Raw genomic sequence first — 141,451 nt, 5'->3', positions numbered from 1 at the left:
GAAGAGGATTTATTATTTACTGAAAGGCTATGCCTTAGTTTGCTTCTTTCATTATTGTGTTTCGCCCTGCATAAAATAGATAGCTTTTCTGATAACTACAGTCAATACTCTCCTACTGGCATTAACGAGGCCTAAGAGGCTTAACTGTAATATTGCTTTGCAGCGTAAATGTTGCAGAAAATGACTGTCTTTTCTTTCTTCCTGTGTGCAGATTGACTGTGACGTCATAGCGCTGATGGATGACGCAACTTTGGCAAACTACATTCCCTCGTACGGAGACCGAATTGCCGTCTTCAATTTCTGCAAAAGCAAGCAACCACTGTCAAAAAGAAAACTAGGACTTCTGCAAAAAGTTCACCTCTCAAAGTGAGAGAAACAGTGGCTGACATGTCAGATTTGGATGACTTAATAAGACTGTATTTCAGACTTTCTTTCAGTAACAAAGAAATACTTTCAATTTTAGCACATAGTCATCAGACAATTATAAGTGTTCGAACTCTAAAGAGAATTTGTAAAAGACTTGGGCTTTTTAGAAGGAAGAATCAATCAAACTTGGAGGAAGTGCTAGCCTTTGTCCAACAAGAGATCATGACAAATGGACAGATGCAAGGTTATCGTTGGCTACATCTACGTGCAATTCAACATGGATTTGTGGTGTCACAAGATACTGTAAGATGCATAATCAAATTGCTTGACCCTCAAGGTGTGGAACTGAGACGAGCTCGACGGTTGAGAAGACGACAGTACAGCTGCAGAGGGCCAAATGCTCTCTGGCACATGGATGGCTATGACAAGTTGAAACCATATGGTATTGCTATCAGTGGCTGCATAGATGGTTTTAGCCGCTATGTTTTATGGATGGAGGCTTATACTACAAACAGTGACCCTAAATTGATTGCAAGTTATTTTCTGAAAACAGTTTCATGCATCAGCGGATGTCCAGAAAGGTTACGTGCTGACCGAGGTACCGAAAATGGTTGTGTCGAACAAATGCAGATGTTTTTACGGAGAAACCACACAGACAGTTTTGCAGGTGAGAAAAGTTTCCTTTACGGAAGAAGTACGGCCAACCAACGTATAGAAGGATGGTGGGCTACCCTACGCAAACAGAGTGCACAATTTTGGATGAACTTATTTCAAACTTTTCAGGATGATGGCCACTTCACAGGGGATTTTTTGGACAAAAGTCTTATCCAATTCTGCTTTCTCAATCTTATTCAGGTAAAAGCATGTGCTCATGCTATGTAATGTCTTAGCTGCATAAATAGAAAATATAAATATGGTTAGAACATTTTTTTTCTTTAAATTAAATATGAATTTTATTTCCATTTTAATATGTCTTGATGCATGCTCAATCAGCCAGGTAAGGAATGTTTTTTGACAGAACATTTCTCACACTGAAAACGCTACATCCAGATGAACAGAATCAACTTTTTGGGATTCCATTTTAATACTTTGATGGAATTGTATTCATGTTATCAGTGGAAGTAACTGCACCTTTCTCAGCACAGGTGCATGGAGCATTTTTTTTTATTTATTGCCACATGGTTTAAATTACTATGGAGTCTGTTACCTAGTGGTCCTTTGGGCATGGTTTCAGAAAGCAATCCTATCATTTGGTTAATTCTCTATTGAAAATTTATTGTAGAATCATTGCACACTGAGTATAAAGTGTTGGGCTATCTATTCAACAGCAGAATCATGCAGCACCATTCTGTGTCCATGTGCTGTTTAGTGAAAGTGCTCTTTTGTTGTTGCTGCTTGGTTTTACATTAATTAGAGGTCAGTTTCTATGTCTGTTGATTAATGAGTTAATAAGCCTCAACTTTGGCTAAATCTACTGGTACATGGTCTGTTTCATATACCAGTACTTATATTGTGTTGTTTTTCATGTAGGATGAACTTGATGAAGTTGTGAACACATGGAACTCGCACAAAATCCGGCCAAGTGGTAGTGCAGCATCGGGTCGACCAGTAGTAATGTACTCATTTCCAGAGCTGCACAGTGCTGAGGATAGACTGAAGCCTATTTCTATGGAGGATATCACTTTGTGTATGGAAGAGTGTAGCCCAAAAGGTCAACACCCCTGTGATGAAACAGTCTTTGAACTGTGTTGTCTGCTTATGGTAGAAAATGAATGGGATGCCCCAGGAGATCCACTTGGTGCTGCGGATCTGTACATTAGGTTAAGAGAAGAAATACTGCAAAGTATTTAAGGAACTTCAGTGTGTAAATGTACAAATAAATACAAAATATTTCTCTTTATCTTGATAACGTGATTTGATAGTAGGTGCCATGTCTTACAGGTACCTTTTATGCAGGTATTTCTGCACTGCATTAAATGAAAAATGTTTTTCTACATTCACACTACCATTAAACAGAAATGTTTATATATTACTTGAAAAAGCTGAATATTGTGATATTATCAATCAGTTATGAAACACATGTCAATCCTTTTAAAAGGCCATACATTAAACTGCATTTACAAATGTTATATTTTTGATTGAATCATAAGTGGTGTAAACCTGCCTACCAGTAAATTGCAATATAAATTTCTGTGTTTTGTTGCCAGACATGTGCATAGTATATAAAATATAAACTGACCAGCTCCCTGCTCATTGTTTTCTGTATCAACCTTTACTCTTAATATTCATGGCTGGAAACCCAGGCACCAGCATATGATATGCTAAGTGCCCGGGTTATCTGTGGTATGTTTCAGCAAACCATAGTAGCATTAACAATTCTAGGTCTTGACAACAGCATGTTTCTATAAACGTATCATTGTTAATATTTAAAGTCGTTATGCCTTTTGGGGAGCTTTTAGTGCAATTATATTAAAGCAAAGCTATTATAATCATTTACCCATATGAAGATCCATCACTTAATTATTAATGTATTTCACTTCTGTTAGTTGTAAGATATTTTAGCTGGTTTTTCATGTAAAATGACCACGAATCATTGCTATACTGATTCAGTGTTAGCTGTTGTATACAAGGCTCCTTCATGATATGAATCCTAAAATTATAAGAAACATACCAAAAATATTTTGACTTTTATTTGTAGTATCCCAGCAACAGTGCAACAAAACAGTTCCTGCAAGTGGAACCAAGTTATTGTCCCATTAAGTGCAACATGTTTTACATTTATATTTGTGTATCTTTATGAAATATTTGAAATTAAAAATAAATGGTATTCTTCCATGTTACTGAGCTCATGTGTGGCAGTCTCTTGAATTCTGGCATGTTCAAATAGATATGGAGTTTGATGAACATATTCAAAACAACAATACAAATGTACTGTGTACAGTAACATTTTATTGGAAAAAGTTTACAAGAAACCTGTTCTTTCCAATGCCAATAACATGGCTAAAACTCATAACCGTATAAGCTGCCCTGTAACAAGAATGACTCAACTTTTAAAACAAACTTATAGATCTCATATAGTCTTGTTATGCATCAGTATACATCAGTGACTTACTGTAAAGACCATGAACACTGGCTATTGTGGTATCACATATTCCTTCAGTGTCATCTATGGTATAGAAATAAAAACAAGTGTGAATGACTGAGAACATACATGCATACAAATAAAAATGCATAATTTCTGGCAGTAACAAGACATTTTCTCAGGTGTTAAGATTAATACTATATCTGAGAACATGACAATTTGGCATTACAAAAGGATGTCTGAATAATCACAGTACTTGACCACTGCACTGAAGTGTACAGTGTTTATTTATGATCTCAGTAATCAATAACCATCTTCAAAACAGACTGAATCCTTTAAGCAGCTTGAATCAATTTGATGGATGAATAACAGGTATGCTTAGAAACAATATGACATTAAGAAAATACTGGAATTTAAAAAAATATTTTCACCAACTTTATATGGAACCTTTGTAATCAACAACAAATGCCAAACTTTGATACCTTAACCTACCTTAACTAAAAATTGCATATACTGTAAAGCAAAATGTTTTCAGACATGACAAATGCTAAAGTATAAAATTGTACTTATTCCTTTTACAATACAGTGTTGCATAACAGCATTACTTTTACGTTATAACTATGTTCAGTTTTAGCCCTGACCTAATAAGAAAATACCATCTGAATGAATTAGTCTTACTACTAATTACTTACAAAAGTATTTGACTGTGCTGAGCTCTCACACCACACATGGTGCTTTAAAGAACGTTTAAGAGCAGTTTAATTATAGTTTATAGATCTTAAGTAATCTTTCTTCATGCTTTTGCTGAAGGTTTCTGTCTTACAGCTGGAAAGCTTGGATTTGGTGAAGACAGCTCTGGATATGGTAGTAAACAGTGTACCTGTTCGTTTTGTTTTGTGACTGTATTATGTAAAACTCAAAATGATAAAAGAAAATGAAATATTAGCCAAAACTAGACTTCTAACAGAGATGAGAAACTTCTCTCTAATTAAAAAAAGTATACTGTATAAGTTCAAAATACATAAAAATACATATTCCTAACATCTCTTTACAGTTATGCTCTAGTGTGCATGAGCAGTTCAAATGTAGCGCATTGCTGTGAGAGTCTAAACAATGTCCATCACCCAGACATTACTTTCAAGAACTGCATTAAATTCAGAACGAAAATCTGGGAAGTTTTCATAGCTGTTAGCTAGCTGCAGAACATTCCCACACGTGCGTCCGACTGGTCTTCTTGTAAACTCTGTCATATCTTGAAATTCCACATAAATACTGTTTGTTACTATAAGGTCAGATCCGGTGCAGAAACGCATAAATTTCTGAAGTTTAATGTTATCCAGCTCTCTGATGAATCTTTTGAGATGATTTTTCACTTCTTTTTGTTGTGGAGTCAAATCCACAGCAAATTTCAGCAGCTGGCACACTTTTTTTGAAGTTGGTTGCAGTTCAGAGAATAACTTGGTCAGTCCCTCCGGACTGAGGGAGATATGGGGGTCGATGATCTCCCGCCAGCAGTCAATAACAAACATTGGTTTTTGGACAAGCTCTTTGTGTGCTATTTCATCAAGGATTGTAGGAAGAGTCTCAGCAGTGATTCTTTTTCTACAGCCATAACTGTCAAGAATTTCCACAAGATCATCCAAGTCAACTGCAGAGAAATCTTTTACTGCTTCCATCAAAACATCACATTCTTGGCTGCTGACAAACTGTAGAAAGTGTGCTTTAAGATCACTGTAAACACCACTGAAAAGCACTTGTTCCATAAAAGGGATTGCAAGTTTATTTGGAAAATACTGACATTCTTGGTAACCTTTCAGGAGTATTCGCCCAACTGCCTTCCATTTTTCAGCAGGAAAATCATGGCGAATGAATGGCACTTTAATGGTTGCACCTAGGGTGCATCGCTCATAAAATTCATGCCAGAAGCATGTGAGTACATCTCTTAGTATTCCTGATCCAGTGCCTGGTTCTTCTGTGTTGTCTGGAAGTATGCGCTTCACATTCAGTGTTTTGGTCAAAATCTCCTCATCAGAGAAAGCAGTAATCATGTCATGTAAAGTGTCAGTATGACGTATGGTGATTGTTATTATGTTCTCTGAATTAGGTGGACTGAGGGGTACAAGAAAACCCTCATAGACTAATGTGTCTTCTGTATCTTCTTCAGCATCAAAAATTGGACCAAAAGTAATTTCTGGATCATCTAAAATTTCTGAACCAGCGATGACTTCATCAAAATTACCCCTGACTTCCCCCACTTGCAATGGATTAATATCATTGCCACTGCTTTCTGAGACAAACACCACTTCAGATGTCTCGCTGGCATCTTCTTCAGGATCTTTTGGTTTTGTTGCAATGTAGAAGCGTAACATTGTCAGTCTCGCTGCCTCATACATATTGCCAATAGACTGGCAGGTATCATCAGTAAGGTGGTTCTGTTTAAAGTCCCAAACCTCAAACTCAAAATCTGTTTCACATCCCTTAGGAGATATGCCATCAGGAAAAAAAAGTTTCTTTCCTTCCTGAAGAATATCTTTTAATCCAGCATCAGTGGCCATTTGAATTTTTCTAGTGCCACCTCCCTGCTTCGCTCTCATCTGTTTGGCTATTTTTCCATCACAATGTATCCATCCTATCTCAACATTGCGTGTTGCTTTTTGCTTCTTTGTCTGTCTTATTCCTGCATCTGTATGTGAAGTGTTCTCCTTTGGACTTTCTTTTCTGGTTTTCATTTTCTCACGAAGTTTTTGCAGAAGTCCTAGTTTTCTTTTTGACAGTGGTTGCTTGCTTTTGCAGAAATTGAAGACGGCAATTCGGTCTCCGTACGAGGGAATGTAGTTTGCCAAAGTTGCGTCATCCATCAGCGCTATGACGTCACAGTCAATCTGCACACAGGAAGAAAGAAAAGACAGTCATTTTCTGCAACATTTACGCTGCAAAGCAATATTACAGTTAAGCCTCTTAGGCCTCGTTAATGCCAGTAGGAGAGTATTGACTGTAGTTATCAGAAAAGCTATCTATTTTATGCAGGGCGAAACACAATAATGAAAGAAGCAAACTAAGGCATAGCCTTTCAGTAAATAATAAATCCTCTTCTGTATTTAAAAAAAAAGCGGGACTTGATTGGTTATGATGTAGGTAGTACGTCTTCTAAGGATGTTCTACGACACTGTGGTGGCGTCTGCTGTCTTTTATGTTGTGGTCTGCTGGAGTGGTGGAATGGCAGAGAGGGACAGGGGGAAACTTAACAAACTGGTCGGGAGGGCCAGCTTTAGCGGTCTGCTAAAGTCCACTGAGCAGACTGGGGAGGAGAGGATGTTGTCTAAGCTAACATCCACCATGGACAACACCTCCACGCTCTCTGCATGAGACTGTACGACCACTGAGCAGCTCGATCAGCAGTAGACTTTTGTGTACACGCTTGTGTACATAGCTCTGTACATTTTTATCTGTACATATGAATGTTACTTATGTATGTAAGACTATAACGCAGAGTCATAAATACACAGTCCATTTAGTCATTTAAGCAAAGGTATTACACATAGAACACAAAGTAACATTGTAAATCAGTCTTTGGCACAATATCGGGATTATTTCGTTATTTATTTTTGTGTTTATGCGAACAATATGCCTGATTTGCGACTTTCTGCACTTCTATTGGTTGTGCGAACAAACGTCACGTCACTCCGAGGTCAAAGTTCAACCCGGCAGCGCTCCTCAGCCAGCACTTTTATATATAGGAGAAAGATGATGTCATTCTGACATTATAAACAGTTTGCTCATTTCTTCCGACACTGTACCACTAACGTATACACAGTTACATGCACTACATTAGTTTGTGTTAGCTAACATGTTGTGAGGGGATCGTCAGTCGGCCACCGTCAGAACAACAACCGGGGCTGTGTCGGTGGCTGTGTATGAACGCCACCCATTTTTCTGAGTGAAATATCCGCATAAACATTCATTACAGCTTCTCTCCTCCGCTGTACTAAGTGTAACTTACTTGTACACATCAAATATATCAGTGATATTGGCAGGCGGCTAGCATCTGTAACACAGCTCCGCTTAACTGCCTTGAAAAACTCTGAAATAGTAGAACAATAAAATAAAATGCAACGAACCCATCTGGGATGATCCTGCGATCAACAACAGTTAAAACGTCAATTCACCTAGTATACTGTAACATCGTGAAACACGTTCATTCCTATATAACATTATAAGCTAACAAGCATGCTAACAGCTAACCGTAACTGTTTTCCTGTAAAAATAGGAGACACCAAACTATTTCTCTTTTTTGTTACTCACCTTCTGCTCTTCCATTAATAAAATAGCATCTTCGGGGACCCCTCGGCCACGCAAAAAGTCACTTATATCCACCATATTTAGTGAATTAGTTCTCCACCTGCCAAACTGGACACATCGCTGTCACCGAAGCTGGAAGCCTGCAGGTGCCCACCTCAAAATTCTGAGATTAAAGTCAGAATTCTGACTTTAATCTCAGAATTCTGAGAATAAAGTCAGAATTCTGAGAAAAAAGTCAGAATTCTGAGATTAAAGTCAGAATTCTGAGAAAAAAGTCAGAATTCTGAGAAAAAAGTCAGAATTCTGAGATTAAAGTCAGAATTCTGAGAAAAAAGTCAGAATTCTGAGATTAAAGTCAGAATTCTGAGAAAAAAGTCAGAATTCTGAGAAAAAAGTCAGAATTCTGAGAAAAAAGTCAGAATTCTGAGATTAAAGTCAGAATTCTGAGAAAAAAGTCAGAATTCTGAGATTAAAGTCAGAATTCTGAGAAAAAAGTCAGAATTCTGAGATTAAAGTCAGAATTCTGAGAAAAAAGTCAGAATTCTGAGATTAAAGTCAGAATTCTGAGAAAAAAGTCAGAATTCTGAGAATAAAGTCAGAATTCTGAGATTAAAGTCAGAATTCTTTTTTTTTTTTTCCAGTGGCCCTAATCCTCTTCCGTACTGACAGCAGACGCAGTTTGAAAATAAAAATAAAACCTGACCGTTTTTAGCTGACGTGGCCCGCAGCCTGTGTTCACGTCATTCTTCCCTCCCTCCCAGCACACTCTGCACTATTTCCAGTTGTTAGAAACAAGCGTCTTTTTTCCTGCAGACTGTTTGGCTGCAGCTCTGAGATTCAAAAGCCTCTGAGATTATTTTTAGCTGCTGCGCCACACAAATGATTGGAATTTCCTGCAGCTGTATGCAGGTGTTGAAGTCCAGAGTACACATAAGAAGATTTACTCAAAGATTAAAGTGGAGTGTGAAAAAAGTCTGAAACAACAGCGCACATGTTGCCTAGTCATTATATTTACGTCATGCAGCTGAGGGAAAAGTCCACATACTGATTTACAGCTTTAAGAAGCTTTGGGCTCATGGTTAAACATTCTCACTCCAACAGGTAAGAAACATGAAAAATCATTTTAGATAAATTCCATATAATTTACTGAAAGCCTGACAAAGTAAAATCAAGCAAAAAAAAAAAATCTTCTGATCTTCTTCTTTATCAAATAACAGCTTGAGGATTAAAAGTTTATTAAGCAGTATTAATACATGTTTAACATAAGATGTAGACAATGACACCTGTCTAAAGTATTTTTCAGCCCACTAAATAGCCAGTGTGTGGTGTAAAGCCTCCATCTCCAACTATATGTGTTTATAACCAGAAGGTCAGACAGCTGCAGTACGAACTTATCAGGTGATGATAGCAACACTCTCAGCGCTTCACCTTCCCTAAAAGTGTCCCATCAATGTTCAGAAATTACATTTTGCTCTTTATTTCTATGAATGCTCTTTTCTAAGCACTGGTGACACGTAGAAATATAATATTTGTTTCTGTTACAGGTTTAAATTTGTACGTTTTGCCCCTCGTAATAGAAGCAACAGAGAACCTCTGGAACAGGCTTCAGCACCCTCATGACTCTGACTTGGAAAAATAGTTAATAAAATGTATGGATTATATACTTATATTACATTTTAAGTCAGCTGATTGACAGTATTGAGTCCAGAGTCCAATAACTCTTAGTTCACATTTTAATTATCGCCATGTTGCAGTTTTGTAGCCTGACTTGGACTAATTTCACTTATATTCTGCACATTTAAGTCATTCTGTGATTGTAATAGGCCACACTGTGCTCTTTGCATGAAACCCAGGTATGCATGCATCATAACACACATACGTCGTCTCGTGAAACTGAAGCGGAAATGTTCTTTCCAGCAGGTCAGTCAAGTTCAGTAATTAAGCTGACTAGAAACAGTGACAGTTGGTTTTCAATAGGCTCCTGTGGCACGTGTGTGCTTCATACTTGTCATACTTCACATTCCTGTTTACTCCATGCTCTGTAGTATCGAACCATCAGATGTCTGTGTCTTTGTACAACAAATAGCATCCTGTTGATTCATCAAACCAAGTGTGAGTCACTGCATTTCTTTTTCAGGTAATTTTATTCATCCAGAGGGATCGCTTATAGTTAATAATAATCAAAGGGCGTATAAAATACTGAAGCAGCTTCTGAGTCTGAAAAATGTGGAAATGCCATAAACCTGCATTCTTTTTTAATACAGCATGTGATTGCAAAAGGACTGTTGGGGAAAACAGCTCTCTGACTTGACCTCAGAAGATACTTTCCAGCTGAGTTCATGGGCTCAGTCACTCAGTTCAGATCATATTCTTTATGAAACAAAACCTATGAAAATATTGGTCATTCTATGTTTTATCGGGGATCACTCACTAACAAATTGTGATTGACATCCGCCTATAAGGTTGCAGTGCATCACTCTCGCCACGTGGTTTCAAAATCTTTCATGTCTTAAAGAGAAAGTAAAGGAAAACATGCTCCGTCATACTTTTAAAGTTTGTACTCCAATCTAATTTTGGCCAGCTGTAACTTCAGAATTTTAGCTACAGAAGTAAATAAATAAAAAGCTCGACTGCACGTCAGCTATTTTAACTATAAACTGTTCTGTAAAAACTTAATTAGGTGCTAAAACTGGAGAGATGAAAATTCAGCATTTGTGCTCCGAGAAACAAATAAAAATATGAGCATTTAGATCCTTAAATGAAGCTTTAGCCCTGTTGTATCTCCCTCTGGCCAACCTGCTGGTTCAGTTCTCCACCTCATGATTTGCAATAATTCATTAATGTTATTGACAGATGTACAAATGTGAGCGATTCCGCTCAATAACATGAGTCACAGTTATACCCTGCCTCCTTTTGTACAAACCGCCCAATGCTCACAATGGAACCAGGCAATTAAAGTACAAGATTAAAAACGTGCACATTAGAGGAACATTATATGTTTTCAGTCAGTAAGAACACATCGATCCAGGTTTCCTTCAACATAAATCAGAGTTCAAAGTGAGCACACACCTGAGCTGCAAGCCGAGCATGTCGGATATAATGACTGATGTCTCTGCACAGGCTGAATCGAATGTTTTGTAAAATGCTGATGAGCAGCTCTGTCATCTCATTTTACAGATACATTAACATGCTAATGAAAGTCAGCAGTAATCTGAGCTGTTAAGTGCTTCTGCCTCTAATCAGATTCACAATAAAACAAACCACTGAGTCCATCAAGATGCTTCAGGGTGAAGCTTCATGTTGGCCAAGGTTGGTCGAGCTTCACTGCAGCCTGCATGTGCTCAGTTTCCCCTCTGAAGAAACAGAGGATTTCAAACAAGGTGAAAAAAGTCATTAAATGGAAAGGCTGCTCCAAAGTCACGTGCAGCTGCAGCAAAGGCCCCGTCCTTCAATCTGGTTCATGTACATGTCAGGAGCTGCCACGTTCTGGACCCCAGCTGAAAAAACCCTCATCTAACAACAGCTTTTATTTGTTTAAACCACCATCAGATTTCTTTGACAAAGGGCCCCTTCTGTTTTTTTCTTCGTTCAGACTGAGGAACTTTAATGCCATGCATGATTTTATGTCAGCACGACAATCCAACAAGACTTCCAAACAGGCTGCGGTATTCCTTTTGAGGTTGAGATAGATTTAAGAATCATCTGCATAACAGTGAAATGAAAGTTAATACTTCCTGAGCCCAAAGCCTCTCAGGCCCAAACGATGAGTTTATTAAGGCTGTTGTGTTTTTAACATGTTTTAATACTTTGTTTCTTGTTTATTTAATCTGAACAAGCCCCTAAACACAGTCAGTGATCACTGTCGGCCTCTCTCAGCTTTAATCATCACTGTTCATTTTACAGCTCAGTTTTAAACCCTTCCGATGTAACTGCAGCCCAGCAGCAGTATATGAATGACTAACCTGGTATTGTGGATGGATTATCTCAGATGTTCTCCTGACTGAAGTTTGGTCCGTTTGACTTTGGGACCTGAAGCGGAGTTTGGGCCCAGACACGGCTAATGACGTCAGACTTGAATACCGTACACAACCTGGCTAATCAAGCATCATCCGGTCTTTGAGCACGAGTCTGTTTAGAAGAGGGGAAGTCGAGACCGCATGAGTTACAGTTTCAGGTGCGAGCTGCACATTTCAGACAGAAGCTAATTGTACAGATTTGTGTTTTTATTCTTGAAACAGTCCACAAGAAGGCAAAAGTGAGGCTTATTTTGAACTTAAAAAATAAAATAGGTTAACAAAGAATAAAACATATTAGTTAAGAAGCTAAACAACCTTCAGAATGGAGAAGAAGGGTGGTTTACGTGACTTTGAACATGGCACGAGTGCTGGTGTCAGACAGGCTGGTACTGCAAATGTATTTCAAAAACTTGTGACCTACTGGGAGAACTATCATCTCTCTCTAGGGTCTGGATGAAAAAGAGAAAATATCCAGTGAGCAGCTGCTCTCTGGGTGAAACTGAATTTTTCCCTTCACTTGCCAAAGATGCCAGTGGTTCTAAGTTTCCTCAGTGGAAATGCGTGGATTAGGTGTCACACTTTTTTTCATTCAGAGTCCAATTTCATTTTCATTTGCTGTTTGGTTAAGTTTGGGCAATAAAACTACTTGATTAAGTTGTGCTGCCTTACAAGTTAACTTTAATTTAGTTTAGTTAACTTTAGTTTTCATTTTCTGTTGGTGAGGTTTAGATAACAAGGCTACTGGTTTAGGATAAAGTGATAAAAGGTCAGATTTATGCAATAAAAACTCTGATTTAGGTTTAGAAAAAGATCACGAGTTGATGATGCTTCAGCTCACAGAAAACTTATATGGTGCAGATACAAAATCAAGTCCTATTAAAATTCTTTATTTAAAAATATAGAACAACCTGTGTCCATGTAAACAAACACACAGTCTTGCCATGCGAATTCATGTTTACCAGATATCTAGCTGTGTTGTTCCTTTCTTCATTAGTATCATTATTAGTAGTAATTATAGTAATTATAGTTTTTATGAAACTGTCTTATCTCTTCAGCACCACAATAATCATGATTATCATGTTTACTGCTCCCCTCTTTCCTTATCTATTATCTAATGATGATTCAGCCTGCTGTCACCCTGCAAAGGTCACAGTCATACTGTGTGCGTGTGCTTATTTGTGCGTCTGTAACAGTTTGAATGCTGTATGTGGTAAGACCTCCTGTGTGTGTGTGCCACACACACAGGAGGAGGAGTGTGTGGGAGTTACATCAGTACAGTGAGAGGAGGAGGAGGAGGGAGATCTGAGCACGATCTGAGCGTGGTGGTGATGGCGTCTCCTGCTGCTGCTGTTAAATGTTGATCATGTGAAGGATCTGATGCTACGAGAAGCCTGAACTCTGGTGATGTTCTGTGTTTATCTTGATCTTCTTGTTCATGTGAAACAAAGAGCGAAAGCATGAACACATCACAGAATAACAGCTGTGCAGAAGCAAAAGCACCACACTGACACGACACTCAAAACTGCTGCAAATAACATGAGTGTGTTATTAGGCTGCAGTGGCCGGGCTTCTTTTTGTACTTGTTCTTGTGTCTATTTGCATCTTTGAGGTCATCTTTGCAAATTATTTGCAAATCACTTTGTTTCTATGTGGTCTTTTTGCATCTTTCCTTTACTGTATGCATAACTGCAGTCATTTTATTGTCACATTGTGCCCGTCTGCCCTGTTCTGGACTTTCCATATTAGTTTTGTGCCTGTTTTAGGATCTTTTCTACAACTTTGAAGTTGTTTTATGTCTCCTTTTGTCCTCTGTACCTTTGTTTATTTCCATAATTTCTTTTTGCATTTCTAAAATTTAGTTTTATTCTCTTTGCAGTCTTTTTTGTGTTGCATTGTGCCTATTTGTTATTCGCTTCTTTGGCTTTTTTGTGTGTCTGCTTATGGTTCATTGTGGTCTTTATTTGCATCTTTGAGATTGTTCTGTGTCTTGAATTTCCAAACTGTGTGACGGCCGTCCTGTTAGGCACAAATTTTCCCATCAGCTATTCTCCACAACCGCCTGATGTACCCACACACCTGCTCCCAGTACCCTCATCAGCTCAGCAGTACAGCTTCCTGCTCTTGGGCCACAGCAGTCATTTCTTCCAGCCTTTTTGCCTCTTTGATTTTGATTGTTTTTGTGATGCAGGGTCTCTGTGTGTTCAGTGACTCAGTAAATGTTGCCTTTACTCCACCTGTTCTTCCTGTGAGTCAGAGAACATGTTGGTTAACTGACCCTGTGGACAGATCAGGACAGTAGGTCCCTGCACACACGCATCTAACAGACCAAGGCTGAAAGAGACGTCAAACAGAAAACAATGCTTTGCATTTTTTCACTCTTTTTGTAAAAGTAAAAACATCTGAGATTGCATGAAAGGGAACAAAATGTGCTGAAAAATTCATAAACTAGTAGAAAGCTGTCAGAGGGACCAGCTTGTTTATAATTACACATTTAAAAATATCTCTAATACCCAGAGATACGCGTACAGACTAAATGAAATGTCAAATGTTGTTTTTCATTTGTTTGTTTTAAAAGTCAGAATTTAGACGGCTTGGGTTAACATGTTTATTTTAAACGTTTTTAGGAGCCAATATTTATTTGTTTGTTTTTGTATGAGTCTGCATTATGTCAAATATCAGCACACTTTACTTCCATCATGGCAGAAAGTCAGAATTTCTCTACATGAGTCACGTCACCTTCATTTCCCCCAGAGAGCAGCGCCACGGGCGGGCAAAGAGGCGGGGTTTCCCCTGTGAACTTTCTCTCCGCTACGTGATGAGATCCTGTTGCCAGTGGTGCTTTCGGGTTTTCTGGTTTTTAACCTCAGCTCACACACTGAACAGAATGAAAGTCTGGAGTCTCTAGTTTTCAGATGACAGACTTTCCCACCTCTGTTCTGCTTTTCCCACGGTCATTACAGATTGCTCCAGCAGTAAATGTTTGGCCACCTTTTGGGCCATTTAGCAGGAACTTTCCCTGGTCTCTTGAGTTTCTAACAAGCTTCTTGTTGCTGCAGGGGAAAGGGTGGGTATGAAAGTGTCACTTCCCTGAAACGTCCCTGAGGAAAGCAGCCCTGTTCTCACCCCTCTCTGGTTGCAAACATGCCACAAACGAGCCCGATATCAATTCAGTCAAAAACAGGCACGAGGCGGGTGGAGCTCTGTCAGCTTTCTCCAGAAATGTAAAAAGTTGTTTCAGGGAAATAATCCACCTTTTCTTTGTATGAGTCTTGATGAGCTTGACTTTCTACTTCCCCTCTGGCCTCACCTCCGCTCCCCCTCCCTCCCAGAGGAATGTACAGCAGTGTTCAGGTGATACCAGGTAACATTCCAACTTGGCTCGACCTCATTAAGTCCTTGAGCTGCAGGAAACAGAGCCAATGAATACTGCTGCTGCTGGTAATGAGGATAATGCTGCACGCATAGTGACAGCTGTGTTTACCTGTGACTGACTCTGCAGAACGAGACCTGGACTGAGACCAGATCTGAGTCTGCTGTTCGCTTACAGGAAATCGCAACTGTCTCAGCAACGGGAGGTCAAAAATGAAACGAGCATTGCAGCAGCAACAACACAAGCAAGTGTGTGTGTGGTGGAGACTAAGATCTGAAATTTACTATACTGGTGGAGACCAAACTCCAGGTCCCCACGAGTTTGAAGGCATTTTTCACACTCAAAATGTGGTTTAGTGTCAGGGTTACAATTAGGTTATGTTATGTTAGGGTAAGGGTCAGGGTAAGCAGCAATGAGATGTCCCCACGAGGATAGCAACACCTAACTAAGTGTGTGTGTGTGTGTGTGTGTGTGTGTGTGTGTGTGTGTGTGTGTGTGTAGGGGGGTAAACTTTCTAAACTTTTTTATTGTGCCACACCTAGTTGGATAAGTGGATCATCTACAAATCGTCTTCTAATTAGAAGGCGGGTGGTTTGATTCCTGGCTGCCCCCGTTTGCACGCTGAAGTATCAGCCAGATTTGGTTACTTACAGCACAGTGCACCACATGCAGTGACCAAAATGTGCACAAGATCTGGTTCCCTGTCAGCACCCAGACTCAGGATAGACTCTTTGAGCTGATTCTGGGCATTCAAGCATGCTGTGTATATGCAGGGGTACACAACGTTTGCACACTAGGCCAAGGTTTGCTGTGCATACATTGTTTGTCTATGTTACTGTTTTGTGTGCACATGTCCTATGAGTTACCATCTGATTTGTGCAGCGGAAGCTGTCGTCTCAGTTGGAGTAATTAACACGTTTGCAGAACAGTTATGTGAAGTTTTCTTGTTTGCACAGGTTTTTCCCATAGCTGAACATATTCACAGGGGATATTTTCTCATCCGTGTTCACAATTCCCATGAGGATAATGTCAGATGTTTTAGACACATCATTTGTGTTATTTGTATTGTAAATAGTGATGTGTCTTAAACTGTGATCTCAGGTATGCTGTTGACTGTGACACGCATTTTATTCTTATTCATACTCTCTTGCTCAGCTTCACACAGGCTACGTTCTTCACAAACATCAGTATTTTGTTGGCACGAAGCTTCTATGTTTGCTCTGTCATTAAGGACTTTACTGGATTTCTGCAGAAAGCATCAACAGAACCATCAGAGTTCACTCTGCCGGGCAGCGTGAGTGAATTTCACGTGAAGCTGACAAGTCATTTTTCAGTTGCACGCGCTCGTGCCGAACGCACTGAAGTCATCGTCCTGTCTGCTGCTAACAGCGCAGAAAACACAGATGGTAAAATCATGATCCACCAAAGTGCAGATCGACTGCAGAACAGCAGCAGCAAAACATGCTGAGACAAAGAAACGGGTGAAAAACAGACATGACAAAATCCAGAAAACTGTATGAAAGTGGAAAATGTGATAAAAGCTGATGACTGATTCCAGTAATAAGGACAAGAAGAAGAAGAAGAGGAGAGCAGCTCAACAACATGACTCAACAACATGACTCAGCACACCCAGCCCAGAGCTGGCCTGCTGCCAGTCTGTTTACTGTGAGCTTCACATGTCTTCATCTGATAATACAAACATGTAGCATTCTGTTTTTATTTGTTTTCTCCAAATGAAATGTTTTTTCTTTGTTCGCCTTGTTGTTGTGTTTTGTTTTTAAACCTCAGCAACAAACTGCCAAAGCTTCCTCTTACAAGCAGAAAATGTTTATGAGCTTCTTTGCAAATATGTTTTGCTGCCGCCTTTTAAAAAACTGAATCAGTAACAGTCAGCAGCAGATCTTAGTCACCTTAAGCGGCTGGAAAATCAGTAAAAGTTTTCACATGCATTTCGAAACACGCAATAATTATGTGACTCTTTGTCTGAAAACAGACTGGGAGTCCCAAAAAAGCTCAGTGTGAGTAAAAACTGTGAGTCACGTTCAACCGTGAAGGAAACACAACACGTTTTGAGCTATTTTTGGGAGAACTGATGTTTCGTTCAACATAAGAGAGGAGACAGAGTCTGATCTTTCCAGACGGTGAGGTGGTCAGTGAAGCAGACATGTGAGTCAGGACAGACTAAACTGTCTGTCCCTCTGTCTGTCTGTGTGTGACTCATGTTGATTTTGGTTTTGTTCATAACAACCTGCAGCTGATAAAGCAGCTGATACCTGGTGTCAGTGCCCCCTCTGCTGGTCAAAACATGAATTAGCAGATTTTGCTAGCTCATTGTAGCGACCAGCTGTCGTTACTGAACCATCAGCGCCATCTGCAGGAAGACCTCAAGTCTCCTGCCACAAGAAATCCTCATGTTTTGCCTCACAGTAATGAAAGTTACAGAGTAGAAAGCATATCTAATGAAGTTATTCAAGCAGTTATTCAAACAAGCACAAATGACCAGTTCACACAGGAGGAGCACTAGCTCGGATAGTGAGTTACATCAATAGTGTGGTTGCATCACTCAGATACAAACATGTGGTAAGTATACACAAACAAAATACTGCAATTTCACTCATAATAACTGAAGAATAGACTTCTGGGATCTGCTGGTGGTACAATTTAAGACATAACAATCATTTGCCTGTTAAACTGCTTCTGAAGACGCTGGCTGTAAAAAAGAAAAATTAACTGAGCTGAAGCCGAGCAGACAACTAGCAGCAAACAACAGCCGATAATAACCTGATTAAAAAAAATAAAATAAAAATCTATTATTGTCGATTCATTTCAGTTTTCTTTATATAGCACCAAATCCCAACAATCAGAGGACCTCTTCACAGGGAGACCAAAAACGTTTTTTCACAAATACTGGGCCTTCTAGCATCGAACGATGTGTGAATTGTCTCATTTCTGTGGTTAGACTCAAGTGGACTTAAGAGGAACTGCAGTTTTTGGCTGTAATAATTTGTGATTTCACAGTTACAGTTCTTTGAATCTTCTTTTTTAGAAAGACATAAAACATTTAATGGAGAATAACTGCTGCTGCTCATTCACATAACCACATAAGATCAGTGGACTGAAGTGTGTGAGTGTATCCAAACTGTCAGTTTCACGTCAAGAAAAGACAAGCCTGAGAGACTAACACACTGAGATATGTACACACATGTATACACACACACACACGCACGCACACACACAAGCGTGCATGCTTCCCGGAAACAACCAGAAGGAGGTGATGCTCACATCCTCCAGACTCTTCCCGGTTATCATGCCCCCCTCACGCGATGCAGCGCACCACAGCCCCGGAGAAAACTGATTGGCTGCTGGGGATCCAGCCTCTGGGGGACAAATCAGAGAGCATCTCTGTGATGTGTCCACAAACGAAACACAAGGCAGCGATAAGAGAAAAAAGAGACTTCCCGGCATCAATGTCAGAGGATAGTGTGTGTGTGTGTGCGTGTGTGTGTGTGTGTGTGTGTGTGTGTGTGTGGTATTAGACAGACCAATATCAACATAACAGATGTGTTTGAATAGAATAGCCCTGTACAATGATAATAAACACTAAACCATAACAGATGTGTTTGTGTTGAACTGCTGCTGACTGATGAACACTGAGCCCAGGCAGAGGTCTGTCCTTCTACCTTTCTGAGGACCTACATGAAAACATGATGCATTCCCAGGCCCCTGATACTAATCCTAATCTAAATATAGTTCAAATTTGACCCAATAGAATTTTAGTTTCAGTGTATTTTAGTTTCAAATCCAAACAACAACAAAAGCTGTCTTTGTGCCCGCTTCATGTAAACTTTCACAGAAGATAAAAATAAGTAGAAGAGGTCATCCTAACCCAAGTCTGCCCTCTGAAATTGGATCTTTTATAAGCATTTCAATCCTTTCCAAGAGGAATATCCCGAGATGTCTGGCACCAGCAAAAGAAAAGCAAGCTCACACTTACCGGCCTCATTATAGTTTTATCAGAGGAAACTCGGACCAGACTCAGGTTTACGGGGCACATCGTGACTCATCTGTGACCACCAGCAGCGTTAATCGCATACAACATCTAGAAATATTGTCACCATCACCATGGAAAAGCCTGTTAAAGCCCAGAATACTGCAGATTTTCCCGTTTTCCCCAGTTTGGGTTTGGGAGCGTTACTAAAATTAAAATAGTAAAGGCGAGTCACTCTGGAGACACTGAAAACCTTAAGACATTCAGGCTCAGTGTTTCCAGCTGTTTCCAGATAAATAGCTGGAAATAGCACAAAGTGGATAAGACACATCACAGATGATTTGAGACACCTTTCTTTGGTTGTCTGCTCCAGAGCCAGCATGGTGGATTCTTTGAAAACTTTCTCTTACACTGTTAAGTAACACATTTTGTATGTGTACTGGGAAGCACAATACTAGCAGAATACAGTGCAGGGCTGCTAACAGAGGTGATAAGTAATAACCATGAAATACCAGCTCCAATGGACGAGGTTGTTCTCACTCCGACCGTGTAGTAGACCGACGATTTGTTACATCCCGAGGCGTTCCTCAGGAATGCGAAAGCTGACCTTCCGCGTTCCTATGATACGCGTCGGGTTGTGGATAGAATCCAATAGATTGATGCTCCCGGCTGTTCTCATGTTTCCTAATTTTTCCAAACTCCTAATACAGGATGTGTTGTTTGGCTGAAAGCTTAGCATACCAAAGATTTGTCACGTAGCATAAAATGTTACACTTTGGGAGGGAGAACGGGTTGAATGGACATAAAACCAGCGCTGAGATGGTGAAAATGATGCTTACAGAACTGGTGGAAACCAAGAACTGAGCCTAAAATCCTGAAGACACATCAAATTTATTGAAATTCATGTTGTGATGTGCAGCAGGCAGGATTGGACCCAAATGCAGGACTCTCAAAGATGGGACTTAAACTCAAAACACAGCTTTTATTGCTAGAAAAACGCTCGAGGACAATAAACACACAAACAAACCAAAACCTCAAACGTGAAACGAAACACTAGGAAACTAACAGGAGCACGAGACAAACACACAGCATGAAGAGGACACAACACACGGCGTAAATACACACCGGAGCAATCAGGGAATGGGAGACAGGAGGGAAACACAGCTGGGAAAAATCAGACTTAACGGGACAAGGGAAGCAAAACTGACAGGAGCGTCTCATGTCAGTGTTTCAAAGTAAAACAGGAAACACGACAGGCACAGACGTGACACTGAACACTACACTAAACACGAGGGGACAAGAACAAAACCTAAGGACTAAACTCTTAACCAGAATTAAACTGAAACATAGGATAATAATAATTATCAAAACAGCACAACTAGAGAATCAGAACATAAATAATAACACAGAATAATACCAAAACACAAGAACCTGAAAATACTGATCAAAATGATCCGAACCATGGCATTAAAAATACAGCTAATGTAAAGAGCACATTTTTGAACATGCATTTCATTTTCATATCACCCCAACTGAAAACAAATGAGCAAAAAATGTTTTTTTAGTACCTAAAAATGTAAAGATTTAAAATAACCCCAAAACAAAGATGAATGAAGCTTTAAATGTTTCAGCTTGGTAGTGCTGGATTTCTTTTTTCTTTTTTTTCAATTTCATTGTGTTGTTGTTGAATTCTTGCAACACAAACTGAATCCTGTATTTGAGCTGCTGATGTTTAGGAGCCCTGGAGTAAAGCTTCTTTTTTAAACCTGCAGCAGCATCTTGTGTAAAACTTGCTCAACCACATTAAGAGTTTCCACAAACTGACATGAAAATCCAGAGGCCAGAACATCTGTACCTGTTCTGCAGGTGACTCAGAGTTTGAGGCTGGTGTTTTCCATTGTTTGAGTTCAGGACAGCAGATCAAACACAAACAGAGGAAACATGAGTCACATCAAACTCTGGAATCTTTATTTATGCATTTAATCCACCTGATTACACCATGTCATTCCTGCCATTTTACTGAATTCTTTAAAGTTTTTATCAAAGTCTTTGTGTAATGAAGGTAGCTTCAGTTTCACTTTTTCCCAACTCGTCTTCCTATCTTTTACGTATGCTTGCAGATTTTGATTTCTTGTGTCTCTACAAGAATGAGGTACAAAAAAGCAAGATAACAGCAGTGACACCTTGCACAAAAGTTGCAGGTATCATTCTAGAGACCGTTGCTACAAATGAGACTTTATTTCATAACACAGCTAACAGTGAGGCATGGTGACAGTTCAAGAACACAGCATGATGAAAAGCTTTATACAGTGAAATTAAATACAAAGCTGACGTGTACATAACATGAGCTCGTCTAACGTGTTCTAGTGTTTGTGCTTCGTAAAGTTTTTAAGCTCACTTATTTTCAGATTATAAATTGTCAAGTAAAATGGAAGGAAAGGCATTTTGAATGTAGCACGGTCAGCTTTCCTGCCAGGTAAAGGAACAGCCCAACATTTAGAAATCCTGTTGGTGTGATGAGAAAATACATATCTGAGGTCTTCAAGAGTATTAAATATAAAGGCTAGCTTAGCACAAGGTATGCAAAATTCCAGTTTAGCTCCCACTGTGGATCAGCAAAGTGGGGAAACGAGGATTCCCATAAAATCAGTCCAACACCAGCGTTTTCCCTGCCTCATGTTCCCTGCCCTGCTCAGTGTTAATAATCCGCACTGTTTATTTCATAATAAAGTCTCATTTGTAGCAACAGTCTCTAGAATGACACCTTGCACAAAAGTTGCAGGTATCATTCTAGAGACTGTTGCTACAAATGAGACTTTATTTCATAATAAAGTCAAAGGACAAACTGATGACATGTTAGCTGACTTAGAGGCTGCTGACCTTTCTTTGGACAAACATGTTTAAAAACACACTTAAAAAGTTCCAATAGACTAACATTACCTGTGAATGAAGTTAATTCAGAGTTCATGACCAGGTGCTGACATTTTAATGATGCAGTTAATAAACTGACAGACTGAATTACTTTATTTTCAAGTAGAACTTTGTAAGGTGAAAAACAAACTTTCTCACAGAAACTTAGGTGAATAAATGTAACAAGCACATTCAGTCTACAGTCAGAGAAGGAAGCAGGAAGGGTGGAGATATGAACTAAAACAACAGGAATCACAGCTTTCACGCTGTAAGATGGGTTTATGTCCCTTGTGTTTTTGTCATTTTATGATCTTAATTTATATTCACTGTGTTTTCAGGTTTAAAAGATGAGAATTTTTGGTGAAGAAAAGCTCACTGTGTACTTTTAACACAGGCAGTGCCTTGGCTGTCCCATCAGATGTTGTGCTTTTTACTTTTAAACAGACCCTCTCACAGCGTAGCTTAGCCATGACTTAGCTTAGCTATGTTAGCTTAGCCATGACTGTTATGTAACCAAGACAAAAGAAACAGAAACAAAACAAAGACTAACATGTAATAATGAATAAATAAGAGAAATTAAAGCATTGTGTAAAAGAACTCATATCACAAAACTAAAATAAAGCAAATACATTTTTATTTATAGTTGGCCTATAATAAAATTTTGAAGAGGTGAATAAATGCTTCTAGGTTACAGAGACTGTCCATTCGCTTCTGCTTATCCTTCTCAGGGCAGTGTTGCCAACTCCTCAGTAAGGAAAATTGCTATTGGCTGTTCTAAAAGTCATCGCCTAATTTGCATAATTGGTCATGCTAATGTAATTGTAACCTAACTTGTTGAAGAGAGAAATAACAACGTGGAACGAGACATAAAGTGAGCAAAGCACGTCTTAAATGCAGTTAGAATTTATTTAGAACTACAAATTAAATTTCTTTTAGCAATCATTGTTTTTTTAATGTCACAACTCCAACCCTGCTCCTTTATCCGGGCTTGGACCGGCAAAAGTGACCCGAAATAGGCACTGTGGTGGAGTTACTTTGTGTGTGTGTGTGTGTGTGTGTTTATAAGTAGTTTTAAACCTTGTGATCCACAAAACAGCATAACAAGAATTGACTGGGTTACAGTTAGTGCGGGAGTGGCGGCTTTGCTCGATTCATGCAAACTCCACACAGAAAGACCCCGGAATCAAACTCAGGACCTTCATGCTGTGCGGTAACAGTGCTAACCACGGTGCCACCGTGCTGTTACAGTGACTGTTTATTCTTAATTTGATTGTCTTGAAGTGCATTTCAGAGGGGTCCAAGTTAAAACAGGTAAACAGTAGTAAAGCAGACTTTACTACTTTATTTATTTATTTAGATTAAAAAAAATAAAAAGACAAAATTCAGGTACAAACTAGACTGTGTTGTGTGGCTGCAGGGGAAAATCCACCAAGCAGTTTGCACAAACAAATGGGCAGGGATAGCTCAGTAGGTAGAGTGGTGGCCCCATGATCGGAAGGTCGGGGGTTCGATTCCCCTGAACAGCTACCCTGAGGTACCCCTGAGCAAGGTATCGTCCCTACACACTGCTCCCCGGGCGCCCAGTGGCTGCCCACTGCTTCACTGAGTGAATGGGTTAAATGCAGAGAGGGATTTTCCCCACGGGGACCAATAAAGTACACTTTCTTCTTCTTCTTCAAATGACCAGTTACTCACACAAACCCACATATCTTGTACCGCACAGTGTGTGCTGACAAACAAATGTTCTCTGAGTCAACTGCTTGCACAGCAGCTTCTGGACAAAAAGTGCATAATAATAGTTTATTCAATGGAGTTACGGAGGACGAAGAAGGTCTCTAATATAATCTGACATTCACACTCTCTGGATTTCCGGTTACACAGAAGTGCCTCACAAGATATCCCAGACTCAATGGGTCTCAAGCTGTAGCACATAAAGTCACGTTATAAAGAAAGTTGACCCTTTTCAACTGTTAAATTAGGTTGAGTTTGCTCCTCACGAGTAAGACATCTGATTTATCTCTGTGCTGTCAATGAGACCCTTTGATGTGCCAATTTAAATGTCATTCATTAGATAGATAGATAGATAGATAGATAATATATATAGATGCCGACCACCAGATGGCAGCAAATTATTTTGTTGGGGTAAAAGCTTCACTGTTGCTAAACAACTGGTGTTTGCATAGAGAGAAGAGAAACAACAAGAAGAGTCCCTGAAGCCTTGAATATTTTTCAGTTTACACAACTTAAATACAAGCATATTGTCCCTGTGTTGCTGTGTGGGCTCTGGGTCAAAATCCATCCTTCACAGGACTTGGCCTACCTGGTCTGCTTAGACTGGGTCCTTGAAAGGCACCGAAGACCGGAAGTAAACGGTTAAATGTGACTGTTTTAAGTATTTCGTCGTACACTTTTCACACTTCTCAGTGATCATAACCAATCAGCAACTAGTTTCTAATCAGTCTTCAATCGTTAGGCCATCATCGGCACTGATGCCAGTGATGGCTTTTTTCCCCTTTATTCTTTTTTTCTAAGGTACTGACATTACATGTATGGGGTACTGTTGTGTTGTTGTCTTTACTGCAGAAAAAAAAATTTCATTATAGTTTATTTCCAAAAACTGCACAACACTCTTTAAAATTCATGCAAGTACAAGTGTACAAACCACTGACTCATTTTTACTGATGGATGCAATTTGAGATATAGCATAGGTAAGAAAATATAACTAATGCTCACATTGTTGGCAAGAAACTAAACATAAGGACTGGTTCTCATACAGCACTTTTGTACTCTGAGCACTCAAAGCGCTTTGCACAACTCATTCATTCACCCAATCACAAGTTTTTAGTGCTATCTAACTAACATTCATACACATTCACACGACCAGCCTGGGGTTCGTATTTTGCCCAAGGATATCTGGCATGCAGACTAGAGCAGACTAGGATTGAACTACCAACCTTTAGGTAGTTGACCTGCTCTACCACCTGAGCTACAGCCGTCATATGGCATTTGTATTTCCATGTTGTGACTTTAAGAGCTATTTTGTAGGTAGCACATTAACAGAACAATGCTGCAGGATTATAAAGTGGAGCTTAAGCCCAGGTCAGTAAAGTAGATCAATACAGCTGTTTTAGTATATACACGTATCTATACCTTCACTATGATAACAATCAGATCCGTGCCACCACACAAACTGCTGTCAATGTCAAATTTGTATCAGATGTTTTCTGTTCAGCTCTTTTATTGGCTCTGTGGGAGCGGGGGGAGGGACTACTCCCATCTTTACCACTAAAAAATAATCTGTATTCCGGATTCTTTGGAGTGCAATATATATCCTTTTTATTCATTCATAGTTTGTGAGTGTCATTCATGTTGAGGAAATACAAATGAAAGCATCTTGCGTTCAGATTAAGTCAGTTAACCTGAACATGTACATGCAGTAGTGGAATGATAAGATCATGAATTTGCTGATAAAAGAATTTATTGGCATCAATAAACTGCTGAGAGTTATTTCTACTGCCCACGTACAAAGTGCAGCCGTTTCTGATATTGCTAAAGCTGAACACAGCTAACAGTGAGGCATGGTGACAGTTCAAGAACACAGCATGATGAAAAGCTTTATACAGTGAAATTAAATACAAAGCTGACGTGTACATAACATGAGCTCGTCTAACGTGTTCTAGCTTTTGTGCTTCGTAAAGTTTTTAAGCTCACTTATTTTCAGATTATAAATTGTCAAGTAAAATGGAAGGAAAGGCATTTTGAATGTAGCACGGTCAGCTTTCCTGCCAGGTAAAGGAACAGCCCAACATTTAGAAATCCTGTTGGTGTGATGAGAAAATACATATCTGAGGTCTTCAAGAGTATTAAATATAAAGGCTAGCTTAGCACAAGGTACACAAAATTCCAGTTTAGCTCCCACTGTGGATCAGCAAAGTGGGGAAACGAGGATTCCCATAAAATCAGTCCAACACCAGCGTTTTCATGTTCCCTGCCCTGCTCAGTGTTAATAATCCGCACTGTTTGGGAGCTAGTATGAACACAGAAATACATGAAAGGAATTAGCATAGCTCCACCGAGCTGTGTCTCTAATGTCCTGCTATAGTTTCATTTGTACACAGCTACACCTGCTTTCACTACGTCAGCCTGGATTTTGTTCAGGCAAAAATAGTGTTTGTTTAAAGTAGCACGAACAGCACAAATATGTACAAAGAGATGTTGTACTGGTCACTGCTGGTCATTGCAATGATGCGCCAGTATGACTGCCGTATAATGTTCAGAGAGATGTGATTTTTAAACAGGATGATTTGTTATGGGGCAAAAACTGTAATTATTAGAAAAGCTACTTGGATACGTTTAACGTGTGGTTTTAAAAGTTTTCATCCTAAAATGTTTATTACGAGTAACCATAAGAGTTCCAAAGTATAGTGTCTAAAATCAATATTGGAACTATGTTACAATCATGCAGCATAAAACTTCTTTCACAGGTGGATACAAGTATCAAACTTCAAATATTCATTCTTAAATTAATAGTATTTTTATAATAATAAAAGCAATCACTCAAAATCCCACGATGGGGGCTAAACTAGTAAACTACACATGCTTTCTGAATGATGTCAGTGTAAAATTATAAACCATGTGGAAGAAGTCTGAACCCATCGGGTTTTTTATATTCATTTGATAAAAGGCTGTCAGTATAGTAGTGCCAGTAATACTGTTTCAGTCACATCTCCTGAAGCGAACTCTTATAGTTCTCACTGGTTACACAAAGCTCCTCTACGACACACTCAAAAATAATGTTGTTTACGGTGGTTCAGGATTTACTCAGACGACCTGTGGCTCTGTCTCCTGCATCTGTGTGTTGGATTCTGAACCATAAAATAATGTAAAAAGCACCTTGAGTAAGAAACTCAGGTGAAAATATGAAAATCTGAGTGGCAAAAGGGGTGTGACATGCAAATTTTGGAGTTTGGTACACTCTAACAGGTCCAGTGACATGGCTGATCGAGACACGTCTCACATGTTTCTGGTTATTTTAAATAAAATGTTTGCTTAGTTTGATTCTTTTTCAGGACAGTCAGTTAACATGAAGTCAGCTTAAAAGAAGAATTAGTTACTGTGATATTTTAGCTTTAACACGCTGGTAAATTTTGTAAAACACATTCTCAGCTTTGGAACAGGACTTCTTGTTCCTTAGATGTGACATTACTTTCATGGGAATATCAAAAGTCAGCACAAACATTTGATATTACATATAGGAGTGAGTCAGATCTCATAGTCAGACCCCGGAGCGAAATGACGGCAGAGATGCATCTCACAAGCTCAGGCAGTGCAGCTACGTGCACATATTTATGCAAAGCTCCTGTTTGATGCACTCAGAGATGCACAGACAACTGTTTCACAGTTTCTGCCACATTGAAAATAATATTTGAGTGTTATGGTCTTCTAAGCCGCAGGTTTCCTATTTGAATAATGACCAACATTAGCATTACTGACTAACCTGAGCTTTGAGGTCAGTTTCTTTTTATTAATATGTAAACTGTCATGACCACTGATCAGTGGCCGCGAGTACTGTCTAAAAAGACCTGGGAAAATCCTGCACTGTAAGATGGTAAAAGATGTAACCCTGTCCTTGGTAGAGAAATGACTGTTTCCTTTTCATTTTAATAGTAACGTATATTAATTATTTAAAAGCATCCAAAGTCAGGGTCAGCCAATCAGAGGAAAGCTACATTGCAGGGGAAGGAGCTAAAACAGCTTATTTGAGACGGACGATTAACTGAGGAATGGCACCAAGGCCTGTGATCAATAACGATCACTGTGAAACTGAGGCTCACAATAAAAATACAGAGCTAGAAACTAGCAGAGTGGACCTGTTTTAATAATGTTTGCCTCTCTGTCCTGACCCTGGTGTGTGAAAATAACTGATCTTTTAAGAACCACAAAAGTAGTTTTGGAATTAATTAATTAAAAGCATCTAAAAACTATCAACACTAACAGATAGTGAGTTAGCATTGCATAAGCATAAGACAGCACAGTTCATTATCTTAGGTTTGCTGGAAGTTTCCCCTGCTGCTTCCAGTCCTTGTGCTAAGCTAGACTAAACACGTCCTGGCTCCATCTCTGTGTTGGACACGCAGAGATGAACCACTACAAAAGGTGCTTCCAGATATTTTGGATTGTTCCTTTAAATCACTTGTACAGTAGCTGCATGCTTCCCTGCACCTCCCCGCTAATGCTAACAATGTTTTGTTTTCTGTGTGTTTGATGAAAATGAAAACAGTGCAAAAGGCCAGTTGGAAAATCACTGAAGCCGTTTTGTAGTTTCCTGCTGAGTTAAGGTGAAATCTGATGTTTCCACTGCAGTCCGTCAGCTGAGAGTTCAGAGGCTAAACACTGTTAGCTTGCATGTTGAAGATCTAATCACAGCAGAAAGCTGAGCTCCAAGATAAAAAACAGCCACAGCCACCAAGGAGGGAATCACAATAGAAAAGCAGTTAGACTTCTTAGATAAAGGATTATTTAATTATTTTTCTGCCCTATCTGCAGGACAGAGAATAAATGTCTGGTATATATGTGATGAATAGTCCTGAGGCAGCCAATCAAGAGTGCCACAGGATTTCAAAAACGTAAACCATGCTCCCCTCTGCCACTAGGGGGCAGCAAGCAGCCACAAATGTTCTTTTTGGGAATGCCTAATATATTAGCATGCTAGCATGTTTTAGCAAACCTGACAGCCCCAAATACTAGTGTTGAGCATGTCATACAGATGACTAAAGTAAATGTAGTATCACTGAGTTCATATTCTGCAACATCAGATTTAGCATGCTAACATGTTCCATCCAGTTCCTGGGTTTCTTGCTCATCATTGCATGTTGCTAGAATGTCAACGGGGGACAAGTGAAAGCAGGCCAAAAGAGTTTCATCATTCTTGTGAGCTAATGGTTAATAGTTAATAACTGTTAGATTTTAAAAACTAGTGCTTTCTGGTTGTGTACTTAAACTTAGCTTAAGTGTGAAGCCTGCTGCGCTGGTTTTATTTCCACTATTTTAAGCAGCATGCCGAAAAATAAAATCTTACACAGGAACTACTCTGCTTTTTCTTACTTTGTTACATAAACATTTGAACATGTATTTATTGGGATAAACTCCTTGAGATGTACCATCTTGTGTTGTCATGTTAAATTAATTGATATCCAGGGTACCACTATAGCTCACCTGGCTGCACAGGTGACCCTGTGAAGGCTATAGTCCTTTAAGTCCACCCTAGGTTGTTGTTTGTGTGTGTGTTTGGGTTTTAACTGTTTTCTTTTTGTTTACACAGTCATCTGCACACAAGCATTGCATGCTGCCCCTCGGCAGGCTTCCAACAGTGGGCCAATTCACACAAAGGACTCGGAGAGAAAGGGACCTTTACAAACCATGGAGGAGAGAGCTGGTTTTAGACAGAACTGAGGGGCTCTATAAAGGGCCAGTATACAATGAGTTTCTGTGAACTAAGAATCATGCAAGTCTAATGTTGTCGAGTCCCAGAAACATAATGAGCTGAAAATAAGATCATCTCTAAAATAAAGCTGTCAGGACCAGTTGGGTTGGTCCTGTAGGAACTGCTGGAACAAACTCGAGCTTAACCATAATCTGATTTTTGGCTCAACATTTACAATGACATTAGTGAAGTACTCCTTACTCTTTCATGTAATTGTTAATAGTGGCAGGAGTTAGTTGAGTGTGTAAAAAGTTTTTTTGTTTGCTTTTTTTACAAATAGTTTAGACCATAAACACAATCCATGTCAGGTGTAGCAGGAGCCCGAGGTCTTGATATAAATATTCAAATATTCCAGATTCCATTTTAAGTTATTAGTCATTTTGTTCATTTGGGCTCTAGCATTCAGACAGACTCTAAAGTCTGTGAGTCCTTTGCAGTGAGTCCTCTGCAGCTGCCAGCTGCTCTACATGACACTGCACTTTCCCTTCAGCTTGTCAGCTCGTTTCTGTTTTCCCGACCGTTTCCCGTCGATGCTCAGGCTCATGTCCCGCTTCTTCTCTAGGGCCAGCAACTCCTGGAACAGTTCCTTGACGTTGGTGTTCGTCTTGGCCGACGTCTCCATGAAGGCACACTTCCAGGCAGCCGCCTGAGCCTCACCTTCCTTCATCTCCACCTCACGCTGAGCCGTTTCATCGCTTTTGTTGCCCACAAGCATGATGGGAATGGATTCCACGCTGCCTTTAATGGCCAAAACCTAAATGGGCATGAGATAACATCAGTTAGGACTAAACATTAGGTCATCAAAGATGAAGCTGTCAGTCCTGAGCATGACTTCTGCAGTGAACTGCATATCACTGAGGCATTTTTCACTTTGTTTCTGCACCACCAGACTGACGGTATCATCTGTGGAGGTGTGTGTTTGGTGTGTGCTTCAACATCTGTGATAACAATGGCGTTGGAAAACCAAAGTTTCTGAAAGATTTTTGTGAGTTTAATGTGCAGTGGTGCAATTAATCTGCAGAGTGTGACCTGTTGATAGATGGGTTTGAGCTCCTCCAGTGACTGGCGGCTGGTGATGGAGTACACTAGGATGAAAGCATGGCCTCTGGAGATAGACAGACGCTGCATGGCGGGAAACTGGTGACTTCCTGTTGTGTCAGTAATCTCCAGCGTGCAGACGCTCTTATCACAGCTGATCACCTGCAGGGATGACACGCACTGATGTCAGGTATTAACAGTGACAGCAGATTTGATAGGAGGGTTTCGTTTACACATTTCTGTTACTGCAGTGTGGAAGGAAACATTATCCAGACGCAAGTGTCAGTTTCTTTTTAACTGCTTCAGCCAACCAGCTTTTTCTGCTTCTTATCTGAGATGCCCCAGATAGCAATGAATCAGTGCTGATGGCCTTATGATAATTCATAAAATGGTTCTAAGCCAAATACAGCAAAAATATTCTACATCAAACTTGAGCCAATTTTGGTCAAGACCTGGTGCACTTAATAGTTTGCTGTGAAGACTGAATAGAGCCCAAATAACACTAAACGATGTGGGTGATGTTTGGCAAAGCTATGGCATGGTTGGGGCTCATTTACTCACTCTGTGTTAGTAATTGCAGAAACCTTAAATGTATGCACATTTCATTCATGGTATTAGAAACTTTTACAGCCAAACTTTCTGATCATGCGTGAAGATGCTCAAGAGCCCCACCTGTCTGTAGGTGTCCTCGACTGTGGGGATGTAGGTGTCTCTGAAGGTGCCTTTCACGAACCGAAGCACCAGCGAGCTCTTCCCCACCCCGCCGGCACCGAACACCACCACCCGGTAGTCATTACTCTGCTCTGGCATTCTGGGAACTACAGTTCACCTGCTTCTCTGGCTCTACGATCTGTAAGCTAAAGAAGACAGGACAAGAACATAAACTGGATTATTTAATACGACTGGATCAAAATGAAAGGGTCAAAACGATGTCCTGCACATTATATCACCTTAAACATTGCATTCATTTGAAGTGTGGGGCTAAAAGTGAAGTGTGGACAACTACTCTGTTTCCCTAGGTGTCCATGAAGGTAGCAGAGCACCTTCCAGGTCCACCTAAGGTACAAGATAGTAAAAAGCCCAGCTTTGCTTGTGCCTCGTGTAGCTCATCTCACCTTTATAAGAACACTTTATTTAGTTTTGTTAAAGCTTTACACCTTACAGCTCACCCACACCGAGTTTTACACGTGCCTGTCGACAGTTATTTGATGGCCAATGAATTCAATTTAGATTCATCACTCTATACAACTTGTTTTCAGTCCAGTCTTGTGTAATTTGGTATACCTCGGCCTTTTCTTCCTGTTTCACCTCTTTAACGATGTCTCGTTGACAGCCAGACTTCCACAGAGACCATATCTGATGAATCTTTGGCGAACAGTCGATGGATCGAGGGTCAGATGCGTCTGTCATGTCCTGTGTCAGGTCTTAGCTGCTTTTTTCCTATTTCTTAAGGACAGGACTTTCGGATGCTGTTCATCGGATGTAGATAGTTTTTCAGGCCAATTTTGTTCAATTTTCAACTATTTTTGTTCACAACACAAGACTGACAAAAAATGCCAAGACATGGCAAGTTTTAGCTAAAAGCCCTCGGAATCACTTTGCTGGTGCAAAACTACTATCTTACATCTATTTGTGTTACCTTTTGCATTTAGAGATTCAACACTTTCGTTGTATATATGCAGTGACAATAAAGGGCTATTCTACTCTATTGTATTCCTTTCTAACTGAAGAATTTGAAACAAATGATGTGTTTTTGTGACATGCTGGTAATAACCAACAATTAAAACTGGTCCTTTGCTAAGTTGTCATCCCTTAAGTTAGGTCCCTTTTTGTGTCTAAATAATTCAAAGGTAACTGTTACGCAAGTTCACAAAGAAAAAACACTCCTCTAAAAATGATCAGGTACAATGACCGGACTTTAAATTATTGAAAAATCATTGAAATGACTGAAAAATGTAGAATTTTTCTTTTTGGTTTTTCTTTAGTACTTACTTTCATTATTGGTTTAATCACTTGAAACAGTACAAATACATACAGGCAAATTTAAGTAATTTCAGGATTTCCAGGCTGTGAGCCTCCCTCCACCCCTTCAGAATGACTAACGTGCACAAATGACACTTTTCCATGTCGTTAAAGAGGAGAGCTGAAAACAAACCCCAGAGAAGGAAAGACAACAGCGAGTCTAAAGGGAGCTCCTTCTCCTCCTCACCAACGTCACCACCTCCTTATCTCTGCCACAGATTCAGACCACCAGCCAATCACCACCTCGTTAATCCATCAGCATGACGAGCATCACACATACACCTGCCTCATGATAGCTTCCATTGTGCTTCTGGATATAACCATGGCAGCATCTCAATGTACTGTGTGTGTGTGTGTGTGTGTGTGTGTGTGTGTGTGTGTGTGTGTGTGTGTGTGTGTGTGTGTGTGTGTGATAAAGAGAGAGAGTGTGTTTCCAGTCGCCGTGGTGACGGCACTGAGAGAGGAGAGCAAACATGTCATCGGCACCAGCAGGGCTGTTGTCAAGGTAACCTGCCTGCCCACATCACTTGATGTCACTTCCTGCGCGGAGGCAGGCAGCAGGGAAAACACCTCCAACTAAAGCAGCAGCATCAGAGCTGCAGACACAGAATCTAAAAAAAACAGACCAATGTGAGACCAGGATATGAATTTCATTATTCTAATTATTACTGTCATTGCTACTGACAGTGCAGGCCTGCTTTAAATGGAGACGAAGCAAGAACGATAAAAATTATTTTTATCGTATAAGTTGTGCTTAAAAAGATTATTCCACTCTGCTCAGCTCACCAATCGATCAGACTGATAAAGAAAAATCTTCTATAACAGGCAAAAGTCAAGTTATTTGGTGGATTACGCCCTCTGATGGGCCAACACACAATAAACACAAAACTCTATCCACAGCCTCGTTCATAATCCGTCATCCTGTTTTATCATAGTCATGGAGAGGATCTCAGGGCGAAGTTGAGGTGCGTCCGTTTTTGCAGATGAACACAAATGACAGCATGCACTGATGAAAGTCAGCTCTTTCAGTCTAAGGCCATTGTTCTCCAGCAGAAAAAGTCGATTCTTTCTCACTCCAAGCTCCAGCTGCTGAGGTAACCCTCTAAGTAGAGCTGGGCGATAGAACGATAACGATATGTATCGCGATATAACTTTTACTCGATAGAGAAATTAAGCTATCGCGATAGACCTCGCCGCTCTTGTCCTCAAAAAAAAAAAAAAAAAAAAAAGGTCAGCCAATCCAAATTAAGTAGCGCAGAGCCGAACCAATCACAGCCGCAGCGTCACGTCGCGTGACTTGTTACTTACAGCACAAGTGCCAAGCCGCACGTGTGTTTGTTTGGGAAGCAGCCAGCGGGTAATGGAGGAAATGAGTGTGTCGACTAGAAAAATCAACCGAGCGTGACCGAAGAGAAAACAGATGATGGTTCCAACGCCGGAGAGATTGTCGAACGGAAGAGCCATAGAAGTTCCGTAGTGTGAAGGTATTTCGGCTATTTCAAGTCTGACAAAAACAGAGCAGCGTGCACTGTAAATGTGCCGAAAGCAAGTCTGGAAATACAATAAACTGGTGCATGCGTCACACTGCGCGCCACGTTATTGTTTCGGTGAAATGAATTTCTACAATACTGTTAATTCTACTCTCTGCAGTGTTTAAATGCTTACATATACACACAGTTACTGTCCCTCCACACATACGACTCGGTTCTGCTTCTGTGCCCCAGCTTTGTTTACTTTTTCCCACCGAGGCTTCTAGACTTCTGATTGGCCAACATTTCTGCACGGTTAGGAATCTAGCGCCACCTGCTGCTTTGGCATGTTCATAGCAGCGTTTTCCTTCATTTCTGCCTTTATGTGTGGACGGGATTATTTTTAAAACGAAAACGGAAACTCTCCGTTTTCAAAAATACCCGTGTACGTGTGGACGTAGCCTCAGTCTCTGACTGGAAGCGCTAATTCGTCATTCGGCTTTTGTCAGACTAAAGTAACTGTTAAAACTGTTTGAAAAGCTAAGCTATACAACAAGGACAGATTGAGAATTTCCTTTTAGTTCTCAGTTTATTTGATATTGACAAAAGTTAGTCAATTTTGTCTGTTCTTCTGTAAAACAAACTAAGATTTATTTTTAGAATTAATATTTTGTTTCTAAGTGGAATTGACAATTTAGTCTGTTTCGTTTGTTCTATTTTGAAACTTAAACGCTTTAGCGGCTGCCTTTTGTGTAGTTTGCAATATTTGCCTTTATTTATCTGAAAAAGTCTCATGTTCCTTAAGTACATCTACCCTGTTGAACTTATTATGGGAAATAAATATTTAAATAAAAACAAGCTGCTGATTATTTCACATTTTACTTGTGAGCAACGGCACATTTAAATCTTACAAATATAGTTATTTGGCTTATATCGTGATAGATATCGTTATCGCCTGAAATGAAAAAAACATATCGTGATATGAAAAAATCTCATATCGCCCAGCTCTACCTCTAAGGTATGAGGAAAAAAACACTCTTTACTCAAAATGATAGAGATTTTCATTGAACTGCCTTTGAGCTAAGTTTAGACTGGGACTTGCCCACTTCATGCTCCTAACTGTTATTTTGCTCAGCCTAGAGCCACTAAAAAGGAAGTCGCTGAGGTGGTTGATCAGGATGCCCTCGGGTGCACTGAGGAGCTTATATCCAGCCAGCATATCATCCAGCTAGGAAGTTTCTACAGATGCCTCAGGATTTCTGAAATATTACTTTGCTGCTTTAGTGGCCTGCTTCTTTAAGAATTTAACTCAATAAATATTTAACTTTCAAAATGTAAGAGTTGAAAAAAGACTCAAGGTGGAGCCTCCCTCTTTTTATTGTGTCGAGCTAAAGTTGAGTTTGTATCAGGCCGTATAAAAAATGCAGTTTTATCAAAGCCACCTGCATCGCTCAGTCAGGCACAATGTGAACACAGTGTGACATCGGTCTGTTAGTTTCACTCCATAAATTTTAAACAAGCTGAGTTACTGGTTTGAAAGGGTGAATTTTAACGTAAACCACAACCTTACCCAGTAACTTTAACTTTTTACAGAAATTTTAATGAAGTGATTAATATTAACATTACATCAACATTTTAGAATAGTATTAATGCTATTTTTTGTAGTATTGTTAGCAGCATTGTTTAGCCTGTTCATGCTGTTGGCTGCTATAGGGTGTCACCTTTCATGAATTCAAGCCTGTTGCTAGATGGTTGCTAGGCAACATGACAATATTATAATATATCATGTATTATTTAGATATTGCAGAGTTATATGAATGTTAGTGTTGTGAAATTAAAATGATAGCATTCTTTTTTTTTAGCTATTATAGGTGTGTAAATGCTAAAAACAGTCCATTTTAGCCTATTGCTAGTTGGTTGCTAAGACGACACGACAGCAGCATAATAACTGATATAGATGAGAACCTACAGGGGGCGTGTGCAGACTCTGTGCCAAGTTTGGTTTCTCACCTCCTGACTGTTTAGAATGAGTTGGCAAACATAGAGAGATTAAATGTATATATTAAGATTCTTGTGACACATTGTGTCCTTTTTCTTTCTTTTTTCTGTATTTGTTTATTTTTCCCCATCCTTAAATCCATCCATTTTTCTTATCCAATTCAGGATCGGGTGGGTGGGGGCCTGGCAAGAGACAGGGTACACCTAGGACAGCTCGCCAGTTCGTCACAGGGCTGTTCACACTCACATCCACACCTACAGCATGTTTAGAATCATGGGTTAACTGAACAACCATGTCTGACTGTGGGAGGAAGCTGTGGGTCCTTTCTTATTGTTTTTCCATTTTTTCTTACCACATTCAAACCTTTCCCCTTTGTGCCTTACTGTGTGTTAATATAAGACATTCTATTAATAGTTTTCGTCTATTTCTTCTATAGCTTTGGTGATTTAAATGAAACTTCACAGGATTTAATGAAGGATTACAACGAACCCGAAACATGAAATTATTAACACGTTATGTAATTTCCCTCCTGTCTAAAATAAGAAGGTGTGACCTGAAAAAAATAGCACAAAGTTCACACACGCATTTTATCGCGTAACACTCAGTCACTTCCTGAAGAGTTAACAGAACCTTGAAGTCTTCATTCTAAAATGTAACAACTGGCGGTATAGAAATGTTATTTTTTCTCTAAAAAGAGAAGCGTCACCACAATGTGACTGCATGAACTCATTCATGTCCCCACATCGTGAGAAATCCAAGTACTCACACTTACACTGAGGTTGCTGCAGTTTCACACCTCCAGCTGAACTCCTCACATCATTCACACTCTGTTGAAAATCTCAGTGTTTAATATCCTGCAGCAAAGAGCTGAATGTGATTCAGAAAGCCACTTCTTCCTGGAGATGAGTTGGAGTTGCTGTTAACTCTCTGAGATGTTTGTGGAGAATAACATCTGAATGAATCGTAAACTGAAAGCTTTTCAGATAAAATCTGATTTTGAGGCGTGAACATGTGGGAAGCGAGTATACCGGTCCAACAGGAAGCTTGCAGCAGACTGAGGAGTACAAAAATGCAAATAACTCATATTTCAGTACTGTACTTTTTCCTTCTACTTGTGTCACTAAATACTTGTGCCTGTCTGCTTGCCAGATCAAAATTTTAGGATTTGATTAAGAAGTGGATTTTAAAAAACACACATTCTCCTCTAAAAGCATCCAAATGCTCCTGCTTCTCAGATGTGAGTTTGTTTCTTTTCTGTTTCCAGCCTTTAATCGATCCATTTTCTATTCTTTATCCAGCTGGAGGTTGGAGCAGTCTAAGTAGAGATCTTCCTCCCTCTGCCATCTCCTCCAGGTCTTCCAGGGATACTGAGGCAATCCCAAGTCAGCCACAGGGCATAATCACTTCAGCGTATCCTGGGTCTGTCCCCGAGGTCTCTGAGCAGGCACACAAGAGGCATCCCATTCAGAGCCACCTCAGCTGGCTCATTTCTTAAGGAGGCTCCTCGCTGCATTTCCACTTACTTATTTTTTAATTTTAATTTGTTTTTGGCTTTTAAATATGAGGATAAGTAAGAGGATGATCAATGTTATAACTGGACTATTAATACAAAAATACAAAAAGAGTAAGATACATTCCAGAGTAAGATCCATCATATTGACTAAATAAAGCCAAAAGTTTCAAACACTACAGTCGGTGTATCGCTGTGTTTTTGCCATGGACCACAACCATCGCCCACTGGTGGCCATTAAGAAGAACACATCTGCACATCTGTGTTGGCTTCATTTTTCAGACCCGGAAGCTACATTTGTCCTTTTATATTGATATGGATACTCATACACTCATCTCAGGCACACAGCGCTGACACTTCACTTACTTCCAAAGCTTTTTATATGCACTGTTAATGGCAGCACGCAGCATCCTGAACGCCAAACAATCGAACACTTCAGAGAAGAATCAGTCTCAGGCCAACTAAGATTTCTTATGCTTTGCTTTAATGTTTGGTGTTCCTCATGTTTAATGTGGTCTATGCCGCCACAATCATCACAGCACGAGTAACTAATTATCACAGAGCACGTTAGCCAAGCTTTGATCAGCAGTTAGCATTATCCCAGCTAGTTGCTGTAACTGTTTGTAAACGACAGACTGAAAATCAGCTTCTTCAACTGCACAGGTGAGCCTGTCATTGGCTAACAGCCACATGGAGCAGAAACACGTGACGTCAACTCATTCAAAGTGAATGAGAAGTGAGAGCAATGAGGTCTGAAGTGTATCTTTGTGACTCCTGCCAAACTGCAAACTGCGAATTATATTTTTCACTGCGAATATCCAAACCATGCAGCAACATAGTAATAACTAACCTCCAGCTGTGCATGGGCTCATCCCAAATGTTCTAAAGTTTTCGATGCCATATGATGACATTCCTCTCTCCAGATCAGGAATGATGAGAAGAACCGAACGCTTATCTTACCTGTGTTAATGTGTTTGCATTCGTTTGGCAATGGTTCTATATGTGACTGGTTCAACCCTCTAAGCCACCAGATGTGCATGCTGTTCACTTCTTTTTCCTGTCTGTGCTCACATCCAAAGTTATAGGGTAGATGTAGTATTTAGTATAGTGTCATCCAGACACCAGATAGTTATCTAAACTCCACTAAACCTCATAAATCCTTTTCCGTGGACACTTGAACACCTTTATGAACAGCCACGCTGACCATTTTATGTCAGACTTTGGACCTTTTCTAACTCTCAGAGGCGCCTCTGCCTCTGTTTGCTTTTGGGAACTTGAAGAAGCATCTGACCCGGAAATGGCTAATGACGTCACATGCGCGTCACAGCGCCGACACTAAAGGAAAACTTGAGTTTATCCCTAAGACAGCAACGGCTTTGACTAAAGAGCAGTAAATCATTCTGGGACTCAGTGAGTTTGGTAATCGTTTAACTAACATGTAATAAAAATCAAAATACTATCTGTGTAAATATCATCTCAGTGCAACTGTTGACTTCTCGTGTTAGCTATGACATCACACATAATGCAACATATAGTTCACAAAGTCATTTTTCTTGCACAAACTAATGACACAAAAAGGTTACATCAATCATTGGTAAACAGTATTGATTATGATTTCATTAGCTGTTAAGACACTAAAACAAGCTACTGTATTTACTGCCTGCTCCCTGCCTACATATGCACTCTGAGTATGAACCCAATCTGGATGTGTTCTCCAAACCAGTTATTATCTAAATACTGATCATTACTAAATGCAGTTCACTATTTCTTAACTATAAAGGTGGCTAACTAAAGTATACTTGACTCAAATACCATTTATCAATGATGATGACTTCCATCACTGAGTATGATAAGGCTGGGCTGCTGATCATTCTGTTCTGAGACTTGCACCACATTTCGGTCACCGTGTGACTGTTCTTTAAGTTAAAACTCAAAAAGCATCTTCACTACAGCAGCTTTTACGGTACTATTTTTTGTGCTCGTGATGGCATTTCACGACTATAAAACACTGTCACGACACACACACACACACACACACACACTGACCTGCAGCTTTGTTCTCTCAATCAGCTGCAGCTCCTCGGTGTCATTACCTCCTCACATCATGTTAATCACTGTGACTGCACTCAATAGTAAGACTGCTCCTCGGGCGTGCGCGTAGTCGGGCACGCGCGTCTATAACCATTATATGAACGCGCACACCTATGCGCGCGCGCACAGATTGTTGGAATACAGTCAAACCAGCACCGAGCCGGGTGGTGAAATCAGACCGGCCGTGGAGCTCTGCTCCTCGGCTGCTGCCCGACATCCTCCCCGGCTGACGGTGCGTTTGTTTTTTTCCGGTGTGAGTGTCAGCGCAGTGGCGGGTGTGGGTGTGATGCCTGCGGACTCACCTTATCTCCGCGGATCCTCTCCGTCGTTCCCTGTGAGTGTGTTTGTGTTTGCGGGGTTTGTCTACTCCGGAGCGGCTGTGAGCAGCCTGAATCCTCGGCTGTCTGACTCACACCATCATCATCATCACCATCATCAGACCTGCTGCTGCTGCTCAGCGCACACCAGACCTCCTCTTCCTCCTCCTCCTCCTTCTCCTCCCTCCTCCATCACCTCCTTCCGCGACTCCGCTGGCAGGACAAGACTTCCGTTCGAATGGATTTTCAGAATAAAGGGCTCTTGCGGATGATCTTACTGAAGTTACAGACTGCATACAATATTATTTAAAGCTTCAAATCCGCTACACCAAATATCTGTATTCTCAAGGATAAATGGGAAGCACTAAAACATGCTAAAGATTTCAATTGTTACCTTCAGTAGTTGGCTGTGTAACCCTTTAAGGCACATTCGTCAGATTTGAGGTTTTCTGCTGTGAAAAAAGAGACAGTAAATAAATTAAGGCTTCTTTTCCTCCTCGCCCAAATTTGAACATTTTTAGCTTTTTTAATCCCCGCACTCCCCCCGTTACACTCACCCGTACACATCACCGATAATAAATACGATTATAAAACTTTCTGTGAATAAATAACTTTCATTGTGTTTTTTTCTATTTTCAAAGCATTACGCGCTTTTAGGTTGAAGGCTGAGAATAACCGGAAGTCTTCTTTTCATCCTCCTCCTCTAAAATAAAAATACATTTTTCTTCACCTTCACCTCCTTTAGCGTCAGTCAGACACGTCATCGACAGGAAAAAATGCAATGAGCAGAATAAATAGAATACAGTAGAAGTAAAAATCACGCTTGAATCCTATCAGGTTACATTAGAAATACGCAGTATTGGCTGTTCAGGCTGCCTGTAATATAAGCTGTGTACCTGTTAGTGATCAAATGTCCCTGTTTAGGGTTGTGTGACTCCTGATCGTCTGATCAAATGTACCAAAGTCATTTTGTGTTTTGGTTTTCCTTCGAAACAATTATCTCGATCCTTCTTTCATCAAAAGGAAAACAATAGATGCAAATCAGACTAGTGTAATGTTACGTAATGTTACAGTGAGGCTTCAGTAGTGAGTGATCGATATCGCATTGATTATTGTCCCGTGGTGCATGAGGACAAAGAGCTGCTGATATAACAGATGAAGCATGTGTTGCTTGCAGGTTTGGGGATTGCATCTTGGTGTTTACATTGATATGGTTATGTGTAAGTGTTTGGAGTTATCACAGGCTACAATCTAAATTTTGCGTCATGGAAAAGTGAAGAGGCTGGAAGCGCTTTCCTGATGACTTCATGCTCTTAATTGTTAGTTTGAAGTCTTACTGAACACAGCATGATGATACTCTGTAAGTTATGGTCCCACTTAGACTCTTAAAGGACCATCAAGAAGTGTAACAAAGCTTTTGTGACTAACAAGTCCACTGTTCCCCACAAATAGACTATATTTGGGCAGAGCAATATTATATTTTGTGACTTACTTTAATTTTATTATCTACCTGAGACAACAATGTGACTGATTTCCTAATGTTTCCGTTTTTTTTCTCAAAGTTGTAGTAACCAGCTTGGCTCCGGTCCTCCTCGTCTTGTGTTTCCCTGACTGCAGGTTAAACTGTTGTGGCATTTCTAAAGATCACTCATGTGTCTCAAGCCTCTTTTACAAACTCCATCTCCAGTGTCTTGAACTGCAGCTGCTGATGACAGTTTGAAATCTGCTCCAGATCTGACTAATAAGACCCTCCAGCAGGTGGAGAACTGCTGCCGCTACAAGGCTGCAGAGAACAAAAGGCTGCAGCTGCAGTCCAAGATGGTGGAGCTGGAGTAAAGGGATCGGTACTCCTGATAGCCTTTTTCTGTTGTAACTGAGCACTCAAAGCACGTTGTACTGTAAGCCACATTTATTAGTTTCTAACTTACTCACAATCACATGCTGATGCAACCCCCCCCCCCCCCCCCCATCTCCTGATCATCCATAAAGAGATGATAAAGCATTGGAGAGTCAGCTGATTATTCATCTATCATTTATTGTCAAAGAATACATAGTATTATTTAATCATTAATTTAAGTATATGTGCACCTTTTTTAAATGGGTTGCTTCTGAAGGATGTCTGCGCTCACCATTAGACATGGGGTGAGGGGCTTGGTGGTTTGCAAGGAGCCCAGTAGACATCTGGGCATCTCCTAGGTGAGGTGTTTCAGGCATCTCTCCCTGGGAGGAGACGCCGGGGAAAACTCAGGATACACTGGAGAGATTTTGTCGCTCAGCTTGCTGGGAATCCCTCAGTGTTTGCCAGGAGAGCTGGAGGGTTGGGTGGGGAAATCCAGATAAGTTGCATATGTATAAGTGGTGGATGGGTGCACAGTATCCCTCAGTTTGTAAGTCAGAGTCAGCTGATTTATATTGTCTGTATTACTGATATTGCAGCCAGGGGATGCTACTGTGTTGCTAAAATCGCTTTTTACTGATAATGACTGCTAAAAAAAATGTGTGGTCTTAGCCTTCTGCTTTTCTTTTCCTTTTTTTGCGGATGAACGGATGGATTTAAAAAAAAATGCTGAATGTGTTGGAAAGACCCGGATAAAGTAAAATAGAAACACGGTCACTTATCTCCCTCTAGCGGGAACGATGAAGCACTGCAAAGCTAACGTTTATGTGATGGTAATGAGTCAATGTCTACTATACTGAAACAAAGGTAATTAGGCTGTCAAACATTCTGTTAACAGTTTAATAATTATTCTAAACTTAGCCAGGTGAATTTCAATATTCATCAGTTTTTTGACTGTTGTTGTTCATAATCGGAAATTAATGTTTTTCTTGATAAACTGGTTTGATGCATTTGAGGTTTTGCCCAGTTTGATCAGATATTTCCTGAATGCAGCTAAATTTAGGTTTTGTATTTAGACAGAGAGGCAGGTTTCAAGAATACTATAGTCTTAGCGATGTTTCTAAAGAAAATCAGCTCTTTACAATTACACATGTAAACTGATAAAAGGATTTATTAAATAATGTCTACAATCAAAGCCAATGTGAACATTTCTCTGAACAAGAAGGAAAAGGATGCAGGAGGAAGTGGCAGAGATTCAGTTCCTGACTGTAAAGTGAACTAAACACAACAAACTAATTAATTCTAATTTAAAGAAACAGAATGAATCACAAGTACTGCATTAAAATATGCTGTGCACAGCACATAGCCTCCATAATGAATGTGAGGAATATTATTTTGTTATGAATAAATTATTATTATAATAAACAGTGTGACATTCTCATATAACATTCTTGTTATTTTGGTGCAGAAGCATCAGTGCACCTCCCGTTCCTCACATTCTCAAATCACGCTGCAGCTGTGAAGGAAAAGACTGCAGCAGGAGCTGCTTGTCTTCAGGCGTTTCTGACAGAAACACTTTAAAGCCGCTTTCAGAAGTCGGCTGAGGTGATGTGCGAGGAGCAGGTTGTGGTAGATCACTGGGTTCATTCCACCTGGGAGGCTGTGGTCCTGTGTTAAAACAAAAGTCAGCATTGATTTATTATTTCTAGGTATAGTTGATTTTTTTCTCAGTGTTATTTGTGTCTTTACTTGCTGCTTAGTTACCGTTAGAAACTAATATTTTAAGAGCCATAAGTTAGGTTAAATACCATTTGAGTAAATTATTGAATTATACAGTTATATCTACAGTTTTAAGATTTTGGTTTAGGTTAAATGTTTAATGGTTTTCCAGTCCTGATATCCCAACAACACGACTGGTCAATAACACTGATAGCTGTGGAGTAATGTAAATTATAATGATGCAGAAACAACACCAACAATCATATCAAGAAAAAAAAGACCAAAGAACATGTGTAATGTTTGAAACAATAAAGTAAGCCGAGTAAGCTTTTCCTGACCAGCTGGATTCTCAAAGTTTAAGATATATTAAGTTTTATTGTCATTATTAGCAACAACATACATGCATCAAAATTAGAAGCACTGCTGTATTTGGTGCATACAAAGATAAACATTTATACAATAAGAATAAAATATAATTCCTAGAAATATATATCCTGTATTTTCTTCTATCATACATAAAACAATAAATGAGATTAAAAATCTAATGATACCAGCTCAAATGATGGCACAGGTGGGCAGTGGAATAAATGGACATAACAGAGGTGTTTTAGGTTTGGGGCTATTGCACATAAGGTGAATATTCCACAGTGGTGAGCATGTAATTGGTCTGTTGTAAGTACTGAACAGCCTGATGCTGCACTGAAAAAAGCTGTTTTTCAGTCTGCTGGTCCTGAAACTGTGAAGTTTGGCTTGTTGGGCTGATTAATTCTGCAGTCTTACGTGTACTTTTTTTTCCAACAGCTGTTGGATTGATTTCCCTAAACTGCCATCGTTAGTTGTGTGTGGAGTGCAATAACTGTAGACACAGGAGGCAGGAGCCATGAAACACAAAGCCAATTGATTAGAGTCCAAAAAACACAACGAACAGGCAAACAGGGAGCACAGGAAACGCAAACCTACAGCTATGAATGGCAGGACTACGTATACAGTGAGGACTGACTGGGAATGGGAGACACAAGGGGAACAAAAAATAGGTGAGGACACCTGAGACAACAAGCTACCAAAGTACAACAGGAACAGAGACAAACTACACTGAAGAACAAGAACACAGGAGGATGCAAACACAACAAATAATCAACTAAACAACTAAAACCTCTCAGCAATCAAACTAAATCTTTAAAGCACAAAAACTTTACACAGTGGAAACTTATATAGAAACCAGCTGTGATTCAAACAGTGAATGAAAAGATATTCCTTTTTTATGTAATGTGTTTGTCTTCACCTTAAGGATCCCGTCTCACTGCTTTGACTTTATATTTTTTATTCCACATGCATTTGAATATCATCTGAGCTTTCTCTGTTTTTAGCCACATTTAATGAGGTGTGATTCATGTGTCCCTCTCAGACTGATGCGTCTGTTAATTTGTGCGTAAACAGTGAGGATAACTTTAAAAGGATGATTTGCTTTTGTACTGAGTTCAGCGGTCTTTAACAAAACCTTTTTCTATTTCCATTTAACCCCCCCCCCCCCCCCCCCCCCGACTCTGTCTCCTCCCTCCACCCCCCCCCCCCCCCCCACCCCCCTCTCTCTCCCTCTCTCTCTTCTCTCTGTGATCTTCAGCTCTGCTCGGAGTCTCAGAGTCATGAGGTAAGGACCGACCGCTCCTCGGTTTGTCGCTTCCATCTCACCCCTCATTCCCTTATAATCTGGCTTTTTCCGACCGTACCGACCCTCCTGTCCTCTCCCGGTCCGGTTCGGTCCGACTCGATGTGGTTCTCTTCCTAAACGCAGCGGATAAAGACATAAAGAGACTCGCTGATGAGCGCAGGTCAGACGGGAGGAGGCTGATGTGTCCGGATTTTAAAAGCTGCGGCGGAGATTTCAGGTTTGAGTCGGATTTTTAATGTTCTTGTTTTCCTCCACCCTGTTTTCATTTCATCCATCATTCATGCGGGGTATTAGGTGATGGGGTTGGGAAGGGAAGGGAGGGCTGTATTTTCTCCTTCATGCATGCAGATGGATGGAGGAGGATGGAGGAGCTGATGAATCATAGATGTCGTCAGAGAAGCAGCAGCTAAAAAGGAGGTCAGATTCAAGAATAACAAGAAAGCGTCCTGTAGAAAAAATATCTGTTTTATCGTAAAAACAAAAAATCAAATCGAAAATCCTCTATGGATATTCATTCAGCCGAAAGTCACATGGAAATTTACTGTGAGGTGTTTTTTTAAGTTGGGTGATCATTTTGGGCCTTGAAGGTCTCCTGCAGTCTCCCCCAGTATGCGCTGGTTTCACTGGGTTCACTGGTTAAGGATGCATCACCCCACTCTGTTAAATATTCATTTATTCTGCTGGAGCTGTCGCAGCTTTCTTCAGCGTTTCTCTGTTTATTGTTTGTCTTCATCGTGATTGAAATGTGCTGATTTTAAGAAAATACGTGGTGGTGATTGTTCCTCTGGAGCTGCTCTGCTTCTGCTTTTATGTCTGTCAGATCGAAGTTTTATGTTGGTTGTTTTTCATATATGCTCCTTTTAATGCACATGCATAATCTGTGAATTGGTGAAGAAAAGCAGGCCATGCTCCTGAATGATTTATTGCATTGATTAGGCCTGCAGAAGGTGAACATGAAGGGTGCAGCTGCTGTAGGTTTGTATTTTCTGTTGTGTGGTGTAGGGGAGGGTCCAGGATTACTGAACAAGCTGGACTGGGCAAAGGGGAGCATCAATAGGCCCAGGCTCTGATAAATAAAGCACCTAAACTTTCCTTAGAAAGAAGAGTGAAAGCAGAGCTATTTTTCTTAATAAAACTGAATGAAAGTTTTGCATTTCAGGGAAAATATTTCACAGGAAATATACAGGAAAGAATTCTGAAAGGAATGAAAAAAGGTGCAAAAAAAGGTACTTTCATGGCACCTTAATGCTGTCGTGTGAATTTAGGCCGGACATTTAATCAGAGTTGTATTTACGACCTTTAACATTTATTAAAATTACACATAGCAAATTATATAAAATCAGTATAAAAACATAAGAAACATCAAATGTAATGAAAGTTCAAACATCAGAAGAAGTAATTGTTCCACATTCTTTGCAGCTTTATGTACACATAGAAAGAATAAGAATAAGGTACCGTTAGGGACAATACTGTTTTGGCAGATGTAGGTCAGTAAGTAAGAGGAGACCGATCGAGATAGTGAATAGTATATATCTGTGTCCCTGGAAGGACAAAGGAGATCACGGTTTATCACGAGCCTGAACACAAACCTGCCACAGGCCCACCTGCCTACTCTGTAAACAGGGTGTCTGGTATTTGTACCAAGCACAGAGTTGTAGAGGAAAATGTGAGGTAGCTCACAATTACAACATGTAATACTTACATTTTGTCCTGTTAAATTATTGTTACGTCCTTTATTCACCATGTACAGTACAATACTCGTTAAGCAGTCTCACCTGTATGTGTTAGCAAAATTTAATCCACAGTTAAGAATTGTTTTCCTCCACGTACGTCAGAGGATGCAGCTCACTTTCCTTGTCTCAGGTAGTCCTTGAATGCTCCACGACTATCACCGTAACAGTTAATATTAGACCTCTGTCGTAATCCTTAGATTGTTCAATTTAGAAAACATTCAAACAAAAATCCCTTTATGCAAATATTTGAAATACAACAACTGTCGTGGGCTTCCACTGGCTGCAGGGTGCTGGGTATGTGGCCATTTGCCCATGTGGTAATCAGTCCAAGCGTACAAAGTGCAGTAGTGGGTCAGAGCTTAAGAGGGTCTATAACTTTTGGATGAATAATGAGGAATAACAACAACCAAATAAAAAATTAAGAAACGTATTGTGTGAGTATTAAACTGCTGGCGGGATTTATTCTACATTTACAGATAAATCTCTGCTGTCAGTGCGGTGATCCTTCTACAGCGATGATTGCAGGAGCTGCTCTGCTTCTCCAGTGTCCAGCCTCATCATCAGAGAGAGCTGGATTACATGATGAGAGCTATTGTAAAAATCTCATCCTCAGTAGCTGCTTTGACTGTATGAATAATTTCAAATCCTTCATCATAAAAATATTTCCTTTGATTAAATCACAGCAAAACTCAAGTTGTTTTTTAAGCCAGCCCACGGTTCTGTTGAGACCCTAACAAAGGCGCATGACTGCTCTCAGTTAAACCCCAAGCTTAATAAGATTTCTGTGCTGTGCTCTACAGGATTTTGAATCATTTTCTTCTCTCTTAACGTCTTCAGAGAAACTTAAAGAAGTCCAGACGCTTTTCTTTCCAAGTTCCTTAGACTACAGCGACCATGATGACTGCGAACCTTCACAGACATTATTGAGAATAATGTGAGAGAAACTGTGGGGCTATTGCCCTTTAGTGGTTTGACTGATCACATGAGAAACAGAGACAGTACCTTCAGTTTTCTGGGATTTGTTCTGTATGTAGACGTCTTTTCCTGGTGATCTGAAGCTTTGTTATAGTGAGTGTGATGGAGGCTGCTGGCACAGATGGAGGGTGTGGCTCCCAGCAGCTCCTCTGCTGTCTCACATCTCTGTTTGCTCAGAAACACCCTTCACAGTAAAAAATGAATACATAAAGAGAATAAAGAAAACTTTGAAGTAGCTCAAATACAGAAAATAACAAAACAAAGCTGTCAGTTTGCATTTAAAGGACCATTCTGAAGCTTTTTTTAATAAGCATAGAAGGATTAGTGAAGAAGCCTCAGCGGGTCAATGATGCCCCCGGTTTAGAGACTGAGAGTCAGAGTCAGACAGAAAATACAAGCAGAAATAGATAATAGATCAGATATCAATAGATAAACAAATATATGAAAAACACTGAAAACTAAGAAAGACAGAAGGACCACTGCAGACAGAGACAGCGGTCCAAAATACACGAGTGTTGATGTAGTCAGTCTCATTCAGTCTTCTGTAGGAGGAGACGCAGTCTGATGTCTCACAATCTGTGTGAACCTTTTCTTTTTTTAATGTTCTTAATTCTGATTTGTTTCCAAATATTTTCCTCCAATTGTACGTAAGACAACAGAACGCAGAGATTATCATAAAGTCCTCATCATAATATCCGAGCTCACGGGCCCCAACCAAAAAGTGGAAACAAACATCGAGCTTTCATTTACAGGAAATAAACAGAGGCTTTAAAAGACACAAAAACAGAGCACGAAACCCCTGTTATGTTACCCAAGTGTTGCACCAGTGGCTCCTCATGTGTTGTGGGTATGACAGTGTTTGTGTTAGGTAACACACCGATAAACCAGGAGAAAACGTACTGGAAGCCTCTGCTGCACATCAAGTTACAGTGAAATGCTGAACTCTGTTTTCACGGTTTTACAAATCCCAGGATGCACAAAATGAGGGGTTTTATTTTATTTTAGTGAACTAGTTTAAAAGACAATGAACCAACTAAAGACCAAAGTGTTATGGAAGGCTGAACACTCTTATTAAACAATCTATTAAGATTAAGATAATAAAAAAGATCCATTTCAGATCTATAACTGTCAGACAAGAAAGAGACAGAGGTGGCAAAAAGGGGCTGAAGATCTTATAAGGAAACAGATTTCATATCCAGAATTTGAGCTGAGCTCTAATTCGACTTTTGACTTCAAATGATTAATTATAATGATTACAGTAATGCTTTTTCGCCCCTGCCTGAAAGCTCAAAGTCGCTCACAGTCTAGTTCAGCTCAAGCCACGGTGACCTATGGACGGAGTATTACTCGTTGTTTTTGACTCTGCATCGTGGTCTCTTCCCGCTGCGCTCTCTGTAGTACACAACAGTTGGATGTCAGCTCCAGCTCTTTGTCACTCGCCGTGTGGCTGCCTGAGGCCTGAGAGTCTGCTGCAACTGTCATCTAGACTCCCCTCCTGCACTCGCTGACTTCCTGCAGTCGTCCTTGTGAGACGGGCTGTGTGGTCAAAAACACTGCTGGTCCAGGCCGGGTGAGCCTGTGTCCTCCACCAAAGTCATCTATTTTTCATTTTTACATGTGAATAGCAAAATAACTGCATATTGCTGTTTTTGAATAATCTTGTTTGATCATTCTGAACGGCCTTTAGCCTGAAACGCCTTTCAGAGTCATTATGCTTGTAACCCTGTAGGTCACATGACAGGGTTATTCCCACTTCTGGTTTGCCGCCTGCCACTTCAAATCAAAAGAAAAGTCTAATGAAACGGCAGCATCCCTGCATAATAATGTGACAAAATAATTTTCTGTGGGAAACCAGCATCAAAGGAAGGAAATCAGTGAGCTGATCAGCTGGTTTGCTCAAAGTGAAGAGCTGATTTTATCTGTTTACTTTAAATATGCTCTCAGACAGTCACTCAAAACTGTTATTGATGAGCACAGTGCACATGCGCTGACGTCCAGTCTGTTTCCTCTTCGTTCTGTCATATTTCTGTTGATTTTCCTCCTTGAATCAGAGGAAAAGGTCATCTGACCTCTGGCAACGTTGTTTCTCGGACTCAGCGAGACTCGCAGACAGATCTCTGAGCTGGAAAGTTGGAGGAGGAGCTTATGCTATGTAGGGGTTAGTGTTTTCTGTCAGACTGGGCATCAGTTTAGTCTGTCACCTCTGACCTTTGACCTTCATTCCATCATCTGTTTGGGATTGAAGCTGTTGCTGCTATTTGCTCTCAGTGAGGGAACTTTTTGTGATTGAGCGTTGGATTCATGGCATTCCAGATGTTCTTGCAGTTTGAGAAAAAGGACGAAAAGCCAAAAGAAGAATTTTATCAAAATGCGCAAATAAATTGAGCTCAGATGAAAGTAGATTCATAAAAATGTGATTAATCAACAGTGCTGCAGATTTATTTGCTGCATCATTCAGCTGGTTTTGCGTTGCTGTATTTGCTTCACCTGCATGAGAATGTAGGTCATTTGTAGGAGGTCGACTTCTGCAGCATAAAACAAAGATGGAGGAACGTGTTTCTGCGTTATTGCTCGCTGACACGTCCTCTCGTCCTGTCGCTGAGTCTGCTCATCACAACAGGAGCAGCTGTTTGTACTGACTGCTTCACTGTTATGTCATCAAATCAATCACCTCTTCGATCAGCATCTGCTTCCATGCTTTTCACTCTCACGCTTATTCTTCCGTAGCAGCCTCCACCATTCAGTCTCACATTTCATCAACAACAGCAGCAGCAGAGCTGTTTGGTGTTGCTGACAGGAAGTATCTGATTGTTGTGGTTAATAAAGAGGCGCTCGCTTTGCTGGAGCAAAATTTTCATCCATCATCCATCCATCTGTTCCTCCTCCAGGCCTCACGTGACAAACCTGAAGCTGATCAACCGGTCAGAGCAGCATTTTATTAACAGTTAGTAGCTGTTAGGACTTGATAAACATCCTTCCCTTTATGGTAGAGACATAAAAAATAAATTTTTTTCTTCTTATCTATTAAACTTTCTCTGTGCCTCGCCTGGTGAACTTTTGATAACAGTGATTCCTTCAGTGTCAACATAACTTTCTAATATTCATAACCTAATGGTACATTTTTAAATTGAGATCCAGTTGAGTCATTAATTAATTAATCATAAAAATATATCAAACTATATCAAGCGATCAATAGGACTAAATCATATGATAGCGCACTAGCATAACACATAAGTAACATAACATGAAGGTATTTAAGAGCTAGCTGTAGCTCATTGTTGTCATTAAACAGGTGCACAGTATGTACACTAACATCATGCACTGCATACACAGCCTCCAGTACCTGCATCAGTGCAGCTCAGTCATTGTTTTGACTGATATTGAGCTGCGTACACAACGATCACTGCAGTCATCTGTTATTTACCAAATCACAACAAGCACTACTGCAAGGCTTATTATTATTAGTGTTTTATGAGTTTATGTAGAACTCTTTTTATAATATATTTAAAACAAAGAACCAACAGTTTCTTGCATCAAGTATCTACAGTTAATCAAAAAGACATAATCAGGGTTGAAGAGGCCTGAACAGCACTCGTTTTCAGTGTTTCACAGTAAAATATATTTCAAGTAAATATATAACAATGAGACTTTCTGTGCAGAAATCTCCCCTCTGTGAGTTTGACCCACTTGGATGTAAAATGTGTTTTTATTCATGAAGTCCCAGTTCGAGGTTTGTAACCTGCTTTATTTTTATATTCGTGAACAAAGTGAGAGTCGATCAATCCTGCCACCTGCTCCACCCCCATATCCTCCCATCCTCCATCTCCCTACATCTCTGTCTCCTCTGGGACTGTCTGGTTACTGTGGCAACCGCATCCTCCAGGCATGAAAGAAAGGGTGAAAGAAAGAGGAGGAAAATGGAGCCAGCATCCTGTCAGTGTTTTTCTGCGGGTTTAAAACTACTTTATGTTGCATATTCAATCAGCACCAGATTGTATTATTAAACCAACATGATTTATTTTGTTTCAGCTGTTTAGACTGAAACAAGCTAACAAACACGCTTCCTCTGTAGAAAATGGGACAGCTGGTGTTCGTAATGTTGCACTCTCCTACGTGCAGCATAAAAAATCAGTAACATTTTGTCACATTCAGTCACCTCCAGGTGTTGTGAAGACAGAAGTGGCTCAGTTTGGAAATCTTTAGATGCTGAAGATTTATGACGTACATCTGAATTCATTCATGTGTTTTTGAGCTGCAGCTTTTACCATGTCAGCAGGTTTCAGCGTTTGTTTGTTATTTGATCGTTTTTATTTTTTATTCTTTTTCCTTTATCCTTCCATTCTTTCTTACTCTGTGTTTTTTTCTTTCTGCCTTTTGTCTTTCTAGTAATTTTTTTCACTGTGTATTTCTTTCTTTCTGTTTTGCTTAATTTTAAGCTTTTTGTTTCTCATTTCCCATCATTCGGTGTTTGCTTTTAAACTACGTGGTTGGTTGACTTTGACTTTTAGATTTTCCCATTGTCTTTCATTCGTCATTGATCTTTCCTTTCTTTACTCTGTGTCTTTCTCACTGGTCTTTCTTAAACGTCCTTTCTTTCTTCCTCCTTTCCTTCTGTTTCCTCTCTTGCGGTCTAAATGCTGACACAGGATTTTCTTTTAGTTTTTGGTTTAGTTGTATTTTTAATAAAGGTTTGTCTACTCACTGTGATTATTTCATCCTTTCTCATCTCATGCAGTCGACTCATATTGGGGTCACATGCATCGAATCAGTTGTTTCCATAGCAACAGTACCTTTAACAGGGGGTCCGTTAGCGCTCGTTAACTCTCTGTATGATTGGCCTGCCTCTCCAGAGCAGCTCTTTCTGCAGTCAGTGCTTTGCACTGACTGCGGCAGTGCGTGTCTGTGTGTGTGTGCGTGTGTGCGTGTGTGCGTGTGCGTGTGTGTGTGTGTGTGTGTGTGAGATGAAAAGGGAGGCAGAAAGAGCCATCGCTCCATGCAAATCTGTCACCATGGTAATGAGGGGGGTGAAGATGAGCATGTTACCCTGTTAAAGGGAATAACCATATATGCGAGGACTTTGATGGGGAAACACACACACACACACACACACACACTCACACACACTAGCTCAGGTCTGTACTGTCTGGGGACCTTCACACACATTTAGACTGCTATACTTACGACCTGTATTGGTTTGTTTTTGTGGGCAAACTCTGTGTGTGTGACAAATTGAATATTAGTGATAGTGTAGTTACAATAATTTGAATGTCTCCACTCAAAGAAACCAAAGTAATCAAGGAACAACACAAAGTGTGACATCTTGGATTCAAAATAGCCTCCTTTCAAACAGATTTGTTTTGTTTGTTTGTTTTGACATTTAATAATAATAATAATAAGCTCCTTTTATAGCGTGTTATTGAAGTTATTACTATGTGCAGTGGTTTCAGTATCCAAATAGGTAACACACCCAAAGAGTGATCCGGACCTGGGCTTTGCTTGTTGTGATGATGGACAGAGTGATATCAACTTATAGCAGCACCGATTGTCAGCATAGGTCAGTATAAGTGCCAAAAACTGTAGTTCATCTAATGGCTACTTGAGGCCGTGTCCAACAGCGAGTAAATTCCCAGAGACTCGCAAAATGTCCAAATTTAAAGAAAAAAAATGTTTATAGCCTAGTGCTAAATTTCCTTCTTTGTGACCATTATACCAACTTTACAGTGGGTATAATTTTTAACCCATTGAAATTTTTTATGGCATAACGTGAGGTTTGATGGAAAGCTGGGTGATGACACTGGCGGGTGTGGCCAGCTGGCTGCTGTGCTTCACCTCGGCTGCAGTACTTTGAAAAGGACCTCTGGATTATCTTTAATTCCCTTAATGGAAATGTCAGACAAATAATATGTGGGTAGGTTTAGGTCACTCGCTAAAATTCACCTTTTTAGTGACTGAACTTCTATCATATTATTTGTATGTTACTTAGTAATGATTTGTAGATGTCTTTGTGGCCTCCTACAGCAGAAAGTTTTTCGTAAAAACTAAATGAAGGACCAGAATGATGGTTTTTGCTGCTTCTGCTACTCTTCAGGAGTTCAGCTCTCAGATGGATTTAGAGAGATTTATTGGATTAGGATGCTGAGTCATTCATCACTGTCAGAGACAATGAGCATTTCTGTGCTCCATGGGTGAAGCTAATGTACTGCCCTGCCGACTAAACTGACTGAAACTATCTTTTCTTGGAGACAAATGATTATTAACAGATTTGAGGTGTCTCTCTTTTGAGGAGCCCGTTGTCTGTTATTCCATCCACTAATAAAACCAGCAGAGTGAAAGCTGCCATTCGCCAAATGTACAGTTATTACTTTGTGAATAAATTGATAAAAAAAGCAAAGCACAGCACATGCGGTCCATGATCAAATCAAAGGGTGGTACAGAGCCTCAGTCCTCTGCAATCTTCCTGTAACACGAGATCACATCCAATAAAATCTGGATCATGCTGCCTCTCTCAGACCTGCAGCTCTTACCCACAATCCCCTGAGAGGCAGAGGAGGGAGAGTAGAGGAGAAGAGGAGGTCAGCCTCTCATAATGAATGCAGGAGTGACATTTGGTGCACTGACTCCACATTTGCTGAGCTGGACAGAAACCTGACAAAAGAAAATCCTTGAAAACATCTGAATAGGAACCAGACGCAGGACAGTAGCGTCAGTTTATTCACAACACAGCACAAACAAACGGCAGTGTGCGTCTCTGTTTGCCACTTCTCTGCAGTGAAGGTCACACCCTGGTTTGGACTAAAAACCACACTGAGCATGTGCAGCTCTGACCCTAACTGTCACAGAGCCTCAGTGTGACATTCATGCATTCATCTGGTTTTAACATTTGTTTCTTCATCATTTTAACTATGCGTTGTGCACAAATGTGTTCATGATGCACAACTCTCGTAATTGTCTTTCCCAAACCCCTGACATTTTAAACAGTGGTCTCCCATGGGAAATTTTGAGAAGCTTGATTTCCTGAATTTTGATGAATATTTATGCACCGATTTGTCGCTGAAATGGTTATTTTTATGAAGCAGATCACAAAACTCAGGCTTGGGCTCAGCTCAAAGCACTCAGGCATCTGTGCCTTTCAAATAAGATTTATTTTTATTCAATTTATTTGTTATCTGTGTTGCGTCACCAAACACTCCTCTGTTCTTCTTTGTGTGTTCCTGCAGTTGGAGCTGATATCAGGCTACCTTTAAAACCTTTGTTAACCTAATATTCAAACTTAGATGTTTCAGTGACGTGTGCGCACACTTACATGTCACACATCTCAATGTTTTTATGAATGTAGCTTCTTGAAATACTGGCATTAATGTTTAATACCAGTTCCTACCCATACTTAAAGTGTAGGTACAGTAAAAGAAAACACAGAGCCCTTTTACTGTTTTTCTGTATCTAACTTTTTAATATATATTTTATTACTAAATTAACCTTTTTCATTGAGATGTAAATATATAAATCTATTTCATCAGACTACTCTATGTTATTTCAGCAATTTGTTCAAAGGTTATGTTTATTTTTTGGCCTTTGTGTTACTGCAGCAATATATATTATCTTCTCTTGTCTTATAAATAATGCAGTTCTGACACTTTATAATAACAGAAGTGTGAGAATGGGAAATATAGTTTTTTCTTTACCTCTAAAGTCACTACGTTAAATTGGTACTTTAAAAAAAGGTATTCTTAAATGAAATTTGCATTTTAAGTAAAAGAACCAGTAATTATTTCTAGGTACTGAAAATTACACCCTTAAGTCAAACAAACGCATTTTGCTTTATTTGTACCGCTTGAAAATCATTATTGTTGAAGCGAAAGATTTAAATCTTTTAACTCAAAAGTGCTAAACATCATTTTTTTAAAAATCAAAAAGAAAATGTAAAAAAATGATGTTTCCTTAATGAGATATTTGTAGCTGCACATAATTGAGTTTGAGGCCGTTTTTAGGAGACGTGGTTGTTTTATGTGCGACACAGTTGTGAAGAGTACTGCGGAAGTCTAATGCAGAAATATGAGACGTGACTGAGTGGAAAATTTGAAGCTCGGGCTGTTTCAGGATCAGCTGACTGGAAAGTGGAAAAAGCCAGAGGAGAACTTAGATAATATGTTATCTAACAAGAGCGTCCTGCCCGGAGGAGGCGAGGAAGCAAAGTTACCTATCACTCATACTTTCACACACTCCTCCCGTTCAGCTTCAGGTAGTTGCTGCCTGTGTGATGTCATCAGACCTGCCTCCAGCTTTTAACCATCCTCTTATGTGTGTGTGTTCCTGCAGGAGGCGCTGCAGAGTGTGAAGATGGCCAACACCGTGGCTTCCTACGACCAGCTGGCCCACCAGGTGGAGGCGCTCCGAAAGGAGAACTCCCACCTGAGGAGGGAGCTGGAGGATAATTCAAACCACCTGTCCAAGCTTGAGACTGAGACATTCGGCATGAAGGTCAGTGACGATCGAAGCACTTCGAGCCTCTCTGCAGCCGCTGGTTCCACCCGTAAATTGCATATAAATGATGGGCGTAGTTAAAGTCAAGGCAGAGCAGGAAGTGTCTGAAACTTTTCTCGTTTTAATGGCCAGCAGGGGGCGACTCCTCTGGCTGTAAAAGAAGTCTGATTGTGCTGAAGAACTACAGGAAACAAACATACTACTGAAATAATGTGTGACCTCATTAAACACTTACCAGCTGAGTTTATGGTTTCAAAAATTTTAACATAAAATGAATTATGCTAGAGTAAACAAAGACCATAAAGCAGGAGATGATGTAGGGTGTTTTTGGATCGACAGGGTGCTGCCATGTCAAATATTCCCGTTGCTCTTCATGTCTATTTCCAAACAGGCAACATGGTGATTGTTATAATGCCCAAGTGGAGATTTCAAAAATAGGACTTCCCTCACCAGCTGGTTTTGTCTTTTATCTTTTATCTGTGGTTCCACCTAATTTCATATTCCTCCGTTTATTGCTAAATAATTCTTTACTGTAAACTTATATTTAATAATGAAATTACAGAGTTAAACTTGCTAAACTATATCTACTATTTTTAATGAGTTTGATTTTAAGATTTATCACAATAATAATGTGGTTGACACAAAGTCCCGAGCTATGCATGAACTGGTCTGCCCTAGCACAACACACACAAACAATTCAATTCAATTTTATTTATACAGCGCCAAATCACAACAAAAGTCGCCTCAATGTGCTTTATATTGCACAGTAGATTGTACAATAATAGATACAGAGAAAAACCCAACAGTCATATGACCCCCTATGAGCAAGCACTTTGGCGACAGTGGGAAGGAAAAACTCCCTTTTAACAGGAAGAAACCTCTGGCAGAACCAGGCTCAGGGAGGGGCGGGGCCATCTGCTGCGACCGGTTGGGGTGAGAGAAGGAAGACAGGATAAAGAAATGCTGTGGAAGAGAGACAGAGGTTAATAACAGATATGATTCAATGCAGAGAGGTCTGTTAACACATAGTGAGTAGGGGTGCAACGATATTCGTATCGATATTGAACCGTTCGATACAGTGCTTTCGGTTCGGTACGCATATGTATCGAACAATACAAAATTTTTAATTTATTTTATCAACTTTCCTTCTGACGATGCTGTCTGTGTTGAGCGCTCAGTGGATCTGCGCTCGACAGTGCAGCCTAGGCGGAGTAGTCGAACGCAGATTCACTGAGCGCAGGGCAAGCTAGCAAGACAGAAGTTAAGCTCTCCTTGCAACATGGCAAATTGAACCTCCCCCACCCTCATTCAGATCTGGCGTTTGGAACTATTTTGGTTTTCATGTGACGTATGACCCTGAAGGTAAGCGCGTCATGGACTAAAGTAAAACAGTATGTTGGATGTGCCACGCAATGCTCAATTACATGGGTGGGAGCTAGTGTGTTAGCGCAGTTAGCTCGTTAACGTGTTGGCCGTCCAGCCCCACGCTCAGGGCGATCCGCGGTAGCTCATTAACGGAGATTTGCTGTGTTGTGGCGTTAACGTCATTTCAACGAGATTTACGCTGACAGCACTAGTGGGAACACAACGAATATGACTGCACATTTACTCCGACATCATCCTAGTGCAAAGACAAGTGGAAGCCGACAAAAACAACAAGCACGCATGCTACAAACTTTACCCGAGTCGTTTAGACAGCCGTTAGCACAGGATTCTCCTTATGGGGACCTGATATGTTTAATATGCTGCTGAGAATATAGCCCAGAAGAAGCGTATAGTATAGCTTTTATTTTGGAAAGAGACATTTCTCTGTAATAAACTCTCTTTTCCAAAGATGAGAGATTTCTCAATCAGATACAGGGCTTGCAAAATTTTTCCAGTCGGGCTACCAAAATCTCTCTCTGCCCTGCCCGTCGGGCTATTGTAGGAAGGAAAAATATATGTCAATGCTTTTGCATTCTTTCGGAAATGTAGCTGGGTAATTATGTCATTGGCATCGGTGAGCCACTGTCAATTTCAAATTCAAATTTTATTTGTCACGTACACAGTCATACACAGTACGATATGTAGTGAAATGCTTGGACAACTGCTCGTGACCTAAAGAAAACAAAAAAGGAAAGGCAATGAATAAGATAGGAAATAAATATGAAAAATTAAAAAGGGTAAATTTAACTAGGAAGGAATAAAATATAAATTAAGGTTAAAAATGAAATAACTGTACAACACAAATTAGAATGAAGGGTAAATTTAACTGGGAAGAATAAGATAAAATATATAAATTAAAGTTGAAAATAAAATAACTGTACAACAAAATACACAATACACAATATAGAACTATATAAGAATGTATGAAGAAATCTAAATATAAATAAATATATACACAATAACAGCAGCTGTACAAGTATTAACCGGAAATGAAGAATATAGTGACCAGTGTTGTGCAAAAACAATGTCCAGAATGTCCAGTGTGTGTGTAAGAACCATATGTGTGGGTCAGTACTGTGTGGTGGTGTGATTGAGAGACCGTATCGCCTGCGGGAAGAAGCTCCTCCTCAGTCTCTCTGTGTTGGTCTTCAGGGAGCGGAATCGCTTTCCTGACCTCAGCAGAGAGAACAGTCTGTTGTTGGGATGGCTGAGGTCCTTCACGATCTTCCTGGCCTTGGTCCAGCACCGCCTGCTGTAGATTGAGTGCAGGTCAGGGAGCTCGGAGCGGATGGTGCGCTCAGCTGACCGCACAACCCTCTGTAGAGCTCGTCTGTCCTGCATGGTGCTGTTCCCGAACCAGGTTAAGATGTTTCCCGCCAGGATGCTCTCTATGGTGCACGAGTAAAAGTTCCTGAGCACCTTGGAGGGCAGTTGGAAGTCTCTCAAGCGTCTGAGGTGGTAGAGACGCTGTCGGGCCTTTTTCACCACGGTGTTGATGTGACAGGACCATGACAGGTCCTGCGTGATGTGAACTCCGAGGTATTTGAAGCTGTCCACTCTCTCCACTGGGCACTCGTTGATGACGGGGGTCTGGTAGTTCCTCTCCTGCTTAGTGCTGAAGTCCACTATCAGCTCCTTTGTCTTACTGACGTTTAGAAGGAGGTTGTTCCTCTGGCACCAGTTCTCCAGATTCCTAATCTCCTTCAGGTAGGCCGTCTCGTTGTATATGTGACATATGTATGACATATTGAAATCGCATTTGAATTTGCGCTTGTTTTTTGCTTTGACTTTGCAATCGCGCGAACTGTGTATAGAGAGCGACAGCACTGATCTGTGAGTGATGATAATTTGCGCACCAATTCCTCTGACATCGTCTTATCAATCATTAGCTTACTATGCAAACATGACAAGTGAAATCTCCGGCAGCTTAAACATGTGAGAGGTTGATCACGCAGAGAATCGCTGAGCATTATGTGTGTGTGTGTGTAAAAGCAGCAGGATATATATTTTAGTTCTGCTGAGCCAAATAAGACAGGTCAGGGTGAAGAAGTGACAGCCAAAGAAAAGCTTACCACAAAACGGAAAAGTTATGACAAATCAGACTATAAGGCAAAAAGAAAGTGCAGCTTTATGGTTTCATGGACAAAATAATTTCTGTGGCTGCAATATGACGAGCTAAATAACCAGGGCTGCACATAAGTGGTCCGCAGGTGCGCATTCGCTGTCAAAATAAAAAATGTGCACAAGATAAGAAGTTGCAACGCGTGTTTGCGTACATAAGATTTTCAGGAGGACAGACATTTGTTTAGAACTCTTAAAGATGTCGAAGAAGCTCCTTTAAGCAATTACTTTGGTGTTCCTCCACCGCCAAACAAATGTCAGAAGGAGTCCGAACCACAAAAGAAGCACGTATTCTCGGAAAAGTAGTTGCAGGAGGTGAGCTGGCTTCAAACAAATGATGAACGCACAGAGATGTGGTGCGGAATGTGCTGTGAAAATTTAATAAATGACAAATTAAAAAGGCATGAACATTTTTTTTGTATCGAAAAAACATCGAACCGTGACACCAAAGTATCGAACCGAACCGTGAATTTTGTGTATCGTTGCACCCCTAATAGTGAGTGAGAAAGGTGACTGGAAAGCAAAAACTCAATGCATCATGGGAATCCCCCGGCAGCCTACGTCTATTGCAGCATAACTAAGGGAGGATTCAGGGTCACCTGGTCCAGCCCTAACTATATGCTTTAGCAAAAAGGAAAGTTTGAAGCCTAATCTTGAAAGTAGAGATAGTGTCTGTCTCCCGAATCCAAACTGGAAGCTGGTTCCACAGAAGAGGGGCCTGAAAACTGAAGGCTTTGCCTCCCATTCTACTTTTAAATACTCTAGGAACAACAAGTAGGCCTGCAGAGCGAGAGCGAAGTGCTCTAATAGGGTGATATGGTACTACAAGGTCATTAAGATAAGATGGGGCCTGATTATTTAAGACCTTGTATGTGAGGAGCAGGATTTTGAATTCTGGATTTAACAGGAAGCCAATGAAGGGAAGCCAAAACAGGAGAAATCTGCTCTCTCTTTCTAGTCCCTGTCAGGACTCTTGCTGCAGCATTTTGGATCAGCTGAAGGCTTTTCAGGGAGTTTTTAGGACTTCCTGATAATAATGAATTACAGTCGTCCAGCCTGGAAGTAATAAATGCATGAACTAGTTTTTCAGCGTCACTCTGAGACAGGATATTTCTAACTTTAGAGATGTTGTGCAAATGGAAGAAAGCAGTCTTACATATTTGTTTAATATGTGCATTGAAGGACATGTCCTGGTCAAAAATGACTCCAAGGTTCCTCACAGCGTTACTGGAGGCCAAGGTAATGCCATCCAGAGTAAGAATCTGGTTAGATACCATATTTCTAAGATTTTCAGGGCCGAGTACAATAACCTCAGTTTTATCTGAATTAAGAAGCAGAAAGTTAGCGGCCATCCAGGTCTTTACTAAAAAAGACTAGTTTAACTAAGTGGTGTGTGTTATCTGGCTTCATGGACAGATAGAGCTGGGTGTCATCTGCATAGCAGTGTAAATGTATGCTATGTCTTCTAATGATGCTGCCTAAGGGAAGCATGTATAATGTAAACAGAATTGGTCCTAGCACTGAACCCTGTGGAACTCCATAATTAACCTCAGTGTGTGAAGAGGACTCTCCATTTACATGCACAAACTGGAGTCTATTAGATAGATATGATACAAACCACTGCAGCACAGTACCTGTAATACCTACAGCATGTTCTAATCGCTCTAATAGGATATTATGGTCGACAGTATCGAACGCTGCACTGAGGTCTAGCAGGACAAGCACAGAGATGAGTCCACTGTCAGAGGCCATAAGAAGATCATTTGTAACCTTCACTAAAGCTGTTTCTGTGCTGTGATGAGCTCTGGAACCTGACTGAAACTCTTCAAATAAACCATTCCTCTGCAGATGATCTGTTAGCTGTTTGACAACTACTCTTTCAATGATGTTTGATATGAAAGGAAGGTTGGAGATTGGCCTATAATTAGCTAAGGCTGCTGGGTCTAGAGATGCTTTTTGAGTAAAGGTTTAACTACAGCCAGCTTGAAGGCCTGTGGTGCATAGCTGATTATTAGAGATAGGTTGAGCATATTTAAGATCGAAGCATTAATTAATGGCAGGACTTCTTTGAGCAGTTTTGTAGGAATGGGGTCTAAAAGACACGTTGATGGTTTGGAGGAAGTAATTATTGAAGTTAACTCAGAAAGATCAATTAGAGAAAAAGAGTCAAACTTAACATCAATGGTACTAAGAGTAGCTGTAGATAATATTACATCTGTGGGATGATTACTGGTCATTTTTTCTCTAATGATAAGAATTTTATTTGTGAAGAAGTTCATGAAGTCATTACTAGTTAACGTTAAAGGGATGGTTGGCTCAAAAGAGCTCTGACTGTTTGTCAGCCTGGCTACAGAGCTGAAGAGAAACAGGGGGTTGTTCTTATTCTTCAATCAGTGATGAATAGTAAGATGTTCTGGCTTTGCGGAGGGCTTTCTTATAAAGCAGCAAACTATTTCTCCAGGCTAAATGATGATCCTCTAAATTTGTGACACGCCATTTCCTCTCCAGATTACGAGTCATCTGCTTTAGGGTACGTGTTTGAGAATTATACCACGGAGTCAGGTACTTCTGATTAGAGACCTTAGTTTTCACCGGAGCTACAGTATCCAGAGTCGTACGTAGTGAGGAGGTGAAATTATTAACAAGATAATCGACCTCTGTCGGGGTAGCGTTCAGATAGCTGCTCTGCTCTGTGTTGGTACAGGGCATTGAAGATGATAACAGTGGGTGGATTATATTCTTAAACTTAGTTACAGCGCTTTCAGAAAGACATCTACTGTGATAAAGTCTACTCTTCACCGCTGTGTAATCAATTATTGTAAATGTAAATGTTATCAGGAAATGATCAGACAGGAGAGGGTTTTCAGGAAACACTGTTAAATGTTCAGGTTCTATGCCATATGTTAAAACAAGATCTAGAGTGTGATTAAAGTGGTGGGTGGGTTCTTTTACATTTTGACAGAAGTCAATTGAGTCTAATAACAGATTAAATGCCATGTTGAGACTGTCATTTTTAGCATCTACATGGATGTTAAAATCACCCACAATAATTATTTTATCTGAGCTGAGAACTAAATCAGATAAAAAGTCTGAGAAATCAGACAGAAACTCTGTGTAAGGCCCAGGTGGACGATAGATGATAACAAGTAAGACTGGTTTCTGAGTTTTACAGCTGGGGTGGACGAGGCTAAGCATCAGGCTTTCAAATGAATTAAGTCTGTCTGGGTCTTTGGTTGATTAATAGGCTGGTGTGAAAAATTGCTGCCACACCTCCCCCTCGGCCTGTGCTTCGAGATTTCTGGTAGTTAGAATGGCTCGGGGGTGTTGATTCATTTAAACTAACATAATCATCCTGCTGCAACCAGGTTTCTGTAAGGCAGAGTAAATCAATGTGTTGATCAATTATTAAGTCATGTACTAACAGAGACTTGGAGGAGAGAGACCTAATATTTAATAATCCACATTTCACTGTTTTACTCTTTGGTTCAGATGTGGATACTGTATTGTTTTTTCTTTGTGATTGTTTATGTTTAAGTTGTTTGTTGCTGGTTTTTAGTTTGTTTTTGTCTGTTTGGGAGCTGACACAGTCTCTATGGAGATGGGTTTTTGGGGGGTAGCAGGAGGAGAGAAGCTGCAGAGAGGCGTGTAAGACTGCAACTCTGCTTCCTGGTCCCAACTCTGGATAGTCATATTTTGGGGGGTTTAATAAATTTGTCCATATTTCTAGAAATGAGAGCTGCTCCATCCAAAGTGGGATGGATGCCGTCTCTCCTAACAAGACCAGGTTTCCTCCAGAAGGTTTGCCAATTATCTATGAAGCCCACATCGTTTCTGGGACACCACTCAGACAGCCAGCAATTTAAGGAGAACATGCGGCTAAACATGTCACTACAGAGTCCCACATTGTTTTGGCAAAGTTGCACACCGAAACAGAATAAAAAATCTGACATGTCAGTAACCAGCTGGGCTGAACATAAAATGTCCATAACATGGTTCCAGGGTCACGTGTACTCTTCTTAAGCTTGTTGATTTCATATTAAGATTATTTTAGGATTATTTATTCAAACTGCTAATCCTGATGTTAAAAAATAAACCTTTAAATTCAGATTCTCTTTCATATTTTTGAATTTTATAGCCCGTAATCAGACATCTTAATCAAATCAGCTATTTCTACGTCAGAATAATGAATAAATTCACACTGAGAGCGAGAAGGCTGTGAATCAGGCCAAGACTCAAAGGCTGCTGGATGTAAATCCCATCAGCTGCAGGCACACAGACACACATGTTCATGTACACATGTACGCACTGACTCACGTGTCCAGATGCTGAGAGCAGCTAGATTATGAGGTAGAGATCAGCAGGTTTTAGTCAGAACCAGGACAGAGAACGGAGAGAGCAGACATACACACAGAGTTCACTGCTGCACCAAGTTCACCTGTAGCAGGTAAGTCGACTGATAAAAACACCTTTAATATCCAAACTGATAGATTACAACTAGCTGGTGAGAAGGAAGGACTGCTTTTTATTCTGCTTTTTATCTCTATCAGTGATGAGGTGACGTTTTGTCTGCTGCTTTTAGGGATTATTATCTTTTTATGTTTATTAATCTCATCAGTCAGGATAAAAATGGAGATAAATCAAAAAAATCATTTTGTCTGGTTAGTTTGAAAAAAATCACTAACAGTCATCAGATATTTCTGTGTGTCATGTAGCAACTAATGTTTATACTCCAGTCATTTTAATATATTCAGTTTAATACCTGTAAGTAGTAACTTCATGGTGGTTTAACCACAGATCTCATGAGATTCAATAGCTGAGTTTTATTTATTTTGGTGGGAAACCAAGTCTTTGTCAACTGCAGAAGAAAAACAGAGCTTTCACTGAGACTAATCGCTCCTGCTTGTACACGGAGGATAATCTTTCTAGACTGTAAGAGAAAATGTTTTTAATACCACAAAAATCCCTGCACTGCTCGCACTGTGCGGATTTCATTCATTTGTCTCTGCGTTCCTGGAATATGCAAAAACAACGTCCATGTAAGTGGGATTTGCTGGATTTTGAATATAAGCTTTAATTCATACAGAGAAACACAGAAGACATGTTTCTCTGTGTGCACAGCTCAATCTATATGAATACCAAAATGACACAAAAACGTTTAAAATACAAGTTTGTAATGAAAGTGTGTTTTAATGTATACTTCAACAACAAAAACACAAAAGAGGGTTAGTCAGTTCTTTCAGTTTCCAGAAGCAATACAAAGTAGGTCACAGAATAAAGTGAGAATAAAACCGGACTTTAAAAATGAGGGAAAATGACTTCTCCGTGATGTTTGAAGCTTCTTTGTTGTTATCAAGTCCGCTTTAAATCAAATATACCTTACAGGCTACAAGACCAACAATAATACGCCTCACAGAAGGACCCCAAAAGGCTTATGTTATTATAAGATACTTTACTGCTTAATTGAGGATATTCGTTTTAAATTTTGATAAAATAGAGGCAGTATAATGTCCTCGTAAGTGGATATCAGGCCCTTGTAGAGCAAAATTTCCACATATGTGGACGCCAGGTCCTAGGAGGTTAAATGGGCAATTTGATTGATTGATTGATTGAATCTTTATTTTGAACATGTTGAAAAAGTACAACAAAATAGAATTAAAAGAGACAAATGAACAAAGCAAAACAAAAGGAAAACGAGCAACCACAACTCCAAATAACGTTCATGTTCAAAAAGGAGCAGGAAGAAGCATAAACTTATTTAATCCCACCCCTTTTCCACTATCTAGTATCAATAGACTACAGAAATACCTCATTGCAATTACATTATATGTTATGTGTAATTAATTTTTTTTTTAAATTTATATTTCACTATGGAAGTTTTATATTGACCTTAAATATAAATCCAGCATAGGAATTATTACATCTAACACTCATTTAAAAACACTCACCACTCAACGTTACAATTAATCACTTTACTGTAGCGAGTGTATTTTTGTAGTAGATGAGACCAAGAAGAACGAGATCAGGAGGGAAGTGTTTGCGAAGCTGAGGAGAGGAAACTAAGTATAATAAAAAGCAAGACGTTTATTTAGGCTGATGAACAAATAGCCAAACAAGGCGAGACAAAACAAAGAACTAAACTAAAACCTAAACTGGAAAAATAAAACTAACCATGAAAATGAGGACAAGAGACAACATGAAACTGAACAGGAACATCCAAAAACATGACTGTGAAATAATCCAAACACAAGTACGACAGCAGAAAACAAGACTCTGTGAGCATGACTTGACATGAAGACAACAGACAACCTGACATGAAGAGAAGGAGACAGAGGACTTAAATACACACAAGGGTTTATAATGAGGGAAGTGGAAACACCTGGGGAGGCACAGCTGGAGCTAATCTGACATAACAAGACAAAGGAAGCAAAGCAGAAACCAGACTTTCAAAGTAAAACCGGAAACACACAAACACAGAGGCAAGGATGACAAGAGAACAGAGACCTGAAACGTGGGACAGGAAGGCACAGAGTAGAAACACCGAACACAGGGGAGGCACAGAAACACAACCTAAAGACTAGAAATCAAGAAATACTAGTTAGAAATACAAAAAGGAAACCAAAACACTAGCAGAGATAAACCACGATGAAATCAAAGATGAATGATAACACAAAACACTGGGTCTCAGACCCAGCCCCTGACAAGGAAGTGACCTTTTGACCTGGAAATGTCTTTTGTGGAGTTTCACCACATTCATGTTGTTTTCTTCTTAGGAGGTGCTGAAACAACTGCAGAGTAAGCTGGAACAGGAGGCAGGGACCCTGGCATCGTCTGGAAGGAGCGACGTGCTGCACCAGCTTAAAGGTCGAAATCTGGCTTGACTTTTTTGTAATTTGAGGATTGTTTCTGCCTGAGGACCATTTTCTAGGAACCATTTAAGGAACTTGGGATGTTCACCCCCAGAAAGTTCCCCTCATACTGAACAACATTACAACTTGAGAACCAGGTTCAGATTTGCTCGTCTCTTTTTTCTGGATTTAGAAAAAATGGTTTATGTTGACAATAATTTGCTTTAAAATCACAGTGAGAGAAGGTTATAACTGTCTGTTTAGTCACTGTACATCTGGAGACTACATTTCCCCCTTAATTGTTGTAATTTTCCTTCTAATTTCTGTCCCGGTTGCACCTACCTGACTCTGCTGGTGTGTGAAGCTCAGAGCTCAGAGCCTCCAGTGAGACTAATCATCACTTACAGAGAAAGCAGATTGACTCATTCAGCTAATCTGATTGGCTCCAGCAAGCCAGGCCTCATTCAGTTAAATAGCCAGTTATTGTCAATTACTTTGTCTGGACAGGAATTTGTTCATTTCCAGCTGACAGATGTGTTTATAGACTTCAGCTGTCTGTCAACTCAGCTACACAACTGAAATTAAATCAGTCTAATTAATAAACATAAAACCAACAGTTTAGCTGCATTAACGCTGAATTTAGATAACTTTACTTCAAATGTAACCATACAAACTTAAAAGTGGTGGTCCAGTTAAAAAATAGAGTGCTTTAGTATTATTTATGGTACTGGTAACCAGTGAAAGCCAGCCAGGTTAGACAGATGACAGATTTTATGACAGAGCATTTAAATAAAAAATAGATTGTTGCTAATGACAGAATATTTTTGTTTACACGTTTTATGAGTCACAGAAATTTAGCATTTAAACACCAAAACATCCAAAGAAAAAACAGATTTGCTGTTAAAGTCTGAAAAAAGTGGAGATGTTTGTTGTTTTTTTTCCTTAAATATAATGTTAGATCACAATAAGCAAAATGAAGACAAGCCTATCACCTGCATAGAAATGACCAGATGTAAATGGCCTGTATTTATGTAGCGCTTTACTTAATCCCTAAGGACCCCAAAGCGCTTTACACATCCAGTCATCCACCCATCCACACACTGGTGATGGCAGCTACATTGTAGCCACAGCTGCCCTGAGCCTCGCCTCTGTCAGTGCGGACACTTAATGGATTAAACACAGTATAAGTCCTTTAACAAAATAATTTTATGCAGAAATATTGCAAAAAATGTGAGTATAAATATGCTGAAGAGTATTATTGACGAATAAAAGATAGTGGCTGTAATTCTAAAATCAAACGCTGAATATCCCGGGGCTGCTGTTACATCATAGGCAGAAATTCCAATTTTAAATAAACCAGATTTAAAAGTAGAGCCTGAGTTGTTGATCTGATGGCTCTTGACCCTCCTTCACCTCCTCCTCCTCCTCCCTCAGAACTCCACATGGACCTCACCAATTACTACGAACTCAAACATCAACCTCATAACCTGAGGCTGCTGACAGGCTGCCTAGGAGGGGCGGGGCCAGGTGTTGGCGGAGGTGCAGAACTAGATGATCACCTAGCTCTGGCCCCGTCCTCGTGCTCCTCCTCCTCCTCGATGGCCGCAGTAAGCAGAGGTAGGAGTCCTCACCGATCGGCATCCTGTCAAAGCACAGTGTCTGCCGGGAAGACTGCCGCTGTCATCCTGCCGCATCACTTCCTGGATGGAGCCCCACCCAAAATAGCTATGATCACTGGAGCAGACGGACGAGTGATTGACCATCACCTGGACGAGCTGTGCAAGGAGAGGTAAGCTGATTTCCATAAATATTAACTGAGGCACCTCAGGGTGGGAGGTCACATGGGACTGGTACAGTCAAGTTCACCCAGAGCCTTCATCTGAGTTTACAGATGACACAACGTGTGAGAGAGCTGATTAATCAGCAATTTTTTAAGATTTTAAATAATGAAATGTATAATAACACAATATAAGTAGTGTTTAATTGTGAAATGTCCAAAAAAAAAATTTTTCTAAAAGGAAATTAGACCTGCAGGCTAATGTAACTTGTTCCATGGTAGTTAAGATGAAGAGCTTTTCATCTGATGTAGCCACCAAACGAATGGCAATAAGCTCCGCCTTACTTGATGCTAATCAGGTTTTAGCCTGTCAGTGTTATGATGTATGGTTATGATATAATAATAACGGTTACAACTATCTACAGGGACCTCCTGCTGGGGGAAATTGACCGAGAAGAGAGGGAGCGCTGCTGGTTCTTCAGCCAGCTTGAGGAGCTGTCACAGAAACTGGCCCAGCTGCCACGCATTGACACGGTGAGAGTTTATTGATATAATAAAGGATATAACCACAGGAATGCAACCTTTGGGTGTTTTTACTCATACATGGACTTGTTATTTTGTCCAGTAATCAGAGAAACCTTTGACCTCTGACCTCGGTGTGTTTCTGCTGCTACAGTTTTCACTACAGATAGACATGATCCGGCAGAAGCTGGAGTTCGATGCTCAGAAGATCCGGTCTGTGATGGAGGAACGCTTCGGCACCAGTGATGAGGTGGTTCACAGGACGCAGGTGAGTTTGATCAACTCAGTTTCCTTAATAACAACTGAAAGAAGCCAAACACTGGACATTGACATTTCCATAGTTTTATGAAGTGCGTTTCTGAAGTTTGGCCACCGCTGTAGGTCGTGTTTGGATAAACTAGCTAGTGCTGTCTGAGTTTGGCCCAAACGTGTAGGTTCATCACACAAACACACACCTGCCAGTCAGTCCTAAGTAACCACCAGAATTTCTCACACATCTTTATTAGTATAATTAACCTCACAGTGTGTCCGATTATCTGTCACATAACTGCACTGAAATGTGTCATCAACAGTACGAATACGGCAAACAGGTCAACTTCAGTAACTGCCAGCAAGTGGATGTGAGGCCTAGAAGGCAGTCAGCTGCTTTACCCACCTGTGTTAGCGTCCACATCACAAACAGTTCACATGTGTAATGAAGCAAAGTCAAAGCCTCCATGAATTTAAACAGCTGCTGTGAACGGGTATATTATAGTAGGCAAATCTCTCAGAAACCCCATGTCAAATGTAACTCTTGATGAGCCATGCGATAGCCAACGTTGTTACTTTCTTTTTTAACCCTGGATATCACAGTAATATAACTGAAGTGAATTATCGTGAGAACCCTAATCCACGCAGAGGGTTCGTCGTGGGAACAAAATGGCCGTGAATAAAGTGCAAATCCACAGCTTGAGTCATCAGTCCCGGTATTCATGATGACATGTCAGAATAATTAGATTATAAACTACAGCGACTAGAGATTTCTGCCCATGAGCTGTGTCAGCGACAACTGCTGGTGGAAAAAACACATCTGGATGCATCTGAAATGTGTGTGTCTGTGTGTGTGTTGCAGAAGCGTGTTGCTCGTCTAGAGCAGCTGGAGAAAGAGCTGCAGGAGGCCCGAGGGAGTCAGGAGAGCCAGCTGCAGGTCAGATATACTGTACACTCTAACACACACACAGCAGTGTGTGAATCCACAGGATATTTGTGCATTAAATGTGTTAGTGATGAATTCTGTAGACGTTTTAATTGGATGCAGAGATGTCACATGGCGACTATAAGAGCTGTGATTGGTCAGCTGAGGCTTCTGGTGTCTGATGCTGGTGGATTTTTTTCTTGTGGGTGACCAACAGCAGAAATGTGTAAAAATCTGTTGCTAGAAAAAAGCAGGAAAGGTTAGTATTCATGATTGCTGTGATCCAGTGTCGTGATTTTTGAAACGATATCAGCATGAATTCAGACAGAATAAGGAAGTCGTGTTTATATCGATGTAGTTTGATGTTTCATCACATAACGTGTTATTTGCAAAGCTGTGGGTATAGTTTTTGCATCACTGCTCTCACTGCGTTGTCCAACTTCTGAAACCCCGCCCCCAATCTACCTCTGAAGCCCCGCCCCATGGTCCCACTCCCCTGAAAATTTGCCCTCAGAAGTTCTCCTACAGCATGGAGGTAGACTGCATTGCTCCAACAATGAGTAACACTGATGAATAACTCCACATGATGCTCTCAGCCATGAGAAAAGTCTCATTTGGGTATCCTGGGGTCGTCCTGTTGTCACTTTAGTGCATGTTCCCACTCCAACTCCACATGACAGAGAGACACTGAGCCGTTGTATGCCCACACCCAGAACCCCGGGTACAGTGGCTCAGTAAAGGCGCAGCTGAAAGTGTGGAGGTGGACCATCATGTCCTGAGAGACGCAGTAGAAGGACAGAGCGCCTGCAGGCCAGTTTAGATAGATACCAATTCTGTGGGTGAAGTTCTCAGGTGAGAGCGACTTTAACCTCTTTCTGTTGTGACACGGAGTGTAGCTTCCCTCTGCGCACTCCACAGTCCAGGAACGCTCGTTGTGTCCCAGCAGGCAGTTCACCGTGTCTCCATCTCTAGAGATGTTGTTGTAGGTGACACCGATGTCAGCACCACCTCTCCACTCCACCTCCCAGTACACCTTGTCGAGCAGTCCCTCCCTGCACAGGACCTGAGGACAGAACTCAAACCGCTCCGGATGCTCCGAGTATTGATGGTCTGACCAGACACGAGTTGCCTTCCTGTTACTGTCAGTTAGAAGGATCTCAGAGTTGGCAGTGTTGGGGTCAAGGGTCAGGTAGTGGGCAACTGAAGGTGAAACAGGAGAAGCTGATTAGCCTGGGACTGAGCTTGGGACATGACCACCTCATGAACAGCCATTCTCAGAATGAGTAATTACATTTAATGGTCTTTACTTTAAAAAGTGTTTTTTCTTGAAGGAAATTAGAGTCAGTACTTAATGATTATAGGCTGCGATACCACCCTGTCAAATATCCCAAAATCTCACAGCTAGATTGGAACTATTATTCAGGGAGAACATTACCAGGAGATTGTGTAGAAAAATTAAGGTATTGGAAATGAAAGGGTTTTAAAGTGGCCTTTAAAGACACAGAGACATTAAAGAAGCAGAGGTACAATTACAGTTTTTCAGTGCCCACAGGTGTCCTCCTGGCAACTCCCTAAAAGACCAGAAACAGTCACAGCATAAAAAACATGTAACATCTGATCAGCGTTGCAATTACATCTATTTGGAGATCGAATGTTTGAAATGGTTTGGCTCACTTGAGGTCTGCTTTGTCGGTGTTTCCCACAGCGATCAAAGTGAGCCTAGACATCAAAGGACACTGAACTGTTTCTGAAGGTTCATCTTCTTCCTCTTCCTCTCCTGACGGCGCTGACGAGTCATGTCCCCCCTTCCCGTTCTCACTTAACTGATCAACTGAAGAAAATAAATGAATAGAAAAATAATCAAATGAAGATTTCGATCCATCTGTTTGATCTAATTGTTTAAACAACTTCAGCAGATTTGATTCATTTGAAGCTGAATGAAGAAAAAAAATTTTTATTTACCTTCAATTTTCATCAGACGCACAAACACACATATGAATATGACAAAATAATAAAAACCAGAAGCTGTGGTAGAGTTTGACTGTAAACATGTGTGGGTTTTTTAAAGCAGGACGCACCTTTCTCTGATGCATGCATCGCCTCCTGGCTCTGTTGTGTTTCAGAGGAAGCCTTCCTCCTCTCAGTTACCTCCTGGGAAACATTTGCATCCAGCTTGCTGTCGCCTGAGTCGTTCAGCCTCTCCGTCGTATTGTTATTAGTTTCCTCGGTGCTAATTGGGTTTTTGTTGGTAAATCCATTATCCGTTTGTTCCTCTGCCTTTACTGGGAGTGTCTTCCTAACTTCCTGACGATCGTTTGTTTTGGGGGTAATCTTTGAAAGATTACTTCTCTTGAACAGATTCAGGAGGGACTCGTCACTTCTTTCAGCTTTAGTGGCTTTTATCTTGACAGCGTTGGAGGAATCTAGCTTTGCAGCACCATCTTTGTCTTCATGCTCCTTTGAAAGGCCGATTCTGAAGATGCTGGAGATGTCTTCTTTGAAATGATTCAAGTCCTCTTTGAGCAGAGTCAGAGTGCTGGTCGGCTTTTCTGGTGGCTGTGTTGTTTTAGGATTTGTGTCTTTGTCCTTGAACACTTTCAACAGTCCTTCCTTGAACTGGCTCAAGTCCTCTTTGAAAAGAGTGAGCGGGCTGACCGACCTTTTCTCCGTCTGACTCGTCTTGAGTAAATCTCTCGCCTGATCATCTTTACCGTTACAGTCCTCTAGGTGAAGTTTGTCGTCCTCGTGTATGTCAGTCTCTGTCTCATCCTGTTGCTCTGAAGGTTTTTCACTGTGGCTCATTTTGTTGTTCTGTGAAACTCTTTAATCCTTGTGACGTGTTCACAGCAATCTTTAAGATATTGATATTTAGGCTGTGGGGATCACCTGTACGAACAGACATGTGTGGAAATGATAAATTTGATTTCTGACTGTAGCACTGCTAATAAAAGGATTTTAAGGAGACAGCAGGGCTCTTCAAGTGTCTGACCAGGATGCCATCTGGATGCCTCCAAAGGGAGATTTTCCAGGTCAAAGTAAGGATTCTAAATCCCTTCTGGTCTGGTGAAAGGGGAACCCGGGGTAGTTTGCTCAGACTACTTCCTCTCTAACCCAATTCTAGCTAAACAATGACAAATAACAAAATACATGTTCTCTAAAAAATTTTCAGGAACTAAAATGTTTCTTCTGGACAGAAAGAAAGTAACTGGTAAATTTCTCCTGAGCTCTGAATGACAGATATTAATATTCAGTCTGCTGCATTTAAAAATACGACCATTTCCTGTCTAAACAGCTGATTCGGTCCTTTTAAAGAAATACTTGAATCATATGATTTTCTGAATCCAGATTTCACAGAAACAGAAAGCGCGTTCATACGTAGTTGGTAAATCTCAGGTCATGTTTAGGCTTGTTAGGAGTTAATCCAATAATCTACTCTTAACAACAGCGTCTCATTGAAATACTCACATCTGCTTCACGTTTCTTCTTTTTTCATTTGCGAACCACGAAAAGATTTGAAAACAAAACACCAAGGCCTCACACACACACACACACAGACACACACTCTGTCTCTGCTGTAAATCTGTGTCTCCCTCTGGTTTTCTTGCATTTCTGAACTGGTTTCTGGTTCAACCAGTTTGTCTCCATGTTTTCACCTTACTGCAGAGCAGACGATTGGTTGGCTGTGGGGAGTGCTTCCACTTTGCTTCTGCTGTGACGAAATATGAAGTCAAGTTCAGTTGCATGGCTGTAGTCACATGGTCCGGTGCCCTGAAGCAGAAACTACATGTTGGACTACCACTGACCATCAATGTACACAGCAGTCCAGTCCAGTAACATGGCCTGAAATTTAAAATATTATTATTATTATTTTACCTGCACAACTGGTCGGCATTCTTATGCACAACAAATGTTTGACAGCAGACCATTGGGTGCAATACAAAAAGCAATAACAATGTTTCTTCCCAGACTTTCTTTCTTCACACATAAACAGTCTTTGATGTGGAACCAAGTGCTCCATAAGAAAATCCCAGAAATTAGATATTCAGTTCAATAACTGAGCAAAAACTGTTTGTATCTCAAAGGTGCTTTAAACTCATTTCTGATAAAGGTCAGTCAGTGCAGCTTTACAGCTAAACCGAAACAAAAATGATTTATCAGTCAAGTGTTAGTATTTGGTCAGATGTGAAGTGAGATGTAGCAGTTATATTTTTCCCAATAAAACTAAATCCTGGCATCTTATATTTATGATGCTAAGCATTTTGCATATTAATTTTCATTACTTACTTTTGCATTTTTAAAAAATGGGATAGCTCATGTTTACTGAGCATTAGCCTCCAGAGCTGGAAAAAGAAGCCACAGATTAAGAGTGGAAGGCTGCAGTTCCTCTAATGGCTGCATGTGGCGGCTTTGAAAAGGAAGTTAATCCTCAAAAACACGCATTTTTAGAATGACCAACTTTACAGCAGAAATAAACACATTTACAGCCAGTTTTGGTCTCTGCAGCTAAACTTTCCATCTTAGCAACTGTACCAGGGATAATGTTTTTTAAAAATAAGTCACCTGTTTGAATGAGACTAAGGCTTAAACTTGATTCGAGGTGTTGCCTCTTATTCACACCTGGATGCTGACACAAGCAGCTGTAGATGCTAGCTGTCCACTATGGCTGGCATCAGCTAATCGAAGGCGCTGCCTGGACCTCAAAGTGTGTCCAATGTGCAAAATTATTAAAAAATAAGTGCATATAAGTGTAACATGTTAATTAAAAGTTCTTTCCAACTGCAGATGGAAAGAAACTGTTTTTGTGAGGTATTGGTCCAGATGGACTGAGCCTTCTGCCAAATGAGTGACTCAAAAAGCTGATCCTATGTCCTGCCTGCTGGGTTCTGCAAGCTCACGCTGGTGATTTTAACTGATTTTTCAGCCCAGCAGATACTGCTTATATCTATCTGAAATGTAAATACTTGTTCGTTTAATGGTTCTTTATAACAACAAACTCGGGACCTTTTGATTTGATTTTACTTTTTTCTGACACTAGAAAAATGTATAAAAAATTATATGAGTAAAGAAATTCAGCTTTATAAAGAAGGATTGTTGGTGATTGCAGCAAACCTGAACTTATTTGAAAAACTCTGTAGACCCATCAGTTTATCAGTGATCTGCCAGCTGTGTGTCAATTAGGTGAAAACCTTTCATTTGTGGCTCCTATGAGAAAGTGTTATTTCTTAAAATGCATCAGAGAGTGAAGAAAAAATAAAAACAGACAGAACAGATTTTAAGCAGCTCCGCTCTCCTGCTCTTCAGCTTCCACTCGTTGCTGTGCAGAGAAACCTGTTTTTTTATGTAGCTCAGAGCTGCGTTACGATTGGCTGTTGCCAAGCTGCAGGGTTGGCACTGAGCAAGTGTGTCTGAGATAAAGAGAGCGAATCGGTGCTTCTTTTCTCTGCTCTGCCTCCCTCTGAGAATAATGAGACCACAGAAATGGATACGTGGATGCCAGACAGTACTAACAAATATCACCTCATTAAAAGGGTCAATTCACCCAAATTACAACAGCTCCAGCTCTTCTCCTGCTTTGGGATTCAGGATCTGTCCTGGTTTTATTTATCCAGGTTTAAAGATATCTGTCTCCATGACAACAGTAGAGACAGAAGGAATTTATTTTGTGTTGCTCACAAATTTGAAACATGAATGTCTTTTTAAAAGGATTTATAACTTTACAGGGGATTAAAAACAGATGATAAAAAGATTACAGAAAGAGCAGTCCATAAAAATGTTCTGAGAGGCGTCTTTAATAAGATTCTTGTGGCAAAAGCTCAGCGTGACCTGATGGTGGCAGTAGCCTATCTCACAGTCTCTGACTCTGTGGATGATTGTGCAGCACCTGGATGGCCGGTCTAAGGCTGAAAGGTTTCAAAATAGTGTTTGAGTGTTTATGTGTTTTAGTCTTGCTAGAGGTGGTCGTCCTCCCTCATAGTGAATGAAAGTGATCATGTTTTATCTCCGCCGCATGCTGTCCGCCATTTTCTCGTCACGTTGCAGCTGCTCGTGTTGGAGGATGTTTGGATCCGAGCCAAAGATTCAGTCTGTCCAACTGGAGGACGGAAAAATATTCAGGAGGAAAAAAGAGATTAACACACACACACACACACACACACACACACACACACACACACACACACACACACACCGCTTTGTCTGTAGACAGTCTTTGGCTCACACATCACACCCCTAGGCGTTACCATGGTGATGGGATGAAAGGGGGGGGGGGGGTCTTTGATGGGAGTCTCTGAAGGTTTCAGTCTGTGAATCCAAATGAAGCTGTGTGTTTGTGAGTGGATGTCTATCTGTGTGAGGACCAGTGTGAGGTTTAGACCTGGTGAGGAGGGTCTGGTTTTCACTGCTGGACAGACCTTCAGCGGACTCAGGTGTGAAGGGTCAGACCTGGTTTTAGGGTTCATGCTCTGGTTTAGGGGAAGCTCTTAGGAAATAAAGGTCCTCACAAAGAAATTAGAACAAATGGATGCAAGAAGATTGTGATACGGGCTCTTAAATGAACATTTCACAGTAAAGACATCAAAGATCCTACATCATCCACATGTCCTCTGTCTAGTGTTTCCTAAGAAATCTCACTATAAATTCTGCAGATGTGTAGAATATTTTAATCGGTTCGTAGAGCATTAATAATAGAGTTTGACATTGATACACTGGCCGATATTCAGCCCATTCTGCTCATCTCTGTCTTGCAAATCTTTTAATTCTTGGACTCTACTAGAGTAGCTTTGCATGATTCAAGGTTCAAAATAATCCTTATTTAGCTCTACTGAGCTTACTGCAGCCCTTCAGTTCATTCCCTGTCTGAAACCAGCTGTTTTAGCTCCTCCTCCTTTAAGGCCAACCTCCATGTCATACAGCTTGGCTGCTCCACATAAACACGAGGTTTGAATAGCAGGGTCTTACACAAATGGCTTTTCTTATTATAACATTCATGTTAGCCTAATGACTAATCCTGAACACATCAGCATGTGTCAGCAGCTTATTTAAACCATATATTAACATTTACAGCCTACCGTGTGCCTGTAATTGGTAAATGTATTTTTCCAAGAAGAGGGGTGACGAGTTGCTCTATTTATTTAGAAGACACACTCGCTTTATTTGGAAAAACGCAGGAAAACAGATAAAGCCCAGATGTCTCAGTTTTACAGAAGCTTTCACTTGTGGATCTGTTGACAGCGTGAACTTTGTCTCAAAACCCCACATGGGGATGTGATGTGATTTGTGCATATCAGGCGATTCGTGCACACGTTGTTAAGGTTCTGTAAGTGAGCAAGAGGGATTTTACCTTTTTAGACATTTGTATGCACAGAAAACATTTTGAAAGAGAAAATTATCTGACTTGTGAAGATGAATTTATAAATTATAAATGATCAGCATTTATTCAGGTTTGGGTATATGCATTTGTAAAATAGTTTTACATGTGTTCATATTGCTTTATATTTTTGTGTGAATTGAAACACGCACTTATGAATCTTTGTGTACATTTGTGGATCATACCAAACGCATTTGTAACATTTTTGAGACAAATTTTTCTTCATATGAAACAACGATCAATGTGTCCACACCAAGATGATTATTATAAATAACTTAAATTAAAATTAAATGTATACAAATATTTACTGTACATGAATAAAAATGTGAAATTATCACCTGCAGATTTATCACCTGCTTCCATGTTTATTGTAGTACCTGTTCTGAACAGGTTTGTTTGAGGTAAACATCTCCCATAATGTTAATGATAAAAATAAAACTGAACTGAAAATATAATTTATTTTTTCTAAATAATGATAAAGGAAATTAATTTAAAAAATCAAAAAGTATAGCTGTATATGCGAAAGGTGGAGATCAGACTAGAAGTAGGTCAAAGATACCATCTTTATGCATTTTTCTTCTTCTGTCTTTCTGTGTGCAGCTCTCTGGTGCCGAGAAGCCCCCTGCTGGAGAACCAGAGAACAGCAGCTCATCATCAGCCACAGCAGCAGGAACAGAAGCTGCAGACGGTGGTAGCAAGGTAACAACACACCAAAAACTCAATTAATGTCTACAACATTGTACTTATAGAGTGAAACTTACAAAAGCGTACCCTGTCATTGTATAGTTTGTAACTATGGCTGGTGGAAGTGGATAAGATCGTTACTGATGTTTCCTCCGCAGGTGGAGATGGTCTTCTGGTTGCTCTCCATGCTGGCTAACAGAGATAAGGAGGAGATGTCCCGGACTCTACTGGCTCTCTCCAGCTCTCAGGACAGCTGCATTGCCATGAGAAAGTCTGGCTGCGTCCCCCTTCTGGTCCAGATTCTGCATGAAGGCCCGGACGGAGGCAGCGGTCCTGGTGAGACAGCAGCGGGTGGTACCACAACAGGCTGCAGCCGTGAGGCCAGGTCCAGAGCAAGCGCTGCCCTCCACAACATCATTTACTCACAGCAGGATGAGGGCCAAGCCCGCCGGGAGATGAAGGTCCTGCACATGCTGGAGCAGATCCGGACCTACTGCGACAGTGGCTGGGACTGGATCGAGAGCCACGCCGGGACACCTTCACCAGGGGGAACCAGAACCACAGGTGAGCCATGTTTAAAAAAACAAACAAAAAAAACCTGAACATCAGAACCCGAGCAAAAAAACATAACGGGGTTCACTAACTGGTGGGTGACATCACAACACCTACATCCATCTTTTGTACAGTTAAAGATAAACAAACTTACATGTTACATTAGTTGTATCCTACAGTAGAGGACAAAAATCTATAAATCTATAGATACAGACAAAACCACCAGTGATCCAAGTTCCAGTAAATCTGATGAAACCAAAACGACATGTTCAAAATAACGCAAACTTATGTGGATTAAGTTAAACATCTTGTTTTTCTCCACAGATATCCCTGAACCCGTGGACCCTCAAATCTGTCAGGCCATGTGCGCCATCATGAAGCTCTCCTTCGAAGAGGAGTTTCGACGAGCCATGAACGAATTAGGTTTGTTTGACACCAAAGGACCAGTTTGCAGTTTCTTTGACGCTTTCGTTTTTATGCCCGATTGCACTTATACAGTGAAAGTATCAGTTATTTCCTGTAATGCATAGATTTGATATTTGATCTGTTTTATTTTTAATGTGTTTTTCAGCTATTTCAATTCAATTTAATTCAATTTTATTTATACAGCACCAAATCACAACAACAGTCACCTCAGGGCGCTTTATATTGTAAGGTAGACCCTACAATAATACATACAGAGAGAAACTCAACATATGACCCCCTATGATTTTTTTATTATTCAATTTTGGAATTTATTTTACAATTACCACAAAATATTTATATTTTAAATAGCAAACATATTTAATAAAGCCATGGAATATAAATTCTGTTTTATGTCTCATCATTGGGGGAGTCACAGTAGAGCAGTGGCTGTCGCGTGGCAAAAGTAATAAAAGACGTTAAGACAAAGTAAAGGTTAGAAGGAGTTTTGGAAGAATTTAAGATTTGAATTTGGGCCAAAGTTTGGGAATGACTCCAGTAAAGTATCAAGTTTAAAAATACTTTGGTTTATCTTTGCTACAACAGAGCTTTGATTTGTAGTATGTGTTTCGGTATTTTCACATGAGTTTGTTTTTTATTTCTTTCAGGCGGTCTGCAGGTGGTGGCAGATCTGATCCACCTGGACCAGGAAATGTACGGCATGCAGAACGACCCCATCAACATGGCTTTGCGTCGCTATGCAGGGATGGCTTTGACCAATCTCACCTTCGGGGATGTCGTCAACAAGGTACAGAAAGGCACTGTGAGGAGGTTAACTGACAGCAGTGCAACAATAGCAGCACCCCACTCACACCTGCACTCCCTTAATCTGCCTTTTTCAGAATGATCACTTTAATTTAAAAGTCCCAACAGAAGTCTGATCAGGACAGATAGTTTTGCTGTCAACACAATAAATAAATAAATCTTAAATTTTCTTTTTAATTTATTATTTTCTCTGATCATTTTTACTTGCTTTACTTTGACAGTAGCATCATTTAAATCTGGCTCAGCCCTTTTTACTGATCCACTACAGTAATACATTCATTTTACTCCTGCAGGCCACTCTGTGTTCGAAGAAGAGCTGTCTCCAGGCTTTGGTGGCCCAGCTGGCCTCCGACAGTGAGGAGCTCCATCAGGTGGTCTCCAGTATCCTGAGGAACTTGTCCTGGAGGGCTGACATCAGCAGTAAGAAAGTCCTCCGAGACATCGGCTGTGTGTCTGCACTGATGACCTGCGCGCTGCAGGCCACCAAGGTAATGAAAACAAATCTCCCCCCAGAGAAGGAGAAGCTTTTATTTTGGAAGATCATAGAGAATAATCTGGAGGAACAGAATGAAACAGAATTTATTACAACTTTTAAAGTTTAAGCTTTTTTCTTTTCGTTTTTTTTACCATTTTTCCTTGTCATACCTAAGAAACCTGTTTTTGTGTTTTTTGGTTCTGCAGGAGTCAACGTTGAAGAGTCTTCTGAGCGCTCTGTGGAACCTGTCCGCTCACAGTATCGACAACAAGGTAGCAATCTGTTCAGTGGATGGCGCTTTGGGCTTCCTGGTCAGCACACTGACGTATCGCTGTCAGACCAACTCACTTGCCATCATCGAGAGCGGCGGAGGAATCCTTCGAAATGTGTCCAGTCTGGTTGCCACACGAGAAGACTATAGGTGTGCTCATGAGACTCAGAGGTTTCACCCTCATCTAACGTTCCCAGACAACAATTATTTCCATCCATGTTCATGATAAACGTTTCATGTAAAAACTTTAAACATGAGCATATGTACAAGTAATCCCAGTGAGCTAATTGCTTAGACTTCAGACTGCTCTCAGTGCTCAGGTTAACACTTTTTTTATTCATGGATCTGTATGATGTCACAGAGAAGCTGGCACAGAAGCCGCAGCAACAGGATATTAATAAATTATGCAGATTTTCCCCTAAAAACGGGGCTCTATTGTAATTCGATTTCTATTCACTGTTTTTTTTTAGATCCCTTCCTCCTATTCCTGTATTATATTAAAATAAATTTGGAGACATTTGTAGAAAAAAGTATCAGATTTTATTCAGACATTGTTGTATTACATTACGTTGATGCATTAGAAAGGAGATACAATGTGATGTTCACCAGATATATGATCAGAAACCATACAGTAGTATAAAATAACATAATCTGAACTAAACATAAAAACCTACAACTACAAAAGAGGGATTTTTCAGTTGTATATAGCAAAGTTATTAAAGTGCCTTCTACATTCTTTCTTTCTTCGCAGGCAAATCCTCAGGGACCACAACTGCCTCCAGACTCTGCTGCAGCACCTGCGCTCCCACAGCCTGACCATAGTAAGCAACGCCTGCGGGACTCTTTGGAACCTTTCGGCCAGAAGCCCAAAAGACCAGGAGCTGCTGTGGGACCTCGGGGCAGTTAGCATGCTGCGCAATCTTATCCACTCCAAGCACAAGATGATAGCCATGGGCAGCGCTGCAGCTTTAAGGAACCTCCTAACCAATCGACCGCTTAAATATAAGGACACTGCGGTTGTATCCCCCGGGTCTTGCATGCCCTCACTCTACATGAGGAAGCAGAAAGCTCTGGAGGCAGAGTTGGATGCAAAACATCTCGCAGAAACCTTTGATACCCTTGAGAAACAGAGCCCCAAACACCTGACCCTCAACAAGCCACTACGTTACATCGAGAGTTTGGCAAAGGATTACGCATCTGATTCCGGTTGTTTTGATGATGATGAGGCTCCAAACATCTCAAGTAGCCTGGACACTGGGAGTTTCTCCATGCTGTCCATGTTTCTCACCAACTCTAACCTCCTGCAAAACCAGCTTCGCAAGAGGGATAGTGAGCCTGAGCGAGATGTAGACCCACCTCAGACTGTCGAGAAGAAACATGCTTCTCCTGATGATGTGGTCTCTGCTGCTGCAGAGAAGCTAGCAGAAAAGATCACCAACACAGTTGCCAAGATTGACAGGTTAGTGGAGGACATCACCATGCACACATCCTCAGAGGACAGTTTAAGCCTAAGCTCTGAGGACCACCTGGCAGACTGGCCTTATGGACTGGATGAACTCAATGAAGCCCGGGCAAAGTCATGTTCCCCCTGCCGTCTCTCTGATACAAGCAGCTTAGCCCACAGGGAGCGGCTCAGCAGAGCCCATGCCCTCTTGCGCCTCAAAACTGCCCATACTAGTGTATCAACAGATAGTCTGAACAGCGGCAGCACCAGTGATGGATACTGCGGAAGCAAAGACCAGATGCGCCCTTCACCAAAAGCTCTAATGATGCAACAGCAACGACCCAATCAGCTCGACCTGAAAGTGGCCCATCAAGAGTATATTAATGTAGGACCTGCTGCCCTGATTGAGAGTAGCCAGCAAGAAATTCCAGAGAGAGATTCTGCTGAAAACAAAAATGTAAAAGTTCTAGAGCTCAGCAATGCAAACACAGAAAAGAACCAAGATCCACCTGTACAAACACCAGTTAGTGCATCCACTAAAGTGTCCTCTGATGTCAGCATGACTTCAATAAAACTTTCTCCTACTTATCAACAGGTCCCTCTCATTCAGAGTGTAGCCAAATTTGGTGTAGCAAAGACTGCTATCAATGTCCAGGCTGCCCAAGCAATGAGGCGGCAAGCATGGGTACCTACTGTGATGACAGGAGGGAGTATTGCAAAATTTTCTCCAATCACTTCAACCCGAAGCCCAACCATCGGAACGATGGAGACAGTCCAGAAATATTCTGTGGAAAATACCCCAATCTGCTTCTCTCGCTGTAGCTCGCTGTCCTCCCTCTCCTCAGGCGATGGAGCTCTGGATGGGCAAAGTGAAAATGAACTGGAAAGTGACTCATCATTAGAAATAATTGAAGTGGAAGATGGAGAAATGGTGAAGAGAGTTGAAGAGGATGAAACCTTGGAGGATCTGAGTGACAGTCAACTGCTAATGACTGATTCAAAAACCTTCCCAAGCAAAGAGACAAATCCCATTGAGATCCCATGTCCAGCCAAAAGGGAAAAAGTGTTCCTAAGAGGAGCTTCACCTGCCATACTTGAAGACCGATCACCTTCTAGTTCATCTGAGAACTACATCCATGAGACACCCCTGGTAATGAGTCGCTGTAGCTCGGTCAGTTCACTGGGTAGCTTTGAGTCTCCTTCCATTGCCAGCTCAATTCAGAGTGATCCATGCAGTGAAATGATTGATGGAACAATAAGCCCAAGTGATCTTCCTGATAGCCCAGGGCAAACCATGCCTCCCAGTCGAAGTAAAACTCCATGTTGTGTTGAGCCCAATGGGCCAGAAACACAGATGACAGGAATAGCAGGGCAATGGGAAAGCAGTCTGCGGAAGTTCATGGAGATTGCAGACTCTAAGGAGAGGTTTAACCTTCCTCCTGATTTGGACACAATGATCTACTTTACTGTGGAAAAACCCACCGAGAACTTCTCTTGTGCTTCCAGTTTAAGTGCTCTACCTCTACACGAGCACTACATACAGAAAGATGTAGAGCTCAAATTAACTCCCCTGCTCCAGCAAAACGACAACCCTGAGGAGGATGAGCAAGGACATGACAATGGGGAGCGATACAGTGAGGGCAATTCAGATGATGACATAGAAATCTTAAAGGAATGCATCAACTCAGCAATGCCATCAAAGTTGAGAAAAGTAAAACCTTGCCTGATGACCACGATCCCTCCTCATATTCTGAACTCCCAGGGCCGAAAACCAATTCATCTTCCAGTTTACATGATGCTCCCAAATGGCAAAACCCAAATGTGTCCCGGGAGAAGAATTGTCATCCCTCAAAAAGACTTAAAATTTGATGATTCATCTTTTACTGATTCAGCAGAAGGAACACCTGTCAACTTCTCAAGCACGACATCTTTGAGTGATGAAACACTGCAATATCCAGTGAGGGAGAGGGGGGCTAAAGACTGCACAGCTAAAGGGATGAACAAACAGAACGATGAGGCAAAGAGGATTGAAGACTTGCGAATATTCTCACATTTCCACAAACCCAACCGGATGAACTACTCACCTGAGATACAAATGAGCAGAACAACCAGACATGTCGTTCCCACTCAGAAGGTGCTGATGCAGAGCAAAGAGGTAGCTGATAGAGTGGCAAACCAAAAAAATCGTGAACAGTCTCCTAAACAACAAAGAAGGAGACAAGATCAAGGCCCCATCAGAAAACTGGAACTGCCTGTCATTAAGCAAAACACAGAAAGTAACATCAATATGGGTTCACAAAAAGGAAATAAAATGTACCGACAACCAACATTGTCTTCAGAGGACAGCAACAGCTTCTATGACAATGACAATGAGGTCATGAATCGAAAACATTTCAGAGAACCATGCAAAAGCAATCTTTCCCGAAGCATGACAAATATTGGCCGGTCAGATAATTCCCAAGCAAAGTCCAGAGGGTTTCACAGGATAAAACAGAATCTGATAAAAGATGAATCAATGGCTTGTTATTCACTCAGCTCCTCTCTCAGTTCACTGAGTGATGCTGAATATGATGATCATAAATCAAAAGCCCAACAAATATGGTACAAGAACAGACACAATAAAGCAGTGAACATAGTACAGCAAACAAAGCCAGTGAACATTCACTGCCAATACGAAGAGCAAAGCTCGCCAAGCTCTGTCAGCATGGATTCAGAGGACGATCTCCTTCAAAAGTGCATAACATCTGCCATGCCCAAACAGAGAAGGAAGTTGGCTGCCAGGAAAAAGAAAGCAGAAAATACTCAAAAACAAAAACACAAGGTTTCTGGTGGGTGGGACGTGGATGAGGAAATAGATAGTGATGACATGGCATGGGATAAAGAGTCAGACCTCAATAGTGTTGAATGGAGAGCCATACAAGAAGGTGCTAACTGTGTGGTCACTGGACTACAAGCTTCAAAGTCTCAAGACCCGTCCTCTGAAGAGACTGAGTCGGTCCTGTCATTCATGTCAACATCCAGCTTTACACCCAAAGAAAGAAAGTTTGCTAAGGACAAAAAGGCAAATAAACCTTTAGACTTTGCACAGCGCAAGCCAGTTCCAAACTTACCAGTGGTTTTCAGAGGCAGGACAGTGATTTATACACCGAAAAAAGAGACGGCTCCATCACAAAGACCACCTCCCAGAAAAGTACCAACCAAAACAGATGCTCCAAAGAATCCAAACCTAGCGCAGCACAGATCAAAGAGCCTTCACCGGCTAGGCCACCCCCAGGATATGGAACTGTCTTTGCCAAAGAGGAGCTCTACCCCACCTCCAAGAATACCAAAAAGTTCATCTTCTGGATCATCGCAGAGCTCAACACCATCCAAACAGTCACAGAAGAAGATAACTTCTCCAGCTCAGACTAACAAATCCATCCAGAAAAAGAATGCTACACCAGCTAGTAGCCCACCAGCTACTAGTCCTCCTGAAAGAAAAGGACGCTCTCCTGTTGTGAATCAAAATGAGAAATCCCCACCACCTAAAACTCAAAAGTCTCCTGTCCGAATTCCTTTCATGCAAAATTCTGTCAGGCAACCCAGACCATTGTCCCCACTGGTAACAAACCAAACAACTGGTAGACAAACAAATCAGGTCAATGGGAAAAGGGTGGTACCAGCAAATCGGTTTGATCTCGTTAGGATGACTTCTGTCCATTCAAGTGGCAGTGAGTCTGATCGCAATGGATTCTTGAGACAGCTAACTTTCATTAAGGAATCAAAGACCATGTTGAGACGTGACAGCTCTGCTCGCAATACACCAGGATCTCAGAATGGATCACCTCGCAGAGCAGTTCCTGGAGCTTCAGCTGTCTTCTTGTGCTCATCCCGATGTCAGGAACTTAAGGCTGCTGTGCAACCCCCAAGAAGGGTGCAAGTAAAAGATCCAGATCAAAAACAACAAATCCAGAGGCCAAACACCGGCCTTCACAAGCAGACAGCAACTCTATCAAGAGCAACATCCAGTGAAAGGGACCTATCTTCAAGACGCTCAGCTAGGAGAACAAGCTCTGAAAGCCCCTGCAGGGTGGCTCAGCGAAATGGACCTGGAAGACTTTCTGGACTCAGGCAGCAGCAAGACAAGGACACCTTTAAACGTCATGCCTCATCACCAAGCATAAACATACTGAGCCGAGTGACCAGTCGTTCTTCCCTCCGCTCCTCTTCATCTGATTCAAGTGGAAGAGCGAAGAGTGAGGATGATACCAAGAAGAAAGGGCAGAGGTCCGCATCTCGTCTAAAAGATGGAGTTACCTGGAGGAGGATCAGGGATGAAGATGTACCTCAAATCTTGAAGAGTACTCTGCCAGCAAATGCATTACCTCTGGTGCCTTCTCCTGATGGAGAAAAGCCAAAGCCACCAGCTCTTCCAGGAAAACTGCCAACCATTCTACTTGCATCCCGCAAGACAAGTGATGCAACCGTCCAGACAGAAGATTTATCAAATAACAAGACCAACTCAAGTACCTCACCTACAGTCGAAACAGCTCCAGTGATCTCTGAGGAAGTAGCAAGACTGGCCCTCCTCAGAAAGATTAGTGCCACCTCTGGGAGTAACCTCCAGGAAGGAGATTCCGAAGGCTCTCTGAGGAGCACCATCTCCACTGGAACAGCAGATAGCCACATGGGTGGAGTTGTGACTTTCCGACAGGGATCCCCAAGCAAGGCTGCACGAGTCACTCCATTTAATTACATCCCCAGCCCCATGACATGCTGTCTACAAGACAGCCAGAACCAAGCAGGGACAATAATTGAGAAGTCAGGGGGGAAAAAGTGAGCCATGGGGTATTTGGTGGATTATTGGTTGATACAGATGACCCAGCACTCAGATGGACAGATGAGGAGTGTGCTGGTCCCCATACCTCGGGTATTGACCCTTATTTAAACCATTCACTGGAATCAAAGTTTTTCTCTGAGCAATTGATTATGGCTTCCTTCTACCATTCATACAAAGTTGGATGTATGCATTGAGGCAAGTTTGACCTGAACAAACCACCAATAACTGTCAGTTATTGCACTTCTAAGGAAAATCTCACATGAAGAGAACGTGCATTTTTGTACTCCTTTTTTTTGTATTTGTAGAATAATCATTGCCTAGTAGAAATTAGAAATTTCAGCACGTATATCATCAGTCTCTTGGACACAATCGATTAAAAAGACCAATATTATGCAAACTTTTGAATGATCACTTGGTTGGACTTCTACATAAAAAGGTTCAAACTGTGGCAGACTGTTGACAGACTCTTACTGACATAAATACACTAACATGTAAAGTATTTTTTACATAAATACATCATCGCTTGGAGTCCTCCTTCCATGCTCAGCTGAATATGATGTTAGCCTTTCCTGTTACATACAGAGCCCAGTAGGTTTTCCACATTTCCGAGGAAACCAGTTGCTCAAATGCACTTTTTTCCCCCAAATCGCTGTTCTCGATCAATATTACACTTGTATTTCTGTGAATTTTCCTATTTTATTAATTTCCTGATGTGTGTATACACTTTGTGGATGTTTTTTGAAAACTCAACGCATTGTTGTCTTTTCAAAGGCATCCTTTGTAATGCGTTAAATGATAAAAATGTAACTAGTACAAAACTGAAAAATCTGGATACCAAAATGAAAGTGAAAATGAATATGTTGAGGTTTTGGGCGTGCTTACTCGACAACATGAATATACAAGGTGTGATCAAAAAGTTACTTTTAAAAAGGTCCAAAAAGAATTCACAAACCTTTCCTGATTTACAATTGGTCAGTCTCACATTCATGGTCATCATTTTTAGATCTCTCTAAAAGTCCTGCTTTTTGATGCACAACATTTCAAGTCATTTCCACTGAATGTTCTCACCAAGTGCACGAGGACAGGACTTCCACATAATCATTCAAATAAAGCCACATTAGACGCTATCTGGACATGCCCAAAAAGATGAGCTTGGACAGAAAGTCAGAAGTGTAAATCGAAATGATTTTCTTGGTCCTATTCTCAGAACTTCTTGTTCACACCAAACATATTTTTGTCCAGTCTTGCACAACAGCTATACCACACATTTTCGGATTTTTTTTACATTAACACAAAGGTGATAATTATGTTTATTTCAAGTGAAATGTTGGTTAATCTTCCTAACATTTTGTCCATTCGCTTAGAGGGGCAAAATATAAGAACTATCCATTATGACCTTGACAGTGAACAATACCATTAACACCTTTCTGACAATCTATTAGCATCATAAAAGCAGACATCATGCCGCAGCTGTCGAGTCAGATTGCACATGTGTTTAGTGAATGTCTGAATGTATATTGCTATACAAAACTTTTACTCTACAGCAATGAATTATAGCAGTTTAAATTGAGCATTTCCATAAAACAGTTCTACTCTGTCATTTGAAAATTGCAATGACCCAAACATGCAGAAATATTACAGCATCTTCCACAGAAAGCATCAGCAGATTCTGAACGATTTCACTCTTTCCAGTTCTCTTAATGTGTCTTAATCAGTATTGTAAATATGCAGATATACTACAGCTCCGTGGTGGGTAGAAGAGCCTTGGTGTCGCTCCCTGACAGCATGCTAATATATTCACTGACTGTATACACACACCTGTTAACATTGTGGACACTGAATAATATTCAGTGTTAATATACTCTCCAAAGCCCGACAACAGCGTTACCTGCCATCTGTATTGTTGTGCTGCAAAAACCTATAAAGATATAAGCTGTCAGCATAGATGAGCAAAGCGACTCCATGCCTCTGACGTTGTGTTTGCTACTAGATTCAGGTACTGTTTGCTACTTCACTGATGGTCGGGCTTTGAGTGGACAGACGTGCGTTCTCACAGAAGTCATCTTCTGGAAGTCTTTATAATGTGTTAATATCCGCTTAACTGTATTGCTGTAAAAGTAGTGATAGGTGGAAAATACAAAGACGATGAATATTCTCTGTAATTGTACCATCACTCTTTCATGTGTGCCCGCTGAGCTGAATGGGATGAAAGTTAGTCTACGTTAAGGGGGCCGGTAATTTAAAAAAACATAATTCCTTACTGTGTTCTCAAAGCATGTTTCAATAAAACCCAAGAAGCTTCCGAATGCAATCCTTTCAAGTCCCAACACCAATTTAAAGTTTTAAAAGTGATTCACTACAGAAATCTATCTCTTGAGTGTCAAACACGATTGGATTTTGTGCAAAGCTCTGGAAGAAGTAACTGAAAACATCTGCAGAACACTGCGCACATGATTACAGTAGTGTGGTTCAACAAAGCTGAGAAAGTCACAGTGTTTTAGTCTTTTAAACTGTTAGGAGAGCAGTTAAGAGGTGCAGCTGTTTGCTACTTTATCACTTAGCAAACCAGAAAAATCAAATAACCTGTTAAATCCTTAGCTTGACATATTCCCCATGAAAAAGCAAAGGAAGAAAAGTCACATCAATAAGATGTAAAAAAATTACCTGTTCTGACATAACATTTAATCTTCATTTGATATTTTTCACTCTTTTATGATGTAGACCTAACAAGTAATTGAGTAAATAAGTAGAATATTAATCAATAATAAATCGGTTAAAAAAAGAAATCTGATCTGAGCTTTCCTAACCAGGGAAAAATATTCAAACATAATGATTAAAATATTTCTGAACATCCAGTGAAAACCTTTTGAGCTTGTAACTGTAGACCTGAGAGGAAACTAGCTGAGTGTTTGACACTCAAAAGACAGATTTAGGGTGCAGAATCACATTAGCAGCCCCATCCAGACTGAATGAGGTGTGAACAAGATGAGCAGGGAGACAAATACCATCTGAGTCTCTGCTGGTGCCTTGTTTATGCGTGACTGGAGACAAGTTTAATGCAGGTCTGAACCTAACTGTGAACTTGGTCGAAGCATCGTGAGCATGAACAAGGCTCCAGAGGTATCATGGTAACGTGCAAAACAGACGTATGTCATTTTAAATGTCTTCATTCAATAAAAAGTGATGTGTTTCCTTAAACAGCTGTGTCGACGTTCTGTCCAGTCAGGGGTGTCCACACCGCCGGAGTCGTAACAAGTAGTAATTTGCTTTGAGCAAATGTCAGGTTTCACTGGTTAGTGTGTCTTTATAGCCGGTAGGAGCTTTCTTATACGGATTTCACTTTATTTGGACCCAACACTAAAATGTTCTGGTAAAGTGCTGCCCTCTTCTGATGGCAGTTTTATTGCATACAAAATGTAACTTGTAAACAAAATCTCCCAAACTATGTATTAAAAAAGTATGGTTACACTGTGAAAAGCAGCAATTTTCCAAAGATGATTAAAAGCTTAATGCGTTTTATAAAAAATAACTCTGAGCAAATGATATTCAAACAACAGCTTCTTCATAAAAAATGACTTTCAAAGTCAAATGTCAAACATACATCATCTCTAAATACAACCATTAATTTTTTTTTTAACTTTATTGGGGGGGGTGTTTACGGCCTTCTTTTTCTTGATTTTGAATTAAAGCCTTAATGACCTACAGGAACCTGTAGAAACAACAAACTGGCAGTAAATGTAATTTGGGCAGCAATTCTTAAGACAAGGTGCTTTCTTGCTTTCTTTAAGATACCGATTAACCAAACAACTCTGATCATTTTATTTTCCCCTTTACAGTATGTAATCTGGCACTTTTGCTTGATCCATTACATCAACATTTATTTCAATCTGAGTTAACATACAACTGGAAAAATGTGAAATATTAAACTGCTACATGACAGACATTAACTATACTAATTATAATTTAGTAATGATTGACATCAAACTCTTCATGTTGCTTCACATTTAAAGCTTTGCTCAGCATCAGACTTATTGTGAAGTAGTCTTGATCTCCAACAATCCTTAGGTATACAAAATCATGTACTTCTGCTCTAGGGTTAGAGGTCAGCTAGTGCTGTGCGCCTGACGCAGTGGCACCAGCGCAGGTTTGTGCCGAGTCAGTGAGTTTGAGAAGACTTCAGTGAAACCGAGCCAGACCACGAATGACAAGGAGAGTCTGTCCAACAGGGAAGGTCAAATCAGAGCTGTTGACTTCTGATTTCTTCCACCTCTCTGTCTGCCTGCTCTCCTGCTGCTTTCAGCTCTACCCTCTGCTGCACCAGCCGGTCCCGAGCCTCCTGCAGCTCCTTGTTCAGCTCCAGATATCGACGACACTTCTGGAACCGTAGCTCCACCTCGCTGTCTGCGGCACGGGGCACGTCTGAGGAGGAAACAGAGTAAACCTTGAGATTTCGATCAGTTTATATATCTGCTATAAAGCAGCAGCGTCGGATGAAGTTTGAAGCAAGAAATCTACAGTGTCCCTGAGAGGTCAAATACACGGCACCTTAGAAAAACACTACAAAAACACACTAACAGACCTTGAACACTGGGGGAGAGAGTAACATGACTAAACTAACAGTAAATGTGTTTCTACATTATTAGGAGTCATGCAATTAGCTGTATCTTTTTCTGCCTCAAAGATAGGGCTGCTCGATTATGGCAAAAATGATAATCACGATTATTTTCACTGAAATTGAGATCTCGATTATTTGACGATATTTATTTAACCCTTTAAGATCTACCATAGAACCAAGTCCGCCAGAGCTTATATTATTTTTTTACATGTTGTAGTGCCATTTGTGGGAGCATTTCAAGTTGCTATACAACTGTTATAGCCCATATTTTAATAATATGTATGCATTAAGTCCATAGTAACTACATTAATTGCAAAAAAGTCCAATAAACTACAAAAAAAATTGAAAATCGTTTTTGGGTTTTTTACATATATTTCTACTTGGAGAAATTTAAGAGGCTTATCCCTCAAAACTTTAAATACAAAAAAGTTGCAAAAAATAGTTTACAACAACAGGAAATTTATTTTGAGTGTCTTCATAGTTTTATTTTGGAGATACACCAATTTTTATATACTGCAGGAAAAACGAAAAAACAATCCTATGATGCAAATTTGCAAAGAAAACAGCAGGTGCATCAAAATAAACTATTTCCAGCAGTGCAGTTTGAGTTCTAAGCATCACAGCAACTATTCAGAAAAGTCAAACATGACCAGTATAGGCTTTTAAGGCCTACAAGTAAAAAACTACAATTTCCGCGAAAATGACGTCACTTCCGGTTTCGGCCAGGAAATGGCGACATGCGATAGTTCGCGCTGACTTCTGTTTTAATGTGTGAAGTGTTACGAACAGCTGGTCGGATCGGCAAAGCGTGTTTCTGGAATATTATGTTTTTGTTCCTGCAAGCGCTTTTTATGCAATTTTTGCAAAGATTTATGTGGAAGGAAACCGTGACCGAGGACAAGCTGATGGCATCAGATGTAAGTACAACTCCTCCGGTTTCATATGCAAAACAAAATATTGCGCTAGCTTACACGGTTCTGGTTCTACAGGGATTTAAAAATAGTTACACAAAACTGAGCGTGCTGCTCTGACCGGCTTTAAAGGGTTAACAATAACAATGTATTGAATAATGACTTTGAAAAATAATATAAAATAGTGTGCAACACCACTGAAGTTTTTTTTTACCTGTCTTTTCAACCAACGGCAGTCACTCTCCTCTCCAAATAACTTCTGCTTAGCTTTCCGAGCTTCCCTCGGGTCCTCTTAATCAGCGGTCTCCAACCTTTTTTGCGCCACGGACCGTTTATGCCCGACAATATTTTCATGGACCGGTGTTGTGCCAAAAAGTGATTGTCTGCCAAAAACTGATTTCCGGTATTTGCCAAAAAGCGATTGCTCATATTTAAAGTGCTATAAGTAACTTGTTGGGCTATAATATGTTAAACATATGTCAAATGCATCCCTTATGGATGACATAAAGACATAAAAATAAAGTTCTATCTTATCTTATCTTAATCGGCTCAGTCATTTTTAATGATCGTTGAAAGCCCAGATCGTAATCGTGATTAAAATTCGATTAATTGAGCAGCCCTACTCACAGATGAACTTCCTTTTAGCACGTTTCAGTCCAATCCTGTGCATGTACTGCTTTCTGTCACTTTTGCAGCCATTACATCACGTTATTGTCTCCCCAAAATCACTCCCATTGTGTTTTGTTGTCAAACCCAGCAAGTGCATGTGGCTGCCTGCTCGCCCACCGAGCCAAAGTGGCACCCCGTCAAACCACATTGCTTGACTTGGAGATTATAGTTTAAATCACTAAAATTGATTCAAACACAAAAGAGTAGATGACAACATCACACCACCCTACTTCAAATATGCTGAACTATTCAAAAATAATATAAAATGGTTTACTTTGTGGGTTTTTTCCTGACCAAGAAGCTACTTACAATGGCCAGTGAAATGACAATTTCTGCCCCTTATATTCATCATCAGTCGTGACAAAAGTGACTGTGGCTTCTGACATGCTGCTTTAATGAAAGATCCCAAACTTGCTCTTTCTCTGTCTCTCCTTCCCAGTGCTCCCAGTTTTAAAAGTTGCCACTCACTATCATCCCCACCCTATACACGTCCTTGTGGAGTCACCTTGTCCAGTCTTTTCTAGGATGCTGAAGATCGGGTCATCAGGAGCAGCTCTGTCGAGGTCTTCCAGGATCTGGTCCACGGTCGGGGGCTCAGGACGGCTGGGCAGCACCATCCGCTTCTTACTTTTAGAGCCAATATTCATTCTCCTACAGTTTGAACTCCAGCTGCTTGCATGCAACACAAACCTGACCCCGGGTAACAGAGTTTATTTAATGAGGTCCAAATCTGCTTCTCGTGTTCAACAGCAATTTTATCACCAAACTATTACTGTTTGTCTTTAAGCTCCATTTAGAAAAAAAGTGGAGGATCTTTCGCAAAATAAAAAGCGTTTTAAATATATTTCCAAACTGCTGCGTTCTTCTTCGCCAAGTCGGCTTAAAGCAAGTCATTCAAGAATTATCTAAATCATAAGAGTGTACTTTATGAACTTCATCCATTCCTTTCTCTTTATAGAGCCGAACACAGCAATGCTAGCGGCTAGCCTAATCACTGTAAAAACGATTTGCAGCTAAATGTAGAAAAAAAAAATAAAACTGTAATTAACCGGTGGAATATTTTGAAGCCGAATTTTGGAAAAAAATTCTGAAAATTGCTGAGAAGTATTTTTAACTACGACACATGCATTTATTTTAGCTGGATAGAGGTTCTATATTATTTCTGAATCTATGAAATAAGGGTTCGGCTGCATTAGGCGTAGCTGATGCACAGCACTTACCAGAGTTTGTCCTGGCTGGTGAAACCTTGCAGTGCGTCTCGACAGTCGTTCCCCGTCTTCACTGTTCGTTAACCCGGACTAAGGAGCACAAAAAAACAAGCTAATTCTGCTGATAATACGGCTAACATTAGCAAACAAACTTAAACCTACGCACGTCAGTACGCCGCCTGCCACGTCAGCACGTCGGACGCGTCACATGACAAGTCAGAAGCTAAAAACTCTTCTTCTGAATTTTGATGCCGGATTCACCATAAATTGTATGTAAAATTAATTCTCTGTCACAAACATTTTCCAGCAAGTCATTAAAGCCTTTGAAATTGTCCTTTTAAGAATGAATTTGAAAATAACGTAACAATACACGATTCAAACAGACTTGTGTGGAGAAAAAAGTGAACTGAAGAGAAGATCAGATCAAGAATCAGAGCTTGAATAATAAAATCACTTCAGTTCAGGTGTAGCATTTCCCATTTGGCTTTGCTCACAGTTTGCTTTAAAAAAATGCCGGTAACATGTATTCTCTTATGACTGGAACAGTACCTCCTGACATGCAACCTCCTAAATGAGGAATCCAACCATGACGGGATGGACATATTTTAGCTTCACTGGGAAGGAGTTCTCATGTTGTTCACCTTCATACATGTGCAATAATTATATATGAATATTAACCAAACCAGCAGTTGTTCAGTACATTTGCTGAAAAATGTCAGAAACTGTTTAAACTGTTGCACATTCATTTTCTTTTGATAGAAGACGAATCAGTAAATCTGCTAGTTTGCAAAGAGTTTTTATAGTTTTTCCTGCATGCTTGGTAGGAGCTGGTGAGGAGAGTTGTGTTAAGAAAACGATGATCTTACTGTCATCATTAGCAGGGATGGGCAAGATTTTCAGATATTTGTAAAGACTTTCATAGGAAACCCTGAATGTTTGTTTTTTATCTTAAAGTACTGTATGTAATTTGTCTTTGTTTCCAGGATGTAATGTACCAGAAGGTGGCAGTAATGCACATAGAAACAATATGTGGGCAATATTTCAAAAATAAAAACAGAAGGTGCAATAAACTAAAGCATGTGTGACACAGTGAGGTTAGATTTTACTGTACGAACAGGAGAAACATGCAAAGCCAAGTACAGAGCCAACTGCTGCTGTTACAAAGTCAAGTGTGCAACTACTTACATAACAAATGATAAAAAAAAAGGTCAAGTGCAAACTCCATCAGGTAAGCATGTCACAGTCTATCACAACAATGTGCAAACATGTGAACACATTAAAGAAGCCGTTTAGCTGAAGAGTGAAAATTGAATTATTCTGCACAGTTCTCATGTAAAGTGGATCTCATTTCCAGCTCCATGACTCTGCTTAGCTCACAATAGCACAAAAGCATTCATTTATCTCATTCATCTCAAATAGGAACAGGTCTACTACTCTAGTACACCTGTTTACTGTGATTATACAGTATTATCCAGGAACACATGACGTATTTCTTTGCACCCAAAGAATGTGACTATGACCTTCTGATTACTAGAGTACTGTCCATTTTTGCCTTGTTATGCTCATGATACACCTAAATAACAGATCTCCCTGGCAACACAAAAAATTGTCATTTATTCTATGAGAAGAATAAAGAAGCTACTCATCTAAAGTCAAACTAGTAAAAAAAATAAAAAAAAATAAAGTCAAACTAGTCAGAGGGCAGAGCGAGTCACGAAGAGAAATAATTGGAATCCTTGGGCACCAAAAAAAGCAGTGCGGCAAGCGTTGTGCTAAACAGTAGATCCTGCAAATAAGACAAAACAGAAATCATTTCTGCTGAAGCCAGTTCATTCAAGTATTTGGAAAAATTTAAGTGCAGATGATGGAAAAAGTCTTTAGCTGCCCGGGTCTGAAAATAAATGATCACATCTGCAAAGACTTTGACAGACTCAGCTAAACAATCCAGCCAGCTAGCAGTCCCATAGTTATGCTGCAAAAGTAGAATCCCCACAAACTTAGGTCAGACCAGCCTATAACAAAACCAACACTTAATTTTATTTCATAAAGAATCTTTAAATGTAAGGTGAACTTTTGACTTATTCTTATGAAGTGTGGATGTGAGCTTGATTTACTTTAGCAGACATTTAGATTCTGGGTCTTCTATCTGAATCAGGACAGTAGAAACAAGTAAAATCCAGGGCAACAATACAGCTTCTGTGAGTTATTTATAATCCAGATTCAGGAGGTTTGCATAGAAAAGATTTAATAACTTAAAAAAAAGAAGAAGAAAAGAATTGTTCCCAGAAATCTTGAAACAAAGAAGTAAAAAGATCTTTTCACAATGTCCTGCTGCACAACTACAACATGATTTTTAAAAAAAGGAAATCAGTCTCTTTGACAGAGGTAACAATCCTGTTGAAATCTGTCAGGATGATGAGGAAAAACCCTCTTTCCCTCCTTTTCTTCCTCACCAAGGCTCCTCCTCTTCCTCTGCTGCTATCTAAAGAACTGAATAAACAGCAAAGAAACACAGTCTCATTTATTATTTTACCGGTTTGTGATTTCCTGCTTCTTTTATTAATTTGTAAAGTAAAATCCTACCATAATTATTACGTTAATAAGAAGCATAGACATAGAATGTATTTATTATGGCGTGTTTTCAACACACAAACTAAATCCTGTTACTTGGTTATTTAAAGTAACTGAGTGTTTGTTTGCTTCCTTTTCATGTTCATCTCCTTTAATAGTTAAAAAAAACTGATTGAATTCAATTACAGGACGTATTTAATCCCCCACCTCCCCTCAAGCTAACTTTTTACTCTCCAGCTCAGTTGTAGAAACTGTTTGAACAGAACACAAATATCTGGATGTGAAGTTTGACTTTCAGAAAATATTTTAGAAAGAAAGTTATTTATCACCTCTGTATTACTTTGATTTGTCATTGTGAGTAACTTACCATCAGTCTACACTGAGTTCATCCTGATGAGCAGACATATAACAGACACAACCAAAGGTTAGAAACAAAAAACATTAAAATGGGAAGTGAAAAGTGAATTATTTGGGGGGGGGGTTCCTAAAACAACCTCATGGATTAATTTGAATACTTAAATTAATCTCTGAATGTACAGTTGTGGTCAGAAGTTTACGCACACTCATCATGGGCATGAATGTCATGGGTACTTGGTTTGGGACATTTTAATGTTTTTCACTAATCCACAGATGGTCAGAAGAATACAAACATGAACACAACTGAAACACAAATAAACTCTAACAATTCTGCCAAGAAGAGTGGTTAAATATCTGCTCAAAGCTTGCTGATGGATACCAGAAGTGTCTGGTCCAGGTGCAACTAGATAATGGACATTTAACCAAACATTAGTGGGGGTATGTGACTGTGTGGACTAGAGAAAATCCAAAATCAGTTCAAAGTGCATCCAGTTCTTGTTGTTTTTTTTAAACATGCAAGGTGTACAGTTATTCCACCGTGGGAAGAGGAACAATTCAAAGAAATCTTGAAAAGCCCAAAATACCACGAGATTCATGCAGACGATGCCAATGATGAGTGTGCGTAAAGTTTCTGCCACCATGGTATGTTGATACACATCCAACCCACATGTTCTGCTTTGGTGTAGGTAGTGTGGAAGGAGAGCTGCAGCAAGACTGTAATTCTGGACTTACTCACTTTCAGATAAAATAATAATAATAATAATAATAGTAATTTAGATTTTCTAAACATATTTATCTCATACTGGGCCTTTAGTTCACCCTCTGGTCCTGATCTTTACTCTGACCCAATGTTGAAAACTACTAAGCAGATCATTTTCTAGTGCTTCTGTTTCTTCTGCACCACTAAGAGCTGCAGGTAAAGTTGAGGAGGGAATATTAGAAGGTCAGTTCAGGTCTTCACACCTAGGATAAAGTATCCTGTCTGTTTTAGCTTCAGACCATTAAAAGCACTGCTGGTCTACATGCTTCACACCACATTCACTGTCTGTACAACACTGTGCTACTTTTTTAACACTTAACCAGCTGACTTACCAAACTGGTTAACCCAGGAAAGGCTGGAACAGGTAACAAAATAGCTGTATTAGCAACAGGTCAGAGTTTATTCCTCATCTCCTATATGAACACATAAACACTTGATGTAAATGAAGGACAGGTCTGTTCCAGCATCAACTGTGAGTCCACTTTAGCCAAACACAAGCAACAAAATCATAACTGGAGTCCACTTAACAGCCACAGGTGTCATTAATAACCGTGGATTTCTGTAAGTTATGTGGACAACTTTTATAGAAACAAATCAGCTTTCATCAGAGCCACTTGATCTAAACAATTCTTGAACTCCAAGTACTGATCCGCTACATAAACAGTGTTAGTGGGATTCTATATTGAAGGGACTGCTGATCAGTTTTCCCAGCTGGGTTACTGACAGTAAAGAGAGATGCTACAAGGCTTTCTGAGTGAGAACACATCACTCAGCAGCTTATAGAGAGGACATAAACCAGCAGACTGCAAGTTTCCTGAGCTGCTTTCACTGATATAATTCAAAGTGAACGGACTGAGTAAAGGGTGAAAACGTGTATTTTACATACTCTTCTTTCTTCGTTCATCTCTGATGGACCAACTTTAGCTGTGGATGTTTCTCCTGATGTACTTGGTAAACTTTTAGCTTCAGACTGAGCAACAGGTGGCGATGGTATGATCATGGCTTTATTCTTCACCAGAGTGGTCAGGACTAAGGAGGGAGAAGAGCGAGAGAGGAAGTACGTACATATTTAAATCTTCTGTAAAAGGCCCTAGCGGTGGTCCTGGGCCAGTTTTACCTTCTCTGGTGAGGTTCTCGGCAGCACTCATGGCCTTCCCACCGAGGTCGCTGACCATGTTGTCCACTGTGGCCTCATGGCGAAGGAAGACAGGCCGAACCACTTTGTTGTAGATAATCTGTGAGCCATTCCAGGACATTGGTGCCATGCACCATAGTAAGAAGAGACACTGGAACCACATAAGAAGGAGATTACTGGAGTCACTGAAACCTTTTACGTGATCTCAATTCTAGTATGACGGTCATAGCCCTTCAAAAAAGGTAGTAGTGGATATAAATGCAATATTGTTTCTATATTTCGTCCTAAAAGAAGCATTTTGTTCTTTAGGGTATGCTCCAAAAAGGGGTCTAGCATGTATCATTGCTTGCTACATGTCATCTCACCTTAAAAGCGTAGTAAAATGGGAACCAGTAGAGGAAAATATCAGAGAAGAACTCGCCCAGACTGAAGACACCGTACACCACCCAGTAGGTCAACCATTTTGTGTCATCTTCTTTGCACGGGCTTTCGATGGCTTTGACTCTGCACAAAGTTGGAGTATTGTAAAAGAGCTGAGAAACATGTTGATCCTTCAAATATGATAAAGACTTCTGTGCCTCTGCACCAGTAACACGACTATTTGCTTTAGTCACTGAACCGTATTACAGATATAAATATCATAAACTTTAACAGTGAAATCAGTCACAATTTCAATGATGTCAAAATTATCCAGACAAAGTCATCTTTATCAGTTGTGCTTCTTCAAGGGCAAAACCAGAATACACACCAGACAACATCCTTAAGCTTAATGACATTAATGTCTGAACATCTCTAATAAAATTATTTTTTGAAATGTCTCCAAATGTAGTAAAATGTCTTTATATAAATGCATAAAATGTCCAAATATCATTAAATATATACTGTGGAAAAGATCGCTGTATGCCAAAAATGTCACAAAAAGATAATAATACCAAGAAAACTCAGTGTATTGTAGGCACAGTTGTTATACTGAGACTGCCACATGGATCCACTGAGTATGACAATGACTTCCTACCACAACGAGGAAAAGAAAAAAGAAAAAATTAAAAATAAAAACTTACGAATAATAAGCTGGATAAACAAAACCAATCAGGTTGCAGAGGAGGGAGGCACCATATCCGTACACCAGGTAGAGTCCGGTCAGCGAGACGGCACCTGGATGAAGACACAGATGTTTTGTTTTCTATGTACTGCTGCTATTTATTAATATAGTCTATTTCATTAGACTGCATTGCAAAAAACAGCCAGTTTAGCACAGACTCGACCAATTTGGAACCAAAATCATGCAGAAGAAAGTGTTTCCTGCAAAAGACTTCTTACTGACCAGCAATGTAGACGTGGGCAAAAGAACAGGGCCATAGCATTACATAATTTGATTTCATATCCAATGAACATGTGTTTGGACTATGAGAGGAAGCTGGAGTGTCCAGAGAGAACTCGTGTAAACACAGGTGAAACATGCTCCCCACAGAAAGGCACCAGACTGGATTCAAACTCAGGACTTCTTCTTGCTAAGAGGCAGCATTGCGATCTGTGGTTCCACCTAAATGTACATTTCCATATATTTCATAGCCTTCCATAACTTACAATGAAGAAAGGTTATGTCCATCATGAACAGGAAGTAAAACCTGTTTCGTTATCCATGTAAGACAGGAATAACAAGGTATATTCTCTGCACAGAGTGCAGAGCTCACAGACCAACAGTGTGGGCGATTCAGCCAAATATCAAAACAAATCTGAACAACAAGCAAAATTTCACTGATTGGCTGACAGCCAGACAGACAGGAAGTACTGTAAAAAAGTGTCCTACCTCTGATCAGCTTATGTTGCTGTTCACACATGGAGGCGGCGCTGCTCTGCTGCCTGTCTCTGTGGATAATCAGCTTTAACGTCAAGGCTCAGAGCAGGAGACAGCGAGCACCAGGCACCACGCTGACATCATGTCCTGCTTAATGTGCTACAAATCCACTGCACCAGCATCAACGTGCTCTCAATACACTGCTGTTCCCTGCTCACTGGATCACTGTGTTCACACGGACCTGAGAGCCCTTTTAACACTACCAACAAAATACGCTGTTTGATCTGTATCTATTTTTAGAAAACAACAAAACTTTCTTGTAAAAATGTCGACATATTTATAAAACAATATAATGTGCAACAGCTTTAGAAATTCAGCAGGAAAGGCAGAAGTAGAGCAACGTGGTTGTTCTCTTCCCATTTTCTGTTAACACTGAACACACTGCTGTGATGTTTGAATAACCTTTACTGAACTGACCGTAGACAAATCAAGTATGGACACACTGAGGTTTTGCCTTTAAGATTTTATGGCAGAAACGTTTTTTATTTCGAGCCAAACAATGAACTCCTGAAGCCACAGAGGTTTTCTTTGTCAAAGCTGGATGGAAATATATCAATCAGCAGCGGTTTGAGAGGGAAAAGCCATTTTTATGGTGAATGGACTGGTTCTTATATAGCACTTTTCTACTCTGTTTGAGCACTCAGAGTGCTTTACACAACTTATACATTCACACAAGCACTTTGTTCGTAGCTGTTTCTAAGCGCTTACTGTCTAACATTCACACACATTCATACTCCCATCCATGCATCGGAGAGCAACACGGGGTTAATATCTTGCCCAAGGATATTTGGCATGCAGACTGGAGCAGACTGGGATTGAAACACCTTCCAGTTAGTAGGTGACCTGCTCTACCACCTGAGCTCCAGTCACCCCATTTTTAGTTTGCTAATTTGGATGATTTGCCCTTTAGAAATGAAGATGAAGTAACATGGTGCAAACTAATTAAAATTCCTGAAACCAGAAACCCAACAAGACAATAAATCCCAAAATAATTAAATATGAAGAACAGTCTGAGAGTCTGTGTAACTCTTCCAAGGCCGGAAGTTTCAACCTTCCACCAAAGGAATTGGGTCCCAGGATCAAGAAGGATATTTGGATCTGTATTAGTTTGTGATGTCCACACAGGACTAAAAATAATTAACAGGCCTCCATCTAAATGGCTAACATGTTGTGACCATGTTAGGGACCACATGGTCTAGGAAACAACTGACAGTAAAGATGTATAATAAAGTCAAAAGAAAGAATCCTGTTAACAACCTCAGCTTCTGTTACCCTCTTGATACCCAAAAGATTACCAAAAATCTGTCGATGGGGAGAAGGTTAGGATTTGTTTTTGGGGGATTATTTGGGGGGTTTTTTGGAGTTTTTTGTTGTTGTTGTTTTTGTTGTTTAGCTTTGTTTTGCTAAATTTGTGAAAACATTTTAAAATCTATAAAATCTGACGTCACAAGTGAAGTCTTGTGTATTTTGCTGTAACAAAGTTTCTTTTAAAAGATTCTCCATTTGTTGCTGCAAACGTGTGAAACTGGATGAGCTGCCAGTGTGGGTACGATTATTCTTTTGATTGTTTCTAAGCAGTTATAATTCTCTTATATCACCTGTCATTGTTTAAAGTGCCCTTTATGCTTATGAAATAATGTATCATTGTAAACAATGACTGGCTTTGATCATTAGCCAGTTATCGTGGTACCTCAAACATCTGGTGTCCTATCAGAATTTGTTTGGGGTTTTTTGTCTAAACCAAACTGTGACAGAGAATTTAATTAAAGGTGTTAAAATACAGCTTTAGTTCCACACAAGATACTAGTCCCAGTTTCAGTTTTTCCAATTTCATTGTACTATTGAGCCACGTATGACTGTGCAATAACAATAAAGAGTTATCTTGTCTTCCCCAAGAGAGAGAGTTATTCAAGGTTACAGCTGCAGAAAGCTTTGAGACTCCCGCAGGTTTCACTGAACCACATTAGTGTTTGTAGATATTTACCCATTCAGAGTGAAGGACTCCTGGTATGAAGCCTACACAGATATTTTATGACTGGTCTTCTGTGCAGCAGGCAAAAAGTTACACGTAAGCTCTGCGTAGGACCAGCATCAAACTGGGGTAAAACCAGTCCTTTAAAGCTGCTAACATAGTTGATCCAGGAACTAAAACATAAGAAGATAAGGAGACTTCTGCCCATCACTGCTTAGTCAGAGAAAGTACTAAACAGAAGACTTTCAGCTTTCAGCTCAGGGTGATACATGTCCTATCAAGGAACTGGACACAATGAAGCAGGCACTGCCACAAAACCAGGAGCTTAACGATGCTAAAACCCCGAGGGCCGCAGAGCCAGTTTATCTGAGTTCAGTATGACAAAATATTTATCAGTGCAGAGGATTAACTGCAGAATAAACGAAGCAGAAAACCTCCTGAACATTCCCAGCTTCCTGTTGTGGACGGTAGCTGATCACAGGAGGATTAACTGAATCCTCTTCAGGTTTCCACTGGCCTGCAACAAGCTTTATACAAACCAACTACATCTAGAACGAGAGCAGAATGATCCAGAATTAGCCATGTGCTACTACACAAAGCAGCAAGTTGGGAAAAAATAATTCTAGAAGATTAAATCACACGTACCAAGAGCAATGACCTTCTTCTTGATCCCAGTTTTCTCCTCCATTTTCCCCAGAATATCCGTCACCACATTTTTCTCATTTAGAAACTTTTCAGCTCGGTCTTTGATAGAGCTGATAATATTCAGCAGGCCCATTGTCCTCAATCTGGTCCTCAGACAGCAGAGAAGTCGGAGGACAACAGCCTGCGGTGAGTCCGGGGCCAAGTTTAATCCTCTGACAACCACAATCTGCTATAATGAGGAGGAGGAGCACGCAAGGAGGTGTTGAGAAGTTCTTTTTATAAATATTTTTCATTTATTAAAGACAGAGTAAAAAGTGAAGAAGCTATATACAGGATTATCAGCTAGGCTTTACACAGCTACACAACACTTTAGTGCAGTTTAGAACAATTCAAAATACTTCAGAGAGGAGTGACAAAAGTCTATTGTAAAAAGAATAAAGCCCAAAGCACACATAACAACTATTTAAGTGTAAAAGCATAATAAACATGATAACATAATAATAAACATGGGTTTCTGTATATATGATCCATGACAAAGGTTTGAAGGGAATTTAATACTCTTACCTGATGTTTTTCAAGAAAACTAACTAACCTTTCCTGGTAAAAATGTGGCATTATTCCTTTATGCATGTCAGTTTTCCATATATCAAAAATAAAAACAAATGAAATAGTTACCTGATTTAAAATTGACTCTTCTCACTTTGAGGGACATTTTGTTCTTGCATATTTGGAGCACCTCCATTTCTATTCCTTTAAAAAAAAATCCAGTTCTAAAAAAGTTTGAAAGTGACTGTCATGTGAAAATGGCCAGCTTTATATCAATAATAATAACAAAGAAGAATGAAACAAAGAAAAAGGATGCCTCACCAGTTGGAGGCATCACTTCCTGAAAAATGAGCGAGTCTACTGGATAAAATTCTTTACTTTCTCTCTTTTGGGGGGATTTTTTTTTTCTGTCAAGTGACCTATATTTGATAACAGCATAATAAAAGGAGAAATTCTATTTTTGCGTGCCACCCTGATATTTTTAGTGGTCCCCATATGGCCACCCCTATGAAAGAATTCTGGAGGCGCCCCTGTCAGGTACAAATTTTAGTGTCCGTAAAGATGCGTAAGAACGACGGAAATTTAAGCTTCCTTCAGAATGGCCCAGGACAAAGAGTACATACAAGTTGTGTTTTGTGTTAAAACCCTCAGTGTATTGTTTTTTTTTTAATTATTTTTTTTCTATTATTTCACAGTTGTGTGTTCTGCCAGACTTGTTCAATTTAATATAAATAATTAATTAAAAAAATAATAATAATGCAGTGGCAGTGAGTAAGGTCGCTAAAAATATTACGACCCCTCAACTGCATCCTTGCATGATGACATCATTCTGCGACAAGCTTATGAACGAACTGAGTGAGTGTTCCTCAAAGAAGCTAAGCAACGTAAATTCTCTTTTTTAGGACTGATTCGCATCTGAAACTCGGAGACGACAGGTAGGAGAAACGCTTAGCTGTATTGTCAGCCTCGCTTTGGCAGCGTGGAAGGTTTATTTATAAAGCAGCGCCTATGTACTCAAAGGAAAATGATCAGCTAGCCACCCGTTAGCATCGTGCCGCTATGGTTTGACGAACACGTCACGCTCCTTTCAAATCTCTTGCAGTACATCGTGGTCTTTCTTCTAGAATCTAGAGCGACCCTCAGGTGTAATAGAGGAAAACTTAAAGACATATCTTTAACTCTCGAAATCATCTGTCAAATCCGGCCTGTGTTGCATACAGAAAGTAACACGGGTTGACTAAATACAAGCATTTTAGCATCAGCTTCGTCTTTTTGTTGACACATTCTTTCCATTTCGAGTCATGCTCAGTCTGAAGATAAACCAGCTGCTTGTTAACTTCAAAGGAGAAATTCGTGTCCGACGAGTCAGTTGTAGTCTTAAGTTTTCAGGGTTTCACCAATACAGCATAACCACCTAATTCAGTACCGATTATAGTAATAGCGTTAGACTGCGAGCTTTGTCATAGCAGTTCCAGGAAACCCATTTTAAAACGTAACGTATACCCTCAAGAGCCAAATAAACCGTAGATGTGTGCTGATTTGTAGTTGTCCTAACTGGTATGCTAGCACGCCAAGCTAGAAATTAGCCAGAGATCTTGAGTCACTGTGTCTGCGGTGACTCCTCATAAACTTCACTGATTTGAGCAGTTTAAAACACGACAGACAGATCTCCTTTATCAGCCCGCATCAGCTGTTCTGTTTGTGTAATGGTTTTATGTTCAGAGGTGTTTAACGTTAGCTCTGCTCACACAGTGCTGGAGTTGCTAGAACATTCTCCATGCTAATACCAAAGGGGGTGGCTAAACATATGGTGTGGTGGAAAGAAGGTACTTCCATGTCCCTGACGAGCATTAATCACTGTTGAGACAAGGTGTTAATGTATCATTAATAGCATTATCTGGCAGAATACCCAGACAACTAAACTCTACGCCCCCCTCAAAACAGCAATATAGCAGAGGCTGAAACAAAGAAGTTTGTGCAATGACAATAAAGGCGTTCCTTCATGCTGCAGAGATCAAATTCAAAATAAGCAGGTGTGATCAAAGTACATCAAAGTTAGTACTCAATCCTGGTTGATACCAAAGAAAGTAATAAATATAACAAAATGTATGCATGCATATAAATACATGCTGCATGTCTACATATAGAGAGTGATGTGATTTAAAAAAAATCAAACACGTCTGCAATATCTGACAGCTAATGAGGTTAATTACTGACCTAATGAGGTGTAAAAAAGGGCATTACTGATGCTGAGTATTTCAGAATTAAAGATGGGGTCTGCAGTTTGTGAGATAGAAAGAGTTAGAGAGCTAGCAGAAATGTCATGAGGGCAAAAGGCTGGAAACCTTTTCCTGTGACCCTTAGGCCTGCAGGCAGCACAGTTTTGAAAACAGACTGGTTTTTATAGTGTAAATACGCCGGCACGGCAACATTTCTGGTTTGGTCCGTACCGTGTAAGGTGTTTAACATAAATTCCTATAGTCAACTAAAGTTAGCCACACTCGTAAGCTTGAAAACTCTGGCTTTAGGCTCAGAACACATTACTGATATGCTATGTGCTTACCCTCTGATCTCCTCTTAGTGTTGTTAAAAGAAGAGGTTATGTAGTACATATTGAAACTTTGCTGAAATATGTTGCTCACATCAAATTCAAAGTTGGCACATATTCTTTTTAATGAACAAATGCACTGCACTATTTTCATATAATGCTTAAGCGGTATTTAAATGATTTGGATTTCATTGCATGCATTATGTACATTTACAGGGTTCCGGTTCTTATTGGAAACAAGGTTTTAGTTGCAGGGTGTCTCTCCCTCAGTGAGCACAGAGACGCAGCACCTCTGCCGCCATGACAGACAACAAACGCCTCGCTTTCTCCATCATCCAGTTCCTCCATGATCAGCTCCAGTCAGGGACTCTGTCTTCAGATGCTCAGGAGAGTCTCGAAGGTGAGTCCTCAGACATGAAGAAGAAGAACATGAAGCTGCTCAGTTCATTTCTCTCCTAACTCAGAATGCACACTTAAACTTTCTCATGGGGAATAAGTATGATGTTCAGAGTTTGTGTGGTTTGCTGCCGTGTGTCGTAGTGTCTTATAACCACGGACCAGGGATATCATAATGAATGGAATTATTATTATTATTATTATATTTGTTTTTATTACAAAAGCTCAAACTTCCTGTGACTCCATTTGACTGTGATCTTGGTCAAAATCATCACTGACTGTTATGCCAGCAGATCTTCTGACTGAGTCAGCTACAGCACTAAAAAAAAGTTCACTTCAATATTTCTTTCCACAACATATATACAGCAGCACACATAGCCTGGCTTCATATGTCTGAGTCTGGGTTGGAGGAGCAGCAGAGGAAACAGAAGTACAAATACTTCAAAATTAAGCAGAGTAACTCATTTTTAGGTATCTGTACTTTACTTGAGTATTGTTTTTTATGACAACTTTTTACTTTGACTGTCTACATTTTTACACATAATCTTATATTTTTTACCGCTTAAATTTACCAAATGGGTTTGTTACTTTGGGTTTAAGACGTTAGTCTGTGCCTTCAAACATCAGACGGATTTGAGCCAAGTAGCCCAGTTGGGACCAGTAGCACATAAAAGACAGTCCTATTGGTGTATCCATCACCAGGTTGTATCATGTACAAAGAAATGAAAGAGGCTTTGTTTATAGAGCTAAGTGGAGCAGAACAATCCAGTGGTGTTCTTGGTGCAGATATCCCTAAGAGGAGCGAGCATACAGGGAATAACGTGTTAAGTAGCAGCTATTTTCAAATGCAGCGTTTCTGTAATTGCTCAACAATCATCAGTAAACACACAAACTGTTCTTGTGCAGTTTGTCATGGAGTGTGTTTGCTAGCTAAAGGTCCAGCTGCTGTATTTCTCAGGGAGAGAAAAGAATGAGAGATAACTTGAGTCAGAGATAGAGAAAGATGTAGGAGAAACAGGACAGTAGAGGAGGAAGAGGGGTTATCTTTGAAGGTAAGGACTGCCCGCTGACAAACTGATACTAATTGACAAGCTGGATATAAAAGCTACAGTGGGGCAAAAAAGTATTTAGTCAGCCACCGATTGTGCAAGTTCCCCCACTTAAAATGATGACAGAGGTCAGTAATTTGCACCAGAGGTACACTTCAACTGTGAGAGACAGAATGTGAAAAAAAAATCCATGAATCCACATGGTAGGATTTGTAAAGAATTTATTTGTAAATCAGGGTGGAAAATAAGTATTTGGTCACCTCAAACAAGGAAAATCTCTGGCTCTCACAGACCTGTAACGTCTTCTGTAAGAAGCTTTTCTGTCCCCCACTCGTTACCTGTATGAATGGCACCTGTTTGAACTCATCATCTGTATAAAAGACACCTGTCCACAGCCTCAAACAGTCAGACTCCAAACTCCGCCATGGCCAAGACCAAAGAGCTTTCGAAGGACACCAGGAAAAGTATTGTAGACCTGCACCAGACTGGGAAGAGTGAATCTACAATAGGCAAGCAGCTTGGTGTGAAAAAATCAACTGTGGGAGCAATCATCAGAAAATGGAAGACATACAAGACCACTGATAATCTCCCTCGATCTGGGGCTCCACGCAAGATCTCATCCCGTGGGGTCAAAATGATGATGAGAACGGTGAGCAAAGATCCCAGAACCACACGGGGGGACCTGGTGAATGACCTGCAGAGAGCTGGGACCAAAGTAACAAAGGTCACCATCAGTAACACACTACAACGGCAGGGAATCAAATCCCGCAGTGCCAGACGTGTTCCGCTGCTGAAGCCAGTGCATGTCCAGGCCCGTCTGAAGTTTGCCAGAGAGCACATGGATGATACAGCAGAGGATTGGGAGAATGTCATGTGGTCAGATGAAACCAAAGTAGAACTTTTTGGTATAAACTCAACTCGTCGTGTTTGGAGGAAGAAGAATACTGAGTTGCATCCCAAGAACACCATACCTACTGTGAAGCATGGGGGTGGAAACATCATGCTATGGGGCTGTTTTTCTGCCAAGGGGACAGGACGACTGATCCGTGTTAAGGACAGAATGAATGGGGCCATGTATCGTGAGATTTTGAGCCAAAACCTCCTTCCATCAGTGAGAACTTTGAAGATGAAACGAGGCTGGGTCTTCCAACATGACAATGATCCAAAACACACCGCCCGGGCAACAAAGGAGTGGCTCCGTAAGAAGCATTTGAAAGTCCTGGAGTGGCCTAGCCAGTCTCCAGACCTCAACCCCATAGAAAATCTGTGGCGGGAGTTGAAAGTCCGTGTTGCTCGGCGACAGCCCCAAAACATCACTGCTCTCGAGAAGATCTGCATGGAGGAATGGGCCAAAATACCAGCTACTGTGTGTGCAAACCTGGTAAAGACCTATAGTAAACGTTTGACCTCTGTTATTGCCAACAAAGGTTATGTTACAAAGTATTGAGTTGTATTTTTGTTATTGACTAAATACTTATTTTCCACCCTGATTTACCAATAAATTCTTTACAAATCCTACCATGTGGATTCATGGATTTTTTTTTTTTCACATTCTGTCTCTCACAGTTGAAGTGTACCTCTGGTGCAAATTACTGACCTCTGTCATCATTTTAGGTGGGGGAACTTGCACAATCGGTGGCTGACTAAATACTTTTTTGCCCCACTGTACATGTAATGTCTTGATTTTTTAATCAAATACTATATATTTATGTGAAGCTTATGTGTAACATTCCTGCAAAATAGACATAATAATGATGCATTGCATTTATATAGTGCTTTACGAGACCCTCAAAGCACTTGATGCACGTGATGCACGAATGCATCGTGTCTATGAATGCATGTTGCATAAAATCCTGCCGTTTAATGCAGGATAAACAAGTTAGCTTGCTGTGCTGTAAAGCACTGTGTTGGGCTGGTGCACAACAGTTATTTTGTTTATGATCAGTATTAAGTCACAGAAAGGATGGCTTACAGGTTTACCCATCTGCCAAATTTCACTTTATCTCCTGACTATACTGTTATTGTGTCATTACAAGGATCAGCACAGGTTTACTTAGCTTTGGGCAAAAACAGCAAGTAGAAAAGAGCTACTGTTTACTCTGAAGTACATTTCAGAGCCTGTACTTTTTCACTTTTACTTGAGTGAAATTTAATCAGTACTTCACTTTTGTTTCACTTTTTTAACACAAGTCTCTGTACTTCTGCCCAGCAAAGAGTGCACATTAGATCAGTCTTTGAATAGAAATCTTGACCTAAAAACTATTCATTACTATAGCAGCCAGAGCCTTTAGATACTGGCGCTTCTTCATCATCCTCTTCCCCCCCTCTTTTCACTCCCAGCGTCCTTATATTGCATGTCACTAACTTTTGTAAACTCTCTAATTTTTTTGTTCTTTGTGTTCTGTTTTTATTTCACACTATACGGTGTCTTAAGACATCTGTTGTGTGTGCTGTAGAAATAAAACTGAATTGTAATAAATCAACAAGGAGCAAAGAGACCACTGAACCTGACACCCTTCACCTGCTGAATGCTGTTGCTCTGTGTTGTCCACAAAGATTATTAATAGAATCTGTGACATAGGGCAGGTTGGCAGTTTGCATTGCCATCACTAATTCAAAACTTGTGCCTGGTAGCCTGATAGAGACCAAATAGCTCACATAGCACTAGAGCTGGGCGATATAACGATATGTATCGCGATATAACTTTTACTCGATAGAGAAATTAAACTATCGCAATAGACCTCGCCGCTCTTGTCCTCTTTAAAAAAAAAAAAAAAAAAGGTCAGCCAATCCAAATTCAGTAGCGCAGAGCCGAACCAATCACAGCCGCAGCGTCACGTCGCATGACTTGTTAGGTACAGCACAAGTGCCAAGCCGCACATGTGTATTTGTTTGGGAAGCAGCCAGCCACCGTACCGCCCGGGTAATGGAGGAAATGAGTGTGCCGACTAGAAAAATCAACCGAGCGTGACCGAAGAGAAAACAGATGATGGTTCCAACGCCGGAGAGATTGTCGAACGGAAGAGCCATAGAAGTTCCGTAGTGTGAAGGTATTTCAGCTATTTCAAGTCTGACAAAAAACAGAGTAGCGTGCACTGTAAATTGTGCCGAAAGCAAGTCTGGAAATACAATAAACTGGTGCATGCGTCACACTGTGCGCCACGTTATTGTTTCAGTGAAATGAATTTCTACAATACTATTAATTCTACTCTCTGCAGTGTTTAAATGCTTACATATACACACAGTTACTGTCCCTCCACACATACGACTCGGTTCTGCTTCTATGCCCCAGCTTTGTTTACTTTTTCCCACCGAGGCTTCTAGACTTCTGATTGGCCAACATTTCGGCACGGTTAGGAATCTAGCGCCACCTGCTGCTTTGGCATGTTCATAGCAGCGTTTTCCTTCATTTCTGCCTTTATGTGTGGTCGGGATTCTTTTTTTAAACGAAAACGGAAAATCTCCGTTTTCAAAAATACCCGTGTACGTGTGGACGTAGCCTCAGTCTCTGACTGGAAGCGCTAATTCGTCATTCGGCTTTTGTCAGACTAAAGTAACTGTTAAAACTCTTTGAAAAGCTCAGCTATACAACAAGGAGAGATTGAGAATTTCCTTTTAGTTCTCAGTTTATTTGATATTGACAAAAGTTAGTCAGTTTTGTCTGTTCTCCTGTAAAACAAACTAAGATTTATTTTTAGAATTAATATTTTGTTTCTAAGTGGAATTGACAATTTAGTCTGTTTCATTTGTTCTATTTTGAAACTTAAACGCTTTAGCGGCTGCCTTTTGTGTAGTTTGCAATATTTGCCTTTATTTATCTGAAAAAGTCTCATGTTCCTTAAGTACATCTACCCTGTTGAACTTATTATGGGAAATAAATATTTAAATAAAAACAAGCTGCTGATTATTTCACATTTTACTTGTGAGCAACGGCACATTTAAATCTTACAAATATAGTTATTTGGCTTATATCGTGATAGATATCGTTATCGCCTGAAATGAAAAAAACATATCGTGATATGAAAAAATCTTATATTGCTCAGCTCTACATAGCACATGTAACACGTGCTGTAACACTACATGGATGCCGTTGAATACTTTCTCGAGAAAAACAAAACAAATGGTGTCTAGATGAGTAAACCATCACTTCAAAGTGTCCTTGAGAGGATAAAGAGTTGGTCCAATACGCCTCAATCAGTATGAAAACCTGATTGTTTCTCCTGAATTTGAGGTTCACCTAATGGCTCCTCCGTTACTCTGGCATAGACATTCTCTTATGATGCTCTGTTGTGGACACAAGACAGCTGCAAATATCTGTTGACAAAATTTATATCACTCTGACCTAAGCAAACCATAGTGGACTTCTAGACACAAAGTATAATAAAGGCTTCAGAGAGGGAAAGGCATTTATGCCACGGAATGTTTTACCACCATATCTGGCTATTCCAGAGTCGCTGTCCTCAAGTGTGCCTCTGAAACAGTTGGATCATTTTATCGACGTGTCAACCAGGAAACCCTCACAACACCCGAAGAGCTCAAGACAAACAACATCTGCATAAAGTCCAGTCACAAAATAGTTTTTTAACTAACTCTGTGACCTCAGTTAATCCACGTTTCCCCTCAGAGGATGGAAAAGGACCTCAGGCTCTGCCAGATGCTCTAAGAGAATACCTCACTGTGGGCCAGATGTACTAAATTGGGCAAGATGCCATGTGAGCACAATTTCCAAATAGCACTCATAGGTGTGTTTATTTTTACAGGTGATTTACAAAAGTTGTGCTTTCTTTTTAAACACTGTCAGTCAGTTCATTATCAATTGCAAAAAATAAGACATGCAATTTTTAGTAAATCAGTTTGTGTGCTTGACTTAAATACTCTCCTCTCTGAACTTCCAGAAATAGATGTGCAACAGGGTCAGTCACAACAAACCTCAGTTCCCATTCCCATTGTCCCATTGTGCTCTCGCAGTAAATATCAACAATACTTTTACACCAGAACCAAGTTTGCAGTAGTAAACCTGGCCATACGTGCTCCCAGACTGTTTGTTATCCTCCCCCAACACCTGATCCAACTCCCCAACAGGTGAGAAGACCTCAGGACACACAGGGATGTTTCTGATTCCACATCTTGGAGTAGTTGAAAGATCACGACAGATTGAATCGTTCTTCCTTTTGTGTGGCTCTTTTATTTTATCTTTTAGAACCAGCTTGTTGTTGACATGATCTTATTGTTTTTCAGTTGCTGTTCAGTGTTTGGAGACGGCGTTTGAGGTTTCCACCGATGACCAGAGTCTCGCGGTCCCCATGACGTTACCGGAGATCTTTACCTCCGCTACAGCAAAGGTAAACGCAGAAGACCCTTGCAACTTTCCAAACGGTTTGTTTTGTATTGCAGAGATGACAAGTCTGAACATTTTGGCCTTTGCATCAATGTCCTGCAGCAAGTCTGAGTTAATTTCACTGTTCTTCCAAAGCCAGAGCTGAAACGAAATGCATAATAAATATCAGTATTATTTGCTGTGGCTTACAAAAGGCAAAGTAAGCTATTACATACTGGTGAAGATCCAAATGCCATTCTTTAAACGTTTAAATGGAGCACTGGCCTTAGTGCAGGTTGCACCAGATGTTAATTTTACATGAGCATTTTTTTTTAAGTGTTTCTCTGTGATCTTGCACACCTGAAGAGTCCGTCTGTCTGTTTGTTTTACAGGAAGTCTCATTTAACCCAGTGTTTGTTTGTTTGACAGTATTCAGCTCAGTCGCAGGTCAACAACAACTCCACCCCAAACTCCCCAACAGAGGAACAGAAAGCAGAGGCTGAAAGACTCAAAAGTGACGGTGAGTCCAGGCTGGTGTGAACACGTTATCTAGAGCAGCTAGTTTGTCTTTGTGTTCATTTGTAGGGTTAAGCTGGTACAAGGAAGAGATGATGCAAATGAACCTGCAGCTCCTTGAATCAGGTTTTTGGAAAGCTGTAGGAAGTAACCCTTGGTTTTCCTGACACTCTATAACAGAGACTCACAGAGGCAGAGCAGATACATTAACTGGAAATACAGCAGTCAGAAGTAAAGTTACGTGATAATTTACTCAAGCACAAATGCAGTACTGTTGATGTAAGCAGGCAACAACAGTGGCCTCAAGGCAGGTTAATGATGAAAGCTAAAGTGCTGACTTCTGTCTAATCATCTATCCTCAGTATAGAAATAAGAGGACATGTATTTATTGTTATCTGGTCTTTACGTCAGACATCAGCCGTGTCAGGCCCAAACTCTGCTGCAGGTTATAAAGTCAAACGAACACTGCAGCATCACTGAGAGTTACAAACTGTCTAAATTCTTTCATCTTTAATATAATGATCAGCGTTGCTGCTTTACCAGGTGTAACAATGAAGTTTAACATCCAGGCATCCATGAAAACAGGATTTATTACATTTAACAGAGTTAGAAGTTAGCAGGAAGTTAGCTCGCTAGCTTCCACCTAAGCATGATATAGCATGTTCTGACTGAGAGATTTATGAATAAATTCAAACGTACAGCTCTGCTGTCACTTCCAACATGAATGAAGACAGAAAACTAAACAGCAGTGACGTTTGTAGGGTTACTGAAGTTGGGCTAGCTGCTATATAATGATGTGCTACGTGATCACTAGCAACACAGCTATGTTAGCATAAACACAGTGAAGCTGGAGGATGAACGCTAACTTTTTTCCACTCGATAAAAGTTAACCTGAGGGTTCCTGATAGTTAGGGACAAATGCAGTCGCATGGCAGGATGCTGTAAACGGACCAAACTTCAGTCAGGAGAACAACTGAGATAATCCATCCACAATACGAGGTTAGTCATTCATATACTGCTGCTGGGCTGCAGTTACATCGTAAGGGTTTAAACACTGAGCTGTAAAATGAACAGTGATGATTAAAACCGAGAGAGGCCGACAGTGATCACTGACTGTTTTTATGGGCTTGTTGAGATTAGAACAAGGTACAAAGTATTAAAACATGTTAAAAACACAACAGCCTTAATAAACACAGAGCAGTTTGGACCTGGAAGCAGGATTCATCACGTCATCACTTAGAGGATTAAAATGAAGTTGGGAGATTCCAGCAGCCAAAACAATAAATGCAATTAAAATAAAAAAATTAAGCTTATAGTAGAGTAGCTCAGTAAAATAAAGGGTAATGTGACAAAAACTTTACTTAATAAGGTAAAAAAAAAATCATAAAAAGTGTCTGTAAAAAATAAATAAAGTCAAATAAATAGCTTAAAAAAAGTGAAATAGAGAAAGTTAAAGATAACATTTAAAAGTAAATATAAAAGTCTATGTTTCACATGATACTATAGCATTAGTATCTCTACACAGCAAAATACTAGGAAAAATCAGTGATGCCAAATGAATGGAATAAATATTGTGTAATAATAATTAATGCTAATGATAGCAAGGACAGCAAGTGAGAGATGACATTAGAGTGACTTTGCTGTATAAAGTTTATTGCACAGTGCTCAGGTGAGTGAGGTGTTTTTGTTCTTTTCTGTTTTCTCGACTGGAGGCAACGACCAGATGAAGGTGGACAACTTTGCAGCTGCTGTTGAGTTTTACTCGAAGGCAATCGCCATCAACCCTCAGAACGCTGTCTACTACTGCAACAGGTCGGTCAGCATTTCCTCAGCATCACTAAATATTTGTTGTTCATTTTATTTTAAAAACAGTAAAATTGTATTTGATGATGAACCAGAAACAAAAGAACAAACACTTTTCATGTGTTTTCACTTGTTTTGTCACTTTAGATATTTTTACATACCTTGTTACATAAAACCTTTAAGTTTGGTCCTTTAAGAAAACAAATTCTTCACATCTTGTCACATGACAATATTGTTAGAAACGATTTTTTCTGTGCTGTTTATGTTTGTTTTATGCAAATTCTCTGTTGCAGTTGTTTTGCTGTGTTCAGATTGTTGACGTTCACGTGAAGCAGTTAGGTTTTGTGTGTTTTTTGTGCAGAGCTGCAGCTTACAGTAAGCTGGGGAACTACGCAGGAGCCGTGCAGGACTGTGAACGAGCCATCAGCATCGACCCCAACTATAGCAAAGCTTATGGGCGGATGGGGTATGACAGCATCTTCTCTTTGTCTTTCATTGTTGCCGTGAAGCGATTTCACATTGACATCAAAAACATCTCACATGTAGAAAAAATGTCCTGTGTTTATCAGAGAGGAAACTGCAGGAAGGCATTTCTTTATTCTTAGGCAGCAGAGAGGAGCTTTCCTTTTACACCAAGGATGCGTCTCACAGCGCCACCTGCTGGTGTGGACCCGAGCTAATAGCAAATCTTGGTGTTTTTTTTTTCCTATCAGCCTACTCTTTGACATGTTTGTGTAAAGTTTGGTCAGAGGGTTCCTTTGTAAGTGCGCATGTGCCATTAGCCTGCTGCCTGCTGTAACCTATAATTTCCTTCGGGATTAATAAACTATTTCTGATTCTGATCTGCACCCTGGACACTGTTGCATCACGGCTGTAGTTTTCTCCATTACATATACACGTTTATTTTTAACAGACGAATTAGCAACAAAGGCTCATCAGAGGATTGTTGTCTCTATGTCCTTTAAAATCAGACAGACTGGGGATAAAAGAACGTAAATGAAACCAGGTTCTTCGAACAAATGGATTCCACAAAGAGATCCAACTTAAAAATTTTCCTATAACTTTTATTTTCTTAATAAGTGACTTTGGAGCATCAGAAAAGAAAGCTTTCACAGTGTTTGGCTCCTTCAGATCTCAGGATTTATCTGTTGAATAGTAAAATAAAATATAAAAATTGTGTTTTCTTAAGATGAGTATTTATACTCTGCCTTTGTAAAAGTATTTTAGGAACAAGTAAAGTTTGCAGTTTTCATAAATGAAGCTCTGTGCTGAAGCTGAATATCTTTGGATTTTGTGAAGCTGGTCAAATAAACAAATCTTGTTTTACGATATTTATGAAGTGTTTTCACTGCCTTTGGAAGAAAACTGTCAGTTATTAAACACAAGTGGCAGATTTACTGAAAATGAAGGTCAGTGCTGACTGCAGCCGTAAAACCAAAGTCAGCCAGCACAAAGTTATTTCCACAAAGTTTTTACATTATTTATTTTTAACCAGTTATACAGGAGTTTGCAGTTGTTTAAGTAGACAAACATGCAGCATTAGAGCATGAAGAATGAAAAGCTGGAAGCTCCTTGCGTTCTGTTTTCAGCTGTCTCTGGCCCTGACTTGTCGTCTTGTGTTTCAGTTTGGCTCTGGCCAGCCTCAACAAACACACAGAAGCAGTCAGTTACTATAAGAAGGCTTTGGAGCTCGACCCAGATAACGACACCTACAAAACCAATCTGAAGATCGCAGAGGAGAAGATGGACACGTCCAGTCCGGTGAGAAGAGGCAGGATGAGGGATCAAATTTCCGACTTCCCGACAGCACTGTGTTTACGTGAACCTGTCTCTGTTCTCTCAGACTGCAGGGCTGGGCGGAGTCGATCTAGCTGGTTTGCTGAGTAACCCCGGCTTCATGAACATGGTGAGATCTGAGTGTTTGGCCTGTAACATTTCTAAGCGGTCACGGAGTTTTGGCAGCCATCAGAACCAGTTGCACTCGTCAGAGCTCACAGCTAATTTTCTTGTTTCGGTTTCCTTTAAATCACCTTTTCTGTTGCATCGAACCATCGTACAAATGATGAGACCACATTCTAAGAGTTTGCCTCTAATATACAAAAGCACAAAGTCATGTGACTTCAGAAATTATTTTGATAATAAACAAGCAAGTGAAGGTTAGCCAGCAACATGCTGCATTGGGTACCACATTATCAGTGTGGCTTACTTTAGCAGAAAGAAAGCCAGTTTTGGGCAGTGAAGCCAAGCTCAGTTCATGGAAGCCACACAAACTCCAACCTGAGCTCTTTGTTTGTCTTTCTGCTGACACAAAATCGAATCCCGTTTCATGCAATATAGTTCTTTGAGTCAATGAGGTCTCCTGATTTTGGCAAAATACGTTATCGGCTAACTTTCCTAATTGACAGTAAACATGTCGGTGCGGTGTAGGTGGCTAACCTTATCTTGCTTGCTCCTGTAAATGCTAGAAAAAATCTGGTTTTGATAGCATTCACATGCTATTGCTATTTGGTTATTTTCAATAGTAAATCACAAATCTGTATGATGGCCAAATTTGCATCCTCGTCAGAACCTAACGACCTTTCAGATGCAGAAACTGTAACATGCCTATTAGTCCATACAGCACATATAATGCTGGTGTGTGTCTTGTCAGTTTTGGTAGGTAAAACTCACTTGGATACTAATTTCTAAAAGATACATGCACACAGCAACATAATGAGTTCTGTTGACTCAACAGCCACGCATAGCATTGGTATAGTAATGTTTTTTATTTTCTCTTAATTACAAGACACTCCTTTAAAGAAGTGTAGAATTTCAGAAATGACCAGAAAAAACCACAGACACATTTGAACAGTGATTAAATTGCAGCTTACATAGACAGTGAGAACTCTGAGAATTTATCAGCATTGCTCATTATTTTTAATTTAGGTATTTACAGTTTCTGTTTCTACTCGGTAAATTTTTCCATCCTACTCTTGTCTCTTTGCAGGCCTCGTCTCTGATGAACAACCCTCAGGTTCAGCAGCTGTAAGTCTGTCTCACTTCATCTGAAATCCATTCTTCCTCTGTGGTTTTTCAGAGTTAACTTCCTGTCCTATCTTCCAGGATGTCCGGGATGATGTCTGGAGCGTATGGTGGACTGGGAGGTGGGGGCGCTGGAGGGGGAGGAGGTGCAGCCCCGCCTCCTGGGGCTGCACCAGCAGCTCCTAGTGCTGCACCAGCAGCTCCTAGTGCTGCAGCACCTGGAGATTTATCAAGACTGATCCAGGCGTACGTACCAGAGCACAGGGACTGTATTTTAAAGCTGGTGGTGTCAATGAATAACAGGTGATTTTGCCTTTCTGTTTGCTTCTGCAGAGGGCAGCAATTCGCTCAGCAGATGCAGCAGCAGAACCCTGAACTCATCGAACAGCTGAGGAGTCAAATGCGCAATCAGACACCCAGCTCTGGGAATGAGGAGCAGCCGTGACCCTCGCATAGAGTAAATACACACTAATTCAGTTTAACACACCACAGGTCTTACTGCTGTTCTTCATCCACAGTGTATGAGATGAGCTTCATCCGGATGGTGTCACAACCAAGATTTATTTTCCTTTCTTTGCGTTTTTGGCAACTATCATAAAAATGGAACCACAGCAACAAAGACATCAAAGTTTAATGTAATGTTAATGTATCCACTATTGTTCCTGGTAATAACTGCTATTCGCTGAACTCCTGCGCATATTTACAATCTTAAAGTTTGTTCTTAGCACAAACTTAGAGCAGTAGCTTAAACTTAGCTTGTGTCTGTACACATGAAACTGAACCATAATCATTGTCATTATTTCCTGTAAATGGTTTTTTATCATGTCAGTGATCACTGATCACAATACAGAGCAAATTTGCTGGAGAGCTGACGGCCTCCTGTGAGGCCTCAGCGTTGGTCACAATGTTTAGGCAAATCTAGCAGTGCCTTCACCTCGAACTCAGAGCGAAGTTTTGAATATCTGCCTGTAACAGCAAACATACTGAGGAGGAGGAGGACACTGAAAGCTGGAATTTAAAAAGTCATATGCACTATAGCACACTGATCTGAGATAAAAGGGATTCTACATATTTTTCACCTTCAGCTGTAAAAACATTCAGTTAAAATATACATCTCTGCCCCGATAGCCTGTGTTTAGGTGAGTCCTCATAGATACAGAAAAACTAATAATTGAAAATACAGCGTGACCATATTGATCGTGTAAGACTTTTACACTCAAGTACAAAAAATGTGTTCTTCAAGACATGAAGATGTTCATAATTTCATGCTGTAATGTGGAGCTGTGACTTTATTGATTCTCCTTTTGGCAGGGTTTATATTTTTGTTTCCTTATTTATTTCAGGTGGGACGGGTTTATGGAGGAGGAGGAGCACACACTGTCTGACCTGTTTTTCTTTCTGATCTGGATCATAATAACTCGGAGGACTCGAAAGAAGTTCTGTTTTTCCATCGCTGATTAATTCCTGCATGAGAGAGAGAGCGCAAGCGAGTCCTCCCTTGTCTTTCAGGAGGCACGTCACCGAAAACTCCACCCACTTCCTGCAACTGTGTGGTTTTTAGATCAAATGCAGAATAATCAGAGAAGTTCTGATAGGATATTGGACACCAGATGTTAAGCAACTGTAGAAACCTGGAAAGTCTTATCCTCTAGAAACTACACAGTGTACCTGTAAATGCATTTTTGTTGTTTTTGATGGGTGTGTCAGAGTATGAGTGTGTATGTGTGTGAGGATGAGTGTCAGGGTTAATTTAGTGTAAATGAACTAATGACTCCTCGGTCACACGAAGCTCTGAGGAGGCACCAGGGAGGCTGTTTGAACACAGTTTAAATAAAAAGACCATCTCAACATTTTACTCTTTTCCTCCAAAGTGTGGTTATCTATTTACAACCAGCAAAACTAATGCAGCTCCTCTTCTTCAGTGAAGTCTCTTCTTATAGCTGCTCCGAGTTGTAGTGTTGATTTAATTTAATTTAAAATAAGAAGAGATTCTGGCAAACCGTCAGACGTCTCAGGAGGGGAAAGCGGTGCTCTACCTGCACTGTGTATAGTGCTGGCGGAGCGCTGCTGACGTCGACTGAGAAAATTGTCAGGCGGTGGAAGGAATACTTCGAGGACCTCCTTAATCCCACTGACACGTCTTCCGAGGAGGAAGCAGAGTCTGGGGATGAGGGGAATGACCCGCCAATTTCCGGGGGCGAGGTCACTGAGGCAGTTAAACAACTCCTTGGTGGCAGAGCCCCTGGTGTTGATGAGGTCCGCCCCGAGTTCCTGAAGGCTCTGGACGGTGTAGGGCTGTCCTGGTTGACACGCCTCTGCAATGTTGCGTGGAGATCAGGGGCAGTACCTGTGGACTGGCAGACCGGGGTGGTGGTCCCCATCTTTAAGAAAGGGGACCGGAGGGTGTGTTCCAACTACAGGGGGATCACACTCCTCAGCCTCCCTGGGAAAGTCTATGCCAGGGTGCTGGAAAGGAGAGTTCGTCCGCTAGTCGAACCTCGGATACAGGAGGAACAATGTGGTTTTTGTCCTGGTCGCGGAACACTGGACCAGCTCTTTATCCTCTCCAGGATGTGTTGTTTTTGTATGTATACCGAGCTTCTTATTAACTGCACGCACACACTGATCTCTGCTCCGCTTCCACTTTATTTCTTATTCTTTTCCCTTGCCCTGAAGCTTCTTGCTCGCCAGTGAATTACACACATTGCAGCGACACAGTGCCATCTAGTGGCTGATACAAACATAGGTCAACATGCTACATCTCCCTTCTTAAAAAAAAAAAACACAACTCAGGCTTGTAAAATTTCTAAGGCAACTGAAATTACAGGAATAACATCCTGAGCACATCCATTGATAACATAGCATTCGACTCAATACTGGCTATATCACAAACATAATAAAGAGATGCATTTAGTGACATCATTGGAACAACAAACATATAAACAGCCTTTTTTTTTTTTCTAGGGCAGCGATCCGCCTGCACCCTTTACAATATTACAGGTCCAAGACCTGTCTTGGTTTGGTAACACGCCCATAACGAGTCGTGTATCCAGGTGTTGTAATGTCTTTATCAGGGGGCTCCACAGGCGGGGGCTGAGATACCACAGAGCTGTTATCGCTGATGCCTGTAGGTTGAATGAACTCCTCACCTCCTACGCTGTTCCTGCTTTCGCGGGGGTGTCGGCGGTTACGCCGGTAAACTTGTCCTGTATCTGTGGTTATGTTGTAGCTTCTGGACGTGTCGGCACAACTTGTGACCACAGCTGGTTTCCAGGAACCGTCTTTTTGCCGGAACCGGACCGGTGTGCCAGGATATAGTTGAGGCAGAGGTCGGGCGGCTCTGTTGAAATAAGTCTGCTGGCAGACCTCTCTCCTCTCACGCACTGTTTGCTGGCAAACTACTTGGGGTTCCAGCTGTTTTGGTGTTGCAGGGAGGATGGAGCGAAGTCTCCGGCTCATGAGTAGTTGTGCAGGCGACTTTAAGTTGTCCACGGGGGTGTTCCGGTATTCTAATAGGCTCAAGTAGGGATCCTTATGTTCCGCTTTGGCCTTGTCCAGAAGTTTCTTTGCTGTCTGGACTGTTTTCTCGGCTAGACCATTGCTCTGTGGGTAATGGGGACTAGTAGTGGTGTGGGTGAAACTCCATGACTTTGCGAACTGTTGAAACTTACTCGAAGCATAGCACGGACCGTTATCACTAATCACCGACTCTGGAATACCATGCCTAGCCATGGCTGACTTTAGTTTGTGGATCACTGCTTCTGCAGTGCAGCTGTGCAGTCTTTCCAACTCGAAGAATCTACTGTAGTAATCTACGATGATGATGTAGTCTTCCGAGTTCCAAGTGAACAGATCGGTGGCTATGACCTGCCACGGTCATTCTGGTATTGCATGTGACAACAGCGGTTCCTTGGGGTTAGCAGCTTGTCTCTCCTGGCATGTGCTGCAGGCTCCGACGGCTTCCTCAATCTGCTTTCCCATGCCTGGCCAAAACAGAAGGTCTCTGGCTCTGTTTTTGCTCTTTTCTATGCCCATATGGCTGGAATGAATCCGATCTATCATGTCCTTTCTGAGCCTTTTTGGGATGATCATTTTCTCCCCTTTAAACATGATCCCGTCTATCAGTGAGATCTCATCCCTGTGGTTCCAAAACTCCTGAATGTCAGGCGGACATTGAGACCTTTTATCTGGCCATCCACTCAATGTGGTCCGTCTCAGGCTGTTGAGCTGAGGATCTTGGGCTGTTTCGTTTCTTATCTCTGAGAGTCTCTGATCACTGACAGGCATGTTGCTGAGGACTGAGTGGATCTGCGCATCCATCCCGTCACATAGTGATTTGTCGTGAAACTCTATGGATTTCCGGGAGAGCGTGTCGGCTACCGGGATGTCTTTCCCTGGCTTGTGGATGATGCTGATGTCGTACTTTTGCAGCTGTATTATCATCCTCTGTAGCCGTGGTGGTGCTGATGCTAGTGGTTTTTTGAGTATGGACTCGAGTGGCTTGTGGTCCGACTCAATGGTCACATGTCGCCCGTACATGTACTCGTGGAACCGCTTGCAACCAAAGAGAACAGCATACAGCTCTTTTTCTATTTGGGCATAGTTCTGCTCAGTGCTGTTAAGTGACTTGGATGCGTAGGCGACTGGCTTGCCGTCCTGTAGCATCACAGCACCGAGGCCACTTTTGGATGCATCGACCTGGAGTCGTAGCGCTTTCTTGGGGTTGAAGAAGGAGAGAACTGGGCCTGGTTCTTTAGTGATCAGCTCCTTCATTCGTTGAAAGGCTCTGTCATGGTTCTTGTCCCATACAAACTCACTGTCCTGCTTTAACAGCTGGCGGAGCGGAGCATTTATCTCTGACAGGTGTGGGGCAAATCTTGCTAAATAATTAACCATCCCCAGCACTGTTTCCAATTCTGCCCTGTTCTGTGGGGGCGCCATGTCTTGGACTGCTTTTACTTTTTGTGGATCTGGTTTCAGCCCTTCGTGTGACAATGTGTGACCGAAGTAACTGACCTCTTTGACGCAGATGGTGCACTTGTCAGGGTTCAGTTTTACACCTCTCTCTCTGCTGCGCTGCAGCATGGCCCTCAGGTTGTCGTCATGCGTCGCTGGAACTCATCCTGGGCTGAGATTATGCCGAATGGCAACCTGAGGAAGCGGTACCTGCCAAACACAGTATTAAATGTGGTTAACAGAGATGATTCGTGGCTTAGCTTAATGGCCCAGTAGCCTGATCTGGCGTCCAAAACACTGAAATACTTGGCCCCAGCAAGTTTTGTGGTGACATCCTCCAAGGTGGGTAGAGGGTAATGGGGTCTTTGTATAGCCTTGTTGAGGGGTCTGGGGTCCAGACATACTCTGAGTCTGCCCGTCTTGGGTTTTTCCACGACAACAAGTGCATTCACCCAGTCCGTAGGATCTGTGACCTTGCATATGATTTGATTCCTTTCCATGTTGTCGAGCTCGTCTTTGAGTCGGGCTCGCAGAGCAATGGGAATCCGACGAGGTGGGCTGACTGTGGGTGCAACGTCTGGATTTACATGGAAACTGCATTCACCAGGAAATTCTCCTATCCCTTTGAATACGTCTGCATATTCGTCTAGTATTGCCTGTGAACTGTTGGTTGTCTTGCCTCTTTCCTCCGTCACTGCCATCACAATCCTTACCAGGTTAAGGTCACGGCAAGCTTTCATTGCTAATACAGGTGGGGCGCTTGTGTTAACAACATGGAATTCCAACGTGCAGGTCTTGTCTTTGTGTTTGCATTTTAACTGGCATTTTCCTTCCACGCTGAGTGAGTGTCCCCCATAATCTGTGAGCTTGTGTGTGACAGGCTTCAGTGTCACGTGTGGGAAGAGTGTCTGGAACATGTTAGCTGGAATTGTGTTTGCTTGCGCCCCAGTGTCAACTTTAAACCTCACTGTCTGTGGGGGGGGACCAAGCTGCATGTCTGCATATGCTTGCTCATCATTTCTTCCTTCATTTTCTATGGTGATGCTATCAATGTAGAAACAGTCTTGGTCCTCATCTGTGTCCATAGTTGACATTTCTATGTTCTCTCTCACAGTGTGTACTGATTTGAGGTGGGCTTTTGTCTGCGAAGGGAGTCTTGACCTGCATGCTCTCGCAAAATGGTTCATTTTCTTGCATTTTGCACATTGCTTCCCTTTTGCTGGGCAGGTGTCTTTATTACTGTGTTGTCCGGCACAATAGCTGCACGTTTTTAGTGTTGCATTAGCGTGTTCTTTTGGTCTCACGCTTCTTGTTTGATATTCTTGTCTGTGTGATTTCCTGCCGATGGCGTGCACAGTTTCTTGGCCCCTGGAGTGACCCATAGTTTTTAGCTGCTGCTTTGCTAGCTCGTGTGATCGTGCTATATCTATAGCTTTCTCTAGCGTGAGCTCTGCGCCTTGGCTGAGTAGCTTTTCTCGGACGTGTGGCGAGTTAGTGGCAAATACAATGCGATCCCTGACCATTTCATCTGTATTTGGGTACCCACAGTCTTTAGCAAGTAGTTTCAGTTCCGTAATAAACTGTTCAAATGTCTCATTTTCACCCTGCATCTTTTCATGAAACTTATATCGGGCGTAGATTGGGTTAGCTTTCGGTATGATATAATCAGTGTACTTATCGTAGTACGTCTGAAGCTTTCGGGAGTCGTCTGCCGTGAGCGTCCACGTGTTGTAGACGTCCCGTCCTTTCTCACCGACCCATAGAAGAAGGTAGCTGCATTTGTCTGCCTCCTCCTTCCCCCGAAGAGGACCAGCGAACATTAGCTCGGCGTGCTGCTTGAAACGCCGCCATGCCTCGGGCAGGTTGCTGGAGTCCCAATCCATACGCGGTGTGGGAACGCCGTAAGCCTCCATGTCTGCGCTGTCCGACGGCGAGGGATTGCGTAGAATCCGCTACTCTGACACCATGTGTTGTTTTTGTATGTATACCGAGCTTCTTATTAACTGCACGCACACACTGATCTCTGCTCCGCTTCCACTTTATTTCTTATTCTTTTCCCTTGCCCTGAAGCTTCTTGCTCGCCAGTGAATTACACACATTGCAGCGACACAGTGCCATCTAGTGGCTGATACAAACATAGGTCAACATGCTACACAGGATACTTGAGGGTGCATGGGAGTTTGCCCAACCAGTCTACATGTGTTTTGTGGACTTGGAGAAGGCATTCGACCGTGTCCCTCGGGGTGTCCTGTGGGAGGTGTTGCGGGAATATGGGGTGTCTGGCCCATTGCTACGGGCCATTCGACCATACAACCGTTGCAAGAGCTTGGTTCGCATTGCCGGCAATAAGTCGGACTCGTTCCCGGTGGGTGATGGGCTCCGCCAGGGCTGCCCTTTGTCTCCGGTTCTGTTCATAATTTTTATGGACAGGATTTCTAGGCGCAGCCAAGTGGCGGAGGGCTTTCGCTTTGGTGGCCTCAGAATCTCATCTCTGATTTTTGCAGATGATGTGGTTCTGTTGGCTTCATCGGGTGAGGGCCTCCAGCTCGCACTGGAACGGTTCGCAGCCGAGTGTGAAGCAGCGGGAATGAGGATCAGCACCTCCAAATCTGAGGCCATGGTTCTCAGCCGGAAAAGGGTGGAGTGCCCACTCTGGGTCGGGGATGAGTTTAGGGCTGCCACGATTAGTCGACTAGTCACGATTACGTCGACTATCAAAATCGTCGACGACTGATTTAATAGTCGACGCGTCGTTTGAAGCTTTGTAAGATCCCAAAAGACGCAGGAATAATAGCAGGATTTAAGAGTGTAATAACGGACTGAAACAGAAGATGGCAGCACTGCATGTACAAGGATGCCAGCTGCCGTTAAACCCCGAAGAAGAAGAAGAAGCAGCAGCTGTGTCCCAGAATTCATAGCGCAGCCCAGCTTAGTTTCCAACAATGGCGGCAGCTAGTTAGTTTTAATATTACTCTTATTATTCTTTCTGGGTCACAAAATAAACGTTTAACATATTTTCAGGCGAGAATGTAGCTGTGCAAACCTCAAATATCTGCTCAGTTTATCAAGACACCACATATTTTCAAAAGCGCTCTGACGTTTTCGGAGACGTCTGTTACCCACTAGCTCGATAGCTAGCCGGGGGCTAGGCTAACTAGAGCCGTGAGAACACCGGACTCCCAGCAAATCGTTTTCAAACCCACCGCAGTCTTTCGCTACTCAGGTTAAACATGATATATAAGTCACTTAGATAACTTAAAAATGTTATTGTTTGGCTTTTTTCAGTATTTTATTTGTTCCTGTTTGGCTGAGATTAAAGTTATAATTTTTACACAGCTGAATAAACCTCAAGCAGACAGCTGATCATCAGAAGTGTGAGATGCTGGAGAATTTACTCCGGTGTCCTGTTATATTTTAGAAAGCAAGGAGTTTATTAAACTTCACCGAAACAATCTGCAAATTTCATTAAAATGTAATAAACTATCATCTTGTCTTTATTTTTAGTTAGCACAGACCTTAAACACTTAAAGCTGTAAGCTAATGATAGTTATATAAGAGCAGATGCTGCTGGTGCAATAAGCTGTAGTTTTACATCCAATGGATGATCTGATTAGTCGACTAATCGCAGAAATAATCGGTGACTAGTCGACTATCAAAATAATCGTTTGTGGCAGCCCTAGATGAGTTACTGCCCCAAGTGGAGGAGTTCAAGTATCTCGGGGTCTTGTTCGTGAGTGATGGGAGAAGGGAGCCGGAGATCGACAGACGGATTGGGGCTGCAGCTGCAGTAATGCAGACGCTACACCGGTCCGTCGTGGTGAAGAGGGAGCTGAGTGTAAAAGCGAAGCTCTCAATTTACCGGTCGATCTACGTCCCTACCCTCACCTATGGCCACGAGCTGTGGGTAGTGACCGAAAGAACGAGATCGCGGATACAAGCGGCAGAAATGAGCTTCCTCCGAAGGGTGGCTGGCCTCTCCCTTACAGATAGGGTGAGAAGTTCGGCCATCCGGGAGGGGCTCAGAGTAGAGCAGCTGCTGCTCCACATCGAAAGGAGCCAGCTGAGGTGGTTCGGGCATCTGACAAGGATGCCCCCTGGGCGCCTCCTGGGTGAGGTGTTCCAGGCATGTCCCACCGGGAGGAGGCCCCGGGGCAGACCCAGGACACGCTGGAGAGATTACATCTCTCGGCTGGCCTGGGAACGTCTTGGTATTCCCCCGGATAAGCTGGAGGAGGTGGCTGGGGAGAGGGAGGTCTGGGACTCTTTGCTTAGGCTGCTGCCCCCGCGACCCGGCCCCGGACAAAGCGGATGAAGATGGATGGATTGATGAATAAAAAAAGTCACAAGAAGACAAATCAAGAGCCAGAAAAAACAGAAAACGCTGGTTCCAAAAGTAGAAGTCTACTGAGTCCAGTAAAACACTGGACTAGATGATTTAATTAATTAAGTGTCAAATGTAAGATGGGTTGACTTAAAAAAAAATATTGAAAGAAATATATATTTACAGGAAAACATACACATTTATGAGGGGAGAAATTATAGTGAGAAGGAAACCCGAAGTAGGAATGGCAGAGTTTGGCCATTTCTCATGACTCAAAGGAATAAAAAGAAAAAAGAGGAAGTCCAGTTTATTCAATAACTACTCTTAACCTAATTTCACACCAATCGAAAACAATAACAACATGGTCGACACAATATTTAGCACTTTTGAAAACCTTAAAGAAATTACACGTATATCAAATTTGAATATTTTTCATATAACGGAATATGTTTAAAAAAAAATGTATGGACAGGAAAAAAAAAATCATACTTAAAAATCCGTTAAAACAATTTTCCTTCGGCTGGTCCTTTCAGGGGTCGTGCGTCTCCATCCTTTGTCACGCCAGGACGCTGCACGTCACCCTGTTTGTGGACTACGTCATCACGCCCGGGGGGGGGTTGCGTTGCGTGATGTAAACGCGGAAGTATTATTGTGCACCTGCAGTAGATGAGAGCGGATGTTCTAACAGGTAAACACGGTGTTTGAGTGATATTTGCGGTTTATCTTGTTGTTTCGGAGCTAAAGCCGCTGTTAAGCGTGAACAGCAAAGGAAAACAACTGCTTTCCCTACCTGAGCGCCACACCGGTTTGTTAGCCTCTTTAGCCCCCCATGAACAAATGACAGAAAGCTAATGCTAGCGTCAAGTTAGCCGCTGTTAGACAGTTTTCGCACGGAAACAGTGCGGTTATTTGCCTTGTGTAAACTTTCATCTTTGTATTACACACTTGATGAAATGGGACCAAAGACGTGATTACAAGTTGTGACGCTGAATTACAATAATAAATACAAATTGATTAGACTGTCAGACGTAAAGGAGGACCCAGTTGTCTTATTATGAAATTACCCACCGGAAGTAACATGTATTTCCGCTTGGTGGTTTGACATGTTTTTCTCCCGCATCATATTATATATTAATATAACAAATAAAAAACGGATAAAACCAGTGGGACAGAAAACCGGTGAATGGGGTAATCTCCACAATGGGAGAGCTCGCGGTGTTTGTGTTCTGACTAAAGGTAGTAACTGTGTCAAAGGCGACAACAACGCGTTTTAATGGCTGCCACAACCTTCTGATTACATATGACAATACAAATGACCTAACATTCAGATCATTTTTCCCTCAGTAACAGTTTTTCCGAAACGCTATATTTAAGTTTGTAAATTCGATATTTGATAATAGTTAATGTATTAATAGCACGAGTGGTGTCTAAACTCAGGTGTTGCTTTAGGTCATAGGTGTCAAACTCTGGCCCGCGGGCCAAATTTGGCCCACAGCCTAATTACATTTGGCCCGCGAAGCCATACCAAATTACTATCAGAGCTGGCCTACTGGTATTATACAGCTAATATATATTTTGTTTAGTATTAAGCTTTGCTTTGCTTGTTCCATATTCAGTTTTTTAGCAAAATGTGTTTGAGTCCATAAGAAAAGATTCATTCCTATATCTGGAGGAATAAATATATTTCAATAAATATTAACGTTAGCCCGCGACTTTGTTCCAGTTTTGAATTTTGGCCCACTGTGTATTTGAGTTTGACACCCCTGCTTTAGGTGACCTGCAAAGCCACTGTTTCATATTTGCTATTTGGTGTTAAGGCGACAACTCAGGTGATAATTCTCATTGAGATTGAGATTAAAAAGTAAAACATGTGGCCAAGAGTGCAGCAGGAATGGCGACAAATGTAACAAAGCAGTTCTATGGAAGGATTTTAGGAACCCAAATAGGGCTGAATTAAAATTAATGTAGAATACAAAGTAGGTACAATATTACAGTCTTTCAAAACAGGTTATTTCTTTGTTATACATATAACCCCTTTGTAAATCCTGTTGATGTCAGCCTGTTTACCAAAATAAGTAATAATACAGCATTAAACATAGAAAACGTATAGAAATGTCAGCAATACTTTTGTGACAGACAGTCACGTTTTTGGCACAGCGCCGGTGATTCAGATTAACTGGTGAGGATAAAACGGGTGTATCATACACCTGATGTTTTAGGAGGAAATAATGACAAACCAGGAAATAAACTCCAAAGGCACCAAAAAGGCATTTAACTGTTGGCATTGTCTCACAAAAGAACAATGCAGACTCTAACAAACCAACCAGATTAAGCTGTGATACATCTGCACCTGGATTCATCCAACCAGATTTTAGCCAGAGACTTCCTGTTCCCTGTTCAGTACATAAGAGATGACCTCTGCAGCTGTTTTTTGTGTTGCTCCATTACAAAGAAACTCTCAAGTAAATTAAATTTCAGTTTTATTTTCACTGTACTATACTTCTGATTAGTTTAATGGTAGTGTAAGTTGGGGTGTACATAAAGTGTTCGAAAGTTAATATAAGATTTGATATAAGAGTTAAAATTATATTAATATGCAAAAATATCGACTTCCAGGTGGTGGTAATGCATAAACTCTATATTTTTATATGTTCCCCATATGGTATAATTACATACATTCTTCACTCATTTAGAAGTACAGATACTTGTATTTTTTTTTAAACTGGTAGAAGATGAAATACAGATTCAACTTATTTACTCAAATAAAAGTGAAAAATACGGCTGAATGTATTTAAGCTGTGAAATTAAAAAGCAGGTCTTTGAAGGACTTTTCTGTTTTTGTGCAAATCTAACTGAACCTCATGTCATAACAATAACAGTAAAGTAGTATTAATACACGTGAACAGGAGCATTTATTTAAATTCTAATCATTCTAATGAATGTACTCCGCTAGAACACGTGGCTGACTTTGTCTGAACACCTAAACAGAAAAATTAGCATTGTTCTATAAATAATACATAACTTATTTAAAATGATTTGAAATGGTGGATTTAATGTTGTACTAATAATGACAAGATTGGACCTGCTGACATTTTGTTTATTTCATGGTTTCTTTGTAAGGGAGCGGTACAAAGAACAACTGCAGAGCTCATCTCTGATGATTGAAACAGGAAGTCTCTGGCTAAAAGCTGGTCAGAATGAAACCAGGTGCCATGGAAAATAATGATGGAAATGAGAACATTTACTGAATTCAACACCGGTTAACCTGTAACTTCATCTTGCTCAGGGGCTCTGGCTTTGACCTCTGACCTTCCTCTATAAAATGTCAAACTTCTGTATTGCTTTTTAATTGAAAGAAAATCCAAACCTAAAGATGAGAAGTTATTTTATAATAGTTTGCTGTTAGTAACATGTTTAATTCGTCTCTGTTTAGCTGACTTAATGTTACATGAATGTCCTGATACTAAACTGACTCACTGAACTAAAGAAAGAAAGATGAACACCCCAATTAAGGTATAAGAAAGATGTGAAATATATATGGGGGATATTTGTCGGTCATAATCTTTAGATGCATTCTTCCAGCACAGACCAGTGCAACATGTGTTTATTTCTTGTGTTTAGACCAACATCTGCCTGTGTCTCCTCCACTAAAACCAGCAGAGATGTCCCAGCAGCTCCAGTAAAGCCCGTCAGAAGCAGCAGACAGGAGATGACTTTGTGTTCACCGCTCCGTTCGCTCTAGTGTCTCTGAAGCATCAGGATGCAGATCCTGGTGGCCAAGCTGCTTGGCCTGCTGGGCTTGTTCGGCCTTATGCTGGCTGGTGTGCTGGTCCCAGTACGTCTCCTGCTCGTTGACTGTGATAGAGCACAGAGATACAGGAGGCCATTGTCTCTGTGCAATTCATTTGGAGGGGGCGTGTTCCTCGCAACATGCTTCAATGCTCTGCTTCCTACTGTCAGAGATAAGGTAAACACACATCCTCTCACCTTGCACATACTTTGCATTCTTAAAAGTGAAGCCAAACTTTCCAGATGAGTTCATGGGCTCAGTCTCTACTTTCAAGTCTTAGTCTGATTAAACAAAACACAAAGTTCATTTTGTAACTTATGTTCTCACCAGAGCAAAGACTTTGCTCTGATGGTTTGTGTTGTCGTTGGTATTTCATAGCAACTGCTCCCTCAGGATGTCCTGTTTCAGAATACTAAGATAACGATGAAGTTTTATCTGCTTATTGTTGTGGTTTTCGTTTTGCGCCTTCAGGTGGTCGATGTGTTCCAGCAGCTGAAGATCAGCAGCGATTATCCTCTGGCTGAAACAATGATGATGCTCGGCTTCTTCCTCACCGTCTTTATAGAGCAGGCTGTCCTCACCTTCAGGAAGGAGAAGCCATCCTTCATCGACCTCGAGACTTTCAACGCCGGCGGCTCCGAGGCCGGCAGCGACTCTGAGTATGATACCCCTTTTATCTCCTCAGCACGGGGCTCACCGAGCAACGGCGGTCACCGCTCCCACGGCCACCACCACGGACACTTCAACCCGGCCGAGCTGGCGGGGGCGGGTCCTCTGCGGCTGGTCAGCTTGGTCCTCGCTCTGTCCGCACACTCCGCATTCGAGGGCCTGGCGCTCGGCCTGCAGGAGGACGGGGCCAAGCTGGGCAGCCTCTTTCTGGGCGTGGCTGTGCATGAGACACTGGCAGCCATCGCCCTTGGGGTGAGCGTAGCTAAGGCATCTCTCGGCATGAAGGACGCCACCAAGCTGGGTGTGACAGTCAGCCTGATGATTCCGCTGGGCATGGTGGTGGGAATGGGCATAGAGTCGGCCCAGACGCTGGCGGGCAGCATAGTGTCCGTGGTGCTGCAGGGACTCGCTGCCGGAACCTTCCTGTTTGTTACCTTCTTTGAGATCCTCACCCGGGAGCTGGAGGAGAAACAGGACCGGCTGCTCAAAGTGCTTTTCCTCATCATCGGCTACGCCGCACTCGCTGCTCTCGTCTTCATCAAGTGGTGACAGACACCCAGCGATGCCAAACTACACTAAGAGTTCACTTTAATGAAGCAATCAGTTGTGAGAGGCGGGAACATGTGGCGTTTCTATTTGCAGTTTTAAACAGGAAATTACTCTAAAATCAGACTTTTGCCCCTGAAGGACGGATGAGTTCATTTATGTGTTTAATAACTAATATCTGTAAGTGGCTGCAGTGAGACTGCTGCTGCTGCACATCTGGAGCTGTAATATAAGGACACTTCAAATTTCCTTACAGCTACTTTATAGTCTATAACAAACCATTTATGATATTTGTAGGCTGCTTGGAGATGCTAAACAAAGGGGCTTAAAATGTTTTTAACTTATTTTTATAAACCTTTCCGTTACAGTGATTGAATCTCGCATTAGAAACTGCAGGTTGAAGGGGGCGACTGCTACATAGGGCTAGCGCTGCATTCACATATATGTGGGGTAACCAAAAAGTTCCAGGAATGAGCCCCTAAAAATAAAAAGCCGTCACTGATTTACATGTAAGGTCATCTTCTTGGGCACTTCTAGACTGTTTTCAAGGCAGCAGCTATTTTTAGATTGCTTCATGAAAGCCCTGCTAGGTCCTGTTGTACTAAGCTTCCTCTGTCTCCTTCACTGTGTCGACATAAGCCAGAACTGTTTTTAATTTGTGGGAAGCTGAAAAGTGCAAATCTGGTGGTCTGTTAATGTGGAAAAAGGGGTCAGAACAGGGCTTCCAGCAAGACATCTAAAAATAGCTGCTCTGCTAAACACTACCTGGATGTGTCTGAGATGATGACATTGACCAAGAGATTGTTTCATATTAAATATGGTCGGGTTGTTTTTATTTTATAGACTCGTTCTCAGGCCTTTTTGGTCATACCTCATAAGGTAGTATGTAATACCTGACTTCTCAGGATTCCATCTCACTGATATTGTTCCTAACATCTAGCATCCTCCCAGTTTTAGGTCATTTGTTTCTACATAGTTTCAGGCCTAAACGTCAGTTTTTATTTATTAGAGACAGGAGTGGTTCTTACGTTTATGAAACACGCTACATCCTGGACGTTTCTTCTCCAAACTCCGAGTGAAGTCGATTCTTGCCGCTCCACCTATCTGTAAATTGCGAATACAAATGCTTGTCCTCCATTTCTTATTGTCTGTGACATCAGGAAAGTGATGTCACTGATGATGATCAGCTGATTAGCTTTTTCAACATAGTGTGAAGTGAATTTTTCACAGAAGTTTTGTGGATACGCATTCACATTTTCGCTTTGTCCAATCTTACTTCTGCCAATCTGCATCTTTACACAGACTTTGCATGTAACAAACAAAGTCTATGCAGAGAGAGACTTTAAAGTTGTGATTCTCAAACGATGAATGACCATGAAAAACAACTTTATTTTAGGAAAAAAGTGTTTTCTGATGCTGCTCGCTGACCTTTTTTAATTCATCTCCTATCCTTTTTAACCCTCACCCATAAAAGGCTGGTGAGCTGTTGTTTGCAAATACAATAACTCGAGAACAAGGCTTGGTCGGCTTTTCTGAAAATCACCTGTGATTTAAAACTTTATACCATAGGAGGCTATGAGGAGGAGGCTGAGGTGGTGGCCCCCACATTATTTTTTATTGGTGATCTTTGTTGTTGTTGCGCTATGAGAAGCACTGCTGTAGAGAGATTCAGGTTTTCATACAAACTGGGAGACCAACTCAAACATTTGGATGTCAAGAAGACGACAGAGGTGCAGTATCAGCGCGCGGGGATGTTACTGATGATGCAAGCCGAACACGTCCATGTTTATAGTTTTATTTACTATTCGTCTACTCAGTAACAAGCGTTTAGCTTAGAGGACTCAGAAATGGAATCAGATTTGTCCTGCTCTCCTAGCCTAGAGCTGTGAGCCAAAGGTGAATCCCAGATATTTTCTGTTAGTTTGTCAAAGCTCTTCAGTTTCTCTTCTGTTTTTACATTCCTGCTGTATTCTCAGAAATGCCCACACAAACACACTGGAGCCTTTTAGCTGCTTTTTCTTTCTTCATGTGTTCATATTGAGATCTGGATCAGGTTTGTATTTATGATTGTTTTTGCCATCTTGTCTTGATGTCATTAATATGTTTTGCAAGGTGATTTTTTGTGTGTGTATTAGTTGGAAATAAACTGATTACTATCTGATACATCCATTTACGGCTTTGTGTTTGTTGTTTCACTCAGACTGTAGTCTGAACTTAGCCTAGGGCCTGTGCTATGAACCAGGTTTGGCATACCCAGGATATCACCACCATACGGTTTGCTGATAGCAGATTCGAAAACAAAGAGGTTAAATGCATAATACATGACAAAAGCAACGCAGCTGCACAGAACAAAAAAACTGGCTTAGAAATTGTAAACTTTTTGAAGGACATGAGTAGACAAAGGTTAAAGAGGAAATCAGGTGACTGGCCTGTAAAACCTTCAGTGCACCCTTACTGCTTCCATGGGAAGTAGAGAGCAAATAGCAGCACGATGCTGCTAATCAAATACATTCGATAACTGATCATCAGCGAGCATGAACGCCTCCATGAAAGCAAAAGTTTTGCCAGTTTGCTGGTCTGGAGCATTCAGGTGTGTGTTAACACATCGCCAGGAGTAGATGTAAATTCAGCCATAGCTCAGGCCGTGCAATGCTCAGAGAAACTGCAAAACATGGAAGAGCTGCATCTCAAACTCCACAGGTTTCTCTATATAGAACATGGCAGCATCGCTTAGGTTGGCAAAGTTGCATCTGAACAAACACAAGATTTCTGGAACAATTTCCTTGTTACAGAAGACCAAAGTGATGTTTGGCTATAATGCAAAAACACCGCATTTGATGAAAACCAAACACAGCGTATGAGCACAAACACCTGCACGTTGACAGTTGGTATGAGGTGCAATATCCTCTTAAGTTTATTGTACTAAGAGGATATTGCATATCAGATAGGTGGGTGGTTTGAGCTTGTTTTGCAGTATACTGCGAAGCCATCCCTTTCACCTCCTGCGTCTTTGCTAGTGTGGACCCAGAGCGTTTTCAGACGAAACCGCCATTTTCAAATCTATCCGGGCTAGTGTGGACATAGCCTTAGCCAACCCGTCAAGCTTTCTGACAAAAGTCACACTTTTCGAAAACTTCGGCTTAACGTTTTGGTAAAAGAGTGCTGATGCTGACAGGATGGGAGCTAAACAACTGAAACAGGTCTAACCAGTGTGACTTTTTCCCTTCTCTTGTGTAACTACATTGTGAAATAAAAGATCCTCAGGATTTTCTATACAGGCGCTGTGGAGAGCATCCTCACACAGAACATGACATCGTGGTTTGGGAACAGCTGTGTGAAGGACCAAAAAGCTCTCCAGAGAGTGATCCGTACAGCAGAACGCTGCTGCAGGATTGCTCTCCCCCCGCTTCAGGACACCTACACCAGGAGATGCCGGACTAGAGCAGCGCAGATACTGAAGGACCCGTCCCATCCTGGCAACAAACTGTTCCAACCTCTGCAATCTGGTAGAAGGTTCCTCATCATCCGGGCAAGGACAGAGAGACTCAAGAGGAGCTTCTATCCCCAAGCCATCCGTGCCCTAAACACACACACCCGCCCTCTCACATCATCTATAATTGACTGAGACAGGACTCTTCCAGACACTAAACCAAGCCACAATGTACATTTCAATTCCTTTAATTTTAAATATGTTTATATTGTCTATCCTGTAAAATAGTCAGATATCTATTCATATTAATGTACAGAATTCACCTGCTTGCTGCTACTACTACTGCACATTCACCCAGTGTATATACTATATATATATATATATATATATATATATATATATGTATATATATATATATATATATATATGTATATATATATATATATATATAATGTTCTTCCTCTACACCCCCCCCACCCCCCCACCCCCCACCCCCAATTTTTGCACATGTCAAGGAGCGTGTCAGGCTACATTTCACTGTGTGTTATACTTGTATAACTATGCATGTGACAAATAAAGAACCTTGAACCTGAACCTTGAACCTTGAAAAGAAAAGAAGACTCATCTAAGGTGTTAGAACATGAAGTGAAAATGTATTAAATTACACCACAGTTTAGGAAACACCCACTCACCAAAACTGTGAATCCAGTATCAGTCTGACATTCTTAACCTTTGAAGAAGCTTCCTGCTGTGTGACTGTGCTGCAGCGTCCGAGTGATACGTTGAGATGGAATCAGGTAAGAAATGTCTTTATATTTCAATCTGCTCACTGAAAAACTGCAAAAACCCTCAAAACAGACAAAAAGAAAATAACTGTCAAAACATGAAGTGGCTGTTTCGGTTATAAATGTGTTGTAACGTAGTTGCAAATGTGAATTTCGGTTAATTCTGTTTAAAATTCTCCCCCACAGTTAATAACATTGATGTCTATGAATACCTGTGGGTCAGTAACCAGGACATTGCTGAGCACACGCTGCATACACCGTGTCTACAGCACATGCAGCTTGGAGACCTGCAGGCAGACAACTATGTCAAATTCATAATCCAAGACATCAACTATCTGGTGGTGGTCACAGACATGTTGGATGAGATGAGAAACAAAGTCGAGGTCCCCGAGGACCTCCACGATTTCATGGAGGATAGGTGTGAAAGCTACAAGACGTATGCTGAAAGCACGTTAAAGGAATTTAACCTCAATGTAAGAAACCTTCAGCAACCTCCTTTAACATTTCTCTATTTAACTGGAATGTTACTGTTTTGAAGTCATTGCTACAATTTATATTTAACCTGTGTCAATAATTAAATCTACTTGTCACATCCACACAGTGTGTCAATCATTAACCAACCCCTGCCATGAAAAAGTACTTGTCTGATTACAAAGACATCATGGAGAATCAGATTCGCCGTGGCTCTGCTTCCCTGCTCCAGGCTGTGGCTGTGGCTAGCCAATCAGCTCAACGAGAACTGCTGCAGCGCATACTTCACCTGGAAGATGTCCAACATGTACGGCCACCCAGAACAGCACTATAAAGCGCTGCTCGACAAGTATCTGACCACACCAGAACAGAAGGAACTGGCAAACAAACTCTTCCGCCAGCAAATGGACAACAAGCATGACGTTTGTGCGTCTTCACTTGAATGAAACAGGAGCAGTTAATAATAAACCTTCTTGCTTTCAACTGGTTAGAGTTAATGTGCCTCTACTGCCCTCTGCTTTTCATGTCTAACATAGTGCATGTGAAGAACATACTCTTCTTCACCAGTTCTGCACTGCAATAAAAACTGAGCTTTGTTCAGTCAGTGCCTTTAGATTCTTATTGCTGTTTCTCACTTAAAGCAAAATGTCTGTCTATCTATAAAATGTCCTTTATGGCCGTTACAGCGGGAAGTACGCTGTTAACATCTTTGTATTGTTAACATTTTGTCTCTGAATTAATGTAATACTCACTGTGCTTGTTCTTGTGTATTAACTAAAGTACAGTCAAATTTTTATTATATAGCATGTTTCAAGATAAATATCACGAACTGCTTCACAACAAAAATGGTAGAACATCAAAACAGAAAAAGTCACCAAGAAGCAAGTTGGTTTTTTTTTGCCTGTCCCGTTTGGCTCTTTTGCATCAGAATTGTTGTCTAAAGGCAAAGAAAGATGCCCAACGGATTTACTTTACCAAATTTACCATCCCAGCCTTGCCGTAATGGTCTATGTGATTCACCTTTTATTGTTTATTTTATTTATTTTTTTAATTTTCACTTTTCAATTTTCACAGACTTGAATGAGGAAAAGAAAAGGGAGAAATGAAGAGGAGGAAAAAAAACAGCGGAGAAGAGGGACGGGGATAAAGGGCAAAAAACAAAAACCAACTAAATAAGCAGACAAAACATACATAAATCAATCACCTGGATCACCTGTTGAGAAAGAAAAAAGAGAAAACAAGCAGAAAAAATAGAGCAACATAATAAACAACATCACGATGATATATGGGAATATGACAGTAAATACTAAATGTTAAACATTATTGTGCAGCACATAAGATCAACAGAACACAGTGTGCTTTGAGGTAGGAGCCAAAAAGGGTGTAGTTTGTGGGTGTGATCACCCGTGTGTACACCTGTGAGCATGGACGCGCTTTTTTTTAAAAGGTTCCTTCATATAATGATCTGCTAGAGGGTGTGGGGGGGCCACAGCCCCGTCCTCCAGGGCATGAAGCAGGTATGGAGGAGATCCAGGCTCCAGACATCCAGAGGCCCCCAGAACACAAGAGACCAAGGAAGACCAACAGAGGGGCAGCCGCGCCACTGTCCCGGAAAGAGCTGAGGAGAGTCCCAGATGAGGGCTCACTCAGCAGCCGCGGAGCAGAAGCCAGGGGGGGTTGCAGTGACGTGCCCGTGAGCTCCGCCGGCAGCCAGCTGTGCCTGAGTGACCGAGCCCCAGGCCGAGAGGCCGGGGGCACCCCACCTCCAAAGTGGCCCGAGCGAGCCCCAGGCTCCAGGCCCCGATAAGCAGCCACCAAGGAGTGAGCCGGTGTGTACCTGGACGCCCATCCCCGGACACAAAGAACCACCAACGCACCGATGTCTGAGGGGGTCCGCCACTGGCAGGGGAAGTGGTGGTGGGGGGAGATAGGCCTCCAAACCTTGGAGGGACTGAGATGTCCCCAGAGAGGTGGCGTCTGACACCCAACCTGACATATAGACACAGACATACAGGCACACACAGACACAAACATCCATTCCCACCCTCATGCTCTCATATGCACTTACTCCACACTCAACCAACGTGGAGACAGACATGAAGAGACGCTGTACACACGATCACACTCCCCAAGCGTACTCTACAAACCGGGTCTAGGTACCCTTGCCCCTGGAGGGGGAACTGCACCCAGACCCAGGTGGTGTTACCCTTTTCCCTGCAGTGGGGAGAAGCAGACCGCCCCGACTCCGCAGCAGCAGGGAGGCCCCACACTCCAGACCGCAGTCGGACGGCCAACTCCGCTTATTGAGAGTCCAGCAGCTTTTCCTAAAGCTGAAGGTTCCTCTGACCCATGCTCACCCAGACTCTTTTGCCAAAAGGTGTAAAACCGAAACAACAACAACACGATTGAGTCTAGCAGCAGGACCAGATGCCAAAGGCCTGTGATATTTCCTCCACCTCTTTAAGCCTCTTAGTCCTGTAAGTCTGCAGGCTGTCTGCAGAGCTACCTTGTTGCTGATCAGTGATCATTTAATCCTTTAGTGGAAAGGGTTGGGTCTCACAGGTTTGTCTGCCTGCCAGCCACACATATAAACACTCAGATCTTCACAGGTATGGAGGAACTTCTGTTACCGAACGTTGAGGAGGAGGTGCGCTCTGACAGCAGCTCGTACGCGCCTGGAAATGCAGAGAAGATGATGGGGGACCAAATGAAGACTTTCCTCCTGAAGACAGTGAAGGGGGACCTGAGGACGGTGAAGAATTTCTTTAAGAGGAATGGGCTGCTCACGCTGTCAGTCATCTCTGTGATCACCGGCTGCACGCTAGGCTTTATGTTGAGAGGAAGTCAGATGTCTACACAGGTACTGTTCACCTTACAGCAAACAGCATGCCATTAAACTCTCAGCTTCACATTTACATCACGTCATTATGTCGACTGGGCTTCTTTCCTTCAAACATCCTGTTAAGTCACCTTCAGTGGTGCTGCCAGGAGCTCACCTTTAAGCTCCTGTATTGATACTGTCCAACACTTTTCCTGTTAATTACTTCTCTCAGCTTTCTGCTCAGTAGCTGCCTTTAAACACAAATTTTTCTTGCTTACTGGATTATATATCTCTCATTAAGGAGAGTGAAGGACACAGCTGAAGGTAAGAAAGAGAGAAAAGTTGTCAGTTCCAGCGTTTGGATAGTTTAGTCCAGTTAGGTTTAGGTTTCTTTAATCACTGTTTTAATGAAACTAAACGTAGTAAAAATGTGACACTTGAATTTATGGTTTACATTTCACTCACATTTTCTTGTACAATCCCAGTGTTGGGGCACTCTAAGAAAAAAAGTAATGTATTTTAAATTATTCCTTCTTTTTTAAAAGATCTGTATTATATATTATTACTGAATTACTCTCAAGAATTACTCATAACAACATCCCAACAACATTATTACATGCTTAAAGGGACTTCAAAGAAGTCACTGCAGCGATTCTACTGTAGCAACATGAAGAGGCAGAAAGGCTCGT

At 40.9% G+C, this 141,451-nt stretch overlaps 9 protein-coding genes and 2 long non-coding RNA genes across 20 annotated transcripts in view; 5 read left to right on the top strand and 6 right to left on the bottom strand.

Annotated features, from left to right (window-relative positions):
• LOC146693052 (uncharacterized) overlaps nt 1–3,211 on the top strand; it is a 4,634-nt gene extending 1,423 nt beyond the window's left edge. The window contains exons 2-3 of the long non-coding RNA XR_014915337.1: nt 212–1,221; nt 1,897–3,211. This is a non-coding gene — a long non-coding RNA (uncharacterized LOC146693052). The remainder of the gene's footprint in view (nt 1–211; nt 1,222–1,896) is intronic.
• Nucleotides 3,212–3,295: 84 nt separating this feature from the next.
• Nucleotides 3,296–7,964, bottom strand: LOC146693051 (uncharacterized). Its single transcript, XM_085433399.1, has 2 exons — nt 7,751–7,964; nt 3,296–6,330 (listed from the first exon to the last, which is right to left on the bottom strand). Exons 1-2 carry the CDS (start codon nt 7,823–7,825, stop codon nt 4,555–4,557), a joined length of 1,851 nt encoding a protein of 616 aa, XP_085289525.1. The 5' UTR covers nt 7,826–7,964; the 3' UTR covers nt 3,296–4,554.
• Nucleotides 7,965–25,357: 17,393 nt separating this feature from the next.
• Nucleotides 25,358–40,158, bottom strand: diras1a (DIRAS family, GTP-binding RAS-like 1a). Of its 4 annotated transcripts, none has more exons than XM_085433394.1 (4): nt 39,946–40,158; nt 31,225–31,409; nt 30,544–30,714; nt 25,358–30,268 (listed from the first exon to the last, which is right to left on the bottom strand). In XM_085433394.1, exons 2-4 carry the CDS (start codon nt 31,360–31,362, stop codon nt 29,978–29,980), a joined length of 600 nt encoding a protein of 199 aa, XP_085289520.1. In that variant the 5' UTR covers nt 31,363–31,409; nt 39,946–40,158; the 3' UTR covers nt 25,358–29,977. The 4 variants fall into 4 exon arrangements, with proteins under 4 accessions (XP_085289520.1, XP_085289523.1, XP_085289522.1 ...); XM_085433397.1 differs by lacking the exon at nt 39,946–40,158 and adding an exon at nt 39,599–39,723; XM_085433396.1 differs by lacking the exon at nt 39,946–40,158 and adding an exon at nt 36,809–36,991.
• A 2,829-nt stretch (nt 40,159–42,987) lies between these two features.
• LOC146693049 (uncharacterized) lies at nt 42,988–52,740 on the bottom strand. The gene is made up of 3 exons (XR_014915336.1): nt 52,596–52,740; nt 47,921–48,077; nt 42,988–43,465 (listed from the first exon to the last, which is right to left on the bottom strand). It is a non-coding gene; the product is annotated as an uncharacterized LOC146693049 (long non-coding RNA).
• apc2 (APC regulator of WNT signaling pathway 2) lies at nt 45,139–90,274 on the top strand. Its single transcript, XM_085433388.1, has 14 exons — nt 45,139–45,402; nt 56,210–56,371; nt 66,691–66,781; nt 68,200–68,554; nt 68,968–69,076; nt 69,219–69,332; nt 70,176–70,250; nt 78,205–78,303; nt 78,447–78,852; nt 79,165–79,263; nt 79,911–80,050; nt 80,361–80,555; nt 80,749–80,963; nt 81,565–90,274. The coding sequence occupies exons 2-14, from the start codon at nt 56,231–56,233 to the stop codon at nt 87,074–87,076; spliced, it is 7,551 nt and encodes a 2,516-aa protein (XP_085289514.1). The 5' UTR covers nt 45,139–45,402; nt 56,210–56,230; the 3' UTR covers nt 87,077–90,274.
• Nucleotides 69,531–74,033, bottom strand: LOC146693048 (uncharacterized). Its single transcript, XM_085433389.1, has 5 exons — nt 73,704–74,033; nt 72,317–73,124; nt 71,913–72,069; nt 71,772–71,809; nt 69,531–71,438 (listed from the first exon to the last, which is right to left on the bottom strand). Exons 2-5 carry the CDS (start codon nt 73,038–73,040, stop codon nt 70,879–70,881), a joined length of 1,479 nt encoding a protein of 492 aa, XP_085289515.1. The 5' UTR covers nt 73,041–73,124; nt 73,704–74,033; the 3' UTR covers nt 69,531–70,878.
• On the bottom strand, nt 87,827–94,700 carry lg15h19orf25 (linkage group 15 C19orf25 homolog). The gene is made up of 3 exons (XM_085433393.1): nt 94,492–94,700; nt 93,777–93,961; nt 87,827–91,495 (listed from the first exon to the last, which is right to left on the bottom strand). The coding sequence occupies exons 2-3, from the start codon at nt 93,916–93,918 to the stop codon at nt 91,314–91,316; spliced, it is 324 nt and encodes a 107-aa protein (XP_085289519.1). The 5' UTR covers nt 93,919–93,961; nt 94,492–94,700; the 3' UTR covers nt 87,827–91,313.
• Nucleotides 94,701–95,561: 861 nt separating this feature from the next.
• reep6 (receptor accessory protein 6) lies at nt 95,562–103,989 on the bottom strand. Of its 3 annotated transcripts, none has more exons than XM_085433390.1 (6): nt 103,778–103,989; nt 100,364–100,457; nt 99,668–99,806; nt 99,285–99,453; nt 99,054–99,196; nt 95,562–98,580 (listed from the first exon to the last, which is right to left on the bottom strand). In XM_085433390.1, the coding sequence occupies exons 1-6, from the start codon at nt 103,908–103,910 to the stop codon at nt 98,560–98,562; spliced, it is 699 nt and encodes a 232-aa protein (XP_085289516.1). In that variant the 5' UTR covers nt 103,911–103,989; the 3' UTR covers nt 95,562–98,559. The 3 variants fall into 3 exon arrangements, with proteins under 3 accessions (XP_085289516.1, XP_085289517.1, XP_085289518.1); XM_085433391.1 differs by having other exon boundaries at nt 95,562–96,969; nt 103,778–103,988; XM_085433392.1 differs by lacking the exon at nt 103,778–103,989 and adding an exon at nt 101,113–101,254.
• Nucleotides 103,990–105,128: 1,139 nt separating this feature from the next.
• Nucleotides 105,129–120,828, top strand: sgta (small glutamine rich tetratricopeptide repeat co-chaperone alpha). 3 transcript variants are annotated; one of them, XM_085433385.1, is made up of 12 exons: nt 105,129–105,178; nt 107,088–107,271; nt 113,555–113,658; nt 114,063–114,153; nt 115,862–115,961; nt 116,314–116,418; nt 117,578–117,713; nt 117,796–117,858; nt 118,939–118,976; nt 119,055–119,219; nt 119,307–119,430; nt 120,317–120,828. In XM_085433385.1, the coding sequence occupies exons 2-11, from the start codon at nt 107,172–107,174 to the stop codon at nt 119,416–119,418; spliced, it is 1,014 nt and encodes a 337-aa protein (XP_085289511.1). In that variant the 5' UTR covers nt 105,129–105,178; nt 107,088–107,171; the 3' UTR covers nt 119,419–119,430; nt 120,317–120,828. The 3 variants fall into 3 exon arrangements, with proteins under 3 accessions (XP_085289511.1, XP_085289510.1, XP_085289513.1); XM_085433384.1 differs by having other exon boundaries at nt 105,129–105,258; XM_085433387.1 differs by lacking the exons at nt 105,129–105,178; nt 107,088–107,271 and adding exons at nt 112,941–113,058; nt 113,212–113,398.
• Nucleotides 120,829–128,753: 7,925 nt separating this feature from the next.
• Nucleotides 128,754–135,424, top strand: LOC146693043 (zinc transporter ZIP3-like). 3 transcript variants are annotated; one of them, XM_085433383.1, is made up of 3 exons: nt 128,754–128,938; nt 131,911–132,217; nt 132,512–135,424. In XM_085433383.1, exons 2-3 carry the CDS (start codon nt 132,011–132,013, stop codon nt 133,256–133,258), a joined length of 954 nt encoding a protein of 317 aa, XP_085289509.1. In that variant the 5' UTR covers nt 128,754–128,938; nt 131,911–132,010; the 3' UTR covers nt 133,259–135,424. The 3 variants fall into 3 exon arrangements, with proteins under 3 accessions (XP_085289509.1, XP_085289508.1, XP_085289507.1); XM_085433382.1 differs by having other exon boundaries at nt 131,908–132,217; XM_085433381.1 differs by having other exon boundaries at nt 131,872–132,217.
• A 5,128-nt stretch (nt 135,425–140,552) lies between these two features.
• slc1a8a (solute carrier family 1 member 8a) overlaps nt 140,553–141,451 on the top strand; it is a 22,678-nt gene continuing 21,779 nt past the window's right edge. The window contains exon 1 of the mRNA XM_085433380.1: nt 140,553–140,801. Within this exon, the coding sequence (XP_085289506.1) occupies nt 140,553–140,801 (249 nt within the window). The remainder of the gene's footprint in view (nt 140,802–141,451) is intronic.

The sequence above is a fragment of the Copadichromis virginalis genome, linkage group LG15, assembly GCF_057382275.1.
Source record: "Copadichromis virginalis isolate Kocher_CV1m ecotype Utaka linkage group LG15, C_Virginalis_male_GT1.1, whole genome shotgun sequence".
Classification (NCBI taxonomy): Eukaryota; Metazoa; Chordata; class Actinopteri; order Cichliformes; family Cichlidae; genus Copadichromis; species Copadichromis virginalis.
The sequence above is the reverse complement of the archived record's forward strand: the minus strand, read 5'-3'. Positions and strand labels throughout refer to the sequence as shown.

What these genes read in the sequence shown, in the direction of transcription:
- LOC146693051 (XM_085433399.1), bottom strand. Translation starts at nt 7,825, where the DNA reads ATGGTGGATATAAGTGACTTTTTGCGTGGCCGAGGGGTCCCCGAAGAT. An exon ending in TATTAATGGAAGAGCAGAAG is followed by an intron (nt 6,331 to 7,750) that starts GTGAGTAACAAA and finishes TCCTGTGTGCAG; the next exon opens with ATTGACTGTGACGTCATAGC.
- diras1a (XM_085433394.1), bottom strand. Translation starts at nt 31,362, where the DNA reads ATGCCAGAGCAGAGTAATGACTACCGGGTGGTGGTGTTCGGTGCCGGC. An exon ending in TCGAGGACACCTACAGACAG is followed by an intron (nt 30,715 to 31,224) that starts GTGGGGCTCTTG and finishes TCATCCCTGCAG; the next exon opens with GTGATCAGCTGTGATAAGAG. An exon ending in TCAAACCCATCTATCAACAG is followed by an intron (nt 30,269 to 30,543) that starts GTCACACTCTGC and finishes ATGCCCATTTAG; the next exon opens with GTTTTGGCCATTAAAGGCAG.
- apc2 (XM_085433388.1), top strand. Translation starts at nt 56,231, where the DNA reads ATGGCCAACACCGTGGCTTCCTACGACCAGCTGGCCCACCAGGTGGAG. An exon ending in CTGAGACATTCGGCATGAAG is followed by an intron (nt 56,372 to 66,690) that starts GTCAGTGACGAT and finishes TTTTCTTCTTAG; the next exon opens with GAGGTGCTGAAACAACTGCA. An exon ending in GTCAGGAGAGCCAGCTGCAG is followed by an intron (nt 70,251 to 78,204) that starts GTCAGATATACT and finishes TTCTGTGTGCAG; the next exon opens with CTCTCTGGTGCCGAGAAGCC.
- LOC146693048 (XM_085433389.1), bottom strand. Translation starts at nt 73,040, where the DNA reads ATGAGCCACAGTGAAAAACCTTCAGAGCAACAGGATGAGACAGAGACT. An exon ending in GATGCATGCATCAGAGAAAG is followed by an intron (nt 72,070 to 72,316) that starts GTGCGTCCTGCT and finishes TATTTTCTTCAG; the next exon opens with TTGATCAGTTAAGTGAGAAC. An exon ending in ACCGACAAAGCAGACCTCAA is followed by an intron (nt 71,810 to 71,912) that starts GTGAGCCAAACC and finishes CTGGTCTTTTAG; the next exon opens with GGAGTTGCCAGGAGGACACC.
- lg15h19orf25 (XM_085433393.1), bottom strand. Translation starts at nt 93,918, where the DNA reads ATGAATATTGGCTCTAAAAGTAAGAAGCGGATGGTGCTGCCCAGCCGT. An exon ending in CCTAGAAAAGACTGGACAAG is followed by an intron (nt 91,496 to 93,776) that starts GTGACTCCACAA and finishes TTTCCTCCTCAG; the next exon opens with ACGTGCCCCGTGCCGCAGAC.
- reep6 (XM_085433390.1), bottom strand. Translation starts at nt 103,910, where the DNA reads ATGGGCCTGCTGAATATTATCAGCTCTATCAAAGACCGAGCTGAAAAG. An exon ending in GTTTATCCAGCTTATTATTC is followed by an intron (nt 99,807 to 100,363) that starts GTAAGTTTTTAT and finishes AACTTTGTGCAG; the next exon opens with AGTCAAAGCCATCGAAAGCC. An exon ending in CATTTTACTACGCTTTTAAG is followed by an intron (nt 99,454 to 99,667) that starts GTGAGATGACAT and finishes ATGTGGTTCCAG; the next exon opens with TGTCTCTTCTTACTATGGTG.
- sgta (XM_085433385.1), top strand. Translation starts at nt 107,172, where the DNA reads ATGACAGACAACAAACGCCTCGCTTTCTCCATCATCCAGTTCCTCCAT. An exon ending in GCTGTCTACTACTGCAACAG is followed by an intron (nt 115,962 to 116,313) that starts GTCGGTCAGCAT and finishes TTTTTTGTGCAG; the next exon opens with AGCTGCAGCTTACAGTAAGC. An exon ending in TTATCAAGACTGATCCAGGC is followed by an intron (nt 119,220 to 119,306) that starts GTACGTACCAGA and finishes TTGCTTCTGCAG; the next exon opens with AGGGCAGCAATTCGCTCAGC.
- LOC146693043 (XM_085433383.1), top strand. Translation starts at nt 132,011, where the DNA reads ATGCAGATCCTGGTGGCCAAGCTGCTTGGCCTGCTGGGCTTGTTCGGC. An exon ending in TTCCTACTGTCAGAGATAAG is followed by an intron (nt 132,218 to 132,511) that starts GTAAACACACAT and finishes TTGCGCCTTCAG; the next exon opens with GTGGTCGATGTGTTCCAGCA.